The 137,794-nt window shown below is 42.2% G+C and overlaps 13 protein-coding genes across 23 annotated transcripts; 5 read left to right on the forward strand and 8 right to left on the reverse strand.

Annotated features, from left to right (window-relative positions):
* Positions 1–37,280: 37,280 nt before the first annotated feature.
* Positions 37,281–40,774, reverse strand: mrpl12 (mitochondrial ribosomal protein L12). Its single transcript, XM_085784052.1, has 5 exons — positions 40,583–40,774; positions 39,459–39,657; positions 39,280–39,354; positions 38,961–39,098; positions 37,281–37,899 (listed from the first exon to the last, which is right to left on the reverse strand). The coding sequence occupies exons 1-5, from the start codon at positions 40,639–40,641 to the stop codon at positions 37,783–37,785; spliced, it is 588 nt and encodes a 195-aa protein (XP_085640178.1). The 5' UTR covers positions 40,642–40,774; the 3' UTR covers positions 37,281–37,782.
* Positions 40,775–41,543: 769 nt separating this feature from the next.
* On the forward strand, positions 41,544–43,180 carry LOC146982835 (methyltransferase-like 26 B). 2 transcript variants are annotated; one of them, XM_085785399.1, is made up of 7 exons: positions 41,544–41,614; positions 41,706–41,908; positions 42,088–42,250; positions 42,397–42,456; positions 42,758–42,825; positions 42,926–43,004; positions 43,089–43,180. In XM_085785399.1, the coding sequence occupies exons 2-7, from the start codon at positions 41,709–41,711 to the stop codon at positions 43,137–43,139; spliced, it is 621 nt and encodes a 206-aa protein (XP_085641525.1). In that variant the 5' UTR covers positions 41,544–41,614; positions 41,706–41,708; the 3' UTR covers positions 43,140–43,180. The 2 variants fall into 2 exon arrangements, with proteins under 2 accessions (XP_085641525.1, XP_085641524.1); XM_085785398.1 differs by lacking the exon at positions 41,544–41,614 and having other exon boundaries at positions 41,687–41,908.
* A 92-nt stretch (positions 43,181–43,272) lies between these two features.
* On the reverse strand, positions 43,273–53,611 carry hgs (hepatocyte growth factor-regulated tyrosine kinase substrate). 9 transcript variants are annotated; one of them, XM_085784055.1, is made up of 21 exons: positions 53,380–53,583; positions 51,816–51,900; positions 51,656–51,731; positions 51,401–51,493; positions 50,525–50,642; positions 49,786–49,838; positions 49,516–49,584; positions 49,270–49,394; positions 48,867–48,911; positions 47,922–48,006; positions 47,642–47,740; positions 47,454–47,549; positions 47,323–47,361; positions 47,042–47,206; positions 46,619–46,832; positions 46,356–46,528; positions 46,120–46,260; positions 45,783–45,966; positions 45,092–45,228; positions 44,804–44,986; positions 43,273–44,644 (listed from the first exon to the last, which is right to left on the reverse strand). In XM_085784055.1, the coding sequence occupies exons 1-21, from the start codon at positions 53,414–53,416 to the stop codon at positions 44,543–44,545; spliced, it is 2,319 nt and encodes a 772-aa protein (XP_085640181.1). In that variant the 5' UTR covers positions 53,417–53,583; the 3' UTR covers positions 43,273–44,542. The 9 variants fall into 9 exon arrangements, with proteins under 9 accessions (XP_085640181.1, XP_085640180.1, XP_085640179.1 ...); XM_085784054.1 differs by having other exon boundaries at positions 46,619–46,829; positions 50,525–50,648; XM_085784053.1 differs by having other exon boundaries at positions 50,525–50,648.
* A 2,141-nt stretch (positions 53,612–55,752) lies between these two features.
* Positions 55,753–56,672, reverse strand: cldnk (claudin k). Its single transcript, XM_085784068.1, has one exon. It carries the CDS (start codon positions 56,670–56,672, stop codon positions 56,025–56,027), a length of 648 nt encoding a protein of 215 aa, XP_085640194.1. The 3' UTR covers positions 55,753–56,024.
* btr02 (bloodthirsty-related gene family, member 2) lies at positions 55,753–62,021 on the reverse strand. Its single transcript, XM_085784065.1, has 8 exons — positions 61,877–62,021; positions 60,342–60,620; positions 60,160–60,237; positions 59,824–60,072; positions 59,593–59,740; positions 59,462–59,488; positions 58,043–59,317; positions 55,753–56,843 (listed from the first exon to the last, which is right to left on the reverse strand). Exons 2-7 carry the CDS (start codon positions 60,609–60,611, stop codon positions 58,773–58,775), a joined length of 1,317 nt encoding a protein of 438 aa, XP_085640191.1. The 5' UTR covers positions 60,612–60,620; positions 61,877–62,021; the 3' UTR covers positions 55,753–56,843; positions 58,043–58,772.
* A 211-nt stretch (positions 62,022–62,232) lies between these two features.
* On the reverse strand, positions 62,233–63,711 carry LOC146982839 (GTPase IMAP family member 9). Its single transcript, XM_085784066.1, has 2 exons — positions 63,671–63,711; positions 62,233–63,443 (listed from the first exon to the last, which is right to left on the reverse strand). Exons 1-2 carry the CDS (start codon positions 63,687–63,689, stop codon positions 62,419–62,421), a joined length of 1,044 nt encoding a protein of 347 aa, XP_085640192.1. The 5' UTR covers positions 63,690–63,711; the 3' UTR covers positions 62,233–62,418.
* Positions 63,712–65,267: 1,556 nt separating this feature from the next.
* Positions 65,268–68,930, forward strand: rsad1 (radical S-adenosyl methionine domain containing 1). Its single transcript, XM_085784064.1, has 9 exons — positions 65,268–65,623; positions 65,812–65,945; positions 66,071–66,275; positions 66,439–66,804; positions 67,488–67,551; positions 67,645–67,792; positions 68,064–68,118; positions 68,288–68,391; positions 68,664–68,930. Exons 1-9 carry the CDS (start codon positions 65,456–65,458, stop codon positions 68,800–68,802), a joined length of 1,383 nt encoding a protein of 460 aa, XP_085640190.1. The 5' UTR covers positions 65,268–65,455; the 3' UTR covers positions 68,803–68,930.
* Positions 68,931–70,694: 1,764 nt separating this feature from the next.
* On the reverse strand, positions 70,695–72,082 carry rasd2a (RASD family member 2a). Its single transcript, XM_085784069.1, has 2 exons — positions 71,504–72,082; positions 70,695–71,404 (listed from the first exon to the last, which is right to left on the reverse strand). Exons 1-2 carry the CDS (start codon positions 72,045–72,047, stop codon positions 70,884–70,886), a joined length of 1,065 nt encoding a protein of 354 aa, XP_085640195.1. The 5' UTR covers positions 72,048–72,082; the 3' UTR covers positions 70,695–70,883.
* Positions 72,083–76,101: 4,019 nt separating this feature from the next.
* epn3a (epsin 3a) lies at positions 76,102–87,715 on the forward strand. The gene is made up of 11 exons (XM_085784071.1): positions 76,102–76,407; positions 78,555–79,303; positions 82,246–82,358; positions 83,004–83,081; positions 83,542–83,631; positions 84,181–84,264; positions 84,556–84,688; positions 84,844–85,014; positions 85,122–85,208; positions 85,291–85,527; positions 86,667–87,715. The coding sequence occupies exons 2-11, from the start codon at positions 78,721–78,723 to the stop codon at positions 86,960–86,962; spliced, it is 1,872 nt and encodes a 623-aa protein (XP_085640197.1). The 5' UTR covers positions 76,102–76,407; positions 78,555–78,720; the 3' UTR covers positions 86,963–87,715.
* A 284-nt stretch (positions 87,716–87,999) lies between these two features.
* Positions 88,000–89,739, reverse strand: arl16 (ADP-ribosylation factor-like 16). The gene is made up of 5 exons (XM_085784070.1): positions 89,586–89,739; positions 88,982–89,036; positions 88,773–88,889; positions 88,555–88,670; positions 88,000–88,434 (listed from the first exon to the last, which is right to left on the reverse strand). The coding sequence occupies exons 1-5, from the start codon at positions 89,660–89,662 to the stop codon at positions 88,269–88,271; spliced, it is 531 nt and encodes a 176-aa protein (XP_085640196.1). The 5' UTR covers positions 89,663–89,739; the 3' UTR covers positions 88,000–88,268.
* A 195-nt stretch (positions 89,740–89,934) lies between these two features.
* Positions 89,935–92,309, forward strand: fn3krp (fructosamine 3 kinase related protein). Its single transcript, XM_085784072.1, has 6 exons — positions 89,935–90,213; positions 90,436–90,587; positions 90,689–90,780; positions 90,895–90,977; positions 91,082–91,204; positions 91,306–92,309. Exons 1-6 carry the CDS (start codon positions 90,073–90,075, stop codon positions 91,642–91,644), a joined length of 930 nt encoding a protein of 309 aa, XP_085640198.1. The 5' UTR covers positions 89,935–90,072; the 3' UTR covers positions 91,645–92,309.
* A 446-nt stretch (positions 92,310–92,755) lies between these two features.
* tbcd (tubulin folding cofactor D) lies at positions 92,756–119,886 on the forward strand. 2 transcript variants are annotated; one of them, XM_085784090.1, is made up of 39 exons: positions 92,756–93,285; positions 93,385–93,435; positions 93,558–93,655; positions 93,819–93,920; positions 94,047–94,193; positions 94,388–94,443; positions 95,379–95,511; positions 96,122–96,167; positions 96,647–96,779; positions 97,024–97,166; positions 97,255–97,315; positions 97,426–97,500; positions 97,678–97,772; positions 102,678–102,834; positions 106,215–106,272; positions 106,359–106,388; positions 106,729–106,814; positions 107,684–107,764; positions 107,864–107,937; positions 108,106–108,223; positions 109,298–109,358; positions 109,461–109,483; positions 109,567–109,598; positions 109,706–109,768; positions 109,861–109,937; positions 110,076–110,157; positions 110,252–110,370; positions 110,475–110,566; positions 111,371–111,511; positions 112,469–112,552; positions 113,555–113,713; positions 114,642–114,780; positions 116,863–116,984; positions 118,131–118,208; positions 118,289–118,375; positions 118,475–118,562; positions 119,323–119,432; positions 119,526–119,610; positions 119,708–119,886. In XM_085784090.1, exons 1-39 carry the CDS (start codon positions 93,111–93,113, stop codon positions 119,729–119,731), a joined length of 3,585 nt encoding a protein of 1,194 aa, XP_085640216.1. In that variant the 5' UTR covers positions 92,756–93,110; the 3' UTR covers positions 119,732–119,886. The 2 variants fall into 2 exon arrangements, with proteins under 2 accessions (XP_085640216.1, XP_085640217.1); XM_085784091.1 differs by having other exon boundaries at positions 119,711–119,886.
* On the reverse strand, positions 97,831–101,781 carry znf750 (zinc finger protein 750). The gene is made up of 3 exons (XM_085784073.1): positions 101,636–101,781; positions 98,923–100,198; positions 97,831–98,786 (listed from the first exon to the last, which is right to left on the reverse strand). The coding sequence occupies exons 2-3, from the start codon at positions 100,173–100,175 to the stop codon at positions 98,225–98,227; spliced, it is 1,815 nt and encodes a 604-aa protein (XP_085640199.1). The 5' UTR covers positions 100,176–100,198; positions 101,636–101,781; the 3' UTR covers positions 97,831–98,224.
* Positions 119,887–137,794: the final 17,908 nt, after the last annotated feature.

A 137,794-nucleotide genomic window follows, 5' to 3' on the forward strand; every position in this document is an offset into this window, starting at 1 on the left:
ACTCTCACTCTCTCTCTCTCACACACACACACACACACACACACACACCAAAAGGACCGTCTGATCCGAGAGAGACCCCACCCGCAACCCCCTTTCCTCACCACAACCTAATAGTCTGTCAACACCCCTGCACGGTCCGGTCACGAGCGCGCCAAATTAGATCAACTGAACGTGCAATCAGATTAGAGCCATCAAACACAGAATAAGTTGAATAAATCCAGTATCTCAGACCGTGCGGTGGTTAGAGCGGAAGCACTGAGGCAGAGTGACTGACATGGTTCAAGGTAAATTCACTGCCCCAATAACCAAAAGCTTCTCCCGGAGGAGGATTAAAGGAAGGGCTCTCTCTCTCTTTGCATGTTACCAGTCAGTGCTCAGCAGTGTGGCTCAAAAAGGCCATCGCTAAAATATCCTACGGCATCAACCGAACTCAACGTTTTGGGAAGCTGTTGCATTGAGTCTATAAAGTTGGAATCAATCAGCAGCACAGACTCCAAACTTTTATACTTCATTCAAGCTGTCATGTCAATTTAACAGTGAAAGACATCTTTTTCCTCACTCTGCTTGCTTGCAATTTCAGGAGGAGATTAGAAAGACAGCACTCATGATAATTTACTCAAATTAGGATGTAAGTGGCCTAGTAATAGCCTCAAAAAAAGCCCCAACAATGATAGAAAGGCAATTTTACACATGCTATAAATGGGTCCTTCAATTGCTTTCATCCTGCTATTATTTAAAAGACACTAATCCACTTCCATTGTGTTAAAAGTGCGCACACAGTTTGAACAGTTTGTTATCCCGTAGTTTGATAAATGACGTGGTAACTTTGTTTAAACATTTTGTGGCTGTCAAACACAATGGAGCGCAGAGAGAGGATGACACATGAGTAATTGCTGTTAATTTTTTTTTTCAGTCACTGATTTACTCACTTGAATGGACAAGACAAATTAATAACAGTGGTCATAAGAGTTTGAGGAAAATTAATCAGACACTGCCCACACAGATGTTTATGTGGATAATACTAGATCACATATTCAGGATCACAATCCCCATCATTATAGTCATTGTTAGTAAGGAGGAGCTACATGTTGTGTTATCGCGCCGCTGAAAACCGTGTCCACGACACAGATATGACAATAAATCTTCCAGATCCTGCGATGACCGACTGTGCATGATTCCCTCTCTAACTCCGCATAACTCCAAATGAACTTTGTCCTCTAACGTCTTTGTCAGCAAACCACTTCACATCTGCTGCGTCTCATCAGAGTCAAACCAACAACTCAAGCAGCAGCGAGGAGACAGTTTTGCCCATGCGTCAGCGGAGGGCTGTAAGGTGAGGACGGAGAAAAGCCAAGCCTCGGGATGTGAAAAGAGATTTTTTTTTTGTTAACTGCTCACATCTCTACACTGACGAAATACTGTGGAGTACCGCGGCATCCCATCTTTTTGTCCAATTAAGGACACACATATTATCCAATATTTACTCATTTGTTTTTCCCACTGAGCTATTAAGTCTGGCTGGACAATTGGGAACAAGCCACAAGCCTGATGAGATTTAAACTCAGTTGACGTTTTATTTAATTCCACTGACTGCATGCGGATTTTCTGCATTTGATTTGGACAAAACACTCCATAAAGAATAACAAATATGCCCCCAAGCTTTCATCGCATTTCAATAAGACAGATCTCTTGGTAGTTACAATAATGTGTTTCAGGCTGAATTACAAAACCTTTCGGCAAGGAAGTTAGCAATTATGGCCAATGGCAAACCTCCCAAAATGTTTGAGGAGCCAAACTCATGTTGCTGTTTTTCATGGTTTCTCTGGCAACTAACAGTAGCCATAATCCGGACTGAGTTTCTTAGAGAGTCACGTACCACCTCACCAAATTAACTGCTGGGCCTTCAAAGACACTCGACATTTTTCAGAGATTTTCTTAAGCTCCCTTTGACCTGCTCGTGTCCATTTACAGCTCACTGTCCTGACCATTTGTACTCATAATGAGCCCAAATACGGCTGCAGGCAAACGGGTCACTGATGTTCTTCCATTCACCAGCAATGATAGCGAATGAGAGCTTGGTTGTATGCTCTCTGTCTGAGTTATTCCCATGAAGGGTATGATGGTCAGATGATCAGAGCGTGGACAGAGTGAGGTGCTGAGGTGAAAATGTTTATCCTGGTTTACAGGAGACGCTGTCCAGTGTACTGAGAAAGCAAATCACATTACCTATGATCTAAGTTGTTACTCCTGCCCTGTTAAGCGAAGTTAATGCTTCTGTGTCAGCACCACACTGTAACACCACCAGTTCCTTGACTCCGTCCTGCACCTGTCGAAGTTCTGCATGGTGGGAACCGTGCAATTCACCGCCATATACTGCCAGACCGCTATGGGGGTGTGTGGTTTCAATGGGGCCATTTGCAAAACTTAAGTCTATCTTCCGGGCACAGTGAACAATGTAGACCGAAGTGGAACAGGTGTTTTTTGGAGTTAGAGCTGATCGATGTTGGACAACAAATGCTTTTATTGCAAATGTTGATTCGCAGGCAAAAGGAGAAGACGTTTGCGGAGGTGATTTGTACGCCCACTTAATGAGTCGAGACAGAGGCTGGGTCACACCGGGCAACAGTAATTAGTACTTAGGGACTCTCTTCCATTCAGCCTCTAGTCTAGAGTAACAATAATATTCTTGTTGTAAAATTGCACTAAACAAATGACATTATAATTGATGGGTATGATGATGATGAAAAATGATTACAGTTAAACAGTCCATGCTCTTAATTATCCTGGTTACATCATGAAAAGCTCTGTATTGGATGTACGGGCAAATCATTATAATGAATCACCAAAATAGAAAAAAGCAACGCCTTGTCTGGAGTGGATTTTTTTTTTTCTGCTGACTGAAATCAATAAACCTCTTGACCAGAAGGCGACATCTGTATGACCCTCTTAAAGGGAGTGTGTGACCAGACTATGACCTCCTTATTACAGTGTCACATCCGTGGATCCACCAAGTGGAAGCACCAAATGTAACTTCCTGCTTAAGGTTTTATGACCAGCTTTATGGTCTTACTAAAGACTTAGAAAGAGTGTGTCATGTCATCATGTGTCATTTCAGTCAGGCCTTCAGTACAGACTTGAACATTGCGCTTTGGGTTCGCTCGCGTCACCATGTTGTGCGACCAGCTGCAGTTTCGCAGTGAGGGGAACAGGCTCAGTGAAGAGAGGCTGCCAGCAGATTAAAGCTATTCCCTTGGCTTTGAGCAGCCCAGTGAGTTAATACTGATGCACAATGTAACACCAAATCCCCCTGACAGGAGATGTAGACAAACAAGCTAATAAGTTAATATTACCTGTTGGATCTGGACTGCCCTCTCAACCACCAAGCAGGTGGTCTCAAGAAAAAGACAGACGCCTGCATGCTGTGAATTCATGTCTGCTCATTAATCCTCACCGTGTACCAGAGCCCACAACAGCGCTAAATCCCCAGTGCCGGTTGTTCCACTAGGGCAGGGGAGTATTGCAGGCAGTGATAGCCTGACTGAGCTGCACTACAGAGTGCTTGTCCACGGATGTTGTGTTTTTAACCAGGCATTTCATTAGTGTCTGGTCTAACAGGACTTATCTTCTGCCCTCTTGAGTGACAGTCATAGATGAAGTGAGAAAGAAGTCCATCCTAATGCTAGACTCTTAAAACTCAACCAACAATCAAAAACTTCTTGCACAGAATCTGTTTGTTGGTCTCAACAAGTTGTATTTCTTTCCTCAGAATGTCCTCTATGATGATAAAGTTTCAATGTTATGATCTTACTCTATGGAAACGGAAAAAAATCTCTTAAGCCGTCCATTCCACTCTCTGTGTAATCCATCTAATATAAGACCCCAAAACCAAGAAGCTATTGCCCCCTCACCACCAAGCCACATCCTCCGACCGGCTGTGGCTGATCTGCAGTTTGCTGCCTGTAATAATCTGACCAATAAGAAGAGAAATACTGTATGTCTAGCATCATGATCAAGAAAAAGGGAACAAGTAGTCTGTACCTTTTCAGGTCCTCAAATCTTGATGTAAACTCTCTGTCGAATGGCTTTGGGTAGAATTTCTCGTTATATTCAAGCAACAATGTACAGTAAATAGTATATCTTTCTTCATCCTACTTTGCTTATGTAACAATAACACATTTTTTTTAAATGAGTAAGCATCTATAGCTTGGGGCAAGAATGTCACGTCAATCCATCAAGCAGCTGTAGAGGCACTTCACTCAAAACCAAAAATATCAATGTCATGATGCTACTGTAGGGGTAATGTTGGGGATAAACAAAGTCATTAGGATATATCCTCTGGGGATCAAGATACCAGCCTGAAATTTAACACCAATCCATCCCATAGCTGTTGGGATGTTTCTAAACTGACAGACGTCATAGGCATAGGCCTCCATAAAGCCTTGACGCTAACAATGACTAAAAAAAGTGAAACTCTGGATAAGCCAGAAGCAACTAATGTACGTAGATAATAAACTGATGCTGCTTTCATGACTCTAAGTAGAATAATGGATCCCAAAGTACAAATAATGTTTCAAGGGTGTTCTCAGAAAGCTTGCCTCATATTACCAGTGGAGTCTTTAATGCTAAGAGCACTGTACTGAGGATGTAACTGTACTTGTATGCAGAGGTAAGCATTATGTGTAAAGCTTAGTGAAGCTCCATACATCTCTTACTGCATATCCCAGGCACTGCTTCTCTTGTTACTGACCTGCATTCACGCTAAAGTAATGTCTGCCCCATCACTGATCTGCATCTCTGTATGTGCCCAAGCGAGAAAAGAAAAACAAGCTGGGTCTTCGAGTGAAGCAAAGTCGGCATTCTCGCAGCCAGACTGCAAATGGCAGACAACGACTATGTCTAATGGAAAAAAGCAAAGTGGAGCACTGTCTGTTGTTGGAGGCACGTTGTGGTTTTTGACCCAGGAGTAAAATGGACATCGAGTCTTCTCTTACACAAGGACCTTGTTGATTACAACATCCTTTCTAACCACACATCCATTTATTTAGTTGGTGCAGCCCTCACAGCGCTGGTGTACTCTTGGAGGAGTTGTTGTGATGGCTTTAGGAGGAGTTCATCAATCCTCAACAGGCAGCAGTTAGCCACCTTGGCAAAGACCGAGCAAAGCGCACTACATCTCCACTGACAGTTTCTCATTTGTTACTTCACACCATACCATTAACCCATCATACATCAGCAAATACGGTATTTACTGGAACATGCGGCACCATAGTTTTTGTCAAGAACATTTCATGAACCAACATGTCTTTTCATTTAATCAATGTGTTGTGTTTTCTTTGCTTGCTTTCCGGACTCAGCAAATGAACTCAATACAAGGATAACCCATTTACTGTGAAACTTTCCTGATGAATGTTCCTTTGCTGCTGTCCACCTGGAGACTGTTTATTACTTCTGGCCACTCTAGAGATCATGTACACTTTTATATGATGTCACTCTTATTGTTCCCACTGGTCAAACCTGCTAATGCCCCTTTGACCTCAATGCATTACACTGTGAACAAAAACATATTATCACCCAAGAGCAACATTTGCAATTCCTTGGAGTCTATGGTGATTATAAGCAGAGCTGAACTGATTAAAGGGACTATGAGGAGTTTCAGAAAGCGACGTGTTTTCACACTACATTTCCCATGAGCCTCCTCGGGGTCTCAAATAATTGTTTATTTAATTAATTGCTCAACTGACTAGTTGATCAACAGGGAAATAAATATGCTAACTGATCAGTCATTAATAATTAAATTGATTTTTAAAAGAAAAATTCTTCTGAATTTTTAGCACATTTTACAGACCAGAGAAGTAGTAACTGACGATGAAAAAAAAATCTTTGGTTGCAGCCCTAAAATTAAATCCAGTATTCATTCTCTTTTAAATTCTGTGTTTTTCTCCCGATAACTCCAGAGGGAACTGTCAGACTCCTAAAAGCTCCTTCACCAGCTGTTCACTAACTTTGTGCATGTGGTGCTGCGCAGGTAGAGCATGCACAGTGGTTTCACAAGAGCGTTTTCCCTAATCAGTCTCTGTCTGATTTTAGCTGGGAAGGCAGAGCTGGCCAGAGTGAATCAGAGCAGTAAGTCTTAGACCTTAAAAACATTCACTGATGATGTGAAAATACAGCTTAGTCACTTGAACATTAGTTTAGTTTATGTCTTCAGCAGCTGCAACATTTTCCTTCATTTCCCGCAATCCCCAAAGAAATATTAAGCTGCATTGCACTTATTATCTCACTAATTGTCACATTAAATCAGAACATGTTCAGCTATGAGGCTATAAATAAAACAGTTGCTTCAGAAAAAGTTGTAGTTTTTAGTCTCTCCATCACAAAGCTGCTACCTGTCCAACAAATAACTAATGTGCAGGTTGAAATCACATTAAAAGCCTACGAGATAAATAAATCTCAGCAGGTTGCATAGCTGCTTCCGTTGTGTAGACTTTGATTGAATGCTCAGCAACTGCAGTTTCTGTTAGCGCTGAAGAGGTCCCCGCTGTGACGGAGGCTTTCATCACTCGGCAGTCTTCAGGGCCATGGGAACCAGGACCACCGTAATGGAAAAGCTCAGATATGATGCAGTCAGGCCACTTGATTGTAGACAGAATCAGGCCACTATTTATGACTTCACTCACTTGGTTATCGCAGCGTAACTCCAGCCCTGTATGGATGTACGGCATTAATGCTGTGCCCTGAGGTTAAGTGTTTCCAATATGCACTGTTCAGAGGTGATGGAGCATCCCAAGAGATGCGCAGATAATACTTGGATTCTACTCTCTCTCGTTCTCTCTCTCTCTCTTTCGTGCACAAAGCTGCACACATTATCACTTTGACTATGAGCTAGTTTGCCTCAGGAGAACAAAAGCTAGTTTGCCTTGCAGATTTAATTTAACCACAATAGAAGGAGCGTCACATCTCAGATGCATAGCTCCTTAAACCCTCCAGCCTAAAAAGAACGCTGCATAACAACCCACAGCCATTTGCTTTGCACACAACTTGCACTTAAATATCCTTAACATTAAGTGGGGAGTAAACAGAAAGACCAGTGTGCGAGGAAAACTCTATGAACCGTTTTATGAAAACAAAGTCAAGTGCCTGGATGGGGAGACTAACCAAATAATGTCTGGATCACTCTCATTCTGCCCAGTCTCCTTTAGGACAACATATAAACATATAAAAGGTATGTTCACTACACCCCAAATTGTGATTGCTGCTCAGTTACTGCTCAGCAACCATGTTTCACGTGAATCAGCAAGACTGCCTCTATGTTGTTGTTGTTTTTTTTACATTATCATATGTAGTCATCAGATGCATACAAATGCAGTTTTCAGTCAAGCCTGTCTTCTAAAAATCAATTGCAACTTTCGCAATAAATAAAAAAAATATTCTCCCACTCACTTTAGGCAACGTTTCTCTTGGCCAAATCAAACACTCCATTTATGTCCCACACTAGATTCACAAGTAGGTGCCTAGGATTGATGGAGGACATATGAAGTACATGTCTTGATTCCAGAGAGCAGGGTTTGGCTTTCTGTTTGGGTTAGTGCAGTCTGTTGTTACATTTAGGTAACAAAAGCAGTTGAAGGTTTCCTGGTTTCAGTGAAATGTTTGTGAAAAACTTTATGTCCTGTGTGCCAAATCTCTGTGAACTATTTCCCTGTATAAACAGATATAAACAGATCCTAATCAAGCACTGTGACCTGACCTTAACCATGAACAACTTTAACAGCACTGTAGTCTCTTCAAGTGACAATTATATTTTACAACTTGGCAAATATGTTAAATTGTTTTTGTTATTTTCTATCAATGATCTCTACTGAAATCAGTGGTTGCTAGCCGACAATAAAAAGCTTGATTTCGTATGTTTCTGTCTTTAAAGGGAGGAATCCGTGTTTCCATGGATTTCCCTTCCATCTGCCACAGATGTCACTGTGCACTGCATGCGTGTCCCGTGCAATAACAGAAAGTTTGACAGGTGAAGCAACAAGAACTAAGGCGGCCCGAGCTCAACAGCTGTTTGAGCAGCTGAGGACTTTCAGTATTAGAGCAGAGATGTTGTATCATCTTCAGCAGCATAACTGATAAGGGCCATTCAGAGAAGAGTAAATGCAGTGTATCTGAGTCAGAGTTCAGCTGTATTAAAGTTTGACATAATTACTCTTCAAATGGCCTCAGGGAGTCTTGCTGCTGTTGAATATGCTCAATGAGCCCAAATGTACCATTAACACAGTGTGGAGTAATTAGACTTATAGCTTATCAGTGGGTAGATACCATCATCAGAGATCGTGCATGTAAACCATTAACAAGTGTCATTTACTTAAAAAATGATTATAGCATTTTAATATTGCAGGAAAGACTAAAGCATTAGGAGACTTAATTGCAATGAGAATTATTGAATTATAAGCAAATGAGTGCTTAGAAACAGTGAGGGGGGTAGATTTTGGTGTCTTTGTGTCTGTGTGTGGGTATGTGGTGTCAGGGTGGGTAGCATGATGACAGAATTTACTTAATATTATAGTAAGGGGCCAATATATATATATATATATATATATATATAGAGAGAGAGTATTCACACTATGGTAGCAACTCTCTTTGCACATTTTTCTGTCATTATTTTTTTGTTCCCTCGAGGATGAAACCATCTTGCATGTGCTAAACGTTATACTATAAGAGATGACAGCTGTTTGTACTGTACTAAATATGGCCTCCTCCACTTTCTCGCACTGAGATCTGACTTCCTGCTTTATTGGGTTATTAAAAATTACAAAATATATCCATCAAGCGTGGCAAACAGATGGCAAATTATTTCAATTGCAATAAAGAGTTCTACAGCTAAGTAGAGTCTGTCCTGAAATGGCTCATTGTGATGTTCAAATGTCAGACGAACCTTGCAGTGAGTGAAGGGAGTAACATTTTCTGCAAAGGACAGATAGAAGAGATCCACAGTATTACCCTAAACACATTTTTTTTTCTTTACTCCTCCGCAGTCGTGTTGTACTGAGATTAATCCTCAGCTTTTGCACCATCAGCCCTCCCTGTTGTTCTCTCTGTGAAACTTCACTTTCGTTCACAGCAGGGTTTAGAGTGCCAGCCTCCGGTTCTACTACAATGATTTCTTTTTTTTTCCCCAAAAAGCCCCAAATGTACTATGTGCCTGTGCTGATCAGCAAAATAACTGAAGCAGAGAAACAAAAGATTGTACAAAGGGCATTGTCTCTAGAGTCTCATTTATCAAGGAGACAGAGTTCTAGAGGACAAGCTAAAACTAAAAGTATATTTTATTTTGTTTATGGGATAGAACTATATATGCATCAAGACCAAAGTGGTATAGAAAGAATGTCACATGACATGAATAGAGAGCCTATATGAGATTGTCCAAGTTTCTATTTCTGTCCGAGTCTCTGTATCTTTTCTGACTGTCACTGCTGGTCCTAATCTGTTTGACAGTGTCAGTTCCCAAGAACCTTCATCCTGACAAAACAGCCATTTCCTCAGACTCTGTGGTTCCTATATATCCAGCTGAACATGAAACTGACGTCAAAATACTTCACAGGCGTGACAGTTTGACTCTCTCCGGCTCAGAGTTTTGTGAGGCACGCGGGAGGACTGTGGTGATGGGAAGTCGGCGAAGGGAGAGAAAGAAGGCAGGGAGTTATCTTTGGAAGGCAGGTTGCAATAATTCACCGCTGGCACAGGAAACGGTGTACACCTCAGTGCCATTTGAGTGGAATCAGGTGGGCAGTCCAAGAAGTGTGGAGGGGGAAAGGGAGAGCAGGATAATGTCCAGCAGCTGATTAAACATGTCCACTGAGGAGAGAAGAGGATATAGTGCAAACAGCTCCTGTCAGGGGTTGAGGTCTGACTCTGCCAATCCACTGGTTTAACATCTGTCGCTGACTGGCCCTGTGAGCCCTCCTGACCACGAATAACAACTGTTTCTGTGTATCCTTGTGCATTTATGCATGTTTAAGTACATGCATTCATCTGTCCTGAACACAAACATGCACTTTAAGCATCAAAAACATGCCCATACATAGCTACAGATATAGGGATTGCTCTTTTTTTCTGAGATTAATATTACTCATGATAGTGGGCCTCTTATTATTAAAATCATTATCACAGTGGTGATGGGTGCTCAGAATATGACACTCAAGGATCATCAAACTTTTTTTAATAAGAACTGAAATTTCATGTCTGTCGGGTAATTAGGTGTTCGGCCTTTCAGCACTTCGGTTGACTGGTGAAATTTAATTTAACTCACAAACTTGCTGTATGAATATTTCGGCCAGATTAGTAGTCATCACCTGAACAATGAACCTTGTCAGAGCATCACATGGATTTCTACAATCTGTACTTTTTGTCAGTTGCCGTGCAGGTTTTTTTGCAGTTTTTTCCTCAGTCTGCTTCCCTACATGGCTGCTGTCAAAAGAACTGTTATAAACACTGGTACTTTACATCCTGTGGCATCGCTGTGCTGTGATATAAAACTGAACTGAACTTCAGAACAGACAACATATTGTCTGTGTATTTGAGGCCTCTGCAGAAGTGCTTCTCCATTATAGCAAAATCATATTTAGATCAGTATTGAGATCATTTTATTTTAAACAATTTACTAATTGACTTTGGAAACAGCACTTATCTACCATCCTCCAAAACTTGTTTGCCTTAGCTTTAGTTTTTTTTAGTAATTAGCTTTATATAAACACAATTTCCAGGTGATGGGGTCTCTGGACGTGCACTAGCACATTGTTTCATAGTCCTACCATGAAGCAGGAGCACAGAGTTAAAAACCCACAGAGCGGATGTCTCTCGTGTTCAGGTCTAACAAGTTAACCTTAAAGCCATGACCCCCCCATGGTCGGCTGTGAGTCAGGTTAAATTAGGCACAGCTGTAACAGGGCTCTTCCTAATTTATGTTACATCATCAGTGTGGACAGAGGCGCCCGAAGCCACGAGGCTGCCCTTCTTCACAGAGCCCACACAGCAATCAGCAGGACCAAAACAAGTGTGCAACAATTATAAAAGAGGTGTTTCGGTAGATTTGCTGGAGCAGTAGCTGGAGGTTTGTGCCTCTTCACATTTCTTCACACAATTAAAAATGGATTAGATGCTGCGCTGGTGTCAATATACAGTACAGATGATTTTACATGGGAGTCTCATGTGTTTTGTTGACCAATCCACCTATCCTCCCCAATTATTCATACGTTAGCATACTTTTCCCTTCAATCTTGTCATGATTACCGCAACCACTAGATGTCACCTGACAAAAATACCTAAATGGGTCGTAATTACCTGCTGTGCCTTTAACCTATGAGCTCTTTAATTGCAGCAGTCTCATTAGAGGCACAAAATGACCTGCTTCCAGTCTCTGTCATGATTCTCTATTAAAAATGTATCACATCAACACTTTCACCATTCAGTTATTCTAATTTTGTACAAAAGTAAATAATTAGACTAAGGCATTTATTGTAAATTACTATTACAGTAACAACATGCCTCAGAAATGTTAAGTTGCAAACTTTAGAATACCATTTTTAAGTGACCTTTTTGTTTTTTCCACCAATAGTGGAAAAAGGCTTCCTCATCTGCATTTCATTATGCAAAGGTCAACTGGCATCTATTTTATGCAATCCTTATCCCACCCTCACTTCAGACCCTCAAGAACCCCTTCCTACGTTATGACTTAAAAGGACGCTCCAGCGCTATTTTCTCTGGGCTGCTTTCCCTTACGTGCTCCAGTGTTATAGTGCCGGTCGTGCCGTGGCTCACGCATTACCTCTGACAAGATGATTGCTCTGTCAGCTGAAGGCTTTGTTTGATTATGCATGTTTTCAGTGTGTTTTGATTCGACACCATGAATGTTAACTGGTCTTCTAGGAATGCAGAGGGGAGAAAGGTGTTGCGAAGATGTAATTAATCTCTTTTTGCCTGGCAGTGGTCGACAGCGTGAGGTGCTCTGTCCGGTGCCCATTAGAAACAACATTGGCACACAAAAGCCGCTGATGAAAACAGCAGCAGGGCAGTGAGGGCGGTGGAATGATTAATAGAGATTGATAGCCTTTTCCTGTTCATCCAAGCTACGTGATTGAAAAGTGGCTTTCACTTAAGTGTTTCGTGAGCATGTATTATTTTGCTGAGGATTATCATACAGAAGTGCACTTTTAATAGCATTTACATGCATGGGATGAAAAAAGCAAAGTTGGGTTTGCCCTGCAGACTTTTGTGCAGATTTTGCCTTGGATTAACTGAAGCATAGAAGATATTTAGGCGAGCGGATCCGAAATCAACAAAATATATATTCCGATTACTTGCAGATGCAGTGATGGATCGCCCTGGTTAAATAAATATTCTGATGTACATTTATAAATTGTGTCCAAAATGTTTGATGGGAAAATCAGCATCGCTGTCCTTTTCATTCATTTCATCATTATGCAAAGCTAAGCCATTTGTTGGTACAGTAGTATCTTCAATTACCACCCATATATAAGAGTTGTTTCTGTAAGAATGCAAATAAGCATGTTACTCAAGATGTTTTTTTGTTTTTAAAGGTTTAAAGATTTTGCTTTTGCTACACAATTACTGTTAGCATTAGCCACCTCATCAGTCTAAAAAAACATTGTAATTTCAGCATCAGACCTCATTCCCTTATTCACAATGAGTAGTGGAAAGCTTTTCTTCAATTATTCTACTATCTTCCTTGGACTGAAGTTAGCATGCTAACAAGTTAACCCGGCCCTCTCTTGTCTCATTATACTGCTTTTGCGATAGTGAGTCATTGCGGCGTCCAGTCTGTCTGGCACAGACTCCCTCGCCCGGAAATAAACCACATTCAGTGGCAGAGACAGATTACAAATCGTACCTTCAAGCCTCTGTCGAATTGTCTTTAATATTGTAATTCTGAAATTTTCACATTCATTCCATCATGTGATCGATGAAAAACAATGCTGAACGGAAATGACTGTGAGAACAAAAAGGATGCGAAGCGAAAATGATCCTGAAAAGGTCATCCAGAATGTGAAGCAGCACAGTTGATTGTGTTTTCATGATCCATTGCCACATTTGCAGATGTCTGTGCTACATACAGTAGATGCAGTGAAAGGTGAGAGCTCATGCCTGTGATTGTGCTTACTAAAACCACATAAACTGTTGTGCGATGCCCGCTGGGGATCAGCATCCAGTGCTTGCAGCTGTAAAAAAAGGTTGCCAACTGTTAACATCCTGCCACCCCTCCAGTCCACATAAACCCTCTGCAGATAGATTTATTCTTGCTATGCCAGGGAGATCAGGGAGCAAAGTATTAACGACCTCAGGCAGGCAACTGAATCATAAAAGCCACTCGTACACAATTACATACACACACACACACACAAACAGGCTCTTGTTCGTGTTTTTGACATTTTCACTCATCGCCCTATGAATGTCTTTTCTGAGAGTGAATCTCAGTGGGGATAATTAATCAATTAGAGATTTAAGAGGCTTGTTGTCCTCTGCTGAGTGGGATTAATGGGCCTATTTATGTGATGACGAGGCCGCGATTTCACTGGAGGCTCTGAAGCCGTGGTAGATGCTGCGAGCGGAGGGAACCATGGTGCGATCGCATCCGGGTCTTCAGTGTTCATGTCTGCATCGTGTCAGTCTATGAGTCAGTACTAATCATGTTCTCCTGGCTGCACCTGATAAGCACCGGCAGTATTCCTGTTTGCTCATTCATTTGTGGGAATCATTTACCTGGTTCATCCCCCCCTCCCCCCCCCCCCCCTCCGAGAGTTTTTCATCCACGAACCTCTGGACATAAATGCAAATAACCCCTGTGATTAGAGTAGCTGATGTACAGCAGCAAAGGCAATCATGTACTCTCTTCTAGCCGCCCGCTCCTGTATCTCGATGACTGCCATCAAGAGCCCACAGTGGGAAACACGCACACACACACACACACACACACACACACACACAGAGGACACCACATTCCATCACCTTTTTTGGCCTCATCTGGATGCAACGCAACACAAAGTGCAGCTCATTACTTAAACCATCAACATCCAACATGACGCACTGGTGCTGAATTGAAAACCAAACACAGTGATAAATCAGTCCAATTGCAACATATTCAAACGCATAAAACACATCTTAAGTTTATTACACTTAAGGTTACCATAAGTGGTGGCAGTTTATATTAGTGTAAAAGAGGAGAACACCTCTTGAGTGAGTGCACCAGAATAGAGGAAAGAACTGACAACAATGCAGAAATACTCAACTATAAGTAAAGGTTCTGCATAGGGTTGCCCGATTGTACTTATTTTCATCGTCATCGCGATGTCAACATGCACGATTAACACATCGCAAAAGGTTGCCTGAAATGCGATGAGTGCGTTTTATTGACAGGCGCCATGCCTTCACTCTCATACACCTCATACCTGTAACCTGAGCTACACCCCTAGACATCATGTAACGTTAAAACAACGCAGACTTCCCATGGGTCCGTCAGGTACTGCGCCTGAAACACGGCCACGCAGCAGTGATGGGCATATTTGTTCTTGCATGACTTAATCTCGACATACTACAGTTTATTGAGTCGTTTTTAGGACAAGACAAGACACAGGAACTGTATGGTTAATGCACACCTGAATATTTTCTTATTTATCGCAAGTCATATCGTCATTGCAATACTGAACAATGTCATTGCGCATTGGACATTTTACTGATATTGCGCCGACCTAGTATGCATTAAAGCATGAAAGTAAGAACTATAGGCTAATAAGCAGGAAGCATTTTATTGTTGTTGCTGTTTGAGGTGGAGATGAAGTCAGATAAATTAGTCCAGCAGCTACAACAAGAGAAAAATGTTTTGTGTGAAATATTTAACCTCAAACATAGAAGCTTATTATTATTTATTGTACGCAGGGCTCCAGCGTGCGACCTATTAGGTCGCATATGCGACCTAATTTCTGAAGGTGCGAGTTAAAATTTAATGAGGTCGCTCCGGTGCTACTTGCAGGAGGACGAGTGAAAAAAAAAAGTTTTATTTTTTCATTTTAAGTAGCTTCCGTTACAAAGTAAAACAAATAAATAGATGAACTTGCACTGCATCTGCATGGGTTGTCAGTCAAAAATACGCCGCCTCCTCTCTCTCTCTCTCTCTCTCTCTCTCTCCCTTCACACACGCACACAGCAGCAGGCAGGTAGCCTACACACCCTCCTCCTCTCCGCTACGTGAGTTAGTGCATAACAGCGCTAGTCGCTACAATGTTGTCGTCTTATTATTAGACATTAGCAGCAGCTAGCTGACGTTAACTTTATCAGTTATATCCATCTATTAGGCTACGTTTAAGGTGACCAAACGTCCTGTTTTGCCCAGACATGTCCACATTTCACGTCCTGTCCGAGGCGTCCGGTTTTTTTTTTTTTTTCTAAATGAAATCATGAACATGTCCGGCGGTGTTCATTGTTTTTAACGGGACCGCTGACCGGCGCGGTCCGACTTCATTCTCGGTTCCGGACCGTTGAGAAGTTAAATGTAGGAGCATCTAGGAGCTCAGAGGAACAGACAAGAAGCGCACTGCTTCAGAGCAGTTACAGTAAAGACGCAGGTGTGTGTGTGAGAGTGAGGGAGGGAGGGAGAGAGAGAGAGAGAGAGAGAGAGAGAGAACCTACGGTAAAATACCCCCCCCCTCCTTGAGAGCAGACAGGAAAGACAGTAAAGAAGCAGGTGTGTGTGAGTGAGGGAGGGAGAGAGATTTTTTATTTTATTTTATTTTTATCCCTGTGGTATCGAAAATGGTATTGAGTATTGAATATTTTCCTGAATATCGATATTGAGTTGAAAATGTTAGTATCGTGACCATGATCGTGACAACCTTAGTGCCAGTAACTGTCCATCTGATTATCTGGACAACTGTAGTAGCCTATCAGAAGGTCAGAATAGAGAGGAGCTAAAAGATGATGGAGACCAGTGTATGATGGAGAAGGGATGGATTTGGTACACAGAGGCATGCATGGAGAATGTGATTTTTACACCAGTACTTTTACTTGAGTAAAATTTCATCAAGGTAACAGTAGGCTACTTTTACTTGAGTAGATTTTTTTGGTTGGCTACTCTTTCCATCCCTGTGGTCTAGTTGATTATTTTAGCATTCTTACCTCATCAACAGCCCACTCTATTGCAGCCTCTTTAAACATGCTGCTCTGTGTATTAGGTCACGTATTAATAACACGCTATACAAAGAAAAATATGGTGCTACCTAATTTGTTTTGGTGCTACTAAATGAAAAACTAGGTGGCACCAGTGCTACCTGTGAAAAAGTTAGTCTGGAGCCCTGATTGTACGTGAATGTATGAGATGAAATGTTGATGATGACGATGATGATAGTAGGGCTCTTATTGGTGTGTGTGTATGTAAGATAGGTTCGGAGGCTGCTCTTTTTTCATAGAGGTCACACAAGTATATTTCGTTGTGCTGTTTTTGTTTCCTAAACTGCATAATGACAATAAGGTGATTTGATTTGACATATGAGGGAAATATTGGGTACTGTGCAATCTGTTACTTTATACCTCACAACGATTATAGACCTTTCTAGGTTAAGATGTTTTATAACAGACCTAAAGTAAGCTTTTAAGATTATATTCGATAAACATAGCTGCTCTTGGATTACACAATATTTAAGTCCTGCTTACCCAGGCTGGCATCAATAATAACAATCAAAACGATAGATAAAATATAAGACTGTCAGGGTTCACTCTGGTACACAACTAATATTTTCGTATTTGATATTCAATTCTGAATTAATCCATATACTTTTGTAATTTACGGTAAGTAAAATCTTGAATGAAAAACATGTAAAATCTATCCCATGAGGTTAGCATACTTATACAAATTAAAAAGTTACCAGACCAGATAAATGTATGATAACGTAAGTAGTACTCTTATCTTTCCTCCCAAAAACACAAGATTACAAGAGTAAAAGAGTAGGCTACAATATAGTCTATATAAACCAACACTGTGTTTCAGTGCTGTATGAAAACAAAGTAAACTCTTTAATGGATGCTGAATAATGCTATACTAAAATTAGCCTTGCCCTCTTTGTGACCTTTTGCAGCTCAGTGTGTTATTCCAAATACAGAAAGCTGGGACCTATTGACCTGTCACACGTTAACCAGAACATGTTCAGTCCCCGGTTGGTAGCACCCGGCCCTGATAATGACCAGCATCCGCCTCTCTCCGGATTGTTCCTTATTCAGAGGCCAAGGTGTGAGCAAAACAATATCCAACTAACTCTGTCCTTCCGCTGTTTAATAGAGGAGACATATTAGGTTTGTAATGACAAGCTTAAAGACATGAGCAAGTCTCCGCTCCAGCTTCTGTCCAAAAGAACGTTTTAGCTATAATGTCAGGTGCTATTTCAATTATCTGAAATATGCATTTAAAAGGTGAATCTACTGTTTATTTTAAATCAAGTCAATCTGGCCACAGGGGCAGAACATACAAGGAAAGGAAATCAGAGCAATTGTATTATAATGTGGCCACAAAACAATATTTGACTGTTCCTATGTGTTAATGGATAAAGAACTGTCCCCAGGCACATTCATGCAAAACATAAAACTGAGTTAGGAGGCAAGCAGCAACTAGCAAATGTGACTTTATTTTAGAGATCTATTTGGACTAAATGGCAGGCAGGTTTACAACAAATAAGGTTTAAGTGAAGGGGGACACTGCTGTGTTTGTTTTCATTTAACTCATTGCTTGTCTCACAAAGATGCATAGCCTGTTTAGAGAGCCAGAGACATGTTACCATGAACATGAAACGCCGTTCAGATTTAATGCTTTCTGTATTGTGTCTGTCTGAAATGTTACAGAAATCTGTTTTGGTCGTCTGTGGTTTCATGCTCCATTAAAACCGACATAATGTTTCTGCAAATAGAGAGGAAAAACACAGGAACGATCTCATCCGTCTAAGATTCCTTAAAATGTTTTGTGTTTTGACTATTAACACAGAGGAACGAATAAACAGAAAAAGTGAACTTGAGCCGACAAATTGTTGCAGCTTCAGAAAGCAATTTAATAACATAAACATACAACTAAAGGCTAATGTTAAGCAAATGGAAACCATTTAGTTTGCTAAACACCATATTTTCATTGTTAAACAAATGTTATTTATTATCAGTGAAATATATTCATTTTTCACATTTTGCCCTTTGCAAAAACTTTCCTTATGCATATTATTTGCATTGTATTGTGGCTAAACAATACAGAAACAGTCTGCAGCCTGCATGTGGTGCATTAGTGCCCTGCTTTTTGTAGAAATATATCATGTTTTGAACTTGTGTCTTAAAGTTGGATTCTTCACAGAATATTTGTTTGGAGGTCGCAATTAATTATGTTGACGAGGAGCTGGGTAAATAGCTCCTAATCCTGCACATTCAAGATTTAACCACGTTATAGCTCATTTATTGCAAATGGTGCATATACTTAACATTACTGACATATTTTCCAAAGCACATTGTTGGGTTTTAGATTGATGACAGTGCGTCTTCACTAAGCCGGTGCTTTTCATGGATAATCCATCATTTATTTATTTGAATTTTGTTTTTACTTTACACTATTATTGTTGAAATGCTGACTATAGGGGAACTCATTTGAACACAGTCTTTCAAGCATTGCATTCAAATCTATTGAAAAGCTCATGCTCCTGCAGGGATTTGTTTCTTTCCAGTCCATGAGCTGAGCTGCCAGAAAATAAAACCCACAACACACGCATTAGGGAATTGAACGTTGTGAAAAAAAAAAGTACATTTCGTCACCTTTTGCAGTTTTTGGTTGCTGTTCTCAAAAGGTACTGAGGCCAGCATTTTGACAATGTATGCACCTACTTCCATTCGTCTGTGAACGTTTTTTTTTTTTCACACTTGCATCGAGTGAAGCGAAGAAACATATTTATTAGTCTCCAAAACTGCATGCTTTGGGAAATGGTTTGAAAGCTATATGCTAACATTATGCCAACAGTAAGTAACTAATATGTGAAAACATGTAATCAAATGATCAGACATCTCATCACTGATGCTGAAAACTAAATTTTTCTGGTAAAATCAGTTTGAACATGCTACATTAAGCTATGTTTGAAGAGGGAGCAGTGAATATTGATTTATAATAGTAATGTCCTGGAAATGTGTCTCGGGCCACGGTTATTGTTGTCAAAACACACGGAGCGTTATTCAACACTGAGTAAAGCTAATATAGATGACTTTTACAGTCTCACTGTTGATATTTATGAGGATATGTTGACATGCCAGAGGAGTTGCCATCTCCTTGTCTTAGTCAGAGAAGTGCAACGCCAACATTTCCTGCATAACCGCACTAACATCATTTCATGGTGACAAGTGTTGATTGGTCACACTGATTCGAGGACATACTCATATGGGAAAGTGCTCTTTGGGTGCATTTGGGTACGTGATGAAAACAATGCATCCGCTCCAACCGCACTGTCACCACAGCAGGAAGGAACTGCCAGAGTACACAGTGATCAGAGCTGATGCCTCCCTGCTCTCCAACGTACTGTAACCAGCCACTGGAACCAACTTGACAGCCTCCAACCTCAACACTTAGAGTAATGCGATCGTGCCCCATCGATTATCAAAATAGCTCCCAGTTCAACAGTAAATAGTTTTTAAACACGCTCAGATTAAATAGCCAAGATGAAAAGTCATGGGTCAAGTGCCCAGTATTTCCTCGCCATCTCCAGATTATTATCTCTTCTCTCTCTCTCTCGCTAAAATTTTTCACTGTATTTATTTTCTGTAGCTGTTTGTTTTCATGCCACTTCTCTCTGTGTTTCTGCAAATACACAGCCTTTCTCTGAGGATAAGCATCACATTAAGCCCACTTAAAGAGAAACTATGCAACATGTTTACATCAATTAAACAGCAACAGCGACTGTGTTGGTTAAATGACTTGTTATGGGGAGAATGGAGGCTCGGCCGAAAATCAACCTTGCAAGATCAGCGCCTCCAACCCCGTGTCCCACATCCCGTCTCGGCAGCACCACGACACAAACATGCTCCGTAATCCGTAGTCTCTTGTTTATGACAGGTAAGACTGCACAAATACATAGATAAAGTTATGCACCACTCCATTGATTGCCTTCTCGTGCGTGGCCGAGCCCCAAGGCTGCACTGCTGGGTGGCCCCAATAAAGAAAACCTTCTACTACTTCTGATTGCTCAACACACTAGCCCAGGTGGTATTCGAACCCGAGCCTCCCAATCCACACTCCGTGCCAGTACTCACTTGCCTATCCAGCTGGATGTGTTGAGCCGACAGCTCCAACATACTATTATATTATCTTACATCACACTTTCTGACAAATACTGTAATGGCACAAATAACAATACATTGTGATTACAGCAAATACTTTTCCAATACATTAACTTTAAGAAAACAAGCTCCTCCTCTACAGAGGTTGATGGCCCACGAAACATAGCAGCCATGAGTGGGATTTGAACCCCGGTCTTTCAGTCCAGTCGATGGCATTACCCACTGGGATATCCAGCTGGATGTGTTGAGCCCTATGGTGCTGTCTCCCTCCGAGACAGCAGATAGCAGCAGGCCCACTCAATCTGCCAGCTTGGCTGTTGTCTCTTTGGACAGGTTTTTAACATGAAGAGCCATGATAGAAACGATACAACACAAGAGACAGCGGTCGGGCTCAATCACAAACTCGTCTTCTTCTGTTGGCCCAGGCAACATATTCACCATGTAACTAATTAGGAGCACTGATTGAGATTTGTGTTGTAAAATCTCAAAATCAAAACATTTTGAGGACCCTGATGCAGGCCTTAGACTTAAAGATACTTTATTGATCCGAAAGGAAATTCAAGTTCCCAGTACCCAGTAGCGCACATAAGGACATGGTAGAGCAAAATCAAAAAGATAAATAAAGTAAGAAAAAAATATACACACACTATATAAATTATGCACATCAATATGTTATGAAATAAAATACTAAAATTTAAATTAATAGAAGAAATTGTACCAAATTAAGTACGGTATACATAATGTATGAACTGTGCAATGGCAGAAACAACTGTATTTATATTACAATTTTAGCATCTAGGCCATGTGATCAATTGACTCAAAATCAGTTTGAGATCATGTTACTCCATTGGCTGCATGAGATACACCTCTTGTTTTTACATTTTAAATCTCCAAATACTTTGTAATGAATTTGTATATTTTAATTAGCATTTTAGCTAAAAGATCTCAATAGCTTTAAGCACAGGATCTCTGCTTGTTGAAAACAGGAAGTCGGTACACGCTGTAGCCGTCTTCTCCGTGTGTTTACTGTAAAGTCTGCAATACAGGTGCACTTGAAATGTTGGAGTGGCTTACGAATGTCTGTCAAATATCCAACTTAAAACTAATTTCACTGTGGTCTGTGCGGGTATGGAGGCCTGACCGTGGCTGGTGTGCATTGGGCCTCCAGTAATTTAATGGCAGCTTCAGGTGACCGTTCAGGAAAACAGGGGTACTCACCCGCAGAAGTCCCAGAGGTCACCATGGTCCTTCAATGTCCGAAAGCGCGGCCCGTCTCTCCAGGTCGGTGGCGATGACAAGAAAAAGTCTGTCCTCCCTCGGCGCCAGAGTTGCAGCTGCTGAGCTGAGCTTTGCCTGGACTCGTCACCAAGTACGTTGTATCTGGTTTCCTCTCGTCCGTTGTCGGATGATACTGTCCACTTCCATGCTACCTAAAGGTTAGCACCAAGCTAATGAAGCCCGAAGTCCGTTGCTAGGTACCGATAACTGTACCTTTAGCTTTAGCTTAGCTGTTAGCTTAGCTCACAGTCTTCGCTAAAAACGCGGTAGGTTTATCTGAAAATACTGCAGTAAATACATCTGACCGACAGCAATAACGTGCAGGTATTCATTTACACCACTTCTCTGGTGCTTTTCGCCGACCTCACACCAAGAAATGCGGTGGGGGGGAAAAACAAAAAACGATTTGCTCTCACACAGACTTCAGTGGTTGTCCCGCCCCCCAGCTAATCAATAACTAGGAAACTTGACGTTGGTACTTGACTGAGTAATGAGAGGTGGAATACAACCATCGACTGTATATTAAAAGTGTATATGAAATTATAAAATTATATAAAAACTGTAGCTACAACAAACAGCATTGTAGACTGTGCAAGAAAAAACAAACAGGCTAGGTAGGTTCAGAGCGATAGATATAACATATGTTATATCATGTTATATCTATCGCTCTGGGTAGGTTGTTCCAATGCTGCATTCAATGGTATCTGTAAATTACTAAACTCCCCTTGTAAATAATGACAGACAGGGTTCCTGCGGGGTCTTAAAAAGTCTTAGAAGCATTGAATTTGTGAATTTGGAAATAATACCTTAAAAGACTTGAATTTAACTTGAAGAAACCTGTAGGAACCCTGATTTAAACAATACATTACATGTGATATAACACAGAAAATACCTGAGGGTTGTTAAGTGAACAAAATAACCCAGGGGGTTATGATTTACCACCACTGCCCTGGTGACAGGCCAAGTGGTAGCCTAAATCATAATGTGACCCCCTGGGTAATTTTGTTCACTAACCCTCAGATTCTTCCTTTGTTTCATTATGTCACAATATTATTTTTCTCCATGGAAGGTGGCAGTCCTATCGCCGAGGCAGAAAATCACCCTCTTTCTTGGCGCTGTTGCCTTGCCTCTCCTCTGCTTGGAGTCTGTCTATCGTTGTGGTAAGTTAGTAGGGTCATTCCATGAAATCGGTAACTTTTCAACTTTGAAAAGTTAAAATTTAAACTATATTTAATTGCTATTTTTTAAGTAGCCAGGAATCAAAGAAAGTTTAAAATGACAAGAAATGATGTTGTGCCATCTCAGGCTGTGGAATTTAATATTTTATTACAGTTTTAATGTTTCCCTAATCTTGTCAACCCTGTTACCGACATAAACTTTACAATATACAGTATTTCTAATTAGATATTATTGAGAATATTTTCTATATATAGTCTATATAGTTTTAATTATAATGGTAACAGTTGAAATTCAATTTTTTAAAACATTTTTATCAAATTAATGACAACAACAGGGTTGAAGTTATGGTAACAGGGTTGACAAGAGTAATAGATGACAGGACACACATTCTATTGGCCTACACTGCAAAGGTAACAGGGTTGACAGTAACAGGGTTGACTATTTCAAGCTAATTTGCCCATTGCTAGCTGAAATAAATGCTAGCTAAAGGGCCAACTGTGTACTTTGAAAGGTAATTACCTGTAGATATTGATTATATTATGAGAAATAGAAAATTGTTTAGATTTATATGTTAAAAAGTGGTAACAGGGTTGACGTTGTATGCTTGTCCCCCCCGGTCCAACCTTGAAAAACCATCAAAAATAGCCCATCAGAGATGAGAGAAAGCTACTTGTTACTGAGCTGTTAGCATCCTGGGTAAGAGATGATGCAAACTCCTGTCAACCATGTCAAATCTGGGATGTACCATTGTTTTTCTAGGGTTTTTTGGTTAGGGTAACAGGGTTGACATAAAATCAGGGGACACCGATAAATTGGTAAATATTTATAATAATTGATATCCAAAAACACTGTTTTACTCAACCTCTGAGCCTCAGGCCAGAGCCACAGCTGAGCCCAATTCATTAATTAGGGACTTGTCTGATATCTCTGCAGTTTATCAACTTCTGGCCCCTCTTTTCCCCATACATTTATATGAAGCCTCTGTGAAACACACAACCACACCACACACACACACACACACAGCCTGAGTCCTAAAGACTAAGCAGGTAATATCACAAAGACAACCTTTGAGAACAGGCTGACAGACAGGTGTTGTAAATCAGAGCATTGGGAACATCTCCTTCATGCCAGTGGCCAGAATTTCTGCGAGGAAACTTTCTACTAATAAAAACTGCCTTTTCAAGACAGCTTAGAAAATGTATGTGATTTGTCTGAGCTTTAGCCTAATGTGAATCTTAACATAATGGCAGCCCGCAGGGGGAAAAACAAGAGACAACAAATAGGCACAAGATAAACCTCCAGCAGTGACCTCCTTCAGATGAGCTGCAGATCTGCATGAGTGAACTCAGTTGCAGATTTTCCAACAAACCTCAAGAGAAATTTAGGACAAAACAAGTGAATTACAACATTACATTTAATCCTCCTTTTTACTGTCTATCGATGTAGGCCTATAGCTGTGCCTCTGTTACGGGAAAGCCAAAGGTAACAGGGTTCAGTGATACTGACTCAGTGTCTGGCTATATTGGGATGATAAGCATTACGATTACCTCGGACCACTAATAGCTTCTGTTATGTCCACTGATGTTATTACATGCTGTGACAAATGCAAACCCACACAGTCCAGCCATCACTTTCGTTTTGTAAGTTCACTTCCTGCTGCTCGATCCAAAATTGACTGAAATTAAGGCTAAAGCTAAATTGCTCTGACAGGGAAAGTGGACCTTGAGCATTTGGATATGACATAACACGTCTCCATCAGTGTGGCTGTTGTTATTTTGGATGTCAGAGTCATGTCTGACCTTTTTTAGGAGCCTGGATGACAAAACCACAGTGAACTAAAATCTATACTTATTTTTTATTCCTAATGTCCTGGACAAATGGCCCAAGTGTTTCTCTCCTGTATGATTTGTTTAATTCTGAATTTTAACCACAAAAATTGCTTTGTCCTGCTTTTTTTTTTTTTTTTTTTTTTTTTACAACTTAATCATTATCATTAGCGGCTGTAGCAGCGAGCAGCAGCCTCTTGCTTTGCTCTCTGTTCAGCTGGCCCACACTGACTCTGAGTCCGCACTGCAATTTTGCTGTCAGATTTAAAGAGCTTGTTACCTCTGCTTCGCAATTAGAAAAATTGTAATTTAAGAGAACACAGAGATAAATGCAAAGTTTGGGCCAATCCCTGCTTATGAAGAAAAGTGTTTAAATTTACACAATTGCTACGTAACACAGACTGTGCTCAGATGCATATAGTAAAAACCACTGATGTGTAGCAGGACAGAAAAAAAAAGCTGATGCTCTGGTCTGCCAGTCACAAGACTCACCCTTGTCCTTATAATATAATGTCTTTGTGACATCCTCCCCCTTGGCTTTAGCTCTTGTTTGTGTGAAGATCACTGTTCTGGCTGGCTGCAGAGGGCTGGACGTTGGAGCACAGAGGGGATGAGGCATGTAGGCTTAGATCCACAGTAAAACCTCGAGAGAAAACCCTGGCTCCCACTCTCCATACCACAAACTTTTCCATAATGTGAAACCATCGCTCATTCCCCCAGCGCTGTCGCCGGTCCAGACCAAGGAGATCGGCCCTGTTGCCACCCACTGAGAAACAGGCAACAAAATACTTCAAGAGAGAGGAAGAGAGGCATATTGCTATTGTCAAATGAAAAACCTGGGAACTGCGATTTTGGTTATTTTCCTGTTTAAATATAATTTCATGGATTTGGCCCCCGTGTTGCACACATTCGGTCTTGCAAAGCCCATTAAAAACACTCGGGATAAGTGGTGTGGCAGCGCCTGCTGTGTTAGACCCTGAGAGTCAACCTGTCAAGACCGAGTCTGTGCTAACTGGCAGAGGAGCACCTGCAGACATAGAGATTAAAAAAGGCAAAAAGAAAATCATCTCTCTCGCTGCAAAGACAGCTGGATAATGAGGGAGACGGTTATGATGGGACATTGGCCTGCTCCTCGCCTCTTGATGTGACAATGGACTTCAGTTGACTTTTGTTATACTGTTGCTCCCACTGACAATTTTCCTATTGGCTCCTTGATAATAAGAAAATAAATCCTTAATTCCAGACAGATGCAGACAAACTCAGGCTTCTCATTTCTGGCCAGCGAGTTTACGATTGGTTCCACAACTGTTGCCACCAAATTATCAGCTTTAAGTAGCTATAGGCTAACATTAGCTCCATGGGGTTGCTAAATGTTTTCCAGCTGATGTAAATTTAATCATCAGAAGGTGCACAAGCAACGAAGCACACATCCGTTGAGTACAACACTCAGTATAGTACAACAAGAAATGTGTGTCTGCAGCTGTTCATGTGTGTTTGTCAATACTAATCAAGGGAGTATTGATTAGTATTGATACTAATTTAACCCCCCGGTCCTTTTCATAACCAAGCTTTATATATAAAGTTAAAAAAAGCACCAAACAAGAAAATGAAAGCATTCAAGAGAGTCACAGACAGGTGGCAGCCATGTGTCGGGCTAACAGCGAGATTCATCCAAATGTTTCCGTTCATTGAAGGTTCTGAACTAATTCTGAAGGAGTAAACACTTAAATATTTATCAACAAGTTGTATCTGGTTGGATATGTTTTGTAAATATGATTTATCAATATGTATAAGCAGCAGCAGAACCAGCACATATTGATCAGATTACAATTTTGTTTGTTTATCTGATCCAGCTCTTCCTCACTTTCCATTCAATTTGCTGTTTCCTGTTGCATCTGCACTTGCATCAGCTGGTGTGTGTGTGTGTGTGTTTTTGTGAGCTTTTTGACCACAAAATGGCAGCCTCCTTATAATGATCCAATCAGTTTTCACTCTGGGATGGTCGAAGGCCAGATTTTTCACAGCTTTACTGAGCGACTGTAGCTTGTTGATAGATGTGCTCCTTACACCTGAGAGAGATGTCAGGCTACAGACTGCAGACAGTCACAGAAGGATCTGCTCTGTTGTTACAATGTTTTTGAGATATTAAAATGCCTCAATATGTTTTCTCTCATTTCTTATTAAAGATTTAAAGTACATTTCTTCCAACAGTGAAAAAAATAAACTACAGAGGCCTATTTAACTAGATTATAAGGACCACACAGCAGAGGCCTTTTTCGCAACATGTAGATGTATTTTGGAGCTTTATACTGGGCTTTTAAATTGTATATTATATATTTATAAAAGCCCACCACATGTACATTCTCAGTAAATGCAGTTTAGTTTAGACTGGAGGCAGCTATGGGAGGGGCAAACACAGAGTTTAATCAATTCCTTGCCCCTTGTCTTTCTTGTTTTGACTGAAAAACAGACACCACCATCTACACCCCTTATTTGGAGTCTTCCCCTGACTGCGGCCCTATAAAAAACACTTTAAAATGCATAGAAATACAGATCTTGACTGGTCTGCAGTGCCTAATGATACTATAATTTGACACTGCTCAGGTGAAGGTTTAAGAGGTAAACAAACCCATGAGAGAATAATTTGTAATTCAGAGGGATCCAAACACAGACAGAGATTGCTGAAGCATCATCACCTGTTGTGAGTAAGATGCGGCATCTCATGTCCAGAAGGAAAACTGAAGAGGGCTCTGGTGAAGCCAAGCAATACAGAGGGGATCAGTGAGCTGACAGCAGTGGGGATGAAGGAATAAGGGATTTCCTCAGCTGCTTGCAGGAGGTGGCAGGTAGACATCGCTCACCACTTTACCAAGATGATGGAGCAGAGACACCAACTGGAAAAAAGAAGAAAGGAGAAAAAAAAGCAGTGGTCAGGTACATTGCTCCATGCAAATGTCCACCACTGTAAATTAAATTATGGCAGCATGAATCACTGGGATGTCTGCTGTCCCACTGGCTCTCATCACACACACATGAGAATGTGGAAATGTAATGCAATTAAAGTCATCTGTATTACATTAAATTGTTAACAGCTGTATGCCTATGCTGTGGGATAAGGGTTTAACAAACCCAAGCTGTGCCAGAAAATGCACAGTCACATAAGATGCTCCCCAATTATTTTCTTAAAAAAACTTCAAAACATAATGTTTAATAAACACAGAGGGATAGGAACAGCTGAGGACAGGGTCACTGTTTGAGTAAACAATAGTTTCTCAGCATGTGTTTTTATTTAAAGGCTGCAGGGGAGTTCAAATTGGAAAAGAAAATGGCCTTTTATATACTCCCTCTATATGATACTGTATTCGTTCACTCTGGGTTGCACATTTATATCAAAATCTGCTGAAGGAGGCACATTACATTGCCCTACCTAATCTTGATTCAAGGATAAAACTGAACATCCTCCATATTTTAGCAGTGTGTCTAATTCAGTTCAGCCAGGCAAGTAACAGTAAAACCATAAAAGGCATAACAACCCACATCAGTTGAATGCATTAATCCTGTCAAATACAAAAGTCCGAAGTTATTTTGGTCTTAAATTTCCATTAGGAGGCAAGTATGTTATCAGTGTTTACTATTATTATGGTGGAACAGAAACCTTGTTAATGCTCCCGGCTCCACACCATGAAATTGAATGCTTGTCCTTTGCATGTTTTTCATCAAACAGTTATCAGCACTCTCTCTAGTCTTGTATTTGCACAGGCCAAGTTTCTCTGTCAGAGGGAAATGTGCTCCACTTGATAAAACCTACACAGAGACTGAAACCCTTTCAGATGACTTCAAGGGGATGGCTGGGTTGACATGAAAAAAAGAAGTGTATCAAAGCCTGTTTCGTCGCATTGGCTACATACACAGTGAGCATCCCTATCAAGTAAAAATGAAATGTATAAATTACTTTTTTCTTTTCTTTTTTTCTTTTTTTTAAGATATGAAACCACAACATCTGGTGTAAGAAACTCAAATTGTGCCTCTGTTGTCAGGACAGCTCCAAGATATTCAATCTGTTAGTTCCCAGCTTCAAACCAAAGTTTGAGGTCCCTTGGTCCTATTTCCCACAAAGATAGACAGAGGAGTAAGAGAAAGAAGCAATACATTTGTTTTGTGCCTGCATGTGTGTGTGTGTGTGTGTGCATCATTAACCTCATTAACTATATCCCCAATGGATGTTTTCCAGCGCAGTGGTCAGTCTGTATATTCTGCCGGTGATAGAGTGCATGATAAAGTGGAAACTACAATTTTCCTCAACCTTCCTCTGCTCTTCACTCCAGAGTAAAACAGGGCGCACGCTGAAAAAGAAGGAGGTGGACACAGATGTATGGTTCTTATATGGTGCATTATCTGTCATTACCCACCTGTGTCATCATGCTGCTCTCTCCGTAAGCTCCATGACTACCGCTGATGATAACAGTCTTGCCATTAGACGACTTTTTTTGCGCAGGTTTAACAGGGTTATGTAACTTGTCCATCAACCGCAGGACCACACAACACAGTAACGCTATCTATTAAAACAGCTGATTTGCATACATTCCTGCCCACACACATTAATCTCTGGTTGATATCTGTCATTCAACACGTTGGACTGAGGGCAGCAAGTCGATCCGCCTGTTTTTCTTTACTTTTATATCACAGGCTGAGCATCCAAACCCCGAAGGCAGCCCTCATCGGTCAAATGCTGACATCGATGTAGACAGTTAGGTAAACCGTGGAAGATGGAAAAATATCAGGTGTCTTTCAAAGGCAGAGGATGATGGATTGTGCATCACTGTACAAAGAAAAGAGTGAGAAAAATCTAGTGAAATTAGGAATAAAAAAAATAAAGAATCAAAAGAAAAAGTAAAATCCCTCACAAACTCTAAAAACATACGATCTTACTTTTGCAGTGGGGTCACCAAAAACTCTCAGAAATATGTTCAAGTTGCATCAATACAAACAAACAAATACACAGCACTTTATTGTTCAGTGTAACACTGTCACCCAGAGGGCAATAAGGTCCTAGAATAAAACATTTAAAAAAAAGCTTAATTACCTAGACTAGAGCAAGACTTGGTATTAAGTTTCAAAGTCTCAATTTTCACAGGATACTGTTTACAAGATTATTAAGAATCTTTCAATTATATCATATAATCAATTCTTGATGAATTTTGAGACTGTTAAAAGAAGTTCTCTTATTTACATTAGAGAAGTATAAAGACTTAAAGCAAAGCACCACATCTTCATGTTTTTTAACAGTGTAAGTGACGTCATCTGTGTAATTCACCCCACACTTCATGAATAAACCATACATGTTATACAGTAACCCCAACCTTGCTGCCCAGCAAAAGTTAGATGGCCATGGAGTGTGCAGAGGAATCACATGACAGCACGTACTGAACACAGCAGCTCACATTAATGTTGTTTCAACAACATCACGTGGCTTACGCAGGATTGTGGCACCTGCTCGTAACACAAGAAAAGGTGTGTTACTTTGAAAAAGTGACACAAAGGGGAGTCAGGTCAATCACTGCAAAAACTGTGACCAGGAAGTGAGTGATGACGCTGTCAGTCAGTCAGTCAGTCAGTCAGTCAGTCAGTCAGTCAGTCAGTCAGTCAGTATAGGGCCACTCATGAAAAGATATAAATGAGAGGAGGGAGGAATTTGTTTTCATTATGCACTTTGAGAATATTGTCGAAATGTTGAGAATAAAGTTGAAATACAATGTCGAGAATAAAGTCAAAGTTTCCTCTCTGGTCCATCAAATTAGGAGTTGAGTGCGACTGACATTTGCACGCATTCTTGGAGTGTATTCTCAACATTGTATTTTTGACCTTTTTTTTTTTTTTTTTTTAAGTATATTTTTGGGCTTTTATTGCCTTTAATTGATAGTGTAGTTGAGAGAGAGACAGGAAATGGGGAGGCAGAGAGTGGGGGAATGACACGCAGGAAGGGGTCGTCCGACGCGGGACTCGAACTGGGGCCGCCTGCACCGAGGACTGAGCCTCAACTTGTATTTTTGGCCTTTGTTTGATAGTATAGTTGAGAGAGACAGGAAATGGGGAGACAGAGAGCAGAGAGAGGGGGAATGACATGCATGCGGGATTCAACTGGGGCCAACTGCAGCATGGACTAGCCTCTGCATATTGGGCGCCTGCTGTACCCACTGCCCCACAGGACGCCCCATAGAAGCCAGTTTTAACTAATAAAAAAGTTTCACTCTAGAAAACATACAGCAGGATGGAGAGTATGCACGAGAACAGATTGGCTCATGTGTCAAAAGATGCATGCTCTTGACTTTAGGGTCCGTGTGTTGTAGCAGGTGTTTACTGATATATTTTAATTTGAAGTGCATCTTAAAGCTTTTTTCTGCATTTTTCCTTTGTGATGGAAAATGAAATGTGCTTTGTGAATCTTTCCATCCTTTCAAGTAGCTACATAGTCCATGCAGCACATGAGCATAAGTGGTAGAAGTCATGTGGCAGTGTGCTGAGTGGATGTGTTTCCATCTTTTCAAATACACTTAACTTCCTCCTAAGCTCCTGATGTGATTCTGCACAGTGATGAAAGATTAATTGTCTCGATGAGTAACCCTCACGGTGATTATCTCGCATATGAATTCACTGAAAATTGGCCCATTAAACTTGAACAGTGTGCATAAAAATATATGCCTGCCTTCTTTGGTTAGTGAAGTCAATTCTAAATCTGACTGTGAGCCTACAACTGTACAACGATGTTGTTGTTGTTTTTTAAGGAAGAGCAACATGTCTGCAGAGTTACAACATTCTCGTTGATTTATTTATGATTCTAGTCCAGAGAAAATAACTTTTACATCGGTTTTAGGGCAAATTTAAGCTTCCCGGTGTGCAATCCGGCAGCAATACAATGACAGCCTTTAAATACACACAAAACTGCAGGTTGTGATTTTTTGGTGAACAACTAAAACCCTTTATATTCTAGGCTACATTAATATTTTAAAGCACAAGAGAGAGGAGTCAAAGTAGACAATTTAAGAAGCACAAAAATCTCCATCGTTATCTAAAGATCTCAACATGCCCACTAAACCCGTTGGCCATTTACTGTGCGAAAACCATGATGGAGAAAAACATTACTGAAGTAACAAGAATATAACAACTAAAATGGAAAAACTGTCATCTATTCCGGATCTTCTCATAGAAAATGAGGAGCCCTTTGTTCCTTCTTTTCTCCCTCGCTTATGAATGGCAAATTGTGATGGAGAGTATGTTGTCTATAGGGGAAAGAAGAAAGAATATTATATCACAAAGGTGCAGCATGGAAGAGTTGAATAATTGAGTATGTGTGTCTATGTGTGTGTGTGTGTGTGTGTGTGTTTTCCACCTGCTGGTAGAGGGATGCTTTGTAGAGAGCCAGATAACCTCCTCTCCTCATCTTGAGTGTTCTCACCTCATTCACCTCCTGCTGCGTCTGTAACAACCTCTGGAAATGACCACATGAAAGCAGCAAAGAGGATCAGTCACACCTTTAGTGAGAGCAACACCTTCTGCAGCTGCATACGTCTATGTGTCTATGTAGGCTGTATGTTCGTCCTGTTGTTATTAGGTGGCAATGTGCTCCAAGCCAATGAAATTGGTTCTGATATAAACTTGAAATTATGTTCACAATTGAAGCGGTAATGTCAGCGGCCTATTTTAAACCTCAACACAAACATGCAGTCGGAGAGCTGAATTAAAGGAAATCAATTCAGTAGCTGGGTAATATCAGTAGGGAATACACAATTGAATCAGTGGACCAGTGCTAAAAGTGCTTCTGTCATTTTATGAACTTTAAAGCAACCAAACAAGCCTATTGACTGACAGGATGAAAGTAATTCAGGAACATCGCTGCCGAGGTGGTGAGTCAACAATCTCAGGAGATTGGGTTAAATGTCATATCACTGCAATAGAACAGAAAGCTATTCTGAACAGACAACGTTATTGAGAAACTTCAAAAAGCACATCATTTAATTAGCATTTATCCAGAGGCATGTGAAAAGCACCCCAGACGGGTCAATGAGGCCCAAGTGGATCATTTTCCTAATTTCCTAAAAGTAAAATTGTGCAGCAGTGGTGGGTAAATTAGAAATAAATTAGCTTGATCATTCACCTTAATCAAATTCAGTGCAACATGCAACTGTTCCAGAAGAGACAACACCAAAAATACTGATGAGATAATGGATGTTGTTGGTAAAACAACATGGAAAGTGTCTGAGAGCCCTACTAGTATTAGTAGTAGTATTGTAGTAGTATATCATTTTTAAGGTCTTGGTTTTGCCTCAGAATTAACAACATTTTTACTGATCTTCTTGTCTCGGTCTCGGTCGAGTTGGACTCAGGATTTTTTCTAAAGACCAAATATCTTCTTTTTTTTTCAGGAGCAAAATTTATGACTATTAAAATTGTTCTACAAAAGTATACGCTTGTGTAACCCACCTGAAAAACTCGTACTTGTGTCGAAAGTGGGAGACTTGCAGGTTCCTTGCTGTGTTCTTCTGTTCAATCCAAACTTTGTTTCAATTAGATATAGATTTTATATAAAAATTATCCTTTCTTTTTAACCGAGGAATAATGTGAAAATCAAGAACTCCGGCTATCACTTTCTGGTGTCCCTGAGTTTTTCTAGCTCATTGGCGTATTAGTCTTTGTACTGCATGTGTGAAGTTGTTTCCTGAATTTGTAGCTCATTTGTTGCTTTCCATGTGTTTTCTCAAGTCAGAGTGTGTTGAGCTCTCAGGGTGACTGTACTAATTGCTTCCGGTGATGAGTGGTCACTGTTTCGCTTAAATGCACAAAACGCCTTTTCTGTTTCTAATAACCAGCTGGACAGTTAGGGAAGACCATATGGCTGATCTAGTCCAGTCACGTAACCACAGACCCTTCATACTTACACCATGTTTCTGTGCCAACAAAAGGGGTGCGGCTGCTGTGTGGGAGGAAGCGACCATTATTAGAATAGTAAGTCAGCTTTGACGGCTGCTGTAAGTTGTGTGCGATTGTGAGACCATTGTGAGCATCCCAGGATACAGTTAACACAGAACGGAGGTCACAAATAAGTGCAATCGAATACTTCTCAGCTGCAGCATTCACATTAAAATTCAGTCTCAGGGTCCAACATGTCTTCACAGTTGTGAATAACTGTGCCCCCCTTTTCCCTCTAGTTTCTGCAGCATCTGTTTTGTTTCATAGTCGAGACATGATTTTCAGATGAGTGGAATGAGTGGGCAGCCTGGCACTGCACCGCTTGTGCTGACAGCAACTGGACACCCGCTCCGTGTCAGAGCAAAGACGTGAGCAAACACTCAGAACAGCAGGATCTGATACATACACACCAGACCAGACGCACGTTATAACAGCAGCCAGTGATAGTTTTGTTATTGCACACACACTCAGGTGGCAGTTTGTTTCGTTTGTTGGGGTTGATTCAACTTTATGGTTATTTTGGAGTCTGTAGGTTGCTGTTGCTGTTAAACTGCATTGCATTATACAAGAGAAGTGTTTCTGTTGTTCAGCCTAATGGATGTAAATGGACACAATAACAGAAATGCACTAATTCAACAACATGTAACCTCCCAAATGGATCATCTCTGAAACTGTTTCAACCAAAATGGAACATTTGACCTGTAATAGAGTGTAGTATAAAACACATTTTACAGTTTTTTCAGTTTATATAGCTACACGTTTTCATGTTTGCACAAGCACCTTTTTGTTGAAAGGTAAATCTGTCACATTTTATGTCCCTACTGGATAGTCACATTGTGGTTGGTTGTCTGATTCTTATTTATTGCAAAGAATAATGACCCTGAAAACTGAGTTACCTAATTTGATATTCTGTGGTTTCCTCTACTGATTTACATGCAGAGATCGCACCGGTTTTTGTCTCAGAAATGGTTGTATGCCTAAATCTTTTATTTATGACTCAATTTGGATTGAATGTGTTTTCCTCCATGATGCAGGTAACCAGGGTGAAGAGGTTCTCCCGTTGGTTGCATGCAGCATCCTCCAGGGGCAGTTTTACTGTATGTGACTCTCAGCAGGACTGAATTGCGGGAAATTAAGGTGTTTACAAAGTTTTCACAGCTGTCTGCAATGCTTCCTCTTTGTGTTTCATCACCACAGTCCGCCTGTTACTCTTCTCTGTCTCTGCCCAGTGTTGAGTGTGTGTGTGTTTTTTTTTTTGAAGAGACACAAGGGCCTTTTTCTTGGACCATGATAAAGCACAGGTGTGAATAATAACATGGTCTAACAACTGATATGTATGCTCCCCCTGCTGTCCATGATGCTGCTCTGCTCTTCCTCACACAAAATAATTGAACTGAATTTACATTTTCTCAAGGTGCTTTCTTTTCTTTCTTTCTTTTTACATTTCATTTAACAGAAATTCCATTTTAATTTAATTGATTGATGGAATAATTTATTCTACTTGATATTTCTGCTTCCATTAACATTTTTGATCATTCATATTTTGTATTTGACATTTTGAACCCGAGCATTTCCATCTGCATCCATTTTTCATTCTTAAAATGTAATTTCCAGTTCGTTTTCTGTTTTTTCGATCCCACATTTGTTTTATTATTCATTTTCAATGTAATAGGTATGCTCTCTCTTGTACTTTACCCATGAATGTTATTCTAGAAAACCTATCTTCCTTGCAGGACATCTTTTGACAAAGCACTTGGACAGGCTCCTCAGTGGAACGTCCAATGCTTCACTCAGATCTCGTCTGAACCTTCTTCGGGTTTCAGCCACCACGCTCTCTCCAGGGAGCTGAGTGATACACGAACCACATATCCACCTCCAGTTTCAAATCAAGCTTGAGAGCTTAGCTGCAAGTCATCTCCTCCTCAATCCCATCCATCCATCCATCCATCTATCATCCTACACTTTTCTCAGGAGCCTTATGATTTAGGCAAAAAACCTGCAATGTAGGCTCAAAAAGAGAACGGCAATGTGGAGGATGATGAGAGTGATGCTCTGCTTCTTTTCTTTTCTTTTTTTTTTTGGTCTTCTGACATTTACAGCCACAGAACCTCCAACAAATGATTTTATTTCTGAGGAGAAATCTTCAAGGACAGGCTGAGGCTCATATTCACTGACAATTAATCATAGCAAATAAATATACAGTGACCTAATAGACACTATTCAAACTAAATACCTTCGTCTCATTGTATGTTAGTGTACACCCTGACACAACCCTCTAAAGAGGACTGCGGGGACTATTATGGGTCACCAAAGATAAACTCATTCCAACATTGTCAGTGAACATAGATATAAAAACATCTGTGTAAAATGAGCTCTGGGTTTATTCTAATAGACTTCCAATGAAACCCAACCCATACAGTGCCTATGAGAGCCTATTAATCCTATTACTCAAACTTAATAGAGTAGGAAACACAACCGCTAACTGATAGTACCACAACAAAATCAAAGTTTTTTTTTTTTTTTTTTAAATGTCTCCCATCCCTGTGAATACACCATAGGCCACAAGTTTCCTCTGTAAGATCCTGAACTACATGAGACAGCATGTGAAAAAATACAGGTAATGGACAGTCTGAGTGGCTGAATCAGTTTGCCGAGGTCCTTGTCCTGACCGTGACATTAGTTTGAAGAGGTGAGAAACAAACACCATGATTTTATCTGAAAATTCAAGTCACTCCTTGGTGTTTGTGTTAAAACCTACAGTCTATGGTTAAAACCAGCCTGAACTCCTGACTACATACGCCCCCTGGTGGCAGTATGCAGGCGGTGGTATCGTCAAGTGAGACAGGTTTGCACAGTCTGCAGTCAAAATTAAATAAGTCTAAATGTAACACAAACACGAAACATTAACTTTACACCTCACTCGGGTGTTCGAGAAAAGAATCAAATAATTAGATATTTTCACCAAAGATGTCTGAACAGGTCACAGTTGGAAAAGTTAAGGCGTCAACAATAAAATTCACTGATGGCTGAAATGTCAGGTGAGGTCTTGTTCATGTTGACTCACTGGGAGACAAAGGCCTGTAGTTTGTGGAGGACACAAGTGGACCTTAAAACCAGCTGAGGTCAATGACTTCAGATCTCTGTCAGACATGTAACAGTATTCTTTTTATCTCAGACTCTGTTAGACATTTGTCAGAAAAACACTGGTGTTAAGAGTGAAACAATCTGAGCTTCATGTGCTGCTTTCAAAATCTTAACAGAACTGAAATGAACAGGGTTCACTTGAAATATGGATCTGACTTAACTGTGTTCTTCTAAAACTATTGGATTTACAGTCAAGGCTACCTGCAAATAACATACACTGTGTTAAATTCAATATGTTGTATGCAAGATATCACATAGTGGCATAATTATGACTTGTCAGTATCAAAATGCTGTGCCATGAGCCATTCTCATCCTGTCTGAAGCAAAAAGAGAAATCATGTGAACTCTACTGGTCAGAAGCAGTAAAACAGGACATGACCTCCTGCAATATTATGTCCAATAGTTTCAATAAGAAAATGTATGCGGTCTTTCAAGTAACACAACACACATTGATTGAATCTTATAGTTTCATTCTTCTCAGTTTTACAGTTTCCATAACCAACATTTTGCATAAGATCAATAAGAACACATAAGAAAGAAAACATGGAGATCTCAACTTTAATCACATTATTAACAATGCTATGAGCAATGTAAGGACTCGGCCATCCCCTCGACTAGATACAGTATCTGGTGTTTGTCAATGTAGGGATATTGACTGAGTCCCTACAGCATAATCTTCTTTTCTGTGAAAAGTTAAACACACACACACACTCACACAGACTGATCAACTGACTTACTTGGCACACGGGCCAGTATTTCTGTAGCTTGTTTGCTACACAAGTATCGGACAGACACACGGACGAGCAAACAGCGGGGCGGCCGTTTGTGGAGGCTGTGTGCCTGGAAAGTTCAGTCAGAGTTGTACCGCCCCACTTGACGCTGTTAAGAGACAGTATTCATGTCAGAGGCCATTTCTTTCCTTTTCTCCCAGGATCCTCTCCTCTTTGTCGTGTAAAAAAAAAAAGAAGAAATAATAGAATGAAGGACGAAGTGCATGAGCAGCAAAATCTTGGAGAACCGGTGCGCACGTGTTGTGCACAGAGATCTACTCTAGCACCACGGTGCCACCTGCTGCCTCCAGGGCCGCTTTCAGTTTCTCTGCCTCTTCTTTGGATACATTTGCCCGGATTTCCTGGGGAAGAGACTCCACTAGTTTCTTAGACTGGAACGGAGGAAACAGAGGAAAAAGAAAAAAACTTAGTTACATTACAGAAGTTGGTTTACTGTCCTCTGTCACTCTCCAACACTGGGATATTTTCTAAATTACTTCCGAGTAAATTTGCATTTTGTTAAACCTTTTATAGTAGATACGGTTGCTCTAGATAGGCTACAGTATGTCAGCTGTCAGTAACACATGGTGCTCATTAAAAAAAACAATGAAAACTCTTTTAAATTTCTATGGCCTGAATGCTTCACACCCTTCTGAATCTTAAAATTAACCGGATCAGGATTGAGGACTAATCAGGGATGCAAACAGGTCAGGACCAAAAAAGAGAGGAATTTCCCGGGGGGGGGGGGTGCTCACCATTAACAAATAAGTACATTACAATATCACGGAAAAGTCAATTCCCAGTAGTTCAACCCCAACCAAGTATTGAGTGCATATAGATGGACATAGTTTTCAGAAGGCCAACATTTCTATATTAAAAATGCTTAAAAAAAAAAAAATTCCTTTGCAATATTTCAATTTTGGAGATACTGATTTTTAGGTCTTCACTGAATGTTAGTCATAATTATTACTATTAAAATAAACTGAATAAATAAAGACATGGGATGTTTCATTCAGTGTGTAATGGACATATAGGCCTAATAATGTGTTAGTTTCACTTCTTGAATTGAACACATTCTACATCACGGAGGCGACGTCTTTCCACTTAGGGCTTCCTTCACCTCTGAAACGGGGCAGAGCTCCGTGGGAGACACCTGCCTGACACAGCAACGTAGGGAACCGGGGGAAAAAACGGCGTTGCCGCATGTTGCGCGTCTACATTGGAGGTCGGCTGTTACCAGTATAATCAGAGACAACCATGAATGAGTTCGCCTCAGTTTCACGTGATTGTCACTGTCAGCCTGTTAGAAAAACATTTTACTGACCCCAGCTGAGACGCTGAGACACCCCCCCCTCTCAAAACAAAAACTCTTCGGATCTGAACGATTCACACAAGTCACCTAATTGGTCTTTTCGGCGCGCTGTTTGCATCCCTGACTAATGATGAGACTCACCTGCACCAGATTCAAGCCTTGGATGCAGTTCTTCACTTCTTTTATAAGTTTGACTTTTTCCGCTGCCTTTAGTTCTGTCAATTTTACTGTGAAGTGAGTCTTCTCCTTCTTGACTGGCGCCTCCTCCTCTTCTGCAGCCTGGTTCAACACATGGAAAAAGAAGAGAGTGTTCATTTGTGCATTTTAATACTCAACAGTATTTTTAAGACACTATTGAATGAATGAAGTAAATGGTCTTGGGGGAAATTGACAGAAAATGACATTATATTGTGGATTGTTCCTGTTATATCATCATTACTCTGTGTGGAATAACTCTTACCTGAGCTGCAGGTAAACCTGACGCAGCCATCGCCCCCATTGGCATCATTCCAACATCCTGAATGTTCAGAGTTTTCTACGAACAGAAAAAATGAAAGAAATTAACACTCGTGACAAAACAGGTGGATCAATACGACGTGTTATTGTTTAGACTCAAAGTGTCACAAGCTCTGAACAAACCTTGAGGAGCTCGTTGAGGTCCGACACCTCTAATAAAGTGAGGCTGGATATGTCACTGACGAGCTGCTGGATTTTGGGGGAATACTGTTTGGGTGCTCCGTCTAGTGGAGGGGTGGCGATGGCGTCTGAGTGGGCGGCTGGACTGGTCCTCAGGAGTCTGAGGGCGCACAGGGCTGGCGTCTGCTGCTGGAGCTGTTGCCTGGAAAGAGGGAAATTCATTAGCCAAATGGTGGAGCGAGGATCACATCTGGGGCATCATCAGAATACATCCTAACTTTGTGTCTTCACTGGACAACGCTGCTCAGGCTTCTCCAAAGATGGTGACACAGACTTGCAGTTAGATAAGAGGTCTTGGCGTTGGGTGCAGATTACCAATCCTTGTGTGACATCCAAATGAGTGACTCTAATAATGGCTGAGATGCTTTTTACAGTATTACAGTTCATGATGTACAGCTGGTGACTTCAACTGGCTGGTTCATAATGCATTGACATCTTCACCAAGTGCAGATAAAGTGTACCCACAGTCTGTTTTAACCTCTTATTAGTGCACAACAGTACACCAATGTATGGGGTGCAGCTCGCCTTTATATGACCAATAAAAACTAAATTTACCAGTAGCTGGAGTGTGACCTTGGCTGACAGGAGGAGAGCTGCTGCTTATTGAATGGGAGGGGGTGTAATGTAGCTGCTGCCATTCATGCATTTCTTACAATTAATGATAATTTAAAAAAAAAAAAAGCTGAGATGGAGGACAAGATCTTTCCACAGAGAGCCACCACTGGGCCACACGGGTATTTTTATAACTTTACAAGCCTAAGAGGAAGCTTATGTTAACCGTCGGGTGCTAACGCGAGCTAACTTACACAACCCCGTTAAACGCGAAGGTTATTTCCCTTTTTAACGCCACACGAAACTACACCATTGTTATTTAAACACATGATGCTACAATGCTAAATGTGCGTTTAACATAACAGCGAGAATCAGCCGTAGCACTGAGCGGGTGTCTGCCCTTGAAGGACCGGCAGCCTGAGTCAGTGAGTGGGACTGCAGCAGCACCGTTACCGCTGCAGCCACCGCCGGTGTTACATGACAGGACGTCACGTTTTACGTTACGTTATACGTACCGGTGAGATGTCCTCGCGGCCCGCAGCGCGGTGCGGAGGCAGCGTCCGGTGCAGTACATGCTCAACGTTTTGAAGCCGCGGCCGGTTGTCCCGAAGTCCCTGAAAGAAACGAGCCGAGTTGGAGTCAGTGAGTAGCACCCAGGTCTCCTTCCGAGCAGCAGCCCCTCTCTGCCTCAAAAGCACATGGCGCCTGACCTACCCACAATGCCCTGCGTGAACTGTTAGTGACGTTACGGTGGCCGGTGAGGGACACGCAACGTACGTAAATAAATAAATAAATAAACGAGAGGAGAGATAAAAACTTACATTACTCGCACTAACTATGGTATATATCAATGCTATACATTATGTTACAATAAAATAACACTATTTGAAGACAATTATTCACTGAAGTAAAAGATGAAAGAAGGAATTTGTCAAAATAAATTATTTTAAGATCAAAAAGAGTGGTTAGACATAACCAAAAGACTACCAAGGCACACAAAAAATAAATTATCTTAGTGTTAAACTAAAGGCTCTGAAGAGAGAACAGATTTTTCTCCTTTTATTTCTATTTATTTATTTATTATAGAAATCTTTATTCATGTTCAACGATGAACAAAGTACAACGTAAGATAAACAATCTATTTTTCTCCTTTTATTAGTTCTACATTTGACATCACTGTTGTTTTTCTTAATCTTTCTGGTCTCTGTACCTAGCTTTACATTACTATTCAGTCACAGAGTGTTTATGCAGTCGCTCCCATGTGATATAAAACCTACACATTCTGGTGATATATGGGTATTAATTGTAGTTGGTACATAATATTTTGCTACAATTTTATTCTTTGATCTAAACTGATCTCAGTATGTCCTGTTCCCTACCTGTACTTTACCAGTGCTGGACACTGGGAGGAGCACAGAGGGAATCCTCTTAACCAAGGTAATCTGTGCAACCATCTGCTGCTGTTTGTTACGGTCATCATCCACCACATCCACCCTCCACCAATATGACATTCTCCAGCTAGCTTCGGTCAAACAGTACATGTGACGGTGAGAGGAATCTACTGATTGAGAAAAATCAATGTACAGGTTGACAGCACAAGATGACAGGGTGACATGTCCGTCTTCTTCTTTCTCTTAGACCATGCTGCTGTCTCCTCAGGCAGAGAGGAACTGGGAGGATCTGTGTACAGTGCTTGAAGATTTACTGGAGGACCAGTCCCACAGGGAGCTGTTTGCCTTAGAGCTGGGCTCTGGGACTGGGCAGCATGTTATACGCTTTGCCCAGAAGTTGCCCTTTGTCACCTGGCAGCCGTCAGACATCAAAGAGGAGTCTCGGGAAAGGTTTGTGTCTTGTAGCCAGTAGTAGTTCTTTGCATCAGACACGTTGAGCAATCTGTTAATGATCCATCGTGACCCCATCTACCACGTTACAGTAAGATTTCTGGGTAGCTCAGTAATATTATGGGTGTGACAACGAAAAATAAAGAGATGACAATAAATCTGCAATGACTTATGTACAGTATCAAGGCATACATTGCTGCAACCCAAGCAAAGAAAGTGCTGCACCCTGTCCACCTGGATGCCAGTGAACCATGGGAGAAATGGGCCGGCCTTTCCCGTGACTCCTGTGATGTTGTTGTAGCCATTAACTTACTGCAGTACAGCTCCTTCAAAACAGCACAGGTAAGTCTGCTCATCCAAAAACTACTACATGATAAACTTAAAGGTTCATAAAAATAATGTTGTCCTGCACTGGTTCATGTATACAAGTTATTTGTACAAAAATGTTCAAATGAGCTGATGGTTTTCTGGTTTCCTTATTTTCTAAGGGTGTTTTCAATGGAGCGGGTCAGATGCTTCGACAAAATGGCCTTTTGATAACATATGGGGTATGTGTCAACAGTAACATGTTATTAGGAAGAGTTAACATATGGTAGGGCTTTTTAAGATAATAATAATAATAATAACTTTTATTTGTAACGCACTTCATATTTACCAAAAAATCTCAAAGTGCTACAACAGCAACCAAAAAAGAAAAATAGGTTAAAAACAAGAGTTAAAAACAGTTGTTTTGAGCGAGCAGTTACAGATTAAAAGATTTTTTAAAAAGGTACGTTTTTAGGCCCTTTTTAAAGCAATCGATCGTGGAGCAGAGGAGCAGAAGGTGTCTAAATCATAAATATATTTCAGGTATATGCTATTAATGGCACCATCACACCAAGTTGTAATGAAGAACTGGATACAGAGCTTCGAAAAATGTAAGTAGGCTTCAGTTTTAGTGTAGTAAAATAAGAATATGGGCTGGTGGTTTTGCTGGTGTGATAGAAAGAGACCGACTGGTCTAATCGTGTCCCACAGAAATCCAGAGTGGGGTCTCCCAGACATCGACGTACTGAGACAGCTGGCCTTTGGGAATGGGCTGCGTATGGAGAGAATAGTGAGTCACATAATGTAGTTTAGAGTAGTTACTTGGTTATGGGTATAAAACATATTTTTACACCTGTAAATGTTTCATTTCCAGGTTGAAATGGAAGAATTCTACAAATGCCTCATCTTCAGAAAAGATAAATAAAAAAGGCCAAAATGCACAATGGAGATTTTAAATGTTCTTATATGAATGTACCTTCAATAAAAGTTGTTGAATCAAAACACACCTTTCTTTTTTGATTGAAGAATTAAAAGGTAAAAAAACAAGATACGGCAAGTTGACAGTAAGAACCAGATATTTATTAAATATAATTTTAAAATTACTTTTAAGTCAGACAGATCAGTATGATGGAATAAAGAAATCCACACATGGCAACTGAAAGGTTACAGAAATCACTGATTTGGGTGTGTGATACATACATGCGGGACATCATATTCACCCTGCAAGCATTTCCACATTTCTGGAGAGCCAAGTACACTTGAGAAAAGACTGCCAACCTTACTTGTACTTATTACATAGATATCCTCATCTGTGACAGTTACAACCAAGTCATTCAAAAAAAATGTTTTTAAATGGTAAGGGAAAAGGATGCTTTTAGAGTTACTGGGCTGCTTTAGTACAGCTTTTTATGGTCTCTAGTTGTGTGATTTCAATGAATTCATCTCTGACAGTATGTTTAGTTAGGAACTACCACCTTGCTAATATTATAACACTTCTCCCACAAAGCGTTATCCCTGACACATGTCTTTTTGTCTCAGAAACTACATGAATGAAACTCAATGACCCCAAGCAGTGCACGGAAAAACAATATGCCAAACGAGACCGACAACCTTAGTTTATATGCACCTGTTTACATGAGAGCCGATGGAACTGAAACCTACAACTGGAATGTCAAGCTGGGAACCTGATGGAGATGTGAATTAGTGCCATTTATTTCAGACTATTGACTGTGCTTTCTCTCTTTCCATACACTCATCACCTCGCATTACAGCACTTACAGATGTCCCTCAATCTCTCCCCAAACTGTTAAGATAGGTTGCTGTAATCAACTTCAATTCCAGAAAATAATTCAAATTTAACATGCAAATTTTGCTTTAGAAAAATATGAGGCAAAGGATGGTTATGTCATTTTTTTCTCCTCAATTATTATCATATTTTCTTATTCTTTTTTTTCTTTTTTTTTACTTTAATACCACTGACTATTTCTGAGCTTCAGTTATTCATTTAATAAGGAAATACTACATACATATCAGCTGGAAAGAGGAAGAAAGAGGGAGGTGTGGGTTATGGTGCCCTCTCTTGTAGCTTCACCTCACTTTCCCATTCTTCAGTGGGGGAGAGGCAAGGAGAGCGACAGTTCTGCAACATTATCACGATTATTTCACGTTGCCACAACATCACAGCTAGGTGGAAGGTAGGAGGTGTGTGTGTGAGTGTTTGTGTGTTTCCGGAGGGCATCCTCATCAGAGTCCAGAGAGGGGAAAGGAGAGGCCGAAGGAAGGAAAGAGGGCGTAGTGTGTGAGAGATCTCGCAGCGCTTGGGGGCTTTCAGTCAAAGGAGATGAGCTGTGCCTCCGTGCTGCCCGGCACAGCCTGAGGGTTCTGCTGCTGCGCCTGCTGCTGCTGCTGCGGGCCACCAGGGGGAGCAACCTGACAAGAGTGAGATGAGAAGGTAAAAAATAGGGATATTAGTGAAGACTGAAATAACCTGGATGCAGGGAGGAGTAAAAATACACCAATGAATGATTAAAATAGCTTAGCTAATTTACCGCAGTGCGTTTTACTTAGAAATAATGAAAAACCACCGACCTGCTGGTACATGGGCTGCTGGCCTGGCATGTACTGCTGTTGGGGGGGCATGTTGGGGTCTTGTCCTGGCAAGGCTGAAATCATGTTCTGCATGCTGTATGGCTGGTAGCTCATGTAACCCATACCATTAGTGGGCGGGGCCTGGGACATGGGGGGCATACTTTGGGCCTGAGAGACCACATTCTGCACAAACCCAGGACAAAGATTAGTGGTTAGCTCTCTAAAAGTTAAATATTCAAACAGTGCCATGTGTCGTGATGAGAAACTGAACATGGGAGTCAAACATACCTGGTAACCCTGTGTGGGTGTGGGCTGATAGTTGGAGTAGGGTGGACTAGTGGTGGGTGGAGCCTGATTGGGAGGAGGAACAGGCTGCCCATTGGTGCCCGCAGCCTGGTACATGTACGCATTAACCATGTTGGGATCTGGAGGAACAACAAGAAGATACTTGAATAAACGTATCATGAATGAATCAGGGCTCCAGTCTAATCTTTTCTACTAGGATCACAGTGGCCCCTAAATAAAAATTTTAGGAGCATAGTGACCCCTAACATAACATTTTAAGAGCACAAGCTGAACATTTAGGGATGCACTGTCAATCAACTTGCAAAGTAAATATTCACATTTCCTTTGGGGGCGGCACAAAATTAGCTGGAGGCGGCCGCCACGCAATTTTGAACACAGGAAAAACCCTGCTTTTCATTCATGATCCTCACACACATTGGCCTGCCACCTGTAATGACTGATTCCAGATTCTTTGAGTTGATGCTTCCAAGTTTCACCACCTTTTTTTAAGCAAATTTCCTGGTTGCACATGCACAAGTAGATGAAAAATTTACTTGCGCACTCTCAAATTTAAGGGGCAAGCTGCCTCGTTTTAGGGCCAGTCTGGAGCCCTGTAAGTGTTATGCAGAGTCTCTTTTTCTGGAGCCATTAAGAGGATTTTTTAAAGTTTCTCTTCCTGACTTGACTTCCTCACCTGTGGCAGCACCTGGCATGGCCTGGTACTGTGGTGGTGCAGTCTGCCCAGGCTGGTTCATATAGATGTTATGCATAGGCGAGCCCTCCACAGAACCAGCGGGGCTGAAGGTGCCCGGGTAGCTGGGTGGAGCACCAGGCTGGTACACCACCCCTCCTGCCACGTTGGGGGGCAAAGACTGCATCTGCGTAACGAACGACACAACCACAGACATTAGAGGTTTATTCTGGAAGACTTTGCAGGGCTGTAGGCAGCGATTGTTTATTCTGACAGCTGATTATTAAAGTACGGTGAGATCAGAGGAACCCATGAGGTGAAGTCAAAGCACAGTGAGTACCTGGGCATAGGGGAGAGAGAAAGCAGGCATCTGGGCTCTCATCTGGATTGTGTGCTTCTGCTGCTCCAGGCGCATCTGCCTCTCCTTCTCCTGCTCCTGGAGGCGTTGGATTGCCAGTTGTCTTTGCATCTCCAGGTACTCCTGACATTCAAAAACAAAACACTTGTGAGCACGCATGGTTATGAATAATGCATCACTTTTCTGTGCATTCTAACTGGAGAGCTTTTTCTCATTACCTGTTTCTTCTGCCTCATGATCTCCAGCTTTTGTGCCAGCTGGATCTGCCTCTGTCTCTCCGCTTCCTCTGCAGCGCGGCGCAGCTTCTCTCTGTGCTCGTCACGAAGGGCGTTGAGTGCCGCCCGAGCGTCGCGCACCTGAGCCAACTTGTCCTGCAGCCCTTCATAATACACTGCCAGCGACAAAGACAATGAGATGAGACAAAGAGGGACAGAAACGCGCAGGTGCACCCATGCTAACAGACTAGCTAGCTAGCACTCACGTCGTTTCTCATCTAGCTGGTTGAGGATGTCGAGCAGCTGTGGGTGCATGTTGTTGATGGACTGGAAGAGGGACAGCACGGCGCTGTCGTTGGTGATGCTGCGCCCACGCATGTGGTTGCTCTTCATGCGGTTAAGGAAGGTGGTGACGGCGTTCTGCAGAGCTTTGAGGAACTGCTCGTGGTTCTCCTCCGACTCCCCGTTCTGGTACTGCTGCTGAAGGCGGAGGCGACGGGGAAGCAAAGAGCAGAGAGTCATTTGTAGTTTGCCTTTTCCTGTTCTGTTCAACTCAACTTTATTTGTCCCCTGGGGGCAATTTAAAAAAAAGCATGGAGTAGCTTTAAAAAAAAGTTAACAACACTCTAGGGTCGACAAACACAGATAAAACACACACAATACATCTGCTCCACAATATTTCAATATACCTCCACTATGCTGACTGGCTGGACGGGGACATGGGTCTCAACAGGCTGGCTGATGGGTGGAAGCGGCTCAGCCAATGGCACAGGAGCAGGGGCAGAGGGGGTGGGGCTTTTGCGAGCCTCTTCCTGTTTCTTCTCCCAGTATGTTCTGTTCAGGTAACGGGCCAGCTGAAATATTGTGACACAGACAAATCAGTATTGTAAGTGGCAGTGCAATGTAGCATATGTATACTGTATGTCTAACATAAAAACAAAGAGACTCTACTAAAGGACAACATACATACCTCAGGATCTACATCTTCTGCTGATGGAGCAGAGGAGTTCTAGAGAGAGACATAGTTCATATTTATCAATAAAAACGTCTACAACCTGTAAAATAAAACAACTTTCAGCTTTGGCCAGATAGAAGTCTTACCACAGGAGAAGTGTAGAGGGTGCTGACTGGCGGTGCTGAGGAGGTCACTGGAGTGGGATCAGCCTTGGGATACATCGTGTATGAATTCTTTTGCCTCTGTAAGTGCACACATAGCTATGGGTCAGTTTTCTCTGTAATAAAGGCTGTAAAAAGACAAAAAAAAGTAAAGGTTCAGCTGTGCAACTCACCATCCGCTCCTTCTCCTCAGCCTCACTTTGGGAGAGGGCAATGGCCAGCTGCAGCTCCTCCTCCTCCTGCAGTGCTGCCTCATCTCTCTTGGGTGGCATCTGGTGAGAGAGACTTGCAATGGTGAGACTCAGGGAGCGAAGATGAGAAAACAAACCCACAGATGTAATATAGAGAGCACAGTAATGGCAATGGGATTATGAAAGTACATTCAGGCATGTGTGTTTTCATATGGAGAGTCACTGTCACTTATTTTTCTACCTATAGTTTTAAAACAATTACCTGCGACTGTTGGGAGAGAGGACTGGTCAGGTACTCGGGTGGCAGCTCAGCAGGACCTGCGGCCGGTGCTTTGCCTTCAGCTTTCCTAAGAGGAGGAGAGAGGGAGGGGTGGCTGGTGAGGAAAAGGGATCAGGGAGGACAAACAACCTTGTAAATTAGATGAGAGCATTCTGTGAAAAAACACCAAGTACTCTCCAAAAACAGTAGCCTCGTAAACCAGCCGCTCCCGGAAATGCAATTCATTTCATTTCTGAGGGAGAGTCTGGCCTCATCCCCGTTGTAAGCGTTTGGCCTGAAACCCTCAGAAGGCCGAGCCAATCAGCGTGGCTGCTGTGATTGACACAGCACGTTGGCCAATCAGGGACCGACTGGTGCAAAGCCCCGTCCAGAGCGATAGATGCTGATTGGCTGAATGGGGTTGTCTGTCAACACTACTACTCCCGTCCAGCTTCCGCCCACCCCAAACGCTTACAACGGGGATGAGGCCAGACTCTCCCTCAGAAATGAAATGAATTGCATTTCCGGGAGCGGCTGGTTTACGAGGCTACAAAAACAGAGCAATTACAAGAAAGCAAACAAGGAATGCAGTAAATTGTAATAACGACATGCCTCCTAGTTTTAAATCTGCATCCAAATTTGGTCAATAGTCAGAGACAGTCATCATCACTGTATCATGGCTATTTATTCTGTAAAATACCATCAAATCTTGCAGCGCTGTTCAGAGCAGAAGCAAGCCAGAATCATTTTAATTGCATGTCTTTTCTTAAGTCAGGGCAGTTTATATCATACATTGACTTTTTCAAGGTCACCCACATACTGTATATTGTGGTGTGAAGGAGCGTTATCACAGCAGGTGCAGCTGTCAGACTCCACAACAAGAGCTGCTCTCAGCACAAAACATAATTGGATTGGAATGTGTGTATATATATATATATATATATTTACATTTCTTTGCTGCTGTCTGCTGCTGCAACCTTGTACATTTCTCCACTGTGGGACAAATAAAGGATTATCTCATCTTAACAATGTATTATATTACTTTAAAATGATCACAGGGTCGCATGAATAGACATTAATAGACAAACTGTAAAACATGACAATGGAAGAGTAGAATCAACAAAATCAGAAGAAAATCCACACGACACAACAAATTGGAGTTCAAGTCATGAATAAAAGGTGAACCAATAGATGGAGCACCATACACTTGGACATTGCAGTGCACCAAATGTTTCTCAATATAACAGTATTAACCAGAAATGTGACACTTCAGGTAAGGAAGTATTTCACTACATTGGTGGAGACAGATATAGCGCCACAGTACTTCACAGTTATCACTGACTGGACTCACTTGTTAAGCAGCTCAAAGCAGGGCTCGCACACACGCACTTCCTTCTCGATTCCAAACTTTGGGATGGTGGAGTACTTAGACGAACACTTGCCACAGAAAATCTGGCCACAGGCTCGACAGTGGTGCTGGAAAAGCACAGATCGAGATCAACTTCCGCACATGCGCTGCAGACTCACACAGCTGTAACTGAATGAAGGAAACCACATAATCTACAAGTGGCCTAGTTAAAAAGAAAGCCCGGTCTACCTTTCTTGTCATAACTCCAAATTGGACTCTGCACCGGTGGCACTCCTCTGCATCAACCCAGTCAGGGGCCTAGACAATAAACAGACAGCAGATATTACTACTGTAGACATGATGACACAGTTAAAGAAGAAGAAATCACTGGAGCTCAGTGGACATACAGTTTTTCTTTATAGGTCATTAAAATACAGTATAGGTCACACTGCTTCTAGAGACTACACTCATTTAATAAAGCAAACTCCATAGTGAAACAAGAAAAACAAAATCTCTTACTCTCTCAGCTGCAAACATTGCATCACTCTCCTTAAACTCGGGGAACACATGACCTGTGGAGAGAAAAAAAAATACAGACCTCAAGCATACAGCATGTCAGTGTTCACCAAATAAAAATAAGACTAGAAAATGCTTAAATTGTATTAACTGTAGTTTAAAGCTGTACAATGAACTATTTCATTGTAATATTACGTGAGTGATCCATCAACATGGACCAAGATAATTCCATCATACCAGTCTCACTTGTAGTTTATAAATGTGAAATGTCTTTTGATAGCCCAAATAGTTAAAAGTAAGAAACAAACATTATATAACGTTACAGTCTACTGCAGGCAACCAAAAACAGTCAAGAGCTTTGTAACTTTTTCTCTACAAAGGGGTGCGGGGGGTTTGACTTGAATGGTTTTAAAGTCTTTTCATAATCTTCAGAAATCTTGAAAAATGAGCCACTGCATTAAGAATGTAATAACTGCTGGTTAGTACAAAGTAAAGAATCACATTACATTACATTGCAAGAGCCAGACACAGGAGCAGTTTAAAATTGTTCCAAGTGTAATGAAGTAAACATAAAAGATTTCACGTGGTTTATTTTTTATTTTAACTGCAGTTTTGTTGAGTGTTCAAATATTTCTCTGGGTTATTCTGTTTATAAGACCTTCAGATTTCTTTTCAGGTCAGAGTGACACTACAAAAATAAAACCAAAACACAGTGTACTGTTATGTGTATGTGTCCACTTACCTTCCACTTTCATTATCTGGTAGGTGTCTTGAACCACCTTGTATTTTGGTTCGTTGCGGAAGGCGTGAGCCCAGGCCTGGATCAGGTACAGAATCTTGTTTCTGACGTTTGGTTCTGTCTGTTTCTGGTGGTAAAGGAACCACACAGAGTCAAGCAACTGTGTCTTCACAACATCCAAGTCTTTTTTTCAGTCATGGGTATGACTGAGTCAGATCAAAACAACGTTGCCTGTGATAAACAAGAAGTTGGGAGGGAAGTCCCTTTGCTTTGGTCTGAAAAACCTTCTAGTCACAAGGCAATGACATCATCAGGAAGTGGAAAGCAGCATGGGCTGCAGGAGCCTGCGTCACATGGTACAGCCGGGGTCCAATCAAATATTGCTAGCTCATGCTGTAATGCAGCCAGCTGCCTGACATCGGTGAACAGTTATCCAGTCATGAGAGCAGCGAGAAAGGTGATAAACGTACCAGACAAAACATGTTAAGGGAACTCACACGGTCTAAGATGGTGATAGATATTCAAACTCGACAGAAAAGGATAGGAACAAAAATTTAGTTTCCTTTGTGCATGATACCCTAAGCTGTAATGAAGTGGTGGGGATTTTTCACTATTTTCACATATAATGTTCACTGGGTTAATTAATAATACAATGATACATTATTAATGATTCTATAGATGCTGTGATTGCTCTCCAGTCCTTTGTCAGCAGATTAAGGTCCATTAAGAAAAAGCACAGCACCAAACACAACTGAAGTCAAAATTCATGCTGTGAAAGACTGTGAACTGAAATCCTCCAACTTCAAAACAGAAAACACATTTCAAGTCACAGTAGGAGTGCAAAGCCCAATAAATAGATTAAAAATAAAACTCAATGACCTTGAGCAGATCCTTCAGTTCCTCCATAGTCTGTTTACTTGCCACCTCATCGTGCACTGTCTGGCCACAGTTCTTCACCACTGACTCAAGGACCTGAAGGGAGAGGCCATGTTATTATTCACTACACCAACTACACATTTCACTGAGATAAAGCAGCACTTTAATACAAGTCAATTATACAACAGAACTGTAGTTTCTAGTTAATTCTCTGTCATTATTCTTAGTAGTCACATTTTCTAGCTGTACATGTCTTACCTCCAGTGCATACAGGGCCACATGTGGGTTCTTGTCATTAAGCTTCTTCTTAATGGCTCCAATAGCATATTTCGCTCTGCAGGGACAAAAGCAACTTAAGCTCAATAGAAGGTCCAAGCAATACGGTAAGTGAGCTACAGAAATATACAGAATCACTTACTGTGTGTCTCCTTGTCGAATCAGATCACAGATCTGCAGAATGGATTCCCAGTCAGTCTCCAGCAGCAGCTGACTGGTGGCTTTATCTGCAATAAATATGGAGATAAAGATTTAATACCGCTATGTTGCCTGGTTAATATCTGCTACACCAATCTAGCCATTGCATTGCAAGGAAGGAAAACCTGGAAAGACTCAAAGCAGTCTTATAATTACTCTCATTTGAAAAGCTGGTGCATTATTAGAATGATGTTTATAATACTTATATTAATACTCATGCATAATGCACTATATGTAGTGGATTTCCCCTCATCTACATGTGTTCTCTTGATCTTGTCTCTCCCAGAACTGTTCAATAACATTTCCAGTGGCATGAGAACAAACAGGCTTATCCTAATGACAGAAACAGCACTACAAATATTGTCAAAGGCCTGATTCTCGAGAGTTGTGACATTTGATTTTGCATGGAAAGCCACAACAACCTGGACAGCTGAAAGTCAGTGGAAATTTGACTATTTGACTCTATCTTTGGCAATATGGAAATATGGCCAGCTATAGCACAGTCTCAACTTGGGCAGGTGGACTTCTGCTTCGTACACAATCTTCAGACATTGTGATGACACATTTAACCAGTTTCAAGAACTACATTGTGTAAGCAAGTGGTTTATCATCATCTGAGGGTTTATGGGGCCCCAGCACCTCATTTCTACCCCCTGGTGCCCCCCCAAGCAGGTTTATCTGTCCATCTGTGTCAACCACAACCAGGACGTTTGAGATAAATAACTCTCTGTCTACAATTACATTAACATTTTCCATAATCTGATGTCCAGTAAGTAGGCTAGCTGTCTATTTGCAACATCAAGCATGAAACCACCTACATGTAACTGCGTGGCATGACACAGTTGTTGTTGTTTTTTAATTCTTGGATAGTGCGATGGTAAAGTAATTAACCCATCGCCAATTAACGTTAATTTTACATGTGTATTTTGATGGTGAGACTGCCAATGCCAATTCAGTGCAACGTTAATCTATACAAGGAAGAGATAAGCAACCAGATCAACCTGTTGTGGACATGAAAAAAATAATAATAATAACGACAACACTACGGTCATAAATGACAGTGTTAATTTTGGCTGTCCTTGGCAGACCGGTCAGATCAAAAACAATACTAGTAGTAGCCTAGTAGTTAATGTTTCTATGAATTACTGACTACCGCTAATGTTGTGGTAACGTTGTATTCATATTGAGAGTCTACTACAGACTGTCAGCTCAAATATACCAGAAGAGAAACGGGTGTAAAGAGAAGTGATAGCGAAACATAAATAAAGGGCAAATCGGACTGTAGTCGCTACTTTACTTAGCCGGGTCGCTAAAATTGTTGGGAGCCAAACTGGGCCTCCAAACAATAGCAGCGAAATTGTTAGCAGGCTAAAATTAGCTGGCCTCAGAGCCACAGCCCCAGCGTCTGTCAAAACAATACGCTGGAAAAACATCGCACTTTGCTTTGGCACACTCACACTAAAAGACACACAGAATTGGTCAAAAAAACCCGAGGGTAACTAACTTACCGAGCAGCCTCTCAAATGTACCTCCACCTTTCCCCATGTTGCTCTCGAAGTGTCCAAGTCGCTGTCGAGGAGTCTTGTTTGGTTGAACGGGTCCTGGTTGTTTCCACCGCTTTGCTGGCTGCTGCTGGCTGCTGAGGTTTAGCCTGTTAGCTTCTCTGTTAGCCACGGAGCACAGCTGTGTGGCCCTTCCTACTTCCTGCTTCCGCTACAGAGACGACGACGACTGCAACACACCACCGAGGGATTTTCTCCCTCTAACGACGGGTCAATGAAACAGTAAGTAACTAAAAGGTCTGCAGAAAAATTAAGTCATAACCCACTATACTGTACTATAATCTTGCTGCTCATTTTATTTCGATACACTAGCCCTAAAAGTAGGATTCAAAACCACCAAGAGCCCCAAACACCCCGCCTAAACTAAACGAGATGAAGCTAATAATAATATTAGGGGGTTTCCCACTGGAGTTGAATTTCAACATTTTATTACATGATATTACACACCTTCCTAAACACAATGGTGAAGAAATTTATTGGTAATGATTTACTTCCCAGATTTCCAGAGGTTTCCAATGGAGAATAATGGAATAATGTGGAAAAAGACCCCTTAAGACCCCTAAAGGTCAGCCACCAAAGTGGTTCCACGTCTGAAATTAAACCTTGGGGTATGTAGATGAAATGCTGAAAGTTTCATGCTTTAGTCATTAAAACGCACAATTATTTTGCTTATCTGCCCCACTAATAGTTTTGTTGCTAACTAAGATTGTAGGCTATGTATTTCAGGACAGGATGTTGTGCATCACTAAAAACAAACAGAATGATTGTAAACATAACTTATGACAGACCAAATTCACTTTGGAAAATTAGGTGGAAAAAATAAATAAATGTTTTTTTACTGGACATAAATGTCAAACCACTTTACTCATGTGGTTCCTAACTTCACAGACTCCATGAAATGATGCCTTCCTTCTAGTCAATTTTTCTTATCCTAGCAACTTGCCCAGGCTATGCTTAGTTTACCCCACTCTCTTACCTCACTCTACCCCCATTCTCCCTAGTCACAAATTAATCTGAAATAGTAGCCTACCTGTTAGACATCTAATATTAAATGCCTTGCATCCTCCATCATCGTGTCTTGTAGAATAAGTCTTTATCAAAACCTACTTAAAGAAAATAGATACCAGGTGAAAAAGACCTTACTGAAGCAGGCTACTGAATAACCTATTTTTGTAAAGTAGGCTATTATCAATGATTCATTACTACCCAGGTTGAATTATTATTTTATTTGCTATAAGATTGTGCTATAGCATACTTTTAGGTTATTTTAAGACACTGCATTGATTATTATATATAAATGGTGTACTTGTCTCACTTTGTTTTGCCCATTACAGCTGTACAGTAAAATAGTGCATATTGTCTTACTGTATTCACAACATTACTCTACCAACATTAGTATAGGCCTACTTAGGTCATGAATGAGTCACTACCTGGCACTTGGGACACTGGTACCCATTGTTATTGTGCTGCTGTAGTGGTCTGTAAAGTGGCATTGTGTCGCTCTGTGCTCTGCTGTCACGGACAGAAGAAAAAAAAACTGATGGGGTAATGCATGCCCTTGCAGCTTTGATCAAATTTACTCTTCACAGCACGCAGAAAGAAAATGCTAGGGCATGTTTTCAGTGCTGTTATTACAGTGTAGGTAATTTATCCTAGGAAAGAAAGAGTTCTGGAGTAATCAGACTCCAGGACTCTCTCTCAATGGTTTTAATTCACTGCGCTTCAAAGTCAATGAGCACAGAATCTGAGGGATGACAACAATGCTTGTGAATAAAGAGTTTTTTTCAACTTTGGCCTATAACAACCCACATTACATGCTCATGCAGTGACACTGACTGGGAGGCATGTGCATATACAGCACTGGGCTCACACATTCAGAAGGCTGATGTATTTAAATTTCATAAAATATCATTGATACTTCAACCCCAATCATTGATATATTTGTCTGTTGTGATTCTGACAGAGATGAACTCCAAAAAGAGAGTCTGGTTTACTCTACCTAGGATATTTATGCTATGAGAGAGAGTAAAAAGAAAAGTTTTTCTTTGTCCCTGGCACAGGGTAGCTGAGCAAAGAGGAGATGGAAGATAGGAGATGGACAACCACACACACAAACACACTTCTGAACAATATGGCACCACAAGCAAATCTACACACATCCCCATTGTTCTATTGTTCTTCTCAGCAGAACACATAGTAGCATTTACACAAATGACCCTAACAAAATATTTGTTCTTTAGGCTATATATTATATATTCTTTCTCTCATTTTAAAGTGCTTATATCTCTAATTGTAAAAATATGGACACACACAGATTCCTTCAGTAGAGGTTTGGACAACCAAAGATTTTATTTCATTTTTACACTGACAGACAGAGAAGAATGTTATTTGAACATATCAGGTATGAAATAATAAAATGAGTTCAATTTTCCCTAAACAGCCTCCTGTGGCTTTTTCAAAGAAAAAAGCAAACTGGAATAACATTAAATATAAAATAATTACAAGGAGCAAAATCAAAAGGAGATAAAAGAGGTTTGTCATCGTTTGGGGTGGATTTGTGAGACTTGAAGGCATTCAGACATTTTGGGAACTTAAACATAACCTTTGACTTGTGTGGCAGGTGCCCTGCGAGGACTACTTTCTCCACTGCTGAAGGTGGGAGAGCCAGGGATGCCGGGTGGACTTGACCCAGCATAGAGCAGAGATCCACCAATCAGGAGCAAGGCTGAAGCCGCCCAGCCGATGTAAAGGGCGGGGCCAAGCTCACGCTTGTGTGGAGCTGCCACGTGTGGGTCATAGAAATCCCTGATGATGGAGTGGGCAGTCCAGCAGACAGGTACAAGGTAGAGGAACCCTGCGATGGCAAAGAGGGCTCCAGAGATGCGAGCGATACGGGCCTTCAGGCTGTTCACACCAATGCACTTAGTGCATTTGACTCCTAGGACGCCCAGAGCCAGAGCCAGACCACAGAGCAGGATGGAGAACACGGTGAGGCCCCTGGCAGCCTGCATGTCACTGGGCAGAGCCAGCAAGCTGTCATACACCTTACACTGGATCTGACCTGTGTTCTGCACAATGCAATTCATCCAGAGGCCCTCCCAAATGATCTGAGCTGTCACTATGTTGTTACCGATGAAGGCAGTGACCCTCCACAGGGGGATGGCACAGACTACTAACCCGCCCACCCAGCCCACAATGGACATTATTAGGCCCAGCAACTGCATACCCGTGGTCGCCATGGTGAAAGATGTTGTTTGAATCAATTGGATTTGTCTTGGTTATATTATCAGTCTCTCTCTGTTGTAATGGGCCCACGTATAGTCCCACAAAGAAATGCGACAGTCTATGGAAATGCCGTGCTCCACGATGATGTTGATGAGTTCAGCTTGGGTGAGACAAGACAGGGTATCCTGAAATACAGAGAAAAACTATTAGTTTCAATTTAAATTCATTTCTACTAAACATATGATAACCAATGCAACATTTACAAATACAAAAAATGTCTGTAACTTGTAACACAGCATTACAGCATTACATCAGCAACACATGAAAAGACTAATAGAACATATATTTATCATAAATATTTGGATACAGGCTGTGAGGCCCATGTCTAGTGGATTCCAGTAAGGACCACAGAGAATAGCCTTCTTTGACACAGCTGTGGGTGTCGAGCTACGCCTTGCCGGGTGAGTGGATTATCTCAGAAAAACATGAGGAGACTCTGAACACAAGCAGCTTTCATGAAGGCTTGTGGAGTGGGCCAGTAGGACCTGTATCCTCTATTTATCACAGCTCTCAGTATCCATATTTTACCACTTATGTGAATCAAATCCTCCCTGCACAAGATCCGTTCAACAAGTGTTTCTCATGACTAAAATGGAGGTTTTACTAGTTACCAGAAAAGCACTAATCTATTTTAGGGGATCCTTCCTTACTAGATTTGACATAAGGAACATTACAGCCTGTCATGTGAGTAGGCAGATAATAATGTATCATATGAATCCAGAATAAACCATTCAGGCTGACCTACATTCTCCTACTGTTACAGAACATTGCGCATTAATTAATGGAAATGAAGTCATAGTTCCTCTGTTTCCCTCGAAGGCCCATTAAACCTTATCCTGTGTACAACTAATGGCTTGGCCCTCACCAATTAGACACAACATCAAAACAGGGAACACAGTTTTCATGTTGTGACTGTGTTTGTTTGTTTTTGGAGCTGTAGGAAATAATTGGAACGACAAATTAAATTTCAAATCAAATTGCTAATGATTCATTATTAACTCTTAAAACAAGACAGGAATATACACCAATCAGCCACAACAATAAAAATAGTAACCTGCTTCAATGTTATGGCTGATCAATGTGTTAGGAGGATTAATTTCAGGGAAATACAACAAACATTGTAGTGACGCAAAAGCTCTTGTTAACATCCCACACACCTCCATGATGGTCACAAAGAGACTATCATTAGGGATATTGGATAATGACACATCTAAGTACATAATAGAACAATTACAGGGAACATTCATTAAATGGAAACCAACTCATCACACAAATGTACAGCGTGTACCACATTTAAAAAAAAATTGTTGGTAAGGATATTTACCTCAGTTGAATTATATCTCACTGCTCCCCTCCGTCCACAGGTTAGTGTTACCGGTCCTTTGTTTATGCAGATCAACTGTGGCTGCCCACAGCTGTGAATGATGGCCCTGAGGTGTCAGTTAAGTCCACAGGAAGGCTGGAGGGCAGGGGATGCTCTATCTGAGAGGTCAGGTGGTCTTAAGTAGAGGGGGGTCGATCGGCTTCGACACCTCGGACTGGACTGGAAAATGGGGCTGCCCTCCGAGATGCCAGCGCAAGTCTGCGTGGCAGTGGGCAGAAGCATGCGCTTGTGTGCACGTCGTGTTATTGTGTGAATGCGTGAATGTGTTTGAGTGTGTCTCCCAGTGCCTGGTGTACGAGCACAATGCCCTGCTGTTTGTCCGTGCCCTCCCTCCCTGTTCCTCGTCAACCTCTGTCCCAGCCCTGCACCCCCTTGCATCCATACAGCTCAGCAACCCATTTTCTCCTCTTTTTTCGACTTTGGACTCGCTTGTTCGTTTATGAGTGCCTTGTACCCATTTCAATCTGTTTATACGTTTCATTGAAGTTTTCAAGTGTAGAGAGAGTCCTTGTGCAACCTCTTGTGAAGTGATCCAATGGAGAAATGTTGTTCATTGTAGATTTAGATTCTTAAATTAATCAATATACAATATATACCATACTGGATTCACATTAAAAATATAATGATAACAAAGCAACTGAGATTTTTAATCATTTGGTGAGATTAATGTTCAGATGCTACAAAAACTAGAACAGATGATAAGGGGAGCAGCATTTTTTCCACCGTGCATGCGTCCAGGACTGAAGAATGGATGAAGCCTGTCGTTGAAGTTGTCTGTGAAGGTATAAATGTGGACTCCCGATTCTGCGCAGAAGAAGGATACTCGGCCCTCTGTGTAGTCCATGAACACACCCACCTTCCTGGGCCTCTGTTCCACAGCCAACAGGGTCACGGGAGAGGTGTGGGCCACGTATTGGCCTCCAGCCTTCACGCCTATAGTCCAGAAACCATTTGCAGGGCAGACGGTGAACTTGCCCTTCCGGTTTATGGACTGTCTGACGACACCCAGGTTCCACTCAATCTTCTCCCCGACATCCACCTCCCAGTAGCACCTCCCACTGCCAAAGCTCTCTTTGGCCACCACGTTAGCCACACGGTCGAACCTCTTGGGGTTTTCTGGCACCTCCTGAAGCTTGTCCGTGTGTCTCACCTGTTTTCTGTCATCTGAGACATAGAGGACGGGGTGGGCCGTCTTTGCACTCAGATTGACATCCACTAGGAAGGAGCAAGAACAAGTTAAACAGTGTGGACATATGTAGACACTACCACCTTCCCATCATGCATGGGGTTCAATTTTTTGTTTCAGTTTGCAGTATTGACTGATTTGTAATTGGTCATGCTGAAAGAAGACATCCTTACCTGTGTATTTCTCTGTTCTTTTAAGTTCTGTGAAGAAAGAACCAAATAGAAAGAATCATTTAGTCTCAAATGTATCTGATTTATGCTGATGCAGTACATGAGATATGTCCTTTAAGAAATGTATTATTCACCCGATTTGGATAGCCTGTTGACTTCTACTTTCATCTTATTTATCATGTCCGACAGTGCTCGTCTGGTGACCCCAATACAAGGGTCGGTTTCTATGGTAACCTTAGACCAGTCCTTCAGGTCAGAAAGGGAATTAGAGGAAACAATGTTCTGTGTGACATAAAAAAAAAAGATGTTCACATTTGACTGATCAGTGGTTCACTATTGCTACCTTGTATCACAAAGATGCTTACCAAGGTATCCTTCTTTGTATCATCGCTTTGATCGCTGGGTTCAAGAATCTGAGGATCAGATTCGGCCGCCTCCTTCCTCAGCATCTCGATCTCCTGCTCCAGCTCTTTCACCAGCGTATCTACTCTCTTCTCCTCACGTCTCTCTCTCTCCTCAATTTCAGCAACGACCGCTTTGTGACTCTTCTCCATGGCATTTACCAGCGCAGAGAAGACCTTGTGGCTCTCCCGAACCTCTCTGAGGTAAGAGCTCTGATTGGACACGTTGGACTCATTGTTAGGAATACACGATTTTGAATTTTTAAAGATTTTAGAAGCTTATAGAGGTTTTCAACGCACCTTTTGAATCTCGAGAGAATATTTCAACCTATCTATCTTTTGCAGCCGCTCCTGAATCATTTGCTCAACATCTATAACCTGTACACATGCAACAGTAACAGAGGCATACACACAAATATATTAGATTTATTATCACTAATGTGTGTCACTATATTGATGTCAAATACAAACATAACAAGTACCATGTCCTCATCTGGTGGCTTCTCTGGTCGAGTCTTCCTGTATTTGTCAGTGATTTCTGCCAGAATGCGGTTGACACTGAGGTCAGGCCTGTCAGTAAACACTCTCTTACAGTGGGGGCAGTATTTTGACTGGTGTCGTGCCCAGTAGTGGCAGAGGCAGGACAAGCAGAAGCTGTGTCCACACGGTATGGTAACTGGGCTGGTGAAGATGTCCGTACACAGAGTGCACAAAAAGTGCTTCTCAGGGAGGAGGCTGATGGTAGAGGCCATTCTCTGACACTGACAATGACATGAAAGCAAAGTCAACAAATATGAAGAAAAGCTTCTTTTTTTATATACATTGTTATGGTGTTGTTTTTCATTTTCATCAATGACAACAGAGATATGAGTGTGCAGTTAATGCAATTAATTCTCATGATTACCTTTTCTTCAATGGAAATAATAATGTTCTAGCCTACCATAAGATGGTGCTTTAATGTTATAAAACTAATGCTAATGACAAACCTGAACACTGATTATGTTTCATTAATAGGCCTATATATGAGCTGTAGTGGAAGAAGCGGCCATGACCTTATCAGCCTGTTGGTACTGATAAACTACCTGTTTGGGGCTAGTTTTAACTATAGGCTACTTCACATAACATTTGGTTGCCAAGTGGTTAAAGTGCTTGCCAAGGAATCAGGTTTCTCCAAAGAGTCACAAGCTAAATGTGAGGGGACAAGAGATGGCCAATGAAGATGAATAAAATAACTGAATAAAATTTCCCTTTAGGAATTTTGTAATTTGAATGGAGTAAAAAGTTCAATAATTCCCTCTGGACCGTGGCAGAGTAGAAACTTGAAGAAACAGAAAATGAAAATACATACTGTAGCTATGCATTGTTAACATTTTGTTATTCTTTACTGATAATTTAACAAAAAGTAATTGTAAGCACCTTATTGCTGTTTAAATATTATTTTGTAAAACATAAAAAATACATTTTCATATGAGTTTTCATATGAGTTAAGCAGTACAGGCAGGCCTAGTCAATGTCATGTTGAACGTTACAGCATTCCTCCCATAGGCTATACAATGGTACACCATTTGTTTTACTTACTTAATTTTCTTTTACTGATCTAACATTTGATCAAACACTTAAGTTCTGTGTTGTCCAGCCATATGATTATTCTCTGTCACAATAGCTATTATTTTTGTTGCCACAGACATTTGAATTGAAAATGACTTCTTTGTGATTGAGGAACAGAGAAGGGAAGCAGCTATGTAAAAGATGTGATGTCAAGTATGTAGTCAAACAGGTAGCAACCAAATCTTTTGTTACATCACCTGGGAGCCGCAACCTTGCCTCTGACTGTTTGGAGCTGTTTTCTTATTAGATGTGTAATTCCTGAGTTATGACTGCATTTTACTAAGAAACAATCACAGATTACGCAACATGTTCAGGAATGAGTCACGTAAGATTTCCGTCAGAAAATCTCACACGAGTAAAACAGAAAAGAACAGTGTAGAAAAACTCAAAGAGTCAAGTGTAGTCTTACCTTTCCCAGTTGAACTTATCCAGAGAGCCTTGTGGTGAGCCTGCACGGCTTTTTTTTCAGAGTTTCAGGGCAATAATGTGAAACAATGTTAATGTTTAACACTGAGCAGGTGTACTAAGGTGTGAGTGTGTGTGTGTTGTCCAGGAAAGGGGCAGAGCTTCACACAATGGCACTCTCAGTTGCGACTCCACCCAGAATGTTATCTGACACTTAAACCTACCCACGACAAGACTCCAGGAAATGTTGGAGGCTGAAAGTAATATTAGATGCAAAACAATTGTGCTCTTAGTAGTCTAAATGGCATTTATTTAAAATGTATTAGAGATTTATTGTCTATATGGACACAAATCATCTCCTTAATCTATGGCGTGCATTTAATCAGAAGGACAGAAGAGATAGTATGTATGATAAAACAAGTTTAGGTTTCTGCCTGAAGGGAAACGTATACTCTACATCAGCTTTAAAGGTACATAGCCAATAGTTAGACATGAGACATGATATAGCACAACTTGAAAAACAGGTGTAGAGTCGATGCCAAACTGTCATTGTCGAGGAGCTGCGAAGAAGCGATTGATAAAGATTGAGTTGAAGTTGAGTCTGGCAGTCGGAGCCACTCTGTCCTCTATGTGCTTTATGGCGACCTGGGCCGTTCCTCCGCCTGATCCTCCCACTGCGCCGCCAATGATCCCATACAGAACCATCCCTCCTGGCCCTTCAATGGATCCAAACAGTGCTCCCGTGATGGCTCCCACCACAACTCCCGTCCCAAGCCCTCTGGCCAGGGAGGTCCTGAGCCATCCATTGTCCATTTCCGCCTTGGCTCTGATCTCAGCACCAACATTGGCGGTGTAGGTGTCCTTCTGGTGATACAGCTCGTCCGTTACGCAATTCTTCTCCATGTCGGTCCACGCCTTCTCTATCTCTGCTGTCCTCCGCTTCCTGAGCCTCTTTTCCTCCTTCTTCACGTAGTCCTCTGCCTTCTGGAAAGTTTTGCTGGAGAAGTACCCCCCTCCCAACGAGGCCACCATTAACTCTATCTTCTGCAGAAGCGCTCTGTCCCGGCTGCGATCTCTCCAGTTCTTGCTGAAGATGTGAAAGCGTCCGCCGTACTTCTCGATAAGTTCTCTGAGGTGCCAGTCGGTCTTCTGCACTTTGTTTTCCAAGACAGCTGCCTCCAGGTTTCCTTCATAGGCCAGGAGGACCATGCAGTGCCTCAGACAGTGCTTTCCAAAGCGTTCCTTTATCAGCCGGTAGGTCTTTACATCATCGGGGGAGATTTTCTCCATGTCAAAGGCGACAAGAAATGCATGGGGACCAGGGATACATAAGCACTTAGACCTTCTCAACTCCATCCTCCTCTTGACTCGAGACATATCCTTATTGTACAAGTTTGGTCCATTGACCACAGCCACTCGTCGACCAGCCAGCTCTCCAGTGATCTTTGTGCTGTAAGGCATGCAGGAGGTATCTTTAGGAAACTCCTCTCTCCCAAGTATGGTGTTGGACAGTAGGAACTGAGAAGCTCCACTGCTGCCAACCACCATAAGCCTCAGTTCTGTAGTAGAGCCTGTAAAAAAGGAGAAGTTTAACTGAATTAAACCTATTACATACAAAGAGTTTCACTATCACATTCATTCTGTACTCAAGTGTGATAAAGTCCATGTGTAATTGTTTTAGAAATTTTGAACACAAGCAACATAACTACCAACCCTTGTCTTGTAAATATGCTGCTTGATTTCAAGTTAAGCAGTAATTTCCTTAATTTTACTCTCTGTACACATGAAGTGAGCTTACCTTTCTTTCTCTTCTCCATTTGCACCACAGATTCGCTGTTTATCTTATCTATCTTATCTATTTTATCTTAGATGATCTCAAAGTTTTCCAGCTTCTCACTGGGCTGGACTCATCCTCATCACTGCTGCATGTATTCAATACATCCTGATTCTCTTTCCCAATCTCTCTCTCTCTCTCTCTCTCTCTCTCTCTCTCTCTCTCTCTCTCTCTCTCTCTCTCTCTCTCTCTCTCTCTCTCTCCCCCTCTCTTTGCTGATGAGGTATTTGGGCACCAGATTTGATATTAAGTGGAAAATGCCCTCTGGGTTGGAAGCTGGTAATGAGCTCTTTCACAATTATTGACATCTTTAATGAAATGCTTGGATTAATTGCTCTATAAAATTGTATATATTCTAATACAAAACATATCACATGACAAGAATAGTTCTTTTTTGGCACACATCATGTAAACAACATACTCAAACCTGCAAAGTTAATCAGTGATGAACAGAGGCAATTATTTGAAGGTGACACGCTGTTTGTCCACTCACAGTGCTGCAGTGGCTTTCCCCTGGAAATGATGAAGAGGTTTAATTAGCTATACCCCTGATGTATGAATGCTTTTAGTAACACTCAAATGGCGTGGCTTGCTAAAATTGATATGCTAATTTTAAAGGTGACCCAACAAGGGTATTTCACTCGTCAGCCCACCAGACCACGTTTTATCCTCTGGGTTCAGGGGAAATCAATAGCTCATTAAATTAGCGCGTCAGTACAGCACAAATAATATTCCAAATATAGATTAGTGTCTTTATGTGTTGTCACTGCAACAACAAATACCACAGTGAGTGTTTAATTCAGCCGCATGCAAAATGAACTGACTATTCACATTCGTTCAACTGTGGCAGCACGAGGTACAGAGTGATGGACTTCTGCATGAATACTATTCAAGGCTGAAGTACATGAACGATTGTTCATTGTCTAAAAATAGCTACTAACATTTCTTTGAAAAAAATATTATCTCTTGAATACATTTCAGCCATTTTGGAGAGCTCTTGAATAAATTGAACACTCAAGGAGGATGCCTCAAGGCACTGCTTGCATTGCATCTCTAATATTTTTTCAACACAACCCAACATTGAGTCTGGTTCTCCTTAAACCAGAAGCAACATTTGTCTTACTCCCGTCTCCTCACTCATGCTGGGAATTGTTGGGTTGTTAGCTAAATAGGGCACAGTCTAGACATGATCTATTTGAAAAGCGCCTTGAGATAACATCAATGGCGATCTGGCCTTGACAACACATCAACTTGAAATCTGGTTCTCTTGTGAATGAAAAGTGCAGGGACCAGACCATGTAAAAACGAGTGCTTTTCTTTATTTCTTTAAATCCATACACTGTCCTATATCTTCACTGAGATTTAAGAACACAGAAATGTATCCCTCCTCCCAAATTCAATACTTCAACAGTTTTGTGATTTTAGATGAAGTTATTCAGCATTAAATAAAGAAATATAAACCTGTGGCACTTTGTCCTTGTTGGTGTGTGATTCTCACAATAAAACAGCGCCTCTATGTGGTCAAACCTAGAAACTAATAAAGAGGAAACCACGTTCACGTGTTTCCTGTTTTGGAGCGACGTGGTGCTAAACACACACTTGAAATGACCCCACTGCACTTTACAATTAGTTTTCTCAGACATGGTGTCATTGTAAATGTGACATGATGGAGCCGGGCGCGTGCTGCTGCTGCTGTGAGGATCTATGTCGTCAAGTCAAGGACAACAAACTCATTAAACCCGCCGTCAGATGACCGAGATGCATCGCCGCACCAGAATGATCAAACACACATTTCCCCGTGCCAGACGTGCTCTCTCTCCCGGTCTGCGCTTCATCTCTGGCGGGGAAATAATTGGAGATACGTCTGAATGGGCAGGCTCTCCACATCTCACGAAGCAGGCGTCTCTCTATGTACACGTGAGCTGGCTTTTTGGTCAATTCAACTGATGAAACATTTCTATGCACAGATGCAAACACATCTGCAAATGCATAATCATAAACTGAATTAGATTTATTTTCATTCTAGGGCCATTTTTTAAGATGCAGATTGCCTTGTAAAGTTAATTTGCCCTAATTAAGTCATCTTCCTTCCTTCCATTTCACAGTGGCCTTATTGTCTCAGGAGGTGTTCCTACTGCAACTTCAATAAGTATATACCCAGAGAGAACAATAACCACATCATGACTGGCTGCCTCCAGCTGGAAACTGAGACTTTGCTGCAGCTGAGTCAGGTTTCCCGGTATGGCTATTTATTACTCTTTTTTTTAATATATTGTCTTATTTTAGACACATCATCATCAATCAGTGTGTCACTGCACCGTTCAACAGCGACATTTTCCCATCTTTCTTTGTGTCAATTTGCAGCATCACCTCTGTATTCTTTGGTGGTGGGACCCCCAGCCTGGCTCACCCGTCCACCATCGCCAAGATCCTTGAAACTGTTTCCAGCCAGGTGACTCTCCCAGATGAGGCTGAGGTCACGCTGGAGGTCAACCCTACACCTGAGGGAAAGTCAAAGTTGGAGGATTACCTCCACGCTGGGGTGAACCGTTTCTCTATTGGAGTCCAGGTGAATAACATCATCAACATTTTTTTTTTTTTTAAACATATCTTTATTGGTTTTTACATTCATACAACAACATAGAACACTTAAAACATATGGCAGTTCAACATTTCATTGGATGATACACAGTGTAGTTGCAGCTTTTATGTCACATTGTCAATCCCTTTAGTCTTTGCAGGATGATGACTTGAAGATTTTGGGAAGAGACCACAGCTCTCACCAGGCTCTGAAAACCATTGAAGAGGCTCAGAGGCTGTGTCCAGGGAGGGTGTCGGTGGATGTCATGTTTGGACGCCCCGGGCAGACCACTGAATCTTGGGAGAAAGAGCTGTCCGAGCTGCTAAAGACATGTGACGACCATGTGTCTCTGTACCAGCTGACCCTGGAGCGGGGCACCCAACTTTTTAAACAGGTGCAGCGTGGGGAAATGACTGTGCCGGCTGATGATGTGATGGCGGAGATGTACAGGTGTGCCAGGAGGACTCTCCAGCAAAATGGATTTCTGCAGTATGAGGTGTCAAACTTTGCAAGAAATGTAAGTCCTCAGCCGGAAGAGCCATAAATATTATAAAATCATTTTCAAACAAAAAAGTCTATTAAAGTATATATTTATAAGACACAGTTGAAAGCTGGGTCTGACCTTAGAACCTGTCCCAGATCTCTAATATATTTACATTTAGCAGTAAACTCTCTGTAGGGAAATTCTCTCTGTCAGTAGCAGAGTCAGCCTCCCATGCAACTTTTCAAATTACCATCATCTGCATAATGGATTCAGAAAAAACAATGATTGACAACAGCCTGTTTACAGTTCATGTGCTGAAGTAAACAAAACATCCTTCTGCATCTGTGGTGGCTACTACACAAACCTTCATATTGGTTTGAGCTAACATCTTAAGTCTCACAATCTATTTAGGTGTTTTATTTTAACTGTATTCATTCATTCATTCATTTTTTACAGTGTCAAGTGAGGTGGATTCAGGTTGAAGCAAGTCACTGATTGCTGAAGATGTAGTTCTGTGCCTAGGGAAAATCTAATAAGCTGTAGCCTGTAATATTAATGTGTATGAAGTCACTCTGCTTTTCTTTTTTGTTCCTGATGAACTCTCTACTTCATCAGCTAGGCAGATGTCTGCTTTGTTTTACACTGCACTGACTCATGGACACGTCTGAGAGCAACAATCACGACAACACGATAACACTTTTCATTGTGTATTACAGAATGCGGTGAGTCATCACAATATCGGCTACTGGAAGGGGAGACAATACATCGGCGTCGGCCCAGGTGATCTATTCTCTGGAATGAAAACAGTGATTGATGGGTGATGGATTGTGCACATGTGGGACATATTTTAACATGTTTGTCTTTGTGTAACAGGAGCACATGGGCGGTTTGTTCCTCTGAGGGAGGGGGGCGTCGCTCGGGAGGCGCGGACCCAGACTCTGGAGCCTGACGCGTGGATCCGTGAAGTTCAGCAGCGGGGACATGGGACGCGGAGGAGGATTCAGCTCAGCCGTCTTGAACTGTGAGCTGTTGCACAAGAGGGCAGCTGCACCATTCAGTCCCAAAATTATTCTCTGTCAATGTGAAATGTAACAGTTGAGCATCAGCCAGTTTGATACAGTGTGAAGAAACATGGTGTTAGAGGTCGTTATACACGTGCATGTTCTTTCAGATTTTCTGTCCTTGTGAAACCCGATCATCACACTTATCCATTCTGCCCATTTACTCACTCTGTCTCGTCGTCCTAACTGTCCCTGAGGTGGGTTTTTGAAAGTGTTGTCTTTGTTTGGCAGACTGGAGGAGGTGTTGGTAATGGGGATGAGAATGACTGACGGCATTAATCACAAGGTGAAACACACAATAAAGCCTTTATACCTTCATGTTTTGCTCTAATGGAAAACATTCTATTCAGCCCAGTTTCTATGTAATCTTCTCTTTTCATGCACCGCTTAAGATAATATTCAGTATTCAGTGAATTGAATGCGAAAAATGTGATATGTTTTCTTGTATTTAACAGCATTGGGAGATGTTTAGCCCACAGCTTGGCCTCCATGAAGTCTTTGGTACATCCACTGATGTCCAAGAGTTGCTGCAGAATGGACAGCTGATTCTTGATGACAGGTGACTTACAATTACAATTTTATTATACCTGTATACAAAGAGAATGAAATGAACGATGATTCCCCATTTGTGGCTGTATGGCTTCTGTGGTACTATTCAGATATACAAGATGATTAAGATAGCTAGTCTTACTCTGCTGTCATCGGGAATGTTTGAAAAAGGACTAAAATGATGAATCAATAATCAGAATCTTACAGATTCAGTTTCAGTCAATCTGACAAATTGTTGCAACTCTAACCTAATGTCTAAATGTCTCTGTTTCTTCTTGTCAGAGGTCTGCGCTGCTCCTGGGATGGACTGGCCTTACTGGACAGCATCCTGCCAGCTCTACTGTTGGAGCTGGAAACACAAATCATCCAGAGGACGCAAAGGCACCACAGTGCTGATGGACAAAACACAGACCAGCTTTAACTCATAATGACACACACTCATGTTAACAGAGCAGAGACTGTGGAGAAAGCTTGTTTGTCGGTAAGGCTGGCAGGACACATAAATACATAAAATTGAATTTATTTGTTTAATTGAAAGGGACCAGTTAGCCAGAAAGTCTATTTTTCCTCTGTTTTCTAAATGACTGAAATATTTATTGTCGGTGTTATTCATGTATAATGCTACAACATTTAAATTTCTTATTTAAGACTTCCCATTTTGGAAATTGTTTCCTTCCCTTTGTCTCCCTGATGTTAATCTGTCATTGCAATTAAAACTACCACAACCTCACAGTTTAATTATGGCTCTGGCACTGAAACATTTCTCATTAAGTTTAATTTTACCATCATTGAAACATTTATTACATTATAACCCTTGTGGTGAATTAGATATCATTCTGAGTTGATGAGTTCCTTTGGGTTCTGTTTATCCCCATATTGAAGTTTTACTGCCTTTTTGATACAGTTGCTAAATAGATCGCTCTACCTCCTCCATGACAATCCATACTTACGGTGCAAATCCTGTTCAGCACTGACAGACACTTGGATTACAATAAGACAGACAGGGAATTTGCTAAAATCTCATGACCATTTGAAATACGGTAAGCTAGTTAACACATATTATAGAGTAGATGGCACAGCATCTGAATTAATATCAATGCCCTGGTCTCTGACTGTAGCCTGAATACATTCTTGGAAAAATACTCCCACTGTCTTTTACAACACCAATTGATTCATTAATCCTCATACATAAGTGGAAAATAAAATCTCCAGCAGTAGGTACAGTGCATCTTAATAATTTCCATGGAAAAATCTGTTTTATTAGGCTGCAAAGAAAGTAGACTTCAGTGGAGTGGACAAACTCAAAGGTTCAGAAATATTGATTCAAGAACTGAGTTTCCAGGTTTATTGTTTGTCACCTGTCTCCAGAGATGCCATGTATTTGTTCTGCTCAGTCACTGAAGTGCATGAGCAGAACAAGTACATGGCATGGAGATGACTGGATGACTCCACAATTCCCATCTGTCTCTATATCAAGAACAATAAAGTTTACAATAATTCTTGAATAATACATTTACATTACTGTGTTGGAAATTAACAGTTTAAATCAATGAACATTAAATGTGTCAGAACTTTGTCATTTAGCCCAGAGTACAGGGAATGACTGATAATGAGGCATAACCCAAACGTCTCTCTTTAATTTGGACTCGTATTACTCATCGGATCACTCTTTAATGAGGAGTGCTTTTGGGGCATAAATTAAACGTGGCAGAGCAGCAGTGAGTAGTGCTGAGTTTAAAAATCTCTCGGTCTCTCTCCATGGTGCTGATTTCACAGCACAGCTCTCGCCCACCTCCCCTCTTCTTTAATAATAAATGATGCTCTAACTCTTTGTTTCCTCAAAATACCATGGTGATGCGTGTGCGTGCGTGTGCGTGGACTCCTGGTGCCGGTTAACAGGCACTGACACACCTCTGTCCTTGGTGCCGTGGGCGCACTTATATGTGAACGGTCTCTTTGATAACGGATGTTTGATGACGTTTCAGGTCGGTGCTTGAGTCACATCCCTCCCACACATCACTTGCATCATCACTTGAAATCAATTGATTGCTTACGTTGATGGCCATCATCTAATAGTATCTCCATCACCTGTTTTATGAATGAAACTACATGACATGTCTATATGTCTATATTTATTGTTTCATGTCTATATCTGTATTTATTTGTTAGTGTATGTATTGTTTCATGTCTATGTCTATATTGTCTATATTATTTGTTGTTTCATGTCTATATTGTCCAGTGTGAATGTGTATTCATGTATCGTCTCCATGTTATACGTTTTGCTAAGCAGATCATGATTTTTAAACAGACGACCACAATGCACATGACAATTATAAATAATCAGTTTTATTGTAGTATAATGTACACAGACTCATCATTGATATAATAATTATAATAAAAATATGAACGCACTGGTCCAGCCAGTGCTACAGAGTATAACTCCTTACATAATAAGACATTGCAGCATACTACTACAATTGGTTTGTCGAGAAAGCTCACAATTCATTGAATCTGACACTTCTCTGGTTTGTTGTTTTTGGTACTTGATCCAAGCACCAGCTGCAGGTCGCTGCTGAAACTCGGGCGGCGCGCCAGAGGCTCCACGGCGGCACAGGGCGCAGCGACCGGTCCATGCTTCCGGCTCCCTCTGCTGCCTTGCTGGCCGATGCACAGCGACTGGTAGGCGGGGATGGATACGATCTGATGCCGAGACGGACCGGTCTCGTCGGGCAGTCCGCCCACAGAGGCAAGTGCTCTGAACATACTCTCCAGTCCAGTACCGTCTTTAGCCGAGGTTTCGAAGAATGAGACCCCCTCACCGAGGGTTTCTACCGCCTCCGACCGGCTGACGGCTCTCCGCGCCCCCAAGTCCGCTTTATTCCCGCATACCACTACCGGCACGCTCACGGGATTTTTTAATTTCAGTAACTTTGCCTTGGCATCTTTGATCTCGTTCAGCAGCTCACAGACTTCTCTTAAAGAGTCACTGTCATCCAAACTGAAGACGAGCAGAAATATGTCACCTGGAAGAGAGCAGATTTAAAGACACAGTCATTATCTTAATAATCTTTTTAAGGTGTGATGTTACACAAAAGCTAAGTCATACGCAGAGTATAGCTCACCTGTCAGTATGGACAACCTCCGTTTTGCAGGGAAGTCCCTCTCACTTGATGCGTCCAGGAGATCCACCTGGTACGCCTCTCCTCCGATGTGGAACAGTTTTCTGTGGAAGTCTTCAGTTGTCGGTTCGTAGTTCTCCTCAAAGTCTTTACCCAAGAACCTGTGGAGGATGTTGGTTTTGCCTACTCTGGGTGCGCCAAGCACAACTACTCTGTAGCAGTTCCTGGGCTTGGTGAGACCCAACTCCAGATGGTCCACGGATCTCTTCGCGGGTCGATCAGTCGATATTTGTCGATGTCCAGAACTTGAGGATCTTCTCGCAGCCACCTTCTTATCCTGCTGTCTCCAGCGCTCTCTGACCGATTTGATGATGCCCATGCTTGTCTTTGATATGTTGGAGACTTTGCCGTGCTGGAGTGCCGGGTTAAGGTTTGTGCTCTGCAGGACTAGGTGCGTAACGTGTGATTGGTGGTGATGGCCGGTGAGGGAGTTGAACATTTCTAAGATGCCATCAACGTGAAGAAGTAACTTCGCAGTTGTGTTCATCTCTATGTTCTTTCAAGCGACTCCGGGCACCGAGTGTGAGAGGAGAGGCTGTCGATATTCTCACCAGTCCTGCTGCATCTCCATGTGTGCACCGAAACAGAGCCGAGCGTCCACTCTTATACTCCCACACCGAGCGCAGTCTCTGCGTCACAGAGCCTCATCCAGAACATATTCCTTTTATAGAAGCACCAAGAAGCTCTCCAAAAAAAAAAAAAAAAAATCGGACCAGATCTATCTGCACTTTAAGCAGTTTGTCATTTTCCCTTGAAGAAACGAGCTCAGGCCTCCTCACTTGGCATGCTGCAGCCTTTCAAATGTGCTTAGACCGATTCAAAAACCGAGTTAAATTATGCTTTTGATCACTTTGTTCTGAGGCAAATCCTTGTAAAAAAAAAAAATGCTCTCAAGTCTGCTAAAGCTTAATTAGAAGGTACTTGTCTGTTTTCAGCACCTTCACGTGCAAGTGTCTCTTGTCTCATTAGGGACAAATGGATGAATGAACTGGTGGACATTGCTCAGTAATTGCCCAAATCCCTGGACACTGTGGGTGTTAAGTGTGAGCCTCAAATTAATTTTGTTCATCCGCTTCTCTGAGAGCTTTTCCATTATGACGGTTGTTATTCAGTAGGGTTTTTTCAGCTGTGCTTTGTATGTTTTTCTGATATTTATGTAACCTTCGCTCCGTTTTTTTAAATAAGAGAAGTCACTAGAAAATATGCACTGCACCATCTGACATAACTGTGCATTTGGGATTGTGTTATTCATGATTCTGGTGTGAGAAGCACTTGCATATAATCCCCGTTGTTTTTCAGCAGATCACGACTTGCTCCGAGTGTTCAGCTCTATCTCACTGCTGTATGATTCATGAAGCTTGATGATGAGTCCTCTGCAGCAGCAACAGCAGCAGCAGCTCCAGCAGCTGTAAGCTCATACTTTTATTCACTGTATGGCAACACATTCTTAAATTAGTTGAGGCTCCACTATACATCTATTCGTATAAATCATGATCTTTTTCTATAGAAAGACAAACAAAAGAACATTTCAGTGAATGGGTATAGACTTACTTTGGATAGAACATTTTAACAAGCAAACAGTGGCAGCTCAAGGACACATCACACCTTACCTGACTCGAAAGTACTGGACTGAGCACTAGCACAAATACTTTTGCCACTTCATTATAGGAGTCAGAACATATTAAAGAACTGCAGCTTTTTTTCCCCTCCTCCATCCTTTTCACAAACCAAGGCCGCTCTGAATGGACAGACAGCCCACATAACAGTTTCTTCTTCTTGATGTGCAGTCGTAGAGAGAGAGGCTGGGCTGATTGCCATGGAGAGTGCAGTCTCCTCTCAAATAAAGCGCAGTTCAGCGCTGCAGCCAAAAACCACATTGTTATGGGAAATATAACAGAGGAGCAATTTCTTTACCTCAAAATTGATTATTATTTATTGATGGAAGACAAATCAATGTTCTTTTTACAGCACTCAAACATAATCAGGCATTGGAATACTGTCTAAAATGAGACGTGTCTATAAAGCAGAAAAAGGCATTCATAAATTATTTGTGCCTGTAGTCAAAGTCGATTAACTTGTCAGCAGTAAACATCAAACACAGATTAATATTGTTGTCCCTATGTAGCCTGCGTATCTGCATACATGGATACTAATTTTGGAGATTAATACACTAATACCTTCTTCTTTACCTTAATTCTGTTAACATTTAAACAGCTCAACAACAAAAACACATTAAACATTGTAAGGTCACTTTGATATTTGAAGAACATTGTGAGAATTGCTTAGAAACACAATTTTTGAACTGCATGTGTCTCAAAATGTCAGTACCCTTAGCTGTAAAACATGGTTTAATACTAAGGGTTTTCATACACCCAGTGGAAGATCTAGGCTACCATTTTTATGCAGCACAGATCCTTTCAGATATCTCTTTTTGGATTGCTTCAAAAGGGAGGGCGTTGTATTTCTCTTATATAACTCACTCAGTGTCAACAAACTATGATTTACCTTGGTGCAACAAGGCACAGTTATGTAGCCTATTGCTGTTACTGCCAAACTACCTGTAGTCATACTGGCTGTCACTTGTGTATTCATGAATGTAGAAGGGCCATTTTCACACGGCTTGTTCTGTACTTATGGAGATGATTGAACCACATCATGAGCCCATGAAGTAGTCACGTATAGCATTAGATGTGTGATTCACTGAAACCACCTCAGCACAGTATGAGACACAACCAAGTCATCAGGCATCTTCACCCCTCACTGCACCACTGTCCTGTAGAACTGTGTTGCTTTTGTGCTGTTTTGTGAAGAACCTATTTACATAAACTTATTGGGAGATGATTATGAACAGAAGCCACCTTTACAAAGACACAAATAAATTGATAACACTTCATATCAGTGTCAGAAGCCAGACGAGAGCACAAATAAAATGCCACTAGATGGCAGCAAAGGGGAGCAGATTCCATATTTGAAAGTTTAGGTTTCTTTGAGTGATCCTATAGCATAGAAGCTGATCTGTGAGTACACACTTTGATTTTTTATTTTATTTTTATTTTGTTGTAACAATCATTAACATCAAATATGAAAACCTTTCCTTCTTTCTCTTGCTCTCATAAACACCCACACCCACACCCACAGACACACACATACCCACACTGAAGTAAGATTTCCTCTCCTGTGTGACGTCATTGCAGTGCAGTAGTAGGCTGGTGTTATTTATCAGTCATTTCACCTCCCCCTCTGTTTTCCCAGACCTTGCCCGCATGTCCCCCCTGCGCTGACCTCATCAGGCCTTTGTTGGGAAACAAAGGCTGTTCAGGCATCTGTTTTCAGGAGAAATAAAGACATAGGGTGGCAAGACAGAGAGGAGGAGTGCCGGAGGAGGTACATGAAGTTGAGTTGTGATCGGTGAGAGACACATAAAAACGAAACAAGGAGCCCCGACAAGTGAACATACAGCCAGAATAAACTTTATCAAGCCTCTCGTCATAGCTAGAGAAAGTCCCCCAAAATACCTTCAACAGAGCTAGTTTCACTTTGCCTGATGAACTTTTGATTTCTTTACACTTTACCCTTTTGTCGTCTCCAAGACTCTTTCTTGCCTTTGTTGTTTCAAGGTGGAGCTGGTATTTCCTGTATATCCTGCTCAGTCAACCAGCCATGAGGGCGACTGCTCTGTCCTACTGCTTCACACTCACTTGGATAATCATTATTCACTCAATAGTGATATACTGACTCTCCTGTATCTTCACGTGCAAATTATAGACCTATACAGTACGAGACTGAGGGGTTACTTTATTTGGAACAAGTGCTATGGAATGATAGCCAGTGTAAATACATAGAGCAGAAGACGTATAAAAGGATGTGACTCCAGACAACAACCCATTAGTGGTGATAAATAAGTAAAGAGCAGAGATGCAATGATGAAGCTGAAAAGGAAATGTGGTTCTTTGTAGGACCCCTCTGGGATAACACATTCACTCACTCTGCAGGACATTGTTACAGCACAGCCTTTCTACTAGGTCATAGTGTGTGGCGAGCTTAAACCAGTCTTATATTTTATGGTATCTATCTAGTGCAAAAAGTGTAAGAGCAACACAATTGTGTGCCTGTGAGGGGTGTGGGGCGGGCTGGAGTTTCTCTAATGTTTAGATATTATATTTCTTGCATGATGGGTTTGTTTTAGTGACCTGAAATTTGATAGGCTCACTGCTGTTCTTTTAGGATATAGTGTATTAGCAGATTTGATGGGACGAAAAGCAAGCTGTGCTGCTATGTCCGTGCCTCTGTTAACACCACATGCTGCATTTGTATTGTGTTGTATGAATGTGTGTGTGTATGTATGTGTGTGTGTGTGTGATAGCTCAGTGCGCTGTGATCACCTGCTCCCAGTCAGCAGCACACAGATGCTTTTTTTTTTTATCAGGCAGTGAAAGGGTTAAGTCTGACTCTGCATGCACCGAGCAGGCCTCCCTCTCTCCCCCCTTCTCTCTCTCTCTCTCCATCCATTTTTATGTGAGTGTGTGTGTGTTTTTTTTTTCAGTGGATAGGGGGGGCTGTGCCATCTGCAAGCCCAGTGCCTGGAGCAGCGATATGCACACACACACAACTTAGTTTGATAACAAATCGGCACCGCCTCGTTTTTTGTGTGTGTTGTTGTCTCGGATTCATTCTGAGGACACTCGGTTTCCTCTCCGCGCTGCGTTCAAGCTCTTCCTTCACTATAGTTTTTTCTCCTCTCCTCTGTCCGACAGCCGTCCGGGACATGCCGAGTCGCGGAGGCGTTTCTCCTTCCAGCCGAAGCCTCCCCTAAGTTGGGACCCCACTGAAGGCGCTATGTCATGAAGGTAAGAGCGAAAGTGGAAGCAGCGAAGCGGCTGGTTGAGATTGAATGTTTCCTTGTTGTTGTTTTTTGTTTTTTTTTAAATATCTGTTTTAACTTTTAAAGTCGGAAACGGTCACACATTCTTCACCTACCGGATCGTCCCATTTGACGCAACGTGATAATAATAATGGGCCCGGTCGTCCCGGTTTGTGCCAAAAGAAAAAAAAGAAAAAAGAAGCCTATATATATAAGGGAAGGGACAGGTCAGAGAAAAAACCTTGAATCCTGCGGGCCCCGCTTTATTATAACATCCAGATGTCTAGTTTCTTGACACGGAGTTAAACATACCTGGGCGAGGAGCCTGTTTATAGGCCTGGTCTGGGAGAAGCTTTCACTTATAGAGAGAAGTATAGTGTTATGAAATGATCTTGCACATTATATGTCAGGGCAGGGATGTATGTTTCACAGATGATCTGAATCCTACAAAGCAGATTTCAGAGTGCTCTAATAATCTACTGAAATGTGTCACCATGTCAAGGTCACAATTGAACCTAATCTGTTTCCTCAGGAAAGATAGTGAGGGACTGTGTTTGATAGAGAGAGTATTAATGTGTGTGTGTGTGTGTGGTGGTAGCTGGTGGGGAGTGGGTGCTGCTGCCTCCCTCACCCCACTACTATTAATCTGACTTATGTGATAATAATGTGTTACTCTTTAATCAAGGTGCCGGATGTGTCAGAAAGAAAGAGTTTTATCTTCAACTACAAGTGTAAGTGCTACAGTAATGGAGGCATATCAAGGCTGGATTAGAAATCTTGCCAGAGGGAGAGTTTAATTTCCACCCCAAACTCTTTGATCTTCCTGTTACAGCACTGCGCTCCCTCTGTCATTAGCTCAGTCCGAACCTCTCTCTCTCTCTCTCTCTCTCTCTCTCTATGCTGACTTTTCATTTACAAGATAGTGCCAGGAAAGGCCAGCATTTAAAAAAAAAAAAACCCTAAAAAAACCCAGTAACTTTCGAGTTATTCCCCACACAAACGGTCTGCAGCGGAAGAAACACCAGGAATCAGGAAGTAGCATGAGTTAATGGGATGAACTGGAGCCTGCATTGGCTGCCACTTGAGATTTAACCTGTGGTCAGCTGGTGCCACAAATATTTTGACTCTCACTACCACTTAATAATCTATTTCCAGCACTGAAGCTTTGTCACAGTGTGTCAGATATTTCAGGCAAACCTCTTTCTATTCACAGAGCCTGCTGAGATGTTTAAAGAGCTCAAAATCCTTTTAGTTTGTCACTCTCTCATCCTTAGATCTGTCATAAAGCAGTTTTATTGTATTCAATATATCACTCCCTCAAAGGATCAATAAACCGTTTTACAGCACATCCTTCCTCTCATGCCCCCCTTTTGGTTTTTTTTATATTTTGGAAATGCTTACTCATGATGGAGGATTTGACTCTTAAGTGAAGGGATTGATCATCTACCTCAGAGCTCAGTTATTGACTCGCTTCTCTGACAACATAGGACAAAAACAGTTCAACGTCCAACGTCTAATATTCAGTATCTTGAATTATTAAAGAAAAAAAAGAAAAACAGGAACAGGAAACTGCCTGTGATTCTGGTGGATCACCGTGTGCGTATCTGTGTAGGAGTTGAGCAGTTTTCTTACAGTTTTGTGAGTGTTTCAAATGCTTTGAAGCCCGTGTTGCTGCTGCTTCTGCTGCTGCTGCGGTGATGTAATCAGGTCAGAGAAACAGGAGAGAGAGGTGGAGCCCCTCCCATCTCTGATAACACTGATCTTCTACATGGGCAGGTTGGGATACAGTGTATTTTCTGGGCCTGGAACTAATATTTGCCATTCAAAATACAGATTTTTCTTTTTTTTGCAGAATTGAACATATGAAAGAGTGGACAGGCTGCTTATTGGTTACTGTGCGCACTCACTCAGATGGAAAACAGAGCCCAGGTGTTGGGTTTCAAATCACTTGGAGGTGCTTTGTTGTTCCTCTTTCACTCCCAAAACAGTTACTGACCTTATGATGTGTGAGAGTGGAGGTGTACTAACTATTAGTAGAGGAAGAAGCAACACTGAGGAGAGACAGCCCTCTCCATTAATTACTAAAGAATAATAACACTTTTCTGTACATCTAATTTGTGCGTCTCTCTCCAGCAGGAACACATTTGTGGACATCACTGATTTGAGAAGAGGAGGGAGACTTCACTGCATTTTTCCGTTGAGCTGATCTCCGACGGGCCACCTTGCCTAAGGCGACACAGCGGGCTGGCCTGCTGCTGTTAGACTACCCTTCAAGATCCTGTAAAACACCACCGCCGTCATGCAGACCTCATCGCTGCGCCGCCAGATGAAAAACATGGTCAACAACTACACGGAGGCCGAGATCAAGGTCCGGGAGGCCACCTCCAACGACCACTGGGGGCCTCCCAGCTCGCTCATGTCCGAAATCGCCGACCTCACCTTCAATGTCGTGGCTTTCACCGAGGTGATGGGTATGATCTGGAAGCGGCTCAATGACCACGGTAAAAACTGGCGCCATGTTTACAAAGCGCTGACCCTGCTGGACTACCTTATCAAAACGGGCTCAGAGCGCGTGGCTCGGGAGTGCAAGGAGAACATACACACCATCCAGACTCTGAGAGACTTCCAGTACATAGATCGGGACGGACGCGACCAGGGTATCAACGTCCGAGAGAAGGCCAAGCAGCTGGTGTCTCTGCTGAGGGACGAGGAGAAGCTGAAGAGGGAGAGGAGCCAGGCCTTGAAGACCAAGACGCGCATGGCGGGGGTCACCAGCAGCGTGAGCTCTGGATCGTTGCCTCCCCCTTACCCGGGGCGCAGCAGCTCGGCGGGGCTCCAAGGGGAGGACATGAGGAGGTGCAGGAGCTCACCGTCCTCTCACTGTGAGTAGCAGGGAACACCTCACTAGGGATGTCACAATTACTTGTTTTCACAATTAAAGCAGAAGTGAGCGATCCGGTCGTTTTGGCTAACTTCCTGTCAGCCGATGGAGTTAGCAGTCCCCGCCCTCGTCCCTACGTCACCACATTCACGCGCATCCCTTGGCTGCACACACAGAGAGGACCGCCCCTTTATGCCGTTCTCTCTCCTCATTGGATAAAGGTTGTAGGGTACAAGGAAAGTTTTCTCCTCGGCTTACAGCAGAGCAGAGTGACTGACAGACCCGTGTTTCAGACCAAACACTCTATATAAGTGATTGCTGTCGGAAGATATAACTATTTAAGACTTATATTAACACAAACATTCCGCTTACTTCTGCTTTAACCGTGGTATTAAAAGCCACAATTAATTAATCGTAAAGATTCCTGAATACCGTCACTTCCGAAAAAAGATTATGTCGGAACCATATCGGCAGATGTGCACCAAAATAAAGGTAAATGCTCAGATACTGGTCCATTTAACATAACGTAACATTGAATTGGCAGGAAATTAAATGTTAGCTTGTCATTTGTATTTAAAAAACAAAACATAAAATGATTAAAATAAGCGTAAACATTTGGTATAGATGACAATTTATTTCAAACACTTCCCCTGGGGGATAAATAATTGGTCATATATTAATAGATACTTGAAATATTTTGCGTAAACAATGAGTAATATAATTATATTTTGACTATATTTGATTTTACACATTCATAGTGTGTAGTATGTAAAATGAATTAATGCAAAATAATCGTGATAATCGTAACACCGCGATCGTTTCTCTGACAATAATCGTACCAAGAAAATGTATAGTCGTGACATCCCTACACCTCACTGATGTGATGCTTAATAATACACCCGTTCTCCCATCTCCAAATTCAAGATCACGTTTGTCCTTCAAAGCGCACCGCGATCGGAGAGATACCTGAATGTTTGTTGTGGTATGTGACCTGTCAGGAGTCAGTCACATGGACAGGTCACGAGTTTACCTGGTCACATGAGATGCATTCAGATGGGCTTCAGCAACAGCGCCACAATTATGAAACGCTCAGTTTTAGTCACCTTGAGATTTTCATCAAGATTTGATGACAGAAAAGGGAGCGTTTATGAGACGCTGTCAGTACAGTAATGTCTTTCTACTTTGTCGACCAGTCCGACATGGATTCTGTTTTAAAACCACCATTCAAGCCTTCGTGAGAATTAATTGCCGGTTCTTTGTGGTTAAATAGAAGTTGCTTTGGCCTCTATTGTCAGTTGAATATCTGCATTCCGCTCATTCTCCTGTTTACAGTCACGTCAGCTAAACTGGATTTACAAAAGAGAGGAGGCCCCTGTTTGGGCTCGTTTCAGTCTAAGGTGAAACCGCAACTGTTAACCGTAAAGTTAACTTGTGATGACTCCATCATCTGTTCCTGCTGCTCAGGTGGCGATCAGGTGGTTTAGTTGTGAGAGTGTGTAGGTGGTACAGTAAGCACGTCTGAAAACATACTGTGGAAAAAGGCATCAAGTAGCTGTGTGTGCAGCGTTTGTAAAATGTAAGTGTGAATGTGGGGTGTGGGGTGTTTTGGCACTTGTGTGGTCTGTGGTGTTTATTATAAAAAGTGTTAAGTCAGTAGCAGAGCTGCGCTTTCATGAAGGCACTACTTATTCTCATACACTTTGATGTCTGTGGTTTGTTTGATAGTGTCAACAAAGTTATACCCACAGGTCATATCTGACTGTTTTATTACCACCAATCCCACAAAAGCCCCCTTTTTTTTCCACCAATACCAATACAGTTTCCACTTCAGAGACGTTTCTTGCATAGTTTTCTGGGCTGGAATGTATGCCATCAGAAACATTTGGCCGTTTACAACCTCTGAGCTTTTTATCTGGGCCTCAAGGATACCACAATATAAGCCTGCCTGGTAGAAAAAAATATCTGATAACTTGATTTCATGATAATTACAACACTTTCACACTAGTGATCATAGCGAGTCGTTAAAATCACTTGATCTTTATCTGGAGAGGAATGGTTCACGGTTTGACAGAGAATGAATGCTCTACAGGTGTGTTGCAGGTGGTTAAATACTTGAAAGGTGAGTTATTGTGCAAACGTTTGTGTTGGTGGTGTGCATTATGTACACGTGTGCGTGCCATTGCCTTGAGTGGATGCAGCAATTCCAGTTTTTGCAATAACGGCAAAACTGCACAGCTTCTCGCTCTGCTCTGGGCCGTTTTAGAGGCTAAAAAAGGATAGAGGATAGACGTGGTTTCCTGGAGATTCCTGGACATCAGCACGCAGTCGAAGTGTTAGTGCTGATGCGTGTGGGTCGGCAGCTAATTGCCAACAAACAATCCAGCTGAGACGGGGGATATTGAAGAGCAGCATAGTGGAAATGATTGGTGTCTGAGATCTGACTTCGCCAACGTGTGGCCTCCTGCGCTGTTTTAGCCCCATGACCCACAGCCTGGCACCCAGACTGGTATACTGCCAACTAAGGCCTCCCCCCCCACACACACGCACACACTGCAACACCACCACCACCACCCTCCCCAAACCTGGACCAGAATCCTATCCAGAGGATTTGGGGTAATAAGGTGGGCCCCACTCCAACCCATCCATTCCTCTTCCCCTCCACCACCCTAACGCTCCACACAGGCTTGCCATTGTTCTCAGTGCAGGCAGAGTTAGGCAGACCGTGGCAAGCGATGCCAGCAAAGGCCCTAAACAACAGGCAATGGAAAAAAATTAACATGCAGCAACAGTGCCAGCTCGTTTTTTGGATGTTAAATATCAGTCTAAAGTGTTTCTCTCTTTGCTTTCCGTCTCCTTCGCCCTCTATTTCCATCTGTTAACGTTTTCTGTTTGCATCCTACTGCTCCCCCTTCCTCAGTAAACACCCTTCCTCTGTGTCTGTAGCCTCCTCTCCTCGCCTCGCTCCTGACCTGGAGCAAGCTCGGCCCGCGACCAGTGGAGAGGAGGAGCTGCAGCTGCAGCTGGCCCTGGCTATGAGCCGAGAAGAAAGTGAAAAGGTACCTCTAAGAGAGATAACACACACACAAGCTCTTGTCTTTACAGCACATGCGCCTGACAGAAAGAGGCTCCTTAGCTGCCCTGCTGCTGACATGTTATGTGGTAATTTGGCAGTAAGTCATCAAAAAGCCTCTTGCACACATGCTTGGACACTGTCCGTCATGATGCCGAAGTGCAACCGACTGCCGCCATTTCCCAGAACCTCTAACAGAAAGTGATAGCATCAACTCTGTCTCTGATGCGGTCAATAATGGCACTTTGACCAATCAGTGCGAGCGGTGCTGGAGAGTGAGGACACTGTGAGTGAAATAGTGAGAAGCCAGACAGGATGTGTGCATTGATCCACTCCTGAGCAGCCACAGCCCGCCCCAGTCTCCATGGCAAGGGCAGCCGTTGCCCTCTGTAACTCCTGCTCGGCTGTTATGGAAATTCATTATCATTGCCTAGCATGATAGTTTCCACCTCTGTAATCAAATAAACCAGCTGTGCTTTGATGATCAAATTGAGATCTGTATATCAAATCTGCTAAACTCTTCTCTTCTCATAATAATCTCTCAATGAATAATTTCAACAAATTCAAGCGTGATTTTACCTTTCCCTTTGATTAGTCTTCCCCCCTCCTAATCCTTCCTGCTTGACCTTAGCCACCTCCCCCTGTGGACATTGACGAGCAGACCCAGCTCCAGATCGCTATGAGCCTCAGCAAGGAGGAGGCACAGAAGGTATAAGTACACTGGGACAACAAGGGACGATCCTCCTTCCTCTGCATCCTTTACACTCGTGCACATCTGCTGTCGGTCTGTGCACTAAAACCAATGTCACGGCCCAGTTTCTCTCCATCTAAGAAACTACTGCATGTAACTACTCACTGTCCTTCGCTCTCTCACTTTTAAACAGCAAAAACAACATGCAGCTTTGTCAGAGCCTAATCACTTCATCCCTCTCTGTTTCACTAACCACTAGATCTCTCCTCTTTAGTCTTGTGGTAGGTGAGACTCCTGCTCAGCCACTATAAACTCTTCTGGTTTGGTGTCATGGAAGGGCAAAGGGATTGGCTGACCCCCTTTACTCTACTTGGGACACCTGTAGATTGTTGCATGCAACTGTGGGATTTCCACTTGCCTGATAAATTACTAACAGATACTAATTATGCAATTCTGTCCCCGTCAAACACCCGCGCAGCCAGTCCAACCTGCACCCGTCGCAGTGGATCTGGACGAGGAAGCCCAGCTCCAGCTAGCCCTGAACCTGAGCAAGGAGGAGCACCAGCAGGTAGGACTGCTTCAGGTATTGACTTCTTAATATCTAACATGTTGGTCACCATAAAGGTTATTATAGTTCAGATGGATGTAGTGTGTAGTAGGAACTCGACATGTCCTCATATTAACCTTTTCTTAACATTTAACCTATTTCAACCCTTGTTTCCTTTTAAAAAAAAAGTTGTATATCTATAACTTTGTTGTATTACAGCAGACAACCATTGTACCCTTTCTCTTCCCGTCTCATGCTGTCTCTTTGTCTTTTTCCTCCCTTTTCTCTCTCTCACTATGTCAGTAAACCGTAGCACAATAGAGCCGCTCTGTTGGAGAGCACAGTGATGCTCTCCTCTCTTTGACCGGAGAATATTCTGGTCTGAGCATATTGCACATATCTATCTGTGGGTCATACAGTATGTTGGCCGGGCAAAAAAAAACAAAACAAAGTACCAGCTACAGTAGCATTTGTGCCCGTGTGAGTTATAAATATATTATGTGGCAGTATGTGATTTTTGCCGGAAGCTGTCGTACCCAAAGGCGACCATGTGACTGTATCTGTCGACAGGAGCAACTCCATCGCCAAGGAGATGAGTCGATGCTCCAGAAAGCTTTGGAGGAGAGCAAACGTCAGATGGAGAAAAAAGGCGGGGTATGAAATATTGGGGTATGGAATACCTCAATGGGGGGATGATGGAGAATAAATTTAAGAACACAAGTTTATTGCCCAGTGATTACAACTAAATCAACCGTAATCCTCTGTGATGATGATGATCAGTCTGATCCGGTTTCATAGCTCTACCCTTATTGCTGTAAAGATTTCAACCCTGTGTTTTTACAATGGTCATGAATATGTTATGTTAGCTATTGTGCTGTCACAAAGGATGTGAGTCGGTGAGTGCTGAAGCAATCTAATGAACTTCTTTCTTGTTGATGTGGACAGACGGCCTTCATGGACCTGGTAGATGTTTTTGCAGTGCCCTCGGATATGCCTTCTGGTGTCGACCATCGCTGGAATAACACTGCACACCAAGCAATGGCTCAACCAGGGGGCTCGGACCCCTGGGACTCCCTGGGTGAGCCTTGACTTACCTTACCATGACCAAAAAACCAGGGTGTTTAAGCGCCAGCTGGGAATAATACATATCTAATGGACTTATACAATTTTTTCTTCACTCGTGCTATGATGATAAGATGACTCTCTCTATGTCTCTGCTATCGGTAATTAAAGAAGACGGCGCTGTCACCTCAAGAGGAGATGATTCGTGGATGGTCCCACCACCCTCCAACAGCCCTCCCCCACCATGGGAGCCCCCTGCTGCTGGCCTCTGGGATGGCCAGCCGAACAGTGTCTCCGACCTCAATGCAGCCAACCGTGTATGGGCCTTCCCTGCAAACACAGGTAAGTCTGTGATATATTGCACACACTAAATATTTTGAACATAATTCCCCACAATGATTAAATTACATTGCATTTCTGTTGCTTTTAATGGATTTTTAATGGTTTAGTGGATCCATTCTCAGCACCAACATCCGAGAGAACATCAGCCGATGGAGCTGCCAGGGAACCTTTTGCCCGAACTGGAAGCCCCTCAGGTAAACACAACTTCTCCTTGTCTTACCGTCACATTGTGTATTCCATATACTTGTGATCTCTGATTTTCTTCTTGCTGTTTAGATGGGGATCTGTTTGATGAGGCCATGGATGGAGGTCAGATGAATGTCAATGGCAGAGGGGAGGGCAGTCCTGAGCTCTTTGACCTGTCAGGTCTCGGGGAAGGCCTGGCTGCCCCCAGCCCTCGTACATGCCGGACACCCGAGTCTTTCCTGGGCCCCACAGGAGCGTCCTTGGTAAACCTGGACAGCTTGATCCCTGTAAATCCCCCAGCCAAGAACAAGAACCCCTTTTTATCAGGTATTCATTGTATTATTTACTAGAGAGGCAACCCTCACTTTGTTTTCCCAGGTACAACCTTAGATTTAAATCACTCCGGTGTTTTGCATATTGAAGCCAGCTACATGTAAATGATGTGGATAGTACTCTCAACCACGTTCTGTCAAAGTTAAGGATTAGAAATGAATTCCTACCCTCCGACGCAACCACTCTCTTTCTGTGTGGAATAAAAAATCTACTTGCTTAGAAATCAATGGTAATATAGTCAGTATCTAACAGTCAGTAACTATAATGGCACTCAGTAGAGCACATACTTCTGCCAAGGTCAAACAATCTTACATGTCTGAGAAAAATGAAAGGAAGCAGGAAGTAGTCTGAGACTGAGTCAGCATTATAACATTCATACAACTCTACAGCTTCATGAATCCGACACAGCTCTAGTTGTATGAATTGTCTCACTTTGTTGCAACCATTATTGCCCGTGTTTAATTTTAGTAGTTCCATTTAAAATGACATACTGACGTAAGCTTTCCTAAATGCTGCTGGTTCCACATGCGCTGTTGAGTGCAACCTCAGCCACAAGTTCAGCTCTGAGTGAAAAATGCGGATTCAGCATTTTCTTCCACCAGGTCCAGATTATTATCTGGATCAGCACCAAACTCCAAGTCCATAGAATTCAGCATTATATATATGTCAGAGTTTCTTCTTCTTCTTTTTTTTTTTTTTTTTTTTTACAATTTCACAGTAATGCCTGAGACATCGACAAAAAATGTGTTTTATGTCATCAAGCCCGAAGATCTGGGGCTTTTAACTGTATCCATACCAACATTTAATGGATTCTTCCCCTCTCCACGCCCCATAACTGCACTAAGTATGGTGCAAATCAGTTCCAAACATTTTTTTCTTGAAAAACACTCATTGTTGGCATCCAAATCTTAGGAGGGCGTGGCTGAAAAGGAACATATGAATGGAGAAATGACCAAAATTCACATGATTCCTCTCTCCGTGTGACTCTAGTGCTATGTTCAGCTTACTTTAGGGAGAAAAAAAGCATCAAGTGGTCCAAATGTTAACAGTGTTTGATTTATCCGGTTCTAAATGCAGTCTCAAGAGAAGATTAATCCGATTTGAATAATTTGATTCTGTTTCTTTCTGCCCAGGCCTGACTGCTCCCTCAGTCACCAATCCATTCCAAGCTGACCAGCCCAAACTAACTCTGAACCAAATGGGCTCCGGCTCCACCTCTTTGGCTCCTCAAAGCACTACTCTTCCGTACAGCGCCTCCCTGCCTCTGCCCATGAGCCACCAGCCTGCCAGCCTCCCTTCGTCACTGACTCACCCCACCCAGCCCGGCCTGGACCTGCCAGGGGCTCTCCCTGAGCCCTTGTTGCCCTTCTCCTCAGCCAGCACTCAGGGATCACAGGCTGCACAGAGCAGCCAGAACCCTTTCCTATGAGGACCAACTAAACCGGAGGGGAACATCTTAGTAAAAGGGGAATGCCATTAGGTTATGCTCTATGAAAATATCTTTCTAACCGCAGACCGAACTGTAGCCCCAAGGACTTGTATGAAAACCTTATTCCTGATTGTTTTTTTATTGTGGTATAATACAATAACCCTTAGGTTGATGCAAGCTGGTTCTGTTCTTCACTATAACAGCCTCTCCTGCTCCGCCACCAGTCACAAAAGCAGTAACGGTATAAAAGAGATAACACCTTTGTATCATCAAATATTAGTGTCATGTTAAATTTATTACGGCCATAACCTATTGCTCATGTAATTCAGATAGAGAACCACACAAAAGCACAGTTTGATAATACTTTGTTGTCTCTACACATCCATAATAACCCAGCAAATGTGTTGCAGCTTTTCAGTTAGTCAACAAATCTGCTCACTCAACTGTTTGTATGATTGGCTTTGCTGGCTGCTGCTTCTGTCATATACCTGAAAACAAGGACACTTGCTACATCAAACAATAACATGAACTTTGTGGTGCTTCTGTTGGACCAGAATTAATGAGAAACATTCATGTATGAACAATTTTACAATGGTGAAATGAATTGCTGGGATTAAGTGAATTAAATTCCAGTTTTGGAGGGCTGTAACATCAAAATTCACTATGAGCAAGGCATCATTAGAAAATGTACAAATCATGAGTTTTATTCATTGCTTGTGAACCATTGACTCTCATCAAATACAAGGGTATTATAACACTGCTTGAGTTGATTTTATTGCTTTGAATTTCCCTTGATGGCAATATATTAGATATGAAATCATCACAACATAGGCACACACCTAGTAACAGTTTCAAATTTTGTTATGCACGGCATGCCCCCTGCTGGTGGGAACACATTACTGCAATGCTGCATGCATTTACAGCAACCAATGTTATAACATTTGTTCTTAACCCTTTACAAGTTGTTAAAAAAACAGTTGTGAATTTCTGCAATTCACTGTTTGTTTATCTTGAATTATAGAAGTAAAATTGACCTACAGTAGTGTTGATTTAATCAATGTCATAAATGGCCACCTCAGAACCATCCCATCCTGCTGTGATACCACCAACACATCACCTTCTTCTCCATTTGCCTTGATGAGGAGTCACTATATTTTATATAGTACCAAAAGTGCAACATTTTCTCTTCTCGTGCGTCTTTCCATTTTTTCAGTGACCCCAGCATGGCACATATTTACATCCTCGTGTAAAATGGTGTGTAAACAGTCTTTTTGCTTTTTCAGTAACAAACATACTGTAAGCCGGGTCACTTGACTGTAATGGACTCCAGCCAACTGAGCACCTCCTGTAGTCCCTGTCCAGTTCGGGCACTGATTTCCAGTGTTGTGACTGGCTGAGTTGCAGATGCAATGATGTCATCCATCCTGAACAGTGACTTCATCTCTGTAAGGCTCATAGTGCATGGCACGTCACTGGAAAAGGGTGAACCAAAGAAAGAAATAATGAGAAGAAAATAGTTAAGAATGACAAAATGAGACCAGATACATGCTGTATTCAAACCTCTGACACATGTAGGGATCAGTGAGTGTTACCTTTTGTTGAAAAGTATAAGTGCAGAGGCACTGTGCAAAGGCTCAGCAGAGAGAACTGACAGCAGCTGGATACAAGAGGAGGACACCTGAGCGATGTTGGCTGAGTCCACCATAAACTGTGAAAAACACAAAGAAAAAACATTCAGTCAAATCACAAACACGCAACCTATTTACTTTCATCTAATGTTGCAGATGTAGCATGTATACAAAAAACATACAATGACAGAAGAGCAGTCTTTGAAGTAACTGGGCCATATAGGGCCCATGCAACCTCCCAGTTCTCTCACTGTCACCTTCTTCCTCTTCAGTGTCAGGTCTGTCAGGTTGGTTCCTACCTGTGCAGGAGTACAGGGATAAGAGGTATTACACTCACAAAATCGAGCCTTCAAACTGTGTATTATTAAAACTATCTTTCATCATCACTTACTGTAGGCAGAGTAGAAGGAGGTGACCCCAGTTCACCTAAACCATGCAAACTAATCTGTAAACAAAATCATTAAGGAAAAGATTGCATGGGAGCTGTTGCTGTGTGTATAAGTGAAAACCAAGTAGTTTATCTGAATAGCCTACATCTTTAACTGTGCACATTGAATTCAGTCTGATATAAAAGTGACGCTTTTTGTAAACAGTATTTTCCAATTTAGATAACTGCAAAATAATATTTTAAGTACCAATCTCTCACACACATATGACTGTCCACAACCCACGAGGGTATCAACCGATTATAGCTGAAGAAGTATATTGAGTAAAGATGCATTGCTTTTTTTTGACAGGTGTTCCTACTATATTGCCCAAACCATTCAAAGCGATGGGAACAGGCTTAACAGCGGAAAGACGTGTATTTACAATGCAATACATTTCAACACCACTAAACTGTAGCTTTCAAAACGACTGTAACAGTTACGGATGCATGGACACATCGTTGACTAGTTAGCTTGTTAACCAGCTCACCAGGCTAAATTAGCTGTTCACAGAACTTGTATGCTTTTCTCCAACTCAAGTTCAAAACATTCAGCTGAGAGCAAAGGATATTTAGTAGACGTTTCAGTAACAACGTTTTTCCTACGCCAGTTGCCCCAAGAAGCAAACACGTTTCATTTCTGGTCATTTCGGTTTTCCAGCACCAGCATAGCGCAAAGCCTGTGGTGCTAGCATGTAGCTGAGGTAGCAGAGAAGACTTGGCACCATGGCGACGCTCAAACAGAGACGTTCTAAACGACCGTGGTGCGTCGCAGTGATTGGACAAAGTAGACGTCAATCATTCCGATCTTCTTTCTGATTGGCTGTCGTTACATCAGCGTGAACAAAGCGGAAGAAAAACACGAACACCACCATAATAAGGGTCATCGCTGCTTCACACCAATACATCCATGCTTCACACACACACGAGTCGACAGAAGGCATCGAAAACGCCCCCCCAAAACATCTGACAACGCAGTTACGCTGGCTGCTCTGTTGGAATTAGCTGACACCACTGTACAGTATATTTCTACTAGAATTAATTTCGGGAAAACAACCATGGAAGCGAAGTTAAAGAAAGAGTTGGGGACATCCATGCTGAAGTCAACTGGTCACTCAGGAGGTGGATGTATCAGCGAGGGCCAGAGTTATGATACGGACACTGGCAGAGTATTTGTGAAGATAAACCACAAGAGCGAGGTATTGATAAAAAATAAAAAATAAAAAATGATGAGCTGTTTTATTATTTTAACGTCTTTTTAGCTCATGTTTGAACCGCTATATGTGCTGTTAGTTTGTATGGGAAAGCACAACAGTGAATGGCTACGCCCTCTGAAGCTGCTGGATAAAGTTTGTGCACACGCTGTGTCATCATTTTAATAATCTTTTATTTCGTGAACACACCTGCTTTGTTTTCTACAGGCCAAGCTGATGTTTGATGGGGAGATGGCCAGTTTGGAAGCCATTTTAAAGACAGAGACTGTCAAAGTCCCCAAGCCTGTGAAGGTGATTAAACTTGACTCAGCAGGATGTGTGTTTGTGATGGAGCACCTGGACATGAGAGGTCTGAGCAAGTAAGAGCTCTCTTATACAATGTGTTTAGTGCTGTGTCAGCATGAACAAAGGGGAAAATATAGCAGACTATTTAGGTCAATGTTCCCAATCTAATGTGTAGGTACTCAAAGCAACTAGGAGAGCAGCTGGCAGATCTACATCTTCACAACAAGAGACAGTTGGAAAAATGTAATAAAGAGCAGCAGACTGTGGGTAATTCACCTCTATTTCGCTACCTATTTACATGCAATTCTAAAGAAATTCACCAAAATCCTTATCCTTTTGTAACTGCCACTAACTATCCTCGTTTTTTTTAACGTTACACAGGAAAAGGAGCTGGGCAGTCAGATGTGGCTCCTGTTGAAAAATTTGGCTTCAGTGTACCAACATGTTGTGGGTATCTAGCCCAGGTACAGTATATTATATCATATTGTATATTTGTGATTATATTATATTATATTATATTATATTATATATAGTCGCACTTCTCTGACATTCATACTTTCCTCTCCAGAACAATGAGTGGCAGGATGACTGGGTGACATTTTACTCCCAGCAGAGACTGCAGCATCAGCTTAACATGGCGGAAAAATCTTATGGAGACAGGGAGGCCAGAGAGCTATGGGCCAAGCTACAGGTCCACTCCTACTTTGCCCTGCAGTAGAAACAAAACTGTACACATAACATGTCTTTATGATTGTATAAATAATCTGACAGTGTGTCTTTTTTTATTTACAGCTGAAGATCCCACAGTTTTTCACCGATGTGGAGATTGTCCCCGCTCTCCTCCATGGAGATCTATGGGGAGGGAATGTCGCCCAGTGTGCTGAAGGGCCTGTCATCTTTGACCCTGCTTCCTTTTACGGCCATGCAGAGTACGAGCTGGGTATTGCAGGGATGTTTGGTGGCTTCAACAGCTCTTTTTACTCTGCTTACCATGAAAAGATTCCCAAAGCTCCTGGTTTTGAAAAGAGAAACCAGCTTTACCAACTTTTCCACTACCTGAATCACTGGAACCACTTTGGCGGTGGCTACAGAGGCTCCTCAATAAGCATCATGAAAAACTTACTGAAATAGCTGCACTCACATGAAGAAAGCTTCAAAAGTCTTAAACGCAAGTCAAGAATTATGCATATTGATAAATGCAAATTTGACTGAAACTAGCATGTGTAATTGTTGAAGAGACTAAACATGACACTGCAATGTCTATCGCTACTGTGTAGAAAATATAGATTAAGTAAAACAAAAATTAATTCTACCCTTACTGCTACACCTGCACTAACTACTTTTTCAAAATGAAAGAAAAGCAAAATGTGTACATTCCAGTTAATGTCTTTAATTGTATAACTTAAGAATGATTTAAAATTTTATATTTTTTACCATGCAGGTTACTGACAATCAAACCTAAACCATAACATGCATTACTGTAACGAAGGAAGGACTTTACCACACAGTTAGTACTCTGGACCAACCTAAAACTCCTTGGTTTTTCATTTTACGAGAGTGGGAGAGCAATATTCTCTATGATGCTCAAACAGAAGATTGAGGTCAGTTTAAAACCCTTTTGTTGCAAAATCCTCCTTGTTTACGGTTTCTTGTGCATAACACCTTTGACCAGAACATACTTCATCTAGCCTGACTGTTGATGTCAGACTGACACATACAAACTGTTACTGTATCATTGCAATATTTGCTTATCAGGGCCACAGTTTAACCAACAATAAATCCTGATATGATCCAAAGCAATTGCCCTGACTGACCTACTTTATTTGGTGTGTCTATCCAGTCTGAAAACATAGTAGCCTACTAGTGAATCTAACTACTGTACTTATTAAAACATATGCTATACATCTGTTTCTGTCAGTGCCAATAGTCTTGAGATGTTGTGATGCTTAATGTCATGCAGATTTGTTTGCACAAACATTTTTAATAACTTTAGACTACACTATTATAATAATAAACAGAGTGGCACAAGGCATGCTAAAATGATTCACAAAACAAGCACCATTTCAATAAAGGTAATTCAAATAGCTTTTGGGGAAAACAAAACAATTGGAATAAAATCTGGTGTAAACAATCCGCTATGCATGATTACTGAACAATACGACAGCATTTACGACATTCAAAGAAATCTGCTTATTCACAGCAATGGACTCCAAATGTCACTTCTCGCTTGCCGTACCGAGGCGGGGCGCGTGACAGTAGCTCAACACTTCAGCGGGAGCACAGATAGCAGCACAACAACAGGAGCATCACTAAAACAGGGCAAAGTGTCTCGGTTTTGTATCGTAAAAATTGATTCAGTTTGAATATAATAATTCCCCACGCCAGTGCTTTCTGGACTAACTTTGTGTCGTAGCTTTATTTGTCGTCAATTCCTTCTTTTCCCTGGCTAATTCTCATCCACACCCCTCCTTCACTTTGCTAATACTGGGCTAGCTACCTGCCTGCACCATAACTTGCAACAACAACAAACGCCGACGTTTTAGCCTCCACAAAGACGAGACTCTCTGCAGATTAAGGTACTTAAAAAAGAAAAGAAAATGGCACTGTCCGACACAGACAACGGCGGGGAAGGAGGAGGAGGAGAAGCAGACGTTGTTGCTTGTGTGTTGAGCGGCTTCAGTGAAAGTGTCGAGACCCGAGCTCTCCTCTCCAGCCTGCCGGAGGTCCACGGGGACTTGGTGACCACGGAGTCCGCCACACAGAGGTTCCTGGGTGAGACAAGTCTCCACAGAGTCCCTTTAAATAAACTTCAATCAGTGTTTTACATGGTTTGGTGTCATGTAATGTTTTTGCCCCCATTTCATCCCACAGTGATAATGAACAGATATCAGGAGCAGCCTCACCTGCTGGACCCACACTTAGGTACATTATGATAAATACTCTGAAACCTATTTATACTAGTGCTGTTAATTCATCTGGTGGATGTATACAAATATAATAAAATATGAAATGCTCACACTCTGCACGTTTCAATTTTACACTAGAATGGATGTTGAACGCCTTACTGGATCTTGTGAGGAGTGAGAAGTCTCCCCCTCCACTGGTTCATCTGAGCTTTAAGTTTCTCTACATCATCTGCAAGGTACGTAAAGCAGTATTTTTGCTGACGATTGGAAAATTCACTACACTGCACAGTAATAAAAACAGCAGAACTCATATTTACTTATTCAGCAAAGCTGCCTGGCAAACTCACTAATTCTTGGTGTATACAGGTACATTCATTTTAATTTACATTTTCTCACCAGGTTAGGGGCTATAAGATCTTCATGCAGCTTTTTCCTCATGAGGTAGCTGATGTCCAGCCAGTCCTGGATCTACTGTCCAGGCAGGATCCCAAAGACTCAGAGGTGAGACCCTTCATGGGTAAAAATGATAGTCCTGCCCTACTCAGCAATCAGGTGTGAGGTGTGTGCATTGTCTTAGTTTTTTTTGGATTTACAAGCAGCATGTTTTTTATCGTGTACCCATTCCAGACATGGGAAACCCGCTACATGTTGCTGTTGTGGCTGTCCATGACCTGCCTCATACCCTTTGACCTTTCTCGCCTGGATGGCAACCTGGAGTCAGATGGTGGCGTGGCCCGAGAGTCCACTATGGACCGCATTCTCGCTATTGCAAAGGTGAGATAAGTAGAAGAAATGATTTGATTTGGTAAAGCTGTTTTGCGTTGAAGAGATCAGTATGTCTAGGTCTTATTCCCTGATACTAACATTTTATTTAGCCCTGATATATTTGTCTGTTTAAAGCATTATTCTATTGTGTGTGGTAGTGCTTGTCATACAGGATGAGTAACAGTATTTCTGTTTGTTTGCAGTCTTATCTAACTGTCAGCGATACACCCAGGGATGTTGCATCTGTTCTGGTATCAAAGTAAGTGCACAAATCAAAAAATAGAAGTTTCTTAGTTTGAAACAGTGAAACAATAATATAATACCCTTTCTTCAATAATTGTTTTGAACTGTCCAAAACTCAACAACTAATATCTACTGATATATTTTGATAACATACATGTGACATGCTTTACAAATGGAAATGAAGAAACCAGTAAAAAAAAACAATTACAACTACTAGGCTACTACACATTGGGATGCATGTGGATGTAGTTACTGCGAGTGTTTGCTGTAGTGGACATCAGGATACTTTGTTCTTTTACAAGAGTGGAGAATGTGTGCTACAGTTATCATTGCATTAACTGTTGTAAACATATGTTAGATGTGACATATCTGTAGTTTAAACTATAAGATTATTTAGCTCAGGTATTCTTTAAAATGGAAACTGAAAACATAGAATAAATATTCCGAATTACCCACCCTCATTTTTTGCTGTATTGTGCAAATGAACCATTTATTTTCAAGGAAAACCGAACAAACCAACATTATAATCTGTGTATCTGGGCTATTCTTGCTGAAGACATCAAGGTTAAATGTCCACTATACATGTTTTCTGTAAAGATTATGTCCATAATGGGCTCTAAAAGACTAATTTCCATAATAAAAACACAGCAACTCATTATAAACAAAAACCATGTACTGTATGCCGGTGCATATTCTCATTTTTCCAGGTCATAGTATTTCAAAGGAGGTTAAATCGAAAGCAACTTCCTAGACAAATAACTAAGTCCATTTGCTTTCGATTTAACCTCCTTTGAAACATGTACTGTATGTTATAATCTGTCCTGTAATTAGTTTTCCAACCAATAGAGGACAGAGTTGTGCTTAGAATATCCCTGCATGGTGCTTACATGATTTGTTTATCTAGATGAAACCTTTTATTTCTTTCTTGTCATATTGAACATGACTCTACAGGTTCATGACACGCCCTGATGTGAAGCAGAAGCGCCTCGGAGACTTTTTGGACTGGAGCCTCACCACTATATCCCAGACCAGTGACCAGTCAATGAGAGACATTATGGTGCTGGATGGGACTTTGCAGTCACTGGTAAACAGACACACACACCCACACTGTCCATACGCTGTTGGTTTTTCATGCACACCCCTCTACATTGTTTGATTGATCCCTCTGTCATGTGTACGCACAGTTTATTAAAGCCTGCAGAGGATAGTTTACAAGAGCTGACATGACTGGTATGTTTCACCAAGTGCCTGCTGTGGTTTTGGCAGGTGTGTAATGCACCTGCTACGAGTGTGGGAGACTCTAGAGTTTGATCGACAGCTTTAAGATTAAATGGTTTCTTTGCAAATGAGAACAGGGTTGAGGGTATTTTACATGTGTTTTCATTGCAAATCTTAATGGATCAGTGGTAGGAGGTATTTTCAAGTTATTTCCTACCAGGTAATAACATGTATCACAGCCCTTAAGCAAATACATTACATTCATATTATTGGCTGGCTCACAATAAACTTAAATAACATATTTAGAGAGTGTCCCTTTCTACTTAGTACTAGGCGTGGCTTTACTATGAACTTTGATTTCTGAGAATAATGTATATTGTTTTATGAAGTACGATTTTTAAATCTGTGATGCCTTCCCAAATATTATTGTTTTAATTTATCCTCTGCTGTATGTTACATTGATTTGTGTCCCCTAGGCAAAACTTTTCAAACATGGAAAACGAGATGACCTCCTACAGTATGGTATGTTACTTTTTGTTCCTTGTTTTGGGATTTTTTTTTTACTCTCTTTAAATTGTCAACTTCATAGCCTATAATGATATAAAATGATATAAATGATGAGGACCGTAGCAGCACAGTGGCATCAGTAGAATCTACACAATTTTCGGTTCAGTTGTTCTTGCCTGTGGTAACAAAGTGATTTATGTTCACAAATCCAAATGTCCAGTGTCAGGGGGAGATATTTAAATGCACCATGCACCTAGAATAATCACGCAGAGCCTTGCTGTGAATGAAAATGTGCACCTCTTTGATTATTTATTCAGTTCATATTTATGGAAATAAATATCATCCATCACAAGTTAGGATCATTTATTTTTTTGTGCACCAGTAATCTGCAAATCTCCATCTCTCTGTGTATGTTCCCAAATGAATACAGTAATTATATCACCAATTAAGTTATAGTTTCACATGTGATGATTATGTTTTGATTTGTTTCCCAGCGCCTACAATACTGCAGTGTCTGGAGCAGAAACGCCTGTTAGAGAGCAGCCAGGCCATGCTGAGGAAGCTTAGCATCAAACTTATCCAAAGGCTCGGTCTCACCTTTCTGAAGCCACGATTGGCTGCTTGGAGGTTAGATGCAATTTAAGTATAAATCAGTTCATTTTGTGTTTACATGAAACTTAAATGTGTTAATACCTAAAAGTATGGGTATCTCTGACATCAAGAATCAAGAGGAACGTACTCCATTCATTTTGCCATTCTTTTCTATCTGTTAGTTGTGTAATGTGTCAGAACACATTTGTCCCTGGTGAGATCGATGTGATTCAGAGCACTGAGTTCAGTTACCTAAAAAGTTTATGTGCTTGTTTTTCAGGTACCAGAGAGGCAGCCGCTCCCTCGCAGCAAACCTCTCCATGTCCCAGTCTGCTGCAGCTACCGACGCTGTGACCCCTGACATGGACACGCAAGAACACGAAGAGGACTATGACATACCTGAAGAAGTAGAGACGGTTATCGGTGAGTTGCAGCCTGCGCCCAGTTTAAACTGTACAACAACAATACCTCTTCTCAAGAAACCAAAATTTGCTAATTTGGCATTTTACAGAGCATCTGCTGGTAGGGCTGAAAGACAAGGAAAACATTGTGCGCTGGTCCGCAGCAAAGGGGTAACAATCTGTCCTCACATAGCAAGTTTGATTGATTGTTGCTACTTATATTTGTATTATTCAAATCAACAACTCCAGAGTGGTTAATGTTGTTTAATTTAAATGTTCAGCATTGGGAGGGTGACGGGGAGGCTTCCCAAGGAGCTGGCTGATGAGGTTGTTGGATCATTACTGGACTGTTTCAGGTAGGTTCATGCTAGATGCATATTGTCTTGTTTTTCTAACCACCAGGTTCTGCCATTTCTTATTTTTAACACTGTGTTTTTTTCAGAATACCTGTCATGTCACAGGCTCAGTTATTCAATTGGTCCCCTATCCCAGAAACCTGTTCTATGTCTTTGATCCGTGTCTTGTTTTTAAAGCTTCCAGGAAACAGACAATGCTTGGCATGGAGGCTGCCTGGCACTGGCAGAGCTTGGTAGGAGAGGCCTGCTCCTGCCTTCCAGATTAACAGATGGTATGTGACCAATTATGTGTGTTGAAATATTTATAATCAATGCTAGCAAGGAGGTCAGTTTTTGTAGCTTCTTTATTCAAACTGTTTACATTCATAGTGCATTTATTTACACAACTTTCTATATTACAAAATATGTCCAAATTTAAATATTAAGAATACTTTCAAAAATTACTTTTTCCCTTTCCAATCAAATGTGAGAAAAATACATATTAACAAACTTTTGACAGTCTTTGCATTTTTGTTGTTTTTTTTACAATTGACCTCATGGCAGGTCTTTAAACGCATCACATTTTCTCCTGCAAGTATAAACAAATCTTTCAGTGCTTAATTAACATTTTAACATTCGTATTATCTAATTTGATCCTTTCATATTTAGGCTTGCAGTGAAAAATGTGGGAGATATTCTGTCCCTCTTCCTACTGTTTATAACAGTCAGAAGCTATTTGTTGGCGTCAGCGAGGCCGCCGTCTCAGAACCTTTCCTGGTGCTTTTGCTCTCTTCTTCGGTCCTTGGCAGTCATTTTCAGCCGGGCCACTGTTTGCTCTTTTCACGCCAGTTGCCTTCGCTTTGGATGTGTGTTTGATTTTCTCTGGTGAGTCAGGACTTGAAGCGTCTGTGTCTGTGGAATCCTTTGAAGGTCTGTCTGCAGCGCTGAAATCACATGCGGAGGCAGCAGAGCTGGCCGTGGCTAGCTGACAGAGTGCCAGTGCTGCAGTCTGCCTCTGGTCACATGGCTCCTCATCCAGCTCAGCGTCCGGCCCCTGCTGGAGATCTTCGGGGCTGCTGTGAGATGTTCGGAGGCTGAGATTCAGAGGCAACTCATCTGCTTTTAATGTCTCGGTGTCTGAGCACCTCAGTCTGTGGTCGGATGGACTGTTTTCTTTATCCTCCTTTCTTGTCGAGAGGTTTAGTGGAGCCAGATCTTCTCTGCTGTCCTCATCCTCTTGCTCTGATGTAGTTTCAGGACACGTTTCGGAGACAGACATGGAGGAATACCTGCTGCTGTCGGATGACCTGAAACGGACAGACCAAAATTTAAATTTAAGCACTCTTAACCATTATTGCAAATCCAGTTTTTGCAGCTCACTTAAGCCAAAATATTTTTGAGAAAATAAAAAAACAGAAATAAAATGTGGTACATTCTGCTTACCCTCCATCCACACGTAGAGCTCTTAACTGCAGCAAGCTTTCAGCACACTTCTCCTGTCTTGAATCATGTGTAATGAGTTGCATAGCTGTGTCTGTGTGTCCCTTTTGAGCGGTTGTCTGTGGCTCACTCGTGCTGGTGTAGGGCTGGACCTCTGTGTCTCTCTGTACGGTGTGTGCATGGCTGGGTCTGTCGGGGGACCCCAAGGCTGAACAACCCGCCTTGGGGCTTAGCCTGGTTGCTTTATCTCCACTCTGCCCATGGTTGCTCTGCTCCTGCGGAGATGTATTGAGGCTGTTGGGTCTGGGACGGGAAAACGCGTATAAGTCAAAGTCCTTTGGCCCAAGGGCCTGGCCGTACAAATCCAAAGGAACATATCTGGGTCCTGGAATCGGCATGGGGAGCTCGTGTGGTCTGTACATGGCATAATGCAAAGGGTGGGGCGGGTGAAGAGGATGGCAATATCTGTATGCGTATGGAGGAAAGAGGGGAGCATGAGGTGGGGCTATGGGTTGTGGCACCACAGGTCTCTGGGGATCCAGAAACTCCGGACGGAAAGGAGGAGCATTTGAGTCGTTGGCGTGGGGGTTTCCTGGGAGGTAGTATGGCGGATAGAGGGGCCGGTCTGGCAGGAGATAACTCGAGTATTCAGGAACCATGGGAGGGGGTAATGGCTTTATGGGAATGGAGGATGAAATCGCGCCCCATGGGAAGCCCGGGTGAGTGAAAGTAGGAGCAGGAGTTTGCGAGTCCTCCGACTGCTGCACAGATGACTTGAAGACATCTGCTCCGTCACGGTTGGGTGTGACAGGGGAGAAGGCAGATGGGCGCGGCGGCAGAGACTTGGCCTCGTTGCTCTCCTTGCTCTCTCTCTCTTTGATTTCCATTTTGACCGGACTGTCGCGCTCAACGTCAACATGATCCGTGTCTTCTTCGCTCTCGGTGGTCTTGTCCTCCTCACCTCCCTGGCTCTCAGGATTGCTGTCCTGAGCCGGGGCTTTCACGGGGCTAGGACAGTCCTTAGGTTTGACAGCAACTCCCTTCACTATGGCCTTGACCTGTCGAGCTGTTTGTCCGGTTTTCTGTGACATCAGGGAAATCGAGTTCTTACACAAGTTGTATTTCATGTGGTTGAAGAGGTGGGACTTCTCGTTGCAGGTGAAAGGACATTGGAAGCACTGGTATTTGAAGGGCTTGCCTGGCGGACGGGGAATATAGTGGGGCCTTTTGGGCTTTCGTTCCTGAGCAGTCTGCATGTTGACACACTGACGCACGTGTCCTGAAAGAAAAATACAGCAGTTGAAGCATTAATGGTTTAGATTTACATCTTTTCTGAAGGCTGTTGGAGAATGTTGCACTTAAGGAAATAACAGAAACTTGTGAATCATTGCAACTTTTGTGCCAGATTCTTATTGAGTAATGAGGCTGATAAAGTTGCTTGACTGGTTCAGGTGAAGAGCGGTTGTCACTGGAAGGTTTTTTTTTCTCTCTCGGTGTTTCTCTAGCTGCTCGGCCAGAAAATCTCTCGCTGCACAAAACACTGCACCCTCGGGCTAATGTATTTCTACAACTGTTACTTCACGTCGAAATATAGAAATGGGTAAATATGAAAACCTATTTCCTGTATGCAAAAAACCACCTGCATGTTTGCGTAGGTGCAGTTGCATCCGTGTGGCGTTTGATTGATTGGCAGCACCCTGCAAGACCTCAGCCTGGCCTGTGTGCTCACCTGTCTATCATCCTGAAATCGCCCCACTCATCTGTCCTGTTAGAAAACTGCCTAAGCACCCGGCAGGTAGGTAGGTGCTGGGCAGAGTAGGCACTTACTAACACAGACCTGGAGGGCATGCAGAGACTTGCTCCTCTCTCCCTCAACCTTACTAAACTCCTATGCTGTCGGCGTGGGAACCAACAGCCACCTGCTTCCCATGACTACACCTGCGGGATGCACTCAGTTTCCCCATTCATCATTTGATGAGCTCACCGGCTATGGAAATCCCCAAAAAAAGTAATTATTTTAACAAATTTTTATGTAAAGTAGCAGCTAAAGTGGGCGAAGCAAGTGGCATCTGAAGCACGCCCGGCTCACCTTTAGTAATGAAATATCACCTAAAGCTGTGAGTTAAGTGCTGGTAGGTGTTGAGGAACCTGCTTGTCATGCGCTGTCGCAAGAAGTTGTCACTCGAGTTTCTGCCAAACTGTTGTAGCACGCAAAGCCACTCCCTTCTTCATTAGAAAATGACTTTTAAACATTTATCCTCCTCACCATGAATATAACACAGAAATAACTGTTGTTTTTTTCTTTGCAAATATGCGCTTGGATTCTAAGCTGTTTTTTTTATTTACACACCAGTCTGTATATGTTACAAAGAAAAAAGTCAGTTATTTAACTAACTCTTTTAAACTTTTCTTAAAAGTTAATCTACAGAGACCAGGCACTCGAAGTAATACATACAACCGTCAGTGCATCAGTCTTGGCAGTGCAAGCAGGGGCTAGGTAGATGCATAGGAAACAGGTGCATGCAAAGCTCGTACCTACTTAAAAACAGCTTAGACACAGTAAACAAACAGCAGCTTTACAGCACTTAGACAATCTTTTCTAAAAACACAGGGTTTGACAGAGTGCTGGATATAGATAAACATAATTAAACGTAATCCAGTGTTGGTTGTTTATAAACAAAAGAGGGATATTAGAAAAAAAGGAGAAAAAAATTACCTGCTCTGGTTGTAGTGAGCGTGTCCTCTCCTGGGTATGTGGCCTGCAGAGAGCCGCTCCACAGCGCTGGCTTCGGGACACTTTCTTCCAATATGTGTTCAGAGTTCAGAGTGTATGTGTGAAAGTGTGTGATGGTGCATGTGTCTGCTGTATTTGGTGATGTTAGTTGTGTGGTGAGTTTCTCTCTCTGAGGTGTTGTCTCACCAGTGGGTGGGGCTTCAGCCCAAACAGCAGGGCCCTGAGGCAACATCGATGCACCTGATATTAGTCAAGCCTAAAGCGATGATTTACATGATGGTGCTGAGTTGGGGGGCTTCCTCTTCCCCGCTCCATCGCTCTCTTTTGTGGAAATGACCACACAGGCCTCATTCTGCTGTTGCTGAAAAAAATATGCTAATTTACATGAACGCATCAAGTTTCAAGTGAAGTTCACGCGCAAGCTGGCAAGATCGACATAATATTTGCATACTTCCAGGTACAATTACTGTTGCTCTAGTTTAGTTTTACCTCACTTTTAGGTGAGCAGTGCACAAAGAAAACAACAGACTTGCTATGCCAAGCATATTGTGTTTTCTGACCCAATTAAAGATAGAAGTATCACAATTTGCTCCTGCTGCTTTCAGTCATTTTTTTTTTTTTTTTCAGGCAAAAAACCAACACAAAATGTTTCTCAGTGTATTTCTTAATAAGGTGCATGTTGGAGGTTGTAACTATAAAATGAATAAGAATGTGACCACATTTGGAGGCTCATCAGTTTATGGAAAAGTAAAAACTTAATTTAAAATAACCTATACATTCGTTATAATTGTAAAATAAACAGTGAATTCAGCAATCATGCAGGAACTCAGTGAGTTGTTCCTGGTCCATGGATATGGGCTGTCACCCAGGTGTGAAGCTGAAATAGTGACTTTAACTCTTCCTCGCACCAAGGTTGTAAACAGGATATGTAACAGGTGTTTTGGACATAGTTTTCATTCTCTGATTTCTGTCTTTTTGTTTTTTTAAGATAAACCACTGTCTTGTTTCTGTTGTCTGCCTGCAGTTGTGCCACTCATCATCAAGTCTCTGACCTACGAGGAGAAGAGGGGAGCCTGCAGTGTTGGTACCACTGTGCGTGACGCTGCCTGCTATGTGTGCTGGTCCTTTGCCAGGGCTTATGAACCCAAGGAACTCAAGCCATACGTCACTCAGATTGCAAGGTAAAGCTCTTTTACTTTACTACTTTACTTAAATTTTATTACTAAAGTCTGACATCACAAAGTGTATCTCACCTAAATGAAATAATCATGAAGGAACACCAAAGTTTAGTACTTCTGGCTGTGGAAATGAAGTTGAGGCTGTTGTGAACAGAGTGGAAACAGAGCAGCACGCCTCTTGAGTTTGGATAGGAAGATGAAACAAAACAACTGATGTTTTATTTACATTTGGAATAGCCAGGAGACAGGCATTTGTGCACAGCTTGAAGTTGCTGTAAAACCACAAAAATAGCATTTAATATCTGTGAAGAACTGTTTTACTGTTCTGAGAGTTCCCTCACTGGGCCCAAATGATGTATTTTTTATTAATAATAAGTTTGTATTCGCCACAGAAGCATTAAAAAAGATGTTAAGAGTCATCTACAAAGTAATTATCTGCCTTTTTTGTAGTCTTTTTTTATAGTCTTTTAAATTGTCCTTAGTCCTAGTTCTGCTTGTCTCATTTGTGTATGCACTGTACATTGTGACAGTATATTACATAGTTATCTGCAGAGTTAAGAGAAAATTGCCACTGTCAACAACCTGAGCAACACTGTTACACTGTCTGTTGTCAACAGAAACAGAGGCTGTGGCTGTTCTTAATGGGTGTATATTCCTTCGCTGTACAGAAAATGATAAATCAACTTTGAGTAATCCGTAAGATTTTTAGTCGGCAGCTCAATGTGAATTTCAATATCAATAAAATTTGCATAGAAGCTGCAGGTTTTGCCTCTAAGCAGTTATTCACCGCCTCAAACCAGTTTTTCTGTGCCATGCATGTCCCCACACAACCAGAGCACATACTTGTCTGTCGCTTTTGTGCCTCTTCCCCGAAGAAAATTGCAGTGCACTCTTTACATTAATTACAAAAGACCTTGGGTATCTATAGGTGAGCGTCACATGTTGTGTATGTGACTAAATACTAAAGGAATTCAGAAGTGACAATCATTTCATCTCAATCTTTAGATATCATTATCACCACTATCGTGTTTAACTTTCACTGCTGCTAAACAGTGCATGCTCATGCTGTTGACTGATGTGCCACAGTTACACTGGTTCTTCCATGCATATTGCACTTAGCTATGTTGTCATTCTGAATTATACTTCAATCAGTTATGCAGCTGTAATGGAAACCATGATCAAACTGTCTATGGCATTACCAGGTCCTGCTCATCCCCTGTTTAACTCCATCCCAATGGGGAAGCACAGAGATGACTTTAAAGGGACAACGAGCAGTTTGTATTTGGTTATAAAAGAGTCTCATATTAATGTTGATGAATCTACGTTACCCACTTCTTAATGGGTCCATTTTCGATAAATACATTGTTTTGTCTTTATAGTTATTTATTTTTATTTTTTTTTAAAGTATATTTTTTGGCTTTTCATGCCTTTATTTGATAGGACAGTTGAGAGTGTGACAGGAAATGGGAGGCAGAGATGGGGGGAATGACATGCAGGATAGGGCCGTCCGACGCGGGACTCGAACCGGGGCCGCCTGCAGCGAGGACTATAGCCTCAACACATGGGGCGGGTGCTCTACCAACTGAGCTAAACTCCGCCCCCTTTATAGTTATTTTGTTATTATTATTTAGTGGTTGGCTTGCCCCGCATTTCCTACATTTTCGGTTTCCTGGACGCTGCCCGGCGGGTCATGATAATAACGCCGCCGAATCGCCGTTTATGGTCGGAACTACGGCGGTATCTGATCGTCTTCGAAGCCCTGACTTTCATTCTTGATGAATGAAAACATTCTTGGCAAATGTTTTTGCTTTCGTCCGTCTTGTGCCGGTCCAAGAATTTCACTGTGTGCACGGAGGCTCATGGGCTTTCCAAATCTCCTCATTGTCCCTTTAACATTAATGTTCTTTTTGTGGATTTAGTAAAAAATGACAGTATATTTACAGAGAGCTGACATTTAATTGAGCAGCTTATTCAGACTTTACATTGTTAAATTTATGTAAAGGGGTGCATGTCTGATAAAGGGTTACAAATGATCGGAACAAATCTCAAGAGTATGACTTGACATGTTTTTGGGTCGATCAGTAGTTTTGCTGTAACCGAAGGGACTCTATGTTACAGTTGTTCCTTTGGGGCTAAATGTTATAATAAAAAGTGGCTTAGAGGGTTTTCTGCAAGGATCAAAAACAAGGACTAACCTGAAAAGTAATGACGAGGATCATAATACCACCCCATTTCAGTAGCAACCAGTGCAATACCATCCAGTGACGTGCGCTCCGTCTTTGTCACTGCTAACGGTTTGCCTCCTCCTTGTTCTCTTTTAATTCTGCCTGCGTGTACGGACCTGCGGCCTCTGACTGTGCAGACCAGCTCTGCAGAGTCAGTTTGAACCCCTGCGAGTACCATTATCACCAGCAGTCGCGACAACACCCTCCCTCTCCCTAGTCTACAGGATTGCCAGGTTTCGCCTGTTGCTGTAGGTTTCGGTCGCAGCTTGGCAGTAACCCTCAAGACAAGCTGATTCCTGCTCCGTTCATCACAGCTTGATGACATTTACAGAAAACTCACTTTTGTGAATGACCTCGGGGCATGTGCATATATACAGTTGTACAGTTATGCAGATACGTGAGTTCAGGCAACCTCTTCATTGTATAAGCTAAAAACATAATTCAGAATCACCTCCAAGGCATCATCCAGAGCGCAATCAGGACTGTTTTTTGTTTCTAAGCCTTCAGGGGAAGGGCAGTTACTAAAGAACCAAACCGGGGCAGTTAGTAAAGCTCCAGGCCTGACTCTTGCAGTTTGGAGGCAGGGAACATGGGAGGAGAACAAACAAAAGCCAACAGCAGTTAATGGCAAGCTGTCATCGTGATGTATTAGTGCGTTGGCCCCTCTTCAACAACTGACGTTCCCACCGCTCTGAAACTCAAAAGAGGCAGTGAAGAGTGGATGTATGCTGAGATCAAAATGTAACTTCTACGCACGACTTCCCGTATTGCAGGAGAGTCATGGTTAATCATATTGTGTCTGCGTCTACCTGCTGTGTCTATGCATCACAACAACATATTTGTCTTGTAGTGATGGTGTAACCCAGACTTTGACATCATTTTAAAATCTGAGTCAGAGATGCTTGACAAATTATTAAGATGTTGATGTCTCTGTTTCAAATATAATGTTAATCACAGAATAATGTAAAAGTCTATGTCAAAAATGAAATTACAAAGTTCAGACAAGCTCATTTTACTCTTTTTTTTTTAAAGTTGTTTATTCATTTAACATTGTGTAACCTTCTACATTGCATACAGCGGACAATGCTTTGCTACAAATCTTTCATCAGATTGTTCACTCTCTCTTCTCCAACCAATGCCTTTTCTTTGTCTCTGCAGTGCTTTGCTGATCACCGCTGTGTTTGATCGCAACGTCAACTGCCGCAGAGCCGCATCCGTAAGTCTGATTGGCTAATATCGTACGATCTCTTGACTAAAGATTTACTGTTAAATGACACACTTTTATGTCTCATTCTGTCCCAGGCTGCCTTCCAGGAGAATGTCGGCAGACAGGTTTGTGACCGCAGTATTATTGACTACTTGGGCATTATGACTATTACTGTGATTTGAAGTTTATTTGCTGCCAAACACCCAGGTCTTGCACAAACTTGCCATGTTAGCTAAAGCCTTTGAAGCCGAGAAGTTGCCTCCCATCAAGGTTTCAGGGCACAAGAAGGCTCTTGATTTTCCAACCAAACTCTGATAAAATCTCATTTCATTACTTGCATTACACTTCCATCAACAGTCATTTTGCTCAGTATTGAACAATACAGACTACAATTGTACGCAAATTTATGATATTGCACAATCCTCTGAAAATGCTCTGTTTTATGACCTGCTTGTGTCTCAATAGGGAACCTTCCCTCATGGCATTGACATTTTAACTGCAGCCGATTATTATGCTGTTGGGAATCTCAACAACTGCTATCTGAACATCAGGTAAGCAACAGTGTATTCAGGGTTCATCTACAATAACGTTTTCTTCATTGTAAAATACACAAGAGAAGCTGCTCTTGGGCAAATACTTAGATACCACACTTGTTTTGCAGACTAAAATGGTACTGTCCCATCCTTCCTCATTGACATAGCACTGATTTTAGCTTAGCTCCAGTGTCATGTATTGTTACCTGGAAGGAAACTGTCTCCAAGCACAGGAATTAATCGAATTCATAGCTGAATTTGGCATATAAGATTTGCTCCTGTCCCAAATATGGGCGATGAGAAAAATTCAGATGGAAAAGCTCAGATGAATGTATGAATAGGGGTTATTGAGGTTCCCTGAAATGAGCAGTTCCTAAACAAATATAACAAAATATTGAGAAAGTGTTAAATGTACGTAAGTAAGCCAGTGTAACGCTTTCAAAATCTAGTGTTGATATCATTTGTCGAATTTGCAGCTCAAGGTTGTGATTTCCTCAGAGAACACACACGTCGCTCCTGTTATGACATATGTTCAGTTCGGTTGGTTTGTTTATGAACAGCAGCACCTTCCTCTGGGGAGCTGATACTCTATGTATGGAGTGATCTGTGTCCATTCAAAGCAACACAGAAAAGCCTCTCAACCCTTTCAAGAATTTTCACCTTTGGCAGAAATGCAGCAGAACAAACATTTGAGCAGTGAGCAGGGATAAAGATGCTAGCCTCAGGATATGGCTGCAGAACTGCACATAACAGGGAAAATCAAATAAAGATGTAGAAAATGACGAGAGCTGAGTGAAATTGATTTTCTTCAGTTTTGAATTGTTCCAGAGATGTATCAAACGCTGGAATTCATTCTCTGTTTTGTTTTTTTGTTCCTGCTCTCACAGTGTTTACATAGCTAGTTTCCCAGAGTACACCAGTGCTATGATTGACCATTTGATAGCCATGAAGATCAATCACTGGGACGGGTAAGTATCTGAGTCGTCCCAGCAACTATGAAGAGATATATGTCTTAGATCTTCTTGATGTCTTGAACAAAACACCTTATTCTTTTATGTGCTTTGCAGTGTGATCCGTGAGCTTGCCACGAAAGCGCTTCATAACCTGACGCCTCAAGCGCCTGATTATATGGCATCAACGAGTAAGCTATGTCACCTTACCTGTTCCCCCAGCAATGTAGAGCTTTTAATAAAAGGAACTTGCTCCGGGGAAATGTCTTGAGGAAAATCGATTGGAACATTTGATTATTGGTCACTGGTGATAGATATGTACGGTAACGTGTTCCCTCTTTGTTGGTTTCTGGTTTCAGTTTTGCCGCAGCTGTTGCCCATGGCGGTGGGTCTCGACCTCCACACTCGCCACGGTGCTATCCTGGCATGTGCAGAGATCACACACGCCCTGTACAAGCTGGGCCTTCAGAGTAACAGGTAGACACTGTCTGACTTTACAAAGCACTTAAAGGAACCCTGAGCAAGTTGTGAATGTCCTTGTCTCTATGTACAGTATTAGTGTCAGCTTTACATTTCAGCGTCAATGAAAAGCATTTATCTCTCTGAAAGACAATTATCCAGCAAAGGTTGAAACCCAGACGCTGAACACTTCCTCAAAGGCTTGTCTAAACATCTGGATTAAAAAAGCATTCTGCATGCTACACAATATAGATAGATAGATAGATAGATAGATAGATAGATAGATAGATAGATAGATAGATAGATAGATAGATAGATAGATAGATAGATAGATAGATAGATAGATAGATAGATAGATAGATAGATAGATAGGGAAATTTGTTTTCAAGTCTCTCATGGCACCCAACGTACAAACACAATAAGAAACAGGCATTAAAAAAGAAAAGAAAAAAGCAACCAGTACATAGTATAAATAAAATAAACACACATAGGGAGGGAGAGCTGGATCGATACCAGGTTAATTGGGGGGGTCATTGTGCAGCAATGGCAGAAGGGATGAAGCTGAAACGAGCCCGTCTTCACCTCAGGGTCACTGCACCTCACAGATGAAAAAGAATATTTGCTTGGAAGAGACAGCAAAGGTTCAACTTGAAAAAAGGGTTTAAAAGTTGTTTTATTTTTCAGTGAAAAAATATAAAATCTCTGTGAGGATCAGCTTCTATCAAGCTGCTGTTGTGATGTGTGAAGGGCTAGAATAGAAACAGAAGCCTTAGGAGCTGTGTGTATGTTGTGTGTATGATGAGAAGAAATAAACTAATTCTTATGGGGCGGTGTTTAGCTCAGTTGGTAGAGCACCCGCCCCATGTGTTGAGGCTGTAGTCCTCGCTGCAGGCGGCCCCGGTTCGAGTCCCGCGTCGGACGGCCCTATCCTGCATGTCATTCCCCCCATCTCTGCCTCCCATTTCCTGTCACACTCTCAACTGTCCTATCAAATAAAGGCATGAAAAGCCAAAAAAATATATACTAAAAAAAAAAAAAAAAAAAGAAATAAACTAATTCTTGATTTGTTGCTTCTCCCTCTCGGTGTCCTAGGACTGTGCCCGACATGATTTCTTCAGAGTGCGTAGATGCATTAAAAAACATTCACCAGATGGTAAGGAGCTAACAAGGCAGACAAATAAACAAAAATATATTGAATAACCTGTGTCAAATATCCAAATATGTTGCTGATTTGACTCTGTGGACACACTTTCAGATCCAAGGCAGAAAACAGTACAGGTAGGCAGATTATATTGAACGTTCTCTTAAATTTAAATATATTTTCTTCCGGCTCATATTCAAATTACCAACTTTTTTTGTAGGGGTTTTGGTGGAGAACTCATGAGGCCAGCAAGTAAGTCTATAAACAAAATACATACAAAATAGCTTTCAAGGTTTTTAATCAGATGAAAGGTGATGAAAGACAGCTGATGTGTGCTTGTTTTTGTTTTTTTTCTGCAGTGTGCTGCCTCATAGAAAAGCTGTCCCTGTCCAAAATGCCTTTTAAGAATGATCCTGTGATCAGTAAGTACATTATTTTTAAACGCTACTACAGTATGCTTTTCATTTCACCAAGTACAGCGCCTCACATCTGATGTCATGACACTGTGTTTCAGGTGATTGGCAGTGGCTTATTGATGACACCATAAAATCTCTTCATCTCCACTCCACTGGAGCGAGGGATGGCATCATGGTAAGCTCAGTGTTTCCTCACAAAACTGAGTCAATACCACGGAGCAGTGAGAATGCAAATTTCCCTTTTTTACGTCTTACGAAATTCAGTTTCCATCATTCAGTAAGATATCCTCTGAATTTCATCCTGCGTCTGAAGGTTTCAACGATATCGGCTTTGTCCGCCTTGTGTGAGGAATACTACCAGGCCCAGGCAGGCCAGGCTGACTCACAAATGCAAGGTAGGACGAATATGGTTTCAGCTGAACAAGTTATACTCTCTCCACCATAATTGGAGAATAATCTCTGCATGGTGTTTGTGCTTGTCATGTGCAGATGCGCTGGTGTCTCAGTACCTTGAGGGGCTTAACAGTCCACAGATGATCACTCGCTGTGGCTCTGCCCTGGCCCTCGGATGCCTGCCAGGATTTATGATCCATAGCAAACTGAAGCAGGTGGGTTTGAGGTTGTATGCACGTTGTCAGGCCATTTGACATCTCATTGCCTCAGTATTTGGGCATAAAGTGTGTGTGCTTGTGTGCTTGTGTGTGTGTGATAGATCCTTGACGGCCTCAAGCAAATGTGCTCCGTCAGCCAGAAGGACGGGAGTTTTACAGAGGCGAGGAGAGATGCCATCCGAGCAATTGCTCAGTGAGTACTTCAATATATTTCCACTGACTTCTCATCTTTGCACCTTTTGTCTCCAGTTTTTTCTAAATTCATATTTTTATACCTCGAGGGTCAGGTGTTATGTTTTTGTGTCATCCATCCATCCATTCATCCAACCATCTGTCCTATTTTCATGAACACAATATATCAGTATCACTTTTAAGGGGTTTCCTCAAATTTGGCAAGAATATCCATCTGGGCTCAAGGTCAAAGGTCAATTCCCCTGTAAACTCACAAAACACCTTTTTGGCCTCTTGAATATGATACATCAAGACCATAACTCATGAATTCAAATGCTAATTATGACACAAGTGAATGGATAGAAAGAAAACATGGTGACAATTTATATCCAAGTGGTCAAAGATGAACTTCCCTGCATCATCATAATGTTCAGCAAAAAAGCCGTCTGGCTGTTGCTCTAACCCAGGAAGGGGAGATTAAGACTTGTCTGGTTGGCGGAGGCGTACAACCATGAGCCGGTAATTCTAGTAGTTATTTGTTAAAGGTTCAGGCCTAAGTCATGAAGGCCCCTCTGTCTCTCCCCTGTTCTTTGTCTTGTCTGTCTGCTAGCTTAACTTTTGTTGTAGTTGTGTGGGCTGTAACGCTAAAATAAACAGCTGGACTGACTTTACCTGCACGACCTGACTGACATGTCTGTCCATTGGTTTCTCGAAAAACCTTTTGTTTTTTCTCAAACTTTATGTATTTTATCTCACTTACCCATGTTCATGTGATAACTTCCTTGTTCTACCGTTAAACTTTTCTCTGTTCTCCTCTCTCCGTCAGAGTGTGTGTGAAGGCCGGTGTTTGTGCCGACGGTACTCCTGAGTCCAGTCTGTGCTCAGAGAATGTAGCGGACGTTTACGGCACCCTGCTCGAGAGCATGAACGACTACACGACAGACGGACGGGGGGATGTCGGGGCCTGGTGAGTGAAGTTATATACACGGAAACGCTCACGCTTGGCCTACAAAAAAGCACACGTGCCCTTTTAATTTGCCCCAGGGATCAGGAATGTTCCTCTGCCTGAGGCGTCTGGCGTTTTTCTGTCCCTTCACCTCGGGGACATGAAGACATGACATGCATGCCTGTCTCATAAGTAGCCCTAGGCCATGCTTACCGACTCGCCAGGAATGTCGCCAGGCCTGTCACTTGTCCTCAGAACATGGGAGTGGCTACTTCTTTCAGGCTGTCTGGATTGTTCCTCCTTGTTTACATGCCCGTATCACTCCTGTTCAATGTTGCCTTTCTTACACTGCACTTTTCTTGTGTATTTGACAGAACCCTCAAGTTCAGATCCCTGCAGCTGATCCCTGCAGCTATAGCGGCCCTGAACAGCAGGCCCCGCTGATCTGTCTGTCCAATATTGATCTGTCTGTCTGCTGTTTCACTGTGTCGTCATGTACTGTTGTCTGTCTTGTGACGTATGTCCTTCATTGTGCAGTCTGTGAAGACAAATTTCCCCATGGGGGACAAATAAACTTAATCTAATCTAATCTAATTTTTAATCACACCCATGCAGGGACATACAGTATGTACTTCTTTCAACATAAACGCTCTTCAGTTTCTCGTTGCCTCACATGTCACAAAATGACCATTCATCACCTGTTGCACCTGTTTCAGGGTGGGGCGTCCATGATGAATGATTCACGTAAACTAATAGTGCCCTGCAGCCATGAGCTGATTTAATTATGAATCTGTCAAATCCAGTGATTTTGAAATACAGTCTTCAAATGGTGCTGTATGGCTCTGTGCCAGCGTGTTCCTTTTTTACAAGACTTTTTGTTTTAAATAGATTGACGAGTGTGATAACTCTGTGATAAGTGAATGTAAAATAGATTCAAGCCGTGGTATGCCGTTCTTCTCTGTCTGTCGCTGTGTCCAGGGTGAGAGAAGCAGCAATGAGCAGCCTGATGGATGTGACCGTGCTGGTGGCCAGTGATGCTCCTGAGATCCTCTCACCAGACCTGTGAGCTGAAATCTGAAAACTTTTTTTTTTTTTTCTTACAAACACTACTCTACACATTAAAGCAGAAGTAAGCGATCCGGTCGTTTTGGCTAATGCTGCGTTCCAGGCAGGCTTTTGAGACCGTAAATTACAGCTTCAAGTCACGACTTACGACTTTGTAGCGTTCCAGGCAACCCACTCGTGTTTTTCCGACCTGTTTTATCGGTGAAAGTCACTATAACGGCCACTCGTAACTTCCGACCCGTGAACTCGTACCAGATCGAACTGGTACGACTTCACAGGTCGGAAAAACACGAGTTGCCTTGAATGCACCATAACGTCTTGTCAGCCGATGGAGTTAGCAGTCCCCACCCTCGTCCCTATGTCACCACATTCAGGCGCATCCCTTGGCTGCACACACAGCCCTGCATGCCGTTCTCTCTCCTCATTGGATAAAAACTGTAGGATACGAGAAAAGTTTTCTCCTCGGCTCAGAGCAGAGCAGAGTGACTGACAGACCCGTGTTTCGGTCCAAACACTCTATGTAAGTGATTGCTGTCGGAAGATATAACTATTTAACTTATATTAACACAAAAATATCGCTTACTTCTGCTTTAACTCTTCCCATCTCCAGCAGCTGACCATAAAAATTGTAAAATAAGTTAGTGTCAACCTTTTTTTTTTTATTTAGTTTGAGGCTTAGGTAATCTTTTCTTTTGTGTGTGTGTCACCTCAGTGTCTCGAGGTGTGGCCACAGTAACACAAGAAGTTAGTCCAACTTGGATCAAGTTGTTTTTTAATTATAATGCAGGAACACGATCAAAACAAAAAAAACGTTGCATGGATACCAGTGAAAGTTAAATCATGGTAATATTTATACCCAGTGTTGCCTTTGGGCATATTCATCAAACAAGATTGATTGATGGATCTTTCTTGTTCCTCACCTAGAATTTAGTGTTGTGAAACTTTGCAAGGTTTTCTGAACTAACCCTTTAACACCATATTCTGCTATTCTGTGTGCAGTGTGAGTCGGACGATGTGCTGCCTGGCTCAGCAGGCGGCCGAGAAGATTGACCGATACAGAGCCCACGCTGGCAACATCTTCCTGCGCCTCCTCCACAGCACAGAGCCCGCAGTACCTCACATCCCCCACAGAGAGGAGCTGCTCAGCATTTTCCCTGTGTGAGTTAATCCTACCCTGAACATAAAGGCCCCCTAAAAAGGCATTTTAAAATTTGTAAAAATGGTCTGCTATGACTATTTTTTGATTAAAATTGCTTTCCTACAAAAAGTTGTTTAAAAAAAACTCTCAAAGAGGCTTAAAACACGTCTACTATTTCTCCCTCATTGAAAAAACCAGGTTCCATGAATATTATTAGTATATTATTGCGTATGCAATGCATCATGACTTGCGCCCAACGTATTAAACCTGACTGGGTGCTGAAAAACTGAATCCAACTTTTTTAGACTCTGGCTTTGAAACTGCATTTTCAAATCTAAAATCAGTTATGGCGTGCATCAGCGACTTTGCTCCTGAAATGTCTTGTAGCAGAAGCCAAACACTATATTGACATGTTTCAAAAAGTCAATTTTTGGTTTAGGGGGATTTTAACAAAACAGTTCCTGTGATTTTAAACCAGCGTTGTGTTCCAGACTGTTTTGTTTGTTAGGTAAATGTACAGTACTGTGATAAAGAAAATATTTTATTCAGTTGACTTCATATGAGGCGTTGAGAACAGAAAGAAACGTGGCAAGTGGGTGGTTCCAAGCATCTTTGAACACTTCTGTGAATCTAGGCCGTCTCAGTGTCCAACATGTTGAAATCAGATTAGACCATCTGTAGCAACCAGCAGAGTTTTTTTGTTTTTGTTATTCTTGTTGCTGTATGCAGTTCTTGATGCCTCTCCCTCTGTATCTGGGTACATTGTCATGCTGCAGAATGAATTGTGACCAATCGGGTGCCTCCCTGATGGTACTGCACGATGGATGAGAGTCTTTTTAGTCCCTTGAAATCATTGCACAGCGCTGTATATTGAATATACATGTTTGATGTGGAGCAATTTTATGGACGAAAATCTAAATCCTCGACTCAACTTGGTTTGTCTTTCAGTGAGACCACAACCAGTCTGGACTGGAACGCTCCCTCCCAGGCTTTCCAGTGTATCACCCAGCTGCTCGGACTGCCTCAGTATCAGTACCACACCCTGCTGGGACTCACTGTGTCTGTGGGAGGAATCACTGAATCCACAGTAGGTCAACTGATGATGGGGATGGGAGGAGTAGGACATTGTCAAATACAGATGAGTGAGAGAATTACAAGGAAAAACAGAAAAACAAGCTTTCCGTAGAGAATCCATGGGTTCACCCAGTGTCGAATTTCTGCGTAAGAGTCGAACTTTGGGCCCTTTCAGTCACAGAATCTCTGAACACCAACAGGAAGCTTCAGGACGTGCTTGTTAGAAATGCTTAATCATGTTTCTCCTTTTATTTCACACTCATCTGTATTTTAAATATTTCCTACCATAATGATTTTTGTTAAAGCGTAACCATATCCACATTCAATGATATCATCAGACTGCAAACTAAAAGTTACATAATGAGTAAAATTTCAAATAAAATTTTCAACGGGAGTGTAGACGGAGTTCACTTAACAGTATTGTTAGTTTTGGCGTTTTATTGCTCTTAGAGATGTTGTCTCAACGTTTTACTACTCGTATACAGTTACAGAAAATGGATTTACTAGAGAAGGGGTATCATTTTACTTCGCTAATTTGTAATCTGGCATGTTTTATCATGCAGCACTGCTCCATTTCATTGTATAAATCTAATTTCCTCACATAATTAGGCCTGACTGTTTGTTGGGAGAGTGTGTGCTGCTTTGGCTGGTTCTTATTTGCAATAGGAGGTGTTTACACCAGCAGGAGGAGCTCTGTGTCTAATGTAGTCTCGTCCTCTGCAGACCTGCATCAAAGTTAAAAAAAAATTTCTGCTCAAGGCCTGACTTTCGCTGACTTCTGAAAGTCACAGACCAGGCCGTGTGTCTTATCTCCACCCTGTCTCAACTTGCAACTCTGCTGCAGCCACCTGGTTTTCCAAGCATTGATGCAGACTTATGCAGAACAAATTAATCAGACGGGGCCCTCGTGGTACTGGCGAGCGAGATTTTCCCATCAGTTGAATATTTGCATCGCAGTGCTAAATAACAACGTTAAAGCGTGTCTACTACTTTTCCTCTCCTGACCTTTTGCTCTCCATGACTCGAGAGGCTCAGCCTGGGGCCCCAAACTGGGGTCGATCAAGTTCTTCCCCCACCTCCTCCTCTGCCTCTTGTATGACCTAACCTGTTAAAACCAATCATTCCTGCCTGTAAAGATGTGTAGGTCCTGGCTGTAAAGATTGGTGATGCTTGGGTTATTTTTAACTTCTACTGTTTGTTGATATAATAAAGAATAATAAGTTTAAAGCCTGTAATAGCAGCAGCGAGGCCGCTAAAGTTGAACTCATCTGCCAGTGGAGGCCGTAAACATATTCCCTCTGAGACGATCTGGCTCTCGTCTTGCCTTTTACCTCCTGCTCTCCCAGCCTTTCTTTGCCACAGATACATCCTCAGAGACGGGAAGGACTGATATGTTTGCACAGGGTTGCATGCAGGAAACTGAGCCAAGACTGCATCGATACGTGGGCCAAGATTACCATTCTCACACCACAGGCGCATACTCACACTGGCCAGAAAGAGACGGAGCATCCACCGACTTTCCAGGAACTGCCCTGAAGGCCAGCCTAGACGCAGAGTGCATTCAGTACAGACCTGCTTTGGCCAAACGGCAGAAACCGTCCCAAGTTACAGATAGAGAGAAAAAAAAATCTTATCCAACGAGTATTTATAGCACTCAGGTGTTTCACAGTATTTACGGGTATCGTTTTTGGCTGGCTAGTTCTTCTAATAACCTTTAATCTCTGAAACACAAATAGAAAACAGATTATTTTCTACTGAACCGTTGGTAAGGAAATCACATGCAATGTTTCTATGTGATGTTGTTTATCTGCAGCACATCGTGTTGCTACAGTGTGTCAAGGTTTGACACTTTCTTTCCAGCAGTCCGATGATATCATCTGTTGTTTATCTTTCCGAGGCCCCCTCAGGTTTGTGAGAACACCGTCAATTTTGAGAGCGTGAAATGTTACAACATGGCAGTGATAGTACACAGGAAATAGCAAAATGTAAAAGCAGATCTCCTTCCTTGCAGACAGCGACGGTGTCAGATAAAAAGTCGTTTTCGCACCCATCCTCACCGCATGAGTAACCGCCACTCTCTGCTGTCTCTGTTCAGGCACATTTTTCTTCCCAGTCGTTGTTTGACTATCTGAGAGGGATCCAGGAAGATGATGCCACCCTGACACAGTTTGGAAATACTTTGCTGAGCATCTTCAGAGACAACCTCCGTAATGACAGGTACACACAATGTAACACACTTACATCTTTTTTAAAAACCCTTCTTCTTAAAGGGATAGATGTCAGTTATTTACCACCAGGGCTATAGTCTGACAGGACATATGAATGTGTTAGCCAGTGGAGCTAGCTAACAGTAGCTTACCAGTCCCTGGTTAACAGAACATCCAAGCAATGTCTCCTTAATATCATAATAATAATAAAAATAATAATCTTTGTTTATAGAGCACTTATCAAACGAGAGTACAAAGTGTTTATCAGAGAAAATGAGGATAACACTTAAAACAAGAAACAAAGATCATGGGATGAAATTAGACATTCAGCACCCTCCAATCAGCTCCTTTTAACTTTTTATTGTAGGACAGGCAGGCAGGACAGACGTTTCGACCGAAGTCTTTTTCATTGAAAAAGACTTCGGTCGAAACGTCTGTAGGACAGGCAGGCAGGACAGACGTTTCGACCGAAGTCTTTTTCAATGAAAAAGACTTCGGTCGAAACGTCTGTCCTGCCTGCCTGTCCTACAATAAAAAGTTAAAAGGAGCTGATTGGAGGGTGCTGGTTTTCTCTTCTCCTCTTGTTTGCCTTGGCCGTGCACCTCCACATGAGAGTTTTTTCTCCTTTTTTGAGATTCAGGGTGAGTGCTCACTACCTCCGTTCTGATGAAATTAGACATTAAAATGACAATAAAACTGGCAGGGCTGTACTGTATAGAAACAAACCGGTAAATAACAGTGGGAAACAGAAAAAAAAACAGCAGCTCAGGTAAAACCAGGAAATTCTAAACGAAAGAAATGTTTATTAAGTAGTGATTTAAAAGAAGACACTGACTCCAACCACCCTATTTCCTCGGGCAGGTCATCCCAGAGCTTTGGGGCTCTCACAGCAAAAGCTTTGTCCCCTTTAGTTTTTAACCTGGTCTCTGGAGTAGACAGAAGACCACTGCCCGAGGATCTTAAAATTAATGTCCCCTGGTTTCACAGTGAAGCTCATGGGATGTAGAAGAGCTTCTGTGGGAAAGTTATAGTAACTTATGTAGCATCAAGCATCTCTGTGTACATCCCCATGCTTCTGTGCAGTGATCAACAGGCTATAAAAAAAGAACAATCATGTCAGTAAACCCCTTTCCTTTGTTCTTCTTCTTTCTTTTAGGGTGACTATTGCTCTTCTTAAGATGCTGAGTCCGATGCTCGCTAACGGCTGCTTCGAAATCTTCGCCACACAAGAGAAGTAAGTGCTTTGTTTTAAAAATAAAATGTGGATGACATCTATGAGGAACTATGAGTCTTACTGTGTCTCTGTTTTCCAAGTCATCAGTTCTGTGTGGATCTTTTGGCTCTTTGCAAAGAGTTCAGGAAGTCCAAAGTTATTCCCAAGCTGCGCGCCTGTATAGCTGTGTAAGTCTCCCATCTCGTTGACTATCGTGTAAACATTAAGTACACCACTGAGGCAAAATGAAGCATTCATGATGGACTGTGCTGACTGGTGTTTCCCAGCTTCTGTGGGCTGATCCAGTTCCAGGGAGAAGTGAGAAAGAAAGTTTTGACCCAGTTGCTGATGATGCTCTGCCATTCCTTCCCCGTGGTGAGTTCACAAGACAAAGTCAATATATTTTGATGTATAAGATGTATGAGAACTGTTACGGAATTTAAAAAAGAAAATGCAGTAATCGGGTTCATGTTACAAAAGTCACACTCTTAAAATGTCAGTGATGTATGTCTTTGATTGTTGGTCCATCACTGTGGTCCAGACTTAAATATCACAACAAGTATTTGATGGATTTCCTTGAAATTTAGTACAAAGTTGGTCTTAATGATGTATTACCAAATGGCTGCTAAACAAAAGATGTGCCTGTTGGTTTCACCTGCACTTTGTTTAGTGCTAATAGCAAATGTTTTATGCCTCATGTGAGCTGTTATGTCTTGAATTTATTCCTCAGTACAGCACAGTGCTAAACAAACTGAATTATGGGCCGTTGTATACTGTAGCTCAGGCGCCCCATAATTGCCCCTTTGCTGCGTGTCATTCCCCCTCTCTGTGTTCCCATTTCTTGTCTCTCTCTGACTGTCCTATCAATTAAAGGCAAAAAGCTCCAGAAAATACTTTTTTAAAAAAACAAAAAAACAAATTTGGTTAGATTGGATTGGATCGTAAATGTTGCTGCAAATCATTAACATGTTTGCATTGTCATCGCGAGCACGTTAAGCTGTCATTAGCATTTTTTCTTACATCACTGTGTTCAGCCTCACACCTCCAGCTGCTGTGGTGTCATTATGTTTTTACATTTCTTTGTCACAACAGTAAAGACACAAACAAATGAACTTGTTTTTTCTTTCGCCTGTAGATAAGAAAAACCACAGCGAGTCACATGTACGAGATGGTGCTGACCTACGACGATGTCATCGACGCAGAGGTGCTGGATGATGTCATGACCCTGCTCAGTGATACTAACTGGTGAGTAACCACAGCGGATGTGATGTTGTTGAATATTCCTCATCAGGTAAAATTCATTCAGGATGTGTGACACATTATTGTGTCTTTTTCCAGGGAGAGCGATCTTGCTACAGTTCGGTCTCACAGGAATCAGCTCTGTGACTGGTTGGGAGTCCCCAGGCCTCAGGCGGTTGCCAAGGTAAGTGACGTCGGTTAGAGCTCGAGCGCTTGATGCCGGAAATTCTTCGCATGTCACCACCGTCTTCCAGTTAACCTTATCCACTCTGTTTCATCAGCAGAGCCCTGTCGTGGTGTCCTGAGCATCTGTGGCCGTGAAGACCAGCAGGAAATCATGTAGGTGGACAAAATCCCAGCAAATATAAATAATAATAGACTGTGAATGCTGCTCTCAAGAAGACGGTCTACTCATCTCCAAACAACAGTTTTACATGACAATAAATGGACGAAAATGTCAGCGATTTCCTTCTCTTATCCTTGTTGTCATTACGCCAAGTTGTTTTTTGACAGATACCACCACATCAAAAGCTCTCACTGCGATAAATTAAAAATTCAGCACCCTGTCAATCAGTTAATCCTAGCCTGCATGCATGCAGAAGTAAACAATAAGTTCCTCATACCTTACATTTTTTTCTTTCTTTTGCAAACTCCAGAGAACTCTTAATATATGTTATTATTATCATATTAGAGATAGTTTCTTTTCTTCAGGTGACACTAAAGTGACACCTTGGAGCCGGTTTTACTAGAGCTTTACTTACAGTATAACATGTACTGTACCTGGAACAATAAACACACTGAAACTGAAACTCTCCTATGTGTTCACTCTAAGGAAATGGGCGCATGTAGCTGTGTTTGGCCCAGACCCATAGAATGTCTCTGGGGTCCTGCTTTCCCATGGTTCCCATACAGACCTACTTTTTCTGCATCAGTGGAGGTGCGGGGGGACCAGAGGAGACCCTGGACTGATAGCGGAGCCTCCCTGGTCCAGGCTCTCTCATTAGGATCCGACAGTGACCACATTGTTTCAGCCAGATTCCCTGTCTCACTCTGACAAAGATACAACTGTTACATTTTTTTTTTTTTTTCAATAAATGGTTTCAGATCGTTTATCATACATTGCAGAAACCCCCCCAGCCCTATAATCAGTATATTGCATTACATTTTTTATTTCTAATCAGATTAATTTAACTAGGTTTAACCTGGAAGCTGAAGTGTATTTCAACCCTCATGAAACTGATTAGAAAAAATATCTGTAATTTTTCTCAATTTTTTTTATTTTTTTATAGCTTTTTGCATTTGAGCAGTTCTTTTAACTGCACGCATGCTGCCACATCATTTTAAACATCTGGCTGTTTGTTTTTAACAGCTGTTAAGCATCAAGCTTTCAACTTTTATTCTGAGAGTTTGAACTGGGGCTCCACTGACTTGTCGTTTTAAAATATAAGTTATTGTTGTTTTCAGAATTGATCATTTTGATTAGAAATTTCAGTTTTTTTTCTGTGATGATCAATGACACTGAGGGGAAAAGAATAGGAAACAGGAAATGATGCTTACTTTGAGCTCATGTGATATGAAATCCACACTATACGCCTTGGTGTGTCACTCTCACTTGCCTCATTCTGGAAAACTTTGGTTCAAGGATGACTCATGCAGTTGTTACACAACAACATCACCTAGTACATGGAAAAATGTTGCTCCAGAAAACAATGTGGACGGATCATATTATGAATCGTCTTCTTATCTCTATCCTGCTGCTAACTGCTGAGTTGATGTCTCCAACAAGTGTCTTCACCGGGTCTCTTGCTATAGTCTCACTAACAAGAACACATTCACTCGTATACCCTCGGTGGGTGTTGTTGAATTTGTCTGGGGTAGCCCAATATTGCCGCAGTCTCATAATTCGACTTTAATTAATTCCCAGCCAGATGGAAATTCCTGTAGTTGCTAATGAAAGAAATGGTGTGTTTCTCTCAAGGCGGATTGATGGTAAAGCGAGCAGCTTTGCTACAGTGCTCAGGGTAGGGAGGAATGCTAATAATTCTAAAAGGCTTACAGTTCGCCGGCAGTAGCCATGGCAATACTTCACATACAATGGTGTCCTTTTAGAGGAGTGAAGCAGGGAGGGAGGGAGGAGGAGGGGAGGGGGGGGTCTCCTCCCTCGTTGACTCAGTTTGGTGTGATATTAGGAAAGACCTCCTTGCACTCTCCACTGTTCTGGTTATTAGAAGATTAAGTGGTGCCCATAGCAGCTATAGGAGGGGAGGGGGTAATAATGTTGTTTAGACATGTAGATTTCTACAGCAGTGGCTGATTTAATATTGTTTAATGGCTCAACCCTCAACTCAAAAACACCTAATGCTCATATTGACTGAGCTGTTATTGCGGCTGGTTATGTCAGATCATTACAGAGCTTCCGTATCATATGAACGTTGAGAGCTCATGATTTTGTTCATGGTCCATCCTTCGTTTTGTGCTCCATATCCCTGGGCCTGTGGGAGGACAATGTGTGTGCTTGTGCAGTGTTTTTGCCATGAATCAAGCCAGGCTCTGTTTGAACGCTCGTCGCTGTTATTGCTTAGAGAAAACAGCGTGTTTCTAATTTTCCTCATGATCCGCTGATTGGTATCAACATCACAGAAGCATATATTGTAAAATCACTTCCCTTTTCACTGTCAATGACTCAACTGTGGCGGACGACAGCGAATGCTGCTCTAAACGCCCTGTGGATAACCTCTTTTAATTCATCCATCTCATCCATCTGGTTTATAATTGAACCTCTGAGGCCAATGTTGCACATGAATAATCTAGGAATCCTTAGTTACTTTTGTGTTTATGCAGCAGGAACAGTCATGTTGAAGAAATGCACAGTTGCCCCAATTGCTATTAAACTTCTAATACTGAAGCTTTTACCATGTTTTTAGTGCCACCCATTAGTGCTATTGTCTGCTGGGAGAGTTTATTATTCCCAGGTGTTACTCCTGCTGGGACTTCCTGTGTACGGCCTCAACACCTGGTGCAGGGGTGCGGACCCTCCTCCGGCTTGTTTGTCAGGTTCATTAGTGGAGCTCAGTGCTTAATTGCCCTAAATTTATGGAGTGGAGGCCCTGTGGAGCAGCTGTTACAACCAAATTGGCTTTGGGTTCAAGACTCCTCGCTGTCTTCCAAATTTGTGTTAAACGTTATCAGTGTTACTTTTGTCATTTGAGTCTTTTTACTTTTACACTCTCATATCAAGCTTGTGATTTGAAAAGGGAAGCTCTGACAGGAAATTACCAACTTTCATTTTCCTGAGTCTGAGTGTGCGTGTGCTCAGCAGTAGCTGCTTGCACTGTTTATTTGAAGATGGCGGCAGACGTGCCTTTCACCACACTGTCAGAGGTTCAGGAGTGTGTATGGAAATTAGCTGTGTGATTACTCTGAGCAGAGCCCGTGCTGAAAACGAGGTGGAAAAGGAAAAAGCAGCACACACTGTACCGAGACTTGCACGTCATGGATCTGCGACTCTAAAGAAAACTATAAAGATATTATAGGAATAAAGTTTAGGTAGAAATAAGTGAATATGATAATTATATGGCTGATAGAAATAGCAGAGATACGATAATTATATGATTGATTGAAATAGCAGAAATGCTATAATTATGAATATGACAGCTGATGCGGTCTCCCTTCAGGAAACCACCGTCTTTATAAGTTTCCAAAAGCCATAATCAGCAGCACACCAGGCATGCGCTCTCTGCCTAGGAAATTACCACGTTGTTTGGAATTATAGTCATTTAGAAATGGAGGCAGCTGGATAAGTTTGGGAATGTGGGTTAATTGCTCAGGCTGTGTCCTTTTTATAGACCACAGGTTAATGGGCAGTGTGTTTTTATATCAACAGCACACACACAAATGCTTATGGATAATTTGGCTAATTGAATGGAAAGGTCATACTCTGGTGTTAACCTGGTGTTCTTTTGCTATTTTGCTTTCACTCCCTGCGAGACAGAAGGTCGCTTTGTCTGTGCTGTAAAAGCTGAGGTGAGGCCCACGACGTCTCAAGGCCTTGCTGTTTTTTTGTTTCTTTTTACAATTGGCACTTGGTGTATGTTCTCTCCCCCTTATCACAGCAGTCAGCTCTGCAAGAGAAGATGTGATTTAGTCCTATTAAACCATTTCCTCGGTATATACTCTCTGAGGACTGACTACCCTTGTTAGAGGAGCAGGCAGCCTCCAATTATCCTCCATATCGCTGTGGTCCTGGAGGAGTCTGACAGCCCTTATCAGCTCCAGCACCTCCCAGATTCCTCATTCACTATGTAGTATTTTTATGTTCCTATATACACAATGCGCCGGTGTTTACTGTGCATGCTGCTGCTCAGTATGCGTCCTGTGCACAGTGAGGGGCGGATGCTTTTTTTGTGTTTTTTTTTTAAATGTTTTTTTTGCATTATTGTTGCATAAGGCAGCAGATGTAGAGGTTGTCGTCCAGCTGGTCTGTTTGGGTTAAACTGATATCGAGAGGCCTGCTGAGAGCTCCTCATGGCCTTCTGGGAAATGTCATCGTCTGTGCTGTATCTGTATCTACTTACTTAGCATCACTTAGGAGTTTTCAGGGTCTTTTTCGTCAAATAAGATTTGTTATGTTTTCACAGTAACCTGGTTATGGGTATGATGAGATTAAATTCATCCTTGAAGACTGCCTTTTTCATGCCTCTTTGCACTTTCTTCTAATCAGATGTTGTTTCAGTGCTTTTTCTCTGTTGCCAATCCATCTCTTACACCGATGCTATCCTTTTACTTCTTTAGACCTGGAGCATGCAGTTTCAGTTCTCCTAATGTCGCTCTGGCCTCGGTTGAACTTCACCAAGTCTCAAGACTTTATCTGTGTGCAGGGGGAAAGTGTTGCTGCTGCTGCTGCTGCTGCTGCAACTCTCGCAGAGTGACTTCATGGAGGCAGCTCAGACGTCAGGGGTCTGGCTCGCCTCTTGTTTGGATGTTGGCCAGAATGAGCTCATCCATGACAGCGAGTCCAGCTGCTGGTTCGTAGGAGTGCTGTTCTTTCTCGACCTCTGCACCCTGTCCTGAACCCAGGAGCTGGCTGGTGTCAGGATAGGAGAAGGAGAAGGAGAAGGAGGAGGGGGGGGGGTTTAGTGCGAGTGTGACACCATTCCCAGAAGCTCCGGCGGGGACTGACCACTGGCAGCCTGCCTCCCCCTCGGCGCCTGCTAAGCAGCACGGCCTCAGGCCTCCGCCGTTCCCCACGGAGAGGCCCAGTTTGTTCTGGACACACGCCAGCGCTGAGCGGTAGGGGGCACGGCCAGGTCAGCTCTCAGGGGTGGTCCTGTGGTCCGTGTGTGTGAATGTATGTGTACTTGCGATGTGTTTGGAGCCATAATAATTAGGTTGTGTTTTGTTTTTTGTGTGATTCTATTATTTTTTCTCTAGTGCTAAGCCTCGAGGCTGCAAGAACTCTCCGTCTTTGTCGAGCTCCCAGCGCGTCCTGGGAATAGAGAGGAGGACAGCACATAAAAGATTATGGTTCTCTCTCATTCAACTATTTCTATGATGATAGATGCTGATGGGCTTTTGGTGCTGAGGGGAGGCTGACTTAGACTGAGTAAAGGGGCAGAGAAGAGGCGACTAGCAATCCACGCAGTGTTACCAACCATCCACGTGGAGAGGTGCCGCACTATCAGTCATATCATGTGCATGTGATCTGTGGAGCACATGAGGTATCAAGAGCTCAAACAGATAGACCCTGCGGGGTACGATAGCTTCACTGAGCTGTGATGCGAATCTGTTAGTGAGATTATTCTGTCACTCAGTCATCTCCTGAGCTAACACAGTCAATCTGGTTTTAATCTGCTGCAAAGCACATGATCGCAGGGGCAGCCAAAGGTCAGAACCTGAGAGGGGTCATATCTCTTCACTCCTCCTCCTCCTCTTCCTCTTCTTCTTCTTCTTCCTCCTCCTGATCTTGCGCTCCCTCTGTACTGTGGCCACCTCCTCTAACTCCCTGCGCCCGCACCTACCCAAGCTCACCATTTGGAATCCATTATCCAAAAGCCGGTTGGAGTTTTTCCTGATAATTAAAAAGAAGATGTTCCCTGACGACGCTCCCTGTCAGATTAACTGTTGGCTGTTCCTTAAGGATCAGTCAGTGGGAGGGCAAAGGCAGCAGGGAGGTGGGTGTTTTTTGGAGACTTGGGAGGAAAAAAAAAAAAGAAAGATCCAGCTAGGGCGTGTAGATGGGTACTGTATATAGAGGTGAGCCAAGTCCATGAATCTGAGAAGTTGTCTTAAATTGACTTTTTTTTTTTGGAGCCAGGATTTGGGATGGAGGTCGGGGGATTTTGTGAAAAGGGAGACGGGAGGGAGAGGTCTTCCTCTTGGGTATAACTTAGAGTGGGCCGTGGGTCGTGGTTGGCAGGGGGAGAAAAAAAATTAAACTATCAAAAACATCTGTCACATAATGCAGGTCCTATTCTGGGCTGTGGGTCGGCTTTGGACCCAGCTGGATCTGCTTGCACTTGCTTGGCAGGGGGGCGGGGTGGGGGTGGGGGGGACTTGGCTGCTCGGCACAGAGGTCAGAAACACAGCCCTGTGATTGCAGCTCGTTGCTACATTATCATCAAACCGTCCCACTAGAAGTGCACTTGGTCAAACTGAGTTCATCCGACATCTCAGAAAATTGTGTTTGACAGTGTTGACTTTTTTATTATTAGGTCCTGGCTTCAACGGTGGGGATTTGCATTCCACATCTCTTTTTCCCCCGCTGATGAAATGTTACCTGTTATTTCGACGTTCGCGTTACGGTGAGTTAGAGTGAAAAATCAACATCTGTGACGGCAGCCAGAATTAACATGACGCCTCTGTCCAAATACATTTTATTCAGTTCTGGGAAATCAAAAATAATCTCAGTTGAAGTGGAAAGCCTGTGCGAGGGAGGGGTTGGCCTGGTGCAGCACAAGACATTATGTAAATCCATGCAGTGCTGAGATAGTGAAGTTGATTTTCTATATAGAATAACATCTTAGTCATATCAGATTGCACAAATTTACCGGAAATGCATCTCAGGGTCATGAGTCATTTTCTGCTCTTCCTCCATATCTGAGCAAGCATCTTCCGGACTCGGGCCACGTGGCTATTTTCAGCAACAAAAAGTTTACACTTGACTTTTTTTTTTCATGTCACCAATTAGTGGTGTGAACTTGGTGGAAGGCAGCTGCTAGTTTTGCGGTCGGGGCATGTGATAAGGCTGCAGGAGCGTTGACAGAGCAGCCAAAGTTGGTCTCTTCAGGGCAGCGTAACAACCGTGGCTGCAGCCGTGAACTTGTGACGCGCTCACAGACCCACACTTCACAACTGCAGGACTCTCAAATGAAATCAGATGATATAGTAGCTGTTAAAGTCTTTTTCTCTCTTGTGTTGACAGCTTCTTCACAGCTACATCCCCCTGTCATGTGATGCAGGATGCTGCCACCATATTTCTTTGGGGCTGTAATTTTTTTCATTAAGCGCTTTATGCAACTCAACTTGTGATCTTCTTTCTATAAATTTTTTTTCCGGGGCCTTCTGGAGCCAAGGTTCTTTCAAAATCAGTGAAATATTTTATGGCACGAACAACGATTACCAAGATTGATATAACTCAACTTTATGAACCTCAAGATCTAATCCAAGCCACTTCAAAAAACAAAACACTGCCTTATGTGGTTTGCTTGCATCTGTTGCTCTCACACTATTACAAGTAGCCTAGCATCACAATTCAAATCCAGCTCGACCCGGAGTTTGTGCATCTGTTGGTCCTGATGAGATTCTTATTTTCAGCACCTTCTCTTGGTTGAATAATCCTGTTTGTTTGTCCGCGAAACAAGAGTTTTAACATCCGAAAATGTGGCTGTGGTCACTGTTTAGTCTTGTGTGGTTTACCTCACAGAGACAGATCAATGTCTTGAGCTCAAAAGCTGCCTCAACTTTCCAAAAAAAAAGAAACAAAAAAAAGTACTGAAGTGTAAATTCTTTGCGTTTTTTCCCCACTTCCCAACAACCATTTTTTGGTGTTATTGTAACAATTGCCTTGTCTTTTAGCAGCAGCCCAAATTACAGAGCTGAAAGCTGTGACTTTCAGGTGGTTGTGTGGTATACGCGCAGAACGCAACCTCTGCTTCCTCTGAGATCTTTCAGTCGTTCATGCCTCATTTCCTACCAGCCTTCAGTGAAACACAAAAGACCAGAGCGGTTACACAGTGCCAGACGTGTGTGGGTTATTAGCATGATAAATATCGCGCTAGTTACAGCGCTGCCACTCACTCACAGTTGTGGAAAGAGCCGTCAGACACATGTGTTTCATATAAATCAGTGCTGTAAAATCCATGTTTAGAAATACTGAACCAACCAAAACACTGACTCTGTTAAAAGCCCGTTGCCTCGTCTGTTGTTGGAGTCTGCTCATGATCTGTGTAATCTGAGTGACTGTACATGCTTGCATATGTGCGTTTGTTTACATTTGAATGTAAAGAATGTCTTTGAAATCAATAACGCACTCAAAAAAAAAAAAAAATTTATAATGAAAGGTTTTTTCTCTTGCATAGGATAGGGGGGCCTCTAGAGTGAGTGATGCCATGCCCCTCTCCCCCACATGGCAGGCCTGCTGCTGTGGTCACGGGTCGACATCAGCCTAATAACAAGTTGCTGCTCTGCTCCAATCAGAGGAATTCAGACATCCGCCCGGGCCAGCCACCCTCCTCTCTATTTCTCTATTTTAAGAGCCAGACCGAGGGGGGTGGAATTACACTCCAATATACTTAATCAATTCCATCAGTGATGTGGGATACGGAGCGGGGACCGGACTCCTCTGATGCTCCGGGGCCTGTTTTCCATGAGGCAAGTTCACCATCCACAATAATGTTCTTTTAAAACGCTTTAGCGGACACATCACCGCACAAACTGGCGTGCTGTAGAAAAGAAAAGGGGGCCTGTGGAGCTGTCTGTGATTTTTGTCTCTTGTGCTTTTGACCCAAGCAAGAGAGAGAGAGAGAGAAAGGGAGATTTGGGATGAGTACTAATCAGAGGAAAAGAGGACAGTGGATGCGGTTGCAGCGGTCTACCAGCAACTGTCATCCGAAATGAGTGACTCAACCCTAGGATGTGGCTTTTGACACACAGTCTGGAGTAGAGGAAGTGTGCACACTGCACTGGACTGATTAACTGTTTATCAGCGTGTTCCTTTTATTCTTCACTCTCACACACACACACATGCGCCTGCTGTCAAAATAGCAGCATTGTTACTGATGACTTCTTTACCGCTGTAACTTTTTCTTTTTCTGTTTTGGGCTCCCATTAGTTATGTCTTCTCATTTCTCTGAGACAGACAGACAAAAAGATAAAATTACAGGATGTGGGAATGATCATCCTTCTTCCCTCTCTTGCCATCTCATCTGTGTGGTAAAGAGGCAGCAAGGACGGGATGGAGGCAGTGTGTGTGTGTGTGGGGGGGGTTAGAGAGGAAGGAAAAGTCAAGCTTGCACGCTGGTTGGGAAGATCAGAAGGACTCTGGTGGGGAGGTTGGCAGTGATGTGGCCTGCCTGCTGACACACATGGCCACCATCCTCCGTCCCTCGGCGGCTACGGCGGTGTGCTGCTGCTCAGCGGAAAGCCCCGGCCTTCTGCTGCATGACACAGAAAGCACTTAAAAAGACAGAGGTGGAAGTGTCAACCTTCCTATACCTCAGAGCCACTGCTGCAGCCACCGCCGCAGGGCCCTGATGGGAGAGAGCACGTTAGGACGAGGCGACAAACAACCGGTGGTGACGCGACGCAACGCGCTCAGGCTGCTAATAGTTCAGAGGAAACGGTGCCAGTTCACTCTGATTGGTCTGAAGTCTGGGCCAAAACTAGGAAATGCATGACATCAATCACAGATCTGTGTCACAGCAACAGTACACGTTGATCTGCCGCCACAAATTATTGTTTTGTTTCTTAGAAGTCAATCTAGCTGTCATCGACATACAGGTGCAGTCACATATGTGGTGGCGTTCATCCAAGCGAGTCAGTCTTTCATGTTTTGTGACTGTCTGTCAGCTCCGCCCCTTCCACCAACGCTCGTACTGACGCTCTGTGTTAGTTGTGGTGAAAAGGCAAGTCCGTGCATGTGCATGAAACAGAGAGACCGAAGGTAGATAAACACAATGCAGCACTGTAAACACTTGGGTTTGATTATGCCTGGCTAAAATGTCTTTTCTTCTACTGTGTGGTCTTTTTAATTATGTTTTTAGATTTTTTTTTATTTCCACTTTCTGTTATTCATCACCTACAGGCTCTTGAGGAAACTGTCCAGGTTATCCAACTGACATCCTGGCAGCAGTCGTGAGTTCAACACAGGTTCACTGTGCTGCCTGGCATTTAGATTACAGAATGATTAATATTAAAATGCTATTTTTGCATCAGTCGACTGGAAAACAACGCCGACTGACTCTCAAAGTGAGTAACTGTGAGACTTGAAGGCGTAGGTGATATTAACTTACAAGAAATGGAGAACTTTCATTTAAACAGGCCACTTCTTCATGACGGGTTGCTTTAAACAGCATATTGAAGCTCACTCCACTGTTTGTGTTATGTAAGACCTAAATTTAATGCAATGCAATTACCACAGAGTGAAATTTGCTAGTGTCAACTAGCAACAGCCACTCTTATGGACCCCACTCAGACTTGGTATTAACGTCCATCTCAGGCGATGCGATCAAAAGTTGTTGTAGCTTTTATTACAGATGTGAATGCACTCAGTATGAGATCTGATCACATTCAGCGGCGGTCTGGGCCTCATGTGTCCACATCTCGCCTAATCCACTGTCCTCATCATTCCTACAGCGTCTTCATGAACTGAAAATAATTTACTATTTCAAATTGATTAAATTTTATTAGTGGTTGGGTGGGTAGGATTTACTTATTGCAGAGTTGTCAAAGTGTTAAATTTTAAAGCAGAAGTGAGCGATCCGGTCGTTTTGGCTAACTTCCTGTCAGCAGATGGAGTTTAGCAGTCCCCGCCCTCGTCCCTACGTCACCACATTCACGCGCATCCCTTGGCTGCACACACAGAGAGGACCGCCCCTTTATGCCGTTCTCTCTCCTCATTGGATAAAGGTTGTAGGATACAAGGAAAGTTTTCTCCTCGGCTTACAGCAGAGCAGAGTGACTGACAGACCCGTGTTTCAGACCAAACACTCTATATAAGTGATTGCTGTCGGAAGATATAACTATTTAAGACTTATATTAACACAAACATTCTGCTTACTTCTGCTTTAAATGCCTAATAAATTTAAATGTGTTCAGAAAAGGCAGTTTGTCCTGTTTTTCGCGCTTCCTTCTACGAGTTTCCACGAGTTGCCGCATGAGTTTACCCGAGTAAGGAAAACAAATTTGATTGGTCGTTATCGAGCGGGTGGGATATTCAATGTTTGGGGCGAGACCGAGCTCGGTGTGTGTGTGTCTCAGACGTTTGATTGACGGATGACAGATCCAATATCAGTGGCTGATGAATCGTGAGCAACGTCACACATAATCCGAGCATCTGCATTATCCAGTGCGAAAAAAAACTACTTTAATCCCAGATTTACTCGAAAATAGAATTTTTCACAAAGTTTGGGCTACATCGTCTGATAGATGAGTCATTACACTAATTTTATGACCCATAGTGGAATTAAATTCATTTTTCTTTTCTGTACAGCTTTAAGGAGGTTGCTTTTCATTGCAGCCACAGTGATCTTATTGAATCAGTAGCTGCACTCATGTGGAGGGGTATGGTTCTTGAACAGTTGAAAAAATGTGGTGCCAAAGATGCTGTTTTGGTCTGGTCTAAGTGTGGTCTGAATTAAGAGAAAATCTTTTTTATATTTTATTTTTATGCACTATTTGAAGCACTTACCCTTGAACCTTATGGCTGTAGCTAATATTTGAGCACCACTTAATAAAGTGAACCATCTGTAGTCAGTCATTCCACAGGAACAATAGTGTTTAGATAGTCGGCGGTGCTGCAGTCGAATGGGTGAGTCATTAACAAGGAGTTATGAGCAGAGTCCAGGTCCTGTATCCCCCGAAGAGCAGTAGTCATATTGTAGCTGCTCCAACTCTGCTGTTTACGGTCTACCATGGCCTTTGCCCCCCTCACGCCCCCGCCCGCCTCCTTCGCTGACTCCCTCCATCAAATCCTGTATTTATTAAACAGCCCCACCACCTGTCTGTGCGAGAGGAATGTGTGTGCTGTGAGGGGAACCAACAACCACCACCTCTACCGCTGTTCCTCATGCTGCTGCTGCTGCTGCTGCTGCTGCCGTCACTTTCTGCCTCCATTTTGGATCCAGGGGACAGGAGAGGGAGAGGCAGCGAAAGGTTAACCGCTGGACTGCTGCGGTTACAGGCCTGCCTTACCGGGCCGTGCAGCCTGCTGGTTCTCTCATTAGCCTGCCTCTTTTTCCTTCCAAGATCTCTCTTTTCCCCCCTCATTCCGCTGCGATGTGCCAGTGGGGTTTTTGCCTGGAATACTGAAATAGCCTGTGTCTTGTTTTATTTGTCAGACTTTCAGTGAGAATTCCCCCTCCAACCCACAGCTGGCTCAGGAATGTCCTGCGACTCCCCTCTCAAGTCTCCACTCACTTCATCACCTCCCTACCCTCCGCTCTTCTCGACTCGTTCTTTATTTTTCCTCCTCTCCCTTCCCTTCTTTCTCTCTCCGCTCTCCTCCTCTCTCCCCACGTCGCTTCGCATTTTATCTCTTCCCCTTATCGCGTCCCCTTTCTGTCTGTCTGCTCGTCCTTTCAGCAGGGATGGCAGTTGGGGAAGGGGCTGTAGCAGGGGGAGACGAGTCGGTGGGTGCCAAAGCTCACAAACTGCTCGCCGCAAACACAAAAGAGTTGCTGTGGAGATAGGATCACATATGGCTAAATTGGATTTGCTCACTTTGTCTCCCCCGCTCGCTTTTATTATTTCCCTCTCTGTCTCGGCCTCTTGTGCTTCTTAATGTTTCTCCTTCCACTGTGGATCTCATGTTTCCCCCTCATTTTGCATCAGGTGTCCATCTTTTTTTTTTATATCAAGATTAAGATGCCTTACAAACACCTGCCATATGTCACAAAAGTGTAATGCACAGTTTCATATTGCTATAGCAGGAACCAAAGTGAGACTTAAATGCGGGAATTTGAGAGCAACAAACAAATGTTTTTATATGCGATAGTGTAAGAATTTGACATCCACTGGAATGTACTGATTGCTGTGATTCCTCCTTATCTCATGATGCCGGCATGAAAAAACTGATAAAAACGTAATTACCAGAAACTACACAGACATGTATGGACACAAAGAGAGAACTTGTGCAGCAAATTAAAACCATTCAAGGATAAAAATAAAAAAATGAATGCTTTGAAAGAAGATGCGCCTGCGGGTGACACTAATGTGTAAAAGTAAATAAGCTCTCTGGCTTTTCAGCTGCTGGATGCTCAGCAGTAGCATGTTTATTATCCGTTGGTGCTGGGTGGATACAGCTGGCTTCTAAAGTTGTTTTTTGTGTGGGAACAGGTGAAAACAACCCAATCAGAGCAGTTAGACTGAATAAAAAAACAATACAGTTGCAGCCAGTCCAGAAAAGGGAAAACGCTCAGCTGTCAAGCTCTGTCAGTCAGGTCATCATTTTCTCTGGATTCACTACTAAGAGCAAACACTTTCCCTTACAAGTGATCATGTGGTCATAGAAATATCACATCTAGCTGCTTTAGAGATGGTTAAAGCAGAAGTAAGCGATCCGGTCGTTTTGGCTAACTTCTTGTCAGCCGACGTCACCACATTCACGCGCATCCCTTGGCTGCACAGACAGAGAGGACCACCCCTTTATGCCGTTCTCTCTCCTCATTGGATAAAGGTTGTAGGATACAAGGAAAGTTTTCTCCTCGGCTTACAGCAGAGCAGAGTGACTGACAGACCCGTGTTTCGGACCAAACACTCTATATAAGTGATTGCTGTCAGAAGATATAACTATTTAAGACTTATATTAACACAAACATTCTGCTTACTTCTGCTTTAAGTAGTACAAATATGTGTAAATGTAAATATTCCCCCCCAAAAATGTGCCCTGAGCACAATTTGTCATCAGCAACTCATCCACTGGAATGTATGAGAAGTGTGGCAGTCCAGTTTGCTGTAAATTCTCCACAGGGAACTATTTTGTGTGTCCAAATAAATACCTTTGACATGTCACGGGAGCGAGCGCCTGCTGCCTGCCAAGCTACCTGCATTCAGTTCAGCAGCTGCTCTGGACGAGAGTGCTCATGGGGCTGATACTCAGTAAGCTTAGCTGTAATAAACTACAACCAAAACCTGTGACCCCGTCTGTTCCAAATGATTTACAGCATTGGACCACGGTCTCCTTCGTTTTCCACTCCTCACACAGGGAGGGGGGACAAAGGGAGTGTTGTTCCGGGACAGGGAGCCTGTAGTGGAAGCCGGTTTATAGATGGGGTTAGGTCAGAGTTAAGGTGGTTCAGTGAATGTGTTCTTTTCTTCTGAACATACACGCCGTCTGAGTAACGGTTAGTCAAAAGTGAGTTTTTGATGTTGAGAGATGATTATCCAACACATCATGGCCTCTGGAGGAAACTTCATGTTTTTTTTTTTTCAATCTCGTGGACTGCCTCCATTAAAAGAAAAAAAAAAGTTTTTATCAAGCCCCAGCATCTTTCAGAGTCTACAACTACACCCACTGTTTCCAACCTCCCGTTCCCTCCACCTCTGCTCTGCCCGCATCCAAAACATGAGTCATTTTTCTATGTAAAGAAATTCTTGAGAATGATTAACATGGATTCTTCCAGAGAAAATCACTTAATACAATTATGAATGGACTGCTCCAGTGAATAATGAGTTCTTGTGGGCTTTTATGGACTCGAGGTATTCTAATCCTCCATCACTATGCCATGAATCTATTGTTCAGCTCTCTGTCTCCCAAACAAAACAGCAGAGGAGACCGGCATGAATAATACGGCGTCTAATGCTTCATGAAATATACATTGGGTGCTGTGCTTTCAGAGCGATCTGCAAAGCTTTGTAGCACATCATCCGCCATGATTCATATGTCCTCCGTGTACGTGTGTGTGTGTGTGTGTGTGTGTGTGTGTGTGTGTGAGAGAGAAAGGGAAAGCATGCAGCAGCAGCAGCACTGTGGAAATGGAAGCACTTGTTGATGCTGAAGCTAAAGTGAACCAGATGTAGTGGATGGGACATGCTGCGTTGCTCTGCGCTGAGGTAATTCTTGGGCTTTGTTTCAGTAGATGGTGTGTGTAATTTGCACACTGTGATTGGTGTAAACTTTGAAGACAAACAAGGAAGTGTTTTATGCAGGTGTGAAATAAAATTGCCCTTCAGGACAGGGGTGTTGAGTGGTGCCAAAGCAAAGCATGGCATCACTCAACACAACAACGAGAGAAGCTGACATGAAACTGAGCACAGTGAGGCAGTGTTTAAGTTTTGCAATGGAAGCCATAGATCCTCTATATGGTCTTTTTGGCCGGAGTCACCGGCACATTTGAGGTGGAGATATAAGAAGCAGGTTTAAGTGCTCCGTGTCCTGTGGAATAATTCAGGGTAAGAGTAAATACAGTCTTCTGGCCAGAGCTTTAGCTGGAGTCTCATGTTTTCAATCTGCCAATCACAGACACCACACGGCTTCAATGGTTTACTAAATGTGAACGGAGGATAAATAGTTTATTTATAAATTACAGGTTTGAAATCTTAAAGAATGCAGTGTCACTCATGCGAAAAAGGATGTTAATTGTGTAATGATGATAGATTACAGAGAGAGACAGAGATATCTTCTGGCCTATGTTGATTATGGTTGAGAAATTCATTCTTTCTCTTCCAGAATCCTCTCTTCACTCCAGTGGTGTTTAATCATTGAAACATGGACTCATATCAAATTTTGAATACGTACTGGAGGCCTTGAAAGTCTGATGAGCAGTCTCTCCTCTTGCTGTACAGACAAGCTCTTGTATGCCCTTGAGTACAAACAGTCAGTATCAGACACAGATACAGAATGAGCGTCATTTTCTGGATACTCTGATGTACTGAGTCCAGAACAAGACATCCACCAGGGTTTGAGCCTAAGACTGGAAAAGACATGATAACAAACATTATGTTTGGCCTGCGACTCAAGGTTCCTCCTTCTCGGTATGCAAATTCTTGCAGTTCGCTTTGCATAATGTTTACAAGTGTATGTGCAGAGATTTTGTGACATGGGGCAGATGCGGGACACCGTGGAAGTTACTGAGTATCCTCACTCAAAAAATACTTTGCCCTTAAGAAAAAAAACAACAACAACAACAACCTTTTGACCCCCCCCAAAAAAAGTAATAAAGCGTTACCTCAAGATGACTCATATTTCAAATATTAGCTTTGAAATATGAACCATCTTGAGGTGACGCTATGCAAATATGAATCAAAAATGATTTATGAGTTGTGAATGCAAATGACTTGAGTAAATTGTTTTGGTTTGTTTTGGACCATGGGAGAGACTGTTTGAACATTTTTGGAGTGGAGAGGCGGTTTGAACTTTATATTTCACGTCTTAAGAAAAATCAAATCCCTTCCCAGAGTTATTAATATTTTCTTTGGACCCACAACCTGAAACAACATCACCCCAAATCTCCTATCTCTAATATCTCTTGTAGCATGATGGAACAACTCTTCTTATTATTCATATGAATTGAAAATTTATCAGAATCTTCAAAAGTATTTTTAATAAAGATTTTTTTTCTTAATATACGAATGGTATAATATTTTTTACAGTGCCAGTGGCCACCAAAGTGAATGTGTATTCTAGCCAAATGCTATTTTTGAATAAAGGGGGCAACGGGATGTGGTTTCTAGCCAGGAGCGACTGGTGGTGGTCACTGCTGCTTTACAAGAGCTTCAGTTGGTTGTAATAACAAGAGAAGAGGTTATACTACATCCTTTGAGCTGCTCAAAGACTTTACTGTAGCCTATGTCCAGGGCAGATTGGAGGCTGCAGTAAGTTGAGACATCTGCTTGTCAATAAAAGAAAAAAAAAAGTTAGATGCTGAATTCACAAAAGTTGCAAATGTTAGCTATGGCAAAACTTCATATGTTGCGGACAACTTTTTCTTATTTTCTGTCATGATACAAACTGAAGTGGTGGATTCAGATGAAATTGAATCACTCAATATTAATATTTATAAAGAAATTTGGTGCCTCTAATCTGACACATTAATCTTATCTTACTATGCGAACTATGGGGGGAAGTAAACCCTACTGCTCACACTAAAGACATAAATTGTGATTATTTGATACATAAATAAACATTTTTTCTTGTTTCTGACCTGGATAAATACTCGACAATCATAAGCAGTCTCACAAAAGAGTTGCATTGTCTCTGCCATTCTCCAGTCACATAACAACATCTTCCCCCGTTAGATCTTTCACATGTCCAGTTCACCAACAACGTGCAGGTCCATTCTTAGGTACACACAGAAGTTGCAAAGGGGGGCCCCTGCTGTCCTAGTCCATTGTCGGGGCCCGCAGGCGTGCTTGGACACATCAGCCGAGGATCAGATTGCTTTTGTTGGGCCGGTCCCAGGTCCACGCTGCTCCTAATGACTTCAAAGGGCCATGTCAGTGTGCGTTAGCGAAGATGAGACGCGGTACGAGCGCAACTCAGCAGAGTGTGATCAGCAGGGGCCACGCTGCACCCTCAGGACGACACCATGTTGTCTTAGCAGGCGAGAGAGTCAAACAGCTCAGACAAAACACCCGTGCACAGGAGCTCGAATACTTACAGGACAGAGGAGCAGGAAGACATACAGGTGATGATTTGGAGAGAGGGGAAAGGAGGGGGGGGCTGAGGTAGCGGAAGCTGTCTACATATAGACTGATTGAACAGATACAGCACAGTGACTCACAAAACAATAACTGGCTGCTCTGATGTTAGGTGGAGCAGCCCCGGCCTGTACTGGCCAGTGGACTGAATGTATGTTCAACATTCAGCTATTTGATAAGAGCTACAATAGGACAGAGCCAGAGGTCAGGCAGGTTGGGAGGGAGGATGGTGGGGGTCATGGGTCACCACACAGGAGGCAAAACATCCTCCACAATACTCCCAAAAATCACATCCCCTGGTGTCATAGCAGCCAGACCTGAACATCCTCTCCCCGGTCCAAACACAGCAACGCTCTTCCCTACACACCTAGTCTGTGACTAAAAAACACGGCGCAGGAAAATTCAGCAGCGAAAACATTTAGATTGTGATGTCTGAAAGTAGTGTCTGTTATCTTTTAGGGCATTTACACACTGTATGCATGAAAAACAAGGGAAACAGAGGAAGAGATGTTCGC

Source organism: Trachurus japonicus, chromosome 8 (genome assembly GCF_045865225.1).
Source record: "Trachurus japonicus isolate A0001 chromosome 8, Traja_1.0".
Classification (NCBI taxonomy): Eukaryota; Metazoa; Chordata; class Actinopteri; order Carangiformes; family Carangidae; genus Trachurus; species Trachurus japonicus.

Coding starts and splice junctions, on each gene's coding strand:
- tbcd (XM_085784090.1), top strand. CDS start 93,111: ATGGCACTGTCCGACACAGACAACGGCGGGGAAGGAGGAGGAGGAGAA. Junction 94,444..95,378: donor GCATCTGTTCTGGTATCAAA/GTAAGTGCACAA, acceptor ATGACTCTACAG/GTTCATGACACGCCCTGATG. Junction 107,765..107,863: donor AAGATCAATCACTGGGACGG/GTAAGTATCTGA, acceptor TGTGCTTTGCAG/TGTGATCCGTGAGCTTGCCA.
- cldnk (XM_085784068.1), bottom strand. CDS start 56,672: ATGGCGACCACGGGTATGCAGTTGCTGGGCCTAATAATGTCCATTGTG.
- fn3krp (XM_085784072.1), top strand. CDS start 90,073: ATGGAAGCGAAGTTAAAGAAAGAGTTGGGGACATCCATGCTGAAGTCA. Junction 90,214..90,435: donor AGATAAACCACAAGAGCGAG/GTATTGATAAAA, acceptor TGTTTTCTACAG/GCCAAGCTGATGTTTGATGG. Junction 90,978..91,081: donor GTTGTGGGTATCTAGCCCAG/GTACAGTATATT, acceptor TTTCCTCTCCAG/AACAATGAGTGGCAGGATGA.
- mrpl12 (XM_085784052.1), bottom strand. CDS start 40,641: ATGTACTGCACCGGACGCTGCCTCCGCACCGCGCTGCGGGCCGCGAGG. Junction 39,658..40,582: donor GCCGCGAGGACATCTCACCG/GTACGTATAACG, acceptor CCCTCTTTCCAG/GCAACAGCTCCAGCAGCAGA. Junction 39,099..39,279: donor CAGGTTTACCTGCAGCTCAG/GTAAGAGTTATT, acceptor GTGTTGAACCAG/GCTGCAGAAGAGGAGGAGGC.
- arl16 (XM_085784070.1), bottom strand. CDS start 89,662: ATGACCAGAAATGAAACGTGTTTGCTTCTTGGGGCAACTGGCGTAGGA. Junction 89,037..89,585: donor TTACTGAAACGTCTACTAAA/TATCCTTTGCTC, acceptor ATTTTGTTTACA/GATTAGTTTGCATGGTTTAG. Junction 88,671..88,772: donor AAGACTGCTCTTCTGTCATT/GTATGTTTTTTG, acceptor TGTTTTTCACAG/TTTATGGTGGACTCAGCCAA.
- hgs (XM_085784053.1), bottom strand. CDS start 53,416: ATGGGGAAAGGTGGAGGTACATTTGAGAGGCTGCTCG. Junction 51,732..51,815: donor ATTCGACAAGGAGACACACA/GTAAGTGATTCT, acceptor TTGTCCCTGCAG/AGCGAAATATGCTATTGGAG. Junction 47,362..47,453: donor CCCTCTACACTTCTCCTGTG/GTAAGACTTCTA, acceptor GTCTCTCTCTAG/AACTCCTCTGCTCCATCAGC.
- LOC146982835 (XM_085785399.1), top strand. CDS start 41,709: ATGCTGCTGTCTCCTCAGGCAGAGAGGAACTGGGAGGATCTGTGTACA. Junction 42,251..42,396: donor GCTCCTTCAAAACAGCACAG/GTAAGTCTGCTC, acceptor TTATTTTCTAAG/GGTGTTTTCAATGGAGCGGG. Junction 42,826..42,925: donor GATACAGAGCTTCGAAAAAT/GTAAGTAGGCTT, acceptor CGTGTCCCACAG/AAATCCAGAGTGGGGTCTCC.
- rasd2a (XM_085784069.1), bottom strand. CDS start 72,047: ATGAACACAACTGCGAAGTTACTTCTTCACGTTGATGGCATCTTAGAA. Junction 71,405..71,503: donor GAGGTTGTCCATACTGACAG/GTGAGCTATACT, acceptor GCTCTCTTCCAG/GTGACATATTTCTGCTCGTC.
- btr02 (XM_085784065.1), bottom strand. CDS start 60,611: ATGGCCTCTACCATCAGCCTCCTCCCTGAGAAGCACTTTTTGTGCACT. Junction 59,741..59,823: donor ATACAAAGAAGGATACCTTG/GTAAGCATCTTT, acceptor TATGTCACACAG/AACATTGTTTCCTCTAATTC. Junction 59,489..59,592: donor CAACAGGCTATCCAAATCGG/GTGAATAATACA, acceptor CTTTCTTCACAG/AACTTAAAAGAACAGAGAAA.
- znf750 (XM_085784073.1), bottom strand. CDS start 100,175: ATGCAGACTGCTCAGGAACGAAAGCCCAAAAGGCCCCACTATATTCCC. Junction 98,787..98,922: donor GCTCTACGTGTGGATGGAGG/GTAAGCAGAATG, acceptor TGTCCGTTTCAG/GTCATCCGACAGCAGCAGGT.
- rsad1 (XM_085784064.1), top strand. CDS start 65,456: ATGACCGAGATGCATCGCCGCACCAGAATGATCAAACACACATTTCCC. Junction 65,946..66,070: donor CAGCTGAGTCAGGTTTCCCG/GTATGGCTATTT, acceptor GTCAATTTGCAG/CATCACCTCTGTATTCTTTG. Junction 66,276..66,438: donor GTTTCTCTATTGGAGTCCAG/GTGAATAACATC, acceptor CAATCCCTTTAG/TCTTTGCAGGATGATGACTT.
- epn3a (XM_085784071.1), top strand. CDS start 78,721: ATGCAGACCTCATCGCTGCGCCGCCAGATGAAAAACATGGTCAACAAC. Junction 84,265..84,555: donor AGATGGAGAAAAAAGGCGGG/GTATGAAATATT, acceptor TGATGTGGACAG/ACGGCCTTCATGGACCTGGT. Junction 85,015..85,121: donor GGCCTTCCCTGCAAACACAG/GTAAGTCTGTGA, acceptor TTAATGGTTTAG/TGGATCCATTCTCAGCACCA.